General features: G+C 36.5%; 7 protein-coding genes across 41 annotated transcripts; 2 read left to right on the forward strand and 5 right to left on the reverse strand.

Moving 5' to 3' along the window:
- Positions 1-5,657: 5,657 nt before the first annotated feature.
- On the reverse strand, positions 5,658-26,192 carry LOC111245603 (palmitoyltransferase ZDHHC15B-like). 9 transcript variants are annotated; one of them, XM_086979089.1, is made up of 12 exons: positions 25,874-26,190; positions 22,690-22,881; positions 22,137-22,366; positions 19,149-19,445; positions 18,773-18,890; positions 18,452-18,583; positions 16,055-16,283; positions 15,551-15,737; positions 14,726-14,822; positions 13,408-13,623; positions 12,558-12,673; positions 5,658-8,622 (listed from the first exon to the last, which is right to left on the reverse strand). In XM_086979089.1, the coding sequence occupies exons 4-12, from the start codon at positions 19,267-19,269 to the stop codon at positions 8,561-8,563; spliced, it is 1,278 nt and encodes a 425-aa protein (XP_086835215.1). In that variant the 5' UTR covers positions 19,270-19,445; positions 22,137-22,366; positions 22,690-22,881; positions 25,874-26,190; the 3' UTR covers positions 5,658-8,560. The 9 variants fall into 9 exon arrangements, with proteins under 9 accessions (XP_086835215.1, XP_086835214.1, XP_022649911.1 ...); XM_086979088.1 differs by lacking the exon at positions 22,690-22,881; XM_022794176.2 differs by lacking the exons at positions 22,137-22,366; positions 22,690-22,881 and having other exon boundaries at positions 16,187-16,283; positions 25,874-26,192.
- Positions 26,193-26,280: 88 nt separating this feature from the next.
- On the forward strand, positions 26,281-36,802 carry LOC111245030 (SCY1-like protein 2). Of its 10 annotated transcripts, none has more exons than XM_022792757.2 (5): positions 26,281-26,420; positions 31,730-31,801; positions 32,591-32,671; positions 32,775-33,107; positions 34,179-36,802. In XM_022792757.2, exons 4-5 carry the CDS (start codon positions 32,893-32,895, stop codon positions 36,454-36,456), a joined length of 2,493 nt encoding a protein of 830 aa, XP_022648492.1. In that variant the 5' UTR covers positions 26,281-26,420; positions 31,730-31,801; positions 32,591-32,671; positions 32,775-32,892; the 3' UTR covers positions 36,457-36,802. The 10 variants fall into 10 exon arrangements, with proteins under 10 accessions (XP_022648492.1, XP_086835201.1, XP_086835200.1 ...); XM_086979074.1 differs by lacking the exon at positions 26,281-26,420 and adding an exon at positions 27,607-27,742 and having other exon boundaries at positions 32,569-32,671; XM_086979077.1 differs by lacking the exon at positions 26,281-26,420 and adding an exon at positions 27,607-27,742 and having other exon boundaries at positions 32,569-32,671; positions 32,876-33,107.
- Positions 36,803-41,503: 4,701 nt separating this feature from the next.
- On the reverse strand, positions 41,504-48,592 carry LOC111244435 (uncharacterized). Of its 4 annotated transcripts, none has more exons than XR_015320296.1 (3): positions 48,541-48,592; positions 44,722-44,826; positions 41,504-43,725 (listed from the first exon to the last, which is right to left on the reverse strand). XR_015320296.1 is itself a non-coding variant. In XM_022791580.2 (3 exons), the coding sequence occupies exons 2-3, from the start codon at positions 44,734-44,736 to the stop codon at positions 42,392-42,394; spliced, it is 1,338 nt and encodes a 445-aa protein (XP_022647315.1). In that variant the 5' UTR covers positions 44,737-44,826; positions 48,143-48,390; the 3' UTR covers positions 41,504-42,391. The 4 variants fall into 4 exon arrangements, 2 of the variants coding, with proteins under 2 accessions (XP_022647315.1, XP_086835213.1); XR_015320295.1 differs by lacking the exon at positions 48,541-48,592 and adding an exon at positions 48,143-48,390; XM_022791580.2 differs by lacking the exon at positions 48,541-48,592 and adding an exon at positions 48,143-48,390 and having other exon boundaries at positions 41,504-43,714.
- Positions 48,540-50,145, forward strand: LOC111244054 (translation machinery-associated protein 16). Of its 6 annotated transcripts, none has more exons than XM_022790621.2 (3): positions 48,540-48,682; positions 49,108-49,191; positions 49,639-50,145. In XM_022790621.2, the coding sequence occupies exons 1-3, from the start codon at positions 48,566-48,568 to the stop codon at positions 49,927-49,929; spliced, it is 492 nt and encodes a 163-aa protein (XP_022646356.1). In that variant the 5' UTR covers positions 48,540-48,565; the 3' UTR covers positions 49,930-50,145. The 6 variants fall into 6 exon arrangements, with proteins under 6 accessions (XP_022646356.1, XP_086835222.1, XP_022646355.1 ...); XM_086979096.1 differs by having other exon boundaries at positions 48,543-48,682; positions 49,111-49,191; XM_022790620.2 differs by having other exon boundaries at positions 48,551-48,682; positions 49,054-49,341.
- Positions 50,146-54,337: 4,192 nt separating this feature from the next.
- Positions 54,338-88,039, reverse strand: LOC111244053 (uncharacterized). Of its 4 annotated transcripts, XM_022790611.2 has the most exons (10): positions 87,748-88,039; positions 86,756-86,820; positions 80,520-80,732; positions 77,567-77,734; positions 77,283-77,321; positions 74,903-74,989; positions 68,522-68,740; positions 58,348-58,599; positions 58,050-58,148; positions 54,338-54,584 (listed from the first exon to the last, which is right to left on the reverse strand). In XM_022790611.2, the coding sequence occupies exons 1-10, from the start codon at positions 88,037-88,039 to the stop codon at positions 54,480-54,482; spliced, it is 1,539 nt and encodes a 512-aa protein (XP_022646346.1). In that variant the 3' UTR covers positions 54,338-54,479. The 4 variants fall into 4 exon arrangements, with proteins under 4 accessions (XP_022646346.1, XP_022646351.1, XP_022646352.1 ...); XM_022790616.2 differs by lacking the exon at positions 77,283-77,321; XM_022790617.2 differs by lacking the exon at positions 68,522-68,740.
- A 1,360-nt stretch (positions 88,040-89,399) lies between these two features.
- LOC111244055 (glucose dehydrogenase [FAD, quinone]-like) lies at positions 89,400-95,445 on the reverse strand (the record flags this gene model as incomplete). 7 transcript variants are annotated; one of them, XR_015320289.1, is given in 6 exon segments in its annotated part: positions 89,400-89,763; positions 90,852-90,960; positions 92,466-92,546; positions 93,864-94,028; positions 94,203-94,425; positions 95,268-95,445. XR_015320289.1 is itself a non-coding variant. In XM_086979079.1 (5 exon segments), coding segments are annotated over 5 exon segments (675 nt in total), but the record flags the coding sequence as incomplete, so codon positions are not given.
- Positions 95,446-98,020: 2,575 nt separating this feature from the next.
- LOC147758092 (uncharacterized) lies at positions 98,021-99,517 on the reverse strand. Its single transcript, XM_086979098.1, has 2 exons — positions 98,569-99,517; positions 98,021-98,410 (listed from the first exon to the last, which is right to left on the reverse strand). Exons 1-2 carry the CDS (start codon positions 98,818-98,820, stop codon positions 98,336-98,338), a joined length of 327 nt encoding a protein of 108 aa, XP_086835224.1. The 5' UTR covers positions 98,821-99,517; the 3' UTR covers positions 98,021-98,335.
- Positions 99,518-102,903: the final 3,386 nt, after the last annotated feature.

A 102,903-nucleotide genomic window follows, 5' to 3' on the forward strand; every position in this document is an offset into this window, starting at 1 on the left:
ATAATAAATATAGATAAATATGCATTCATAATGAATTTCAATTTTTAAGATGCATATTTTCACGTAATTTAGAAAGGTTGCATTAGAAAGGTTGATACATTGGTGGACGTGCTCTGTTTGCGTCGTTTAAACTAGTGAAGATAGATCGACGAATTATTGTACTCGTAAAGAATTCGTTAAATATATTTCGATGTAATTCAATTTAAATATAATTTGGTTTACTTTCGTACAAGTAGATAAAGCCATCACATCTACACCGATATGTCTCGAACGATCATTCTTGTACATTGACAACGATCCGGAAAAAATCATAACAAGAACTAATGTTAGTACTTAACGAACTTTGGGCTTGTGATTGGAAACAAGTAGTCTGCTCTGCGAACAAAAATAGACTGAGAAGTGGTTGAGTTCAAGGAATCATTGTAGAAAAATCGGCAGAGCTAACACAATATGATGTGAATGTTACTCCCTCAATGACCGCTAAGGCGTTAGCAAGGCTGGTATTCAAAAGCAGTTTTATATAAGTCATGTATTCGAAATCCAAATATGCACACAAAACATCGTTACGGGCACCTTTTCGCATAAAAGAACGAAAATATCCACAGTGCGCAATTACACTGCGAGTTACAAATGTTGTCTTTTCTAGGGCGAAAGAAAAGCACAAAAACTTAAAGACGAAAGAGTAATCGGGAGTCCACTAAAGGCGCAAGCGCTAATGACACGAAGAATACGAACTTGTGCACAAAAAGTTGGCGGGCTTAATCCAAAACTTTGTGTTAGAAGCTTAAAGAGAAAAATGTTACCAGTACAGCATCAATGGCGAAAGGGTTTACATGAAAGATAGTGGTACCAAAACCGGGCGTCACCTCATGGCTCCATAGCAATGATTTAATGTCTCAAGAAGCACAAGTTATGACATACTTCTGGTCAAGCGTCGGCCAACGGACACCTTTCATATATGAGCATAATATAACATGCAAATAAAAATTTGGTTGCAAAAAAAGGTGTAATATGAGGTAGTTGACGTAAACACACGAAGTTTTTTTAAATTAACATTACTGGTTGTCACAATCCTATATGACCTGAGCTACAAGCTGCATTAAAATAAATTTTGTTTAATCATGGGGCAGTTAGACTCTAGGTTCTTAAATTGAGTAATATTAAGATTTCAAATTAGAATAACGTGGAATGGTAAGAAACCCTGCCACTTAGATACGGTAAGAAACCCTCCCACTTACACTTCATGCCGGTTGGAGTTGAGACTACTTTGGATTTTGACTAAATTATAAGCTTCAATCTAATGATAGATCGTCGCTCTGCCGGAGTGTGAAATTATTTATTGGGATTATTTGTTATAATTATTTATCACTTACTGTCTTTAAGTGAAAAATACCAATATACTTTGTTTGAGATTTGAAAAGTTGATTGCGCATTGCGAGCCTTTGCCTTGATAATAAAACTGACTTTTTATTTAAACAACTTTCAACGGTGCGACTAATGCTAACATTAGTGTAATTAAGTTGGACGCATTTTGCTACTGCTTACTATTGCTGAAACAATTTATATATTCGAATGTATTCGAAACACAGCAATAGAAATAAATATAAGCAGACTTAAAATAGAAACTGTTTTAACGCTGCGTTCTGCAAATAAGCTTATTAAAAGCTTTTAAAATTTTGGGTATATCTAGAGGTATGTTCAGTGATTTTCAAAATATTTCAGTTTCTACCACCACCGTACAACGAAATTAGTCTATTTAGCGTAAATATTTTCGCGGTCGTAGTAGTAATCAGGTCCGCACACTTTCAGACTTTTAGCATAAAATAGTGCATAAATATTTTTACAGGTCACATACATCATTTCTGATACCATAAATTTTAGTGACCATGTGAACTGAACTCGTTGGATTAACTCCCTACGTTATATTTTCCAATGTTTGTTCAAGCAGATTTATATAATCTTTAAACATAGTGCTTTTAGCCGTTGATGGCATATAATTAGGTCATTAGTTTAAAGCCCAGGGTGCTGTTATTAAAGGTTACGCTCCTCTAGCCGATCCTCAGCCAAAAATGCCTCTAAAGTTTTGACTTTTAAGTCTGGTGGGCACTGCTACGAAAGTAATAAGGTGCTCGCGTTCGGCTTGGTCCCTCACATATGCTCTGTGTCACACAACACTGTCAACACATTAATAGCATTTTTTATTTTTTCTTAAAATGTCTTCTTTCGGCCTCTAACGGCCTGATATTTCAGATAGTACCGATTATTTTTCACGTCCTGGTGTTATTCACGACCAAACCCTCAGGAGGTTTCAAGATTACGTTCTGGCTTTTGCTCTTTTTCCCTTTTATTATACACGAAGCCTCGACGACTCCGTCAATACCGTTCATGTACGTATCTTCCGCATGATTATGAACACTAATTCCTCATCGTGGGGTTCTTATTTTTATGAGTGAAATTTCCATAAACAAAGTTCATTGAAGGTTCAGTTTTAGAAACCTTGCGTGGACATAACTGCCTTATACCTGACTTGCTACGGGTTTAGCCATTATCGAAACCGCTAATGTAAAGAAGGCCAATGAGTTATTTCTAGGTCTAATGGAAGTCTGTTGCTGGCACAGTATTAACAGAAAGCCAAAGGAACTTCCAAGATACATATCGTTACCCATACGATCCCGAAGATAGCTTCATTTCCCATGGCACCTGAAGACAGGAGTAAGATGGCATTTTGCACCCCAGATGGCTTGTATCAGTTCGAGCGTATACCTTTCGAGTTCTGCGGAAGTTACGATACTTAACGACCTTGATTTACTTAGATTATCTTGGTGTTTCCCAAAGAAACTGAAGAACATTAGTCTTACCTTCGACAGGCGCACATTAGGCAGGCGTTTCTGTTCTGAGTTCTAGGGGTCCATCCATTCCATCGAAGTGCTCGTCCACTACGCAAGAAGCCATATACCTTAATCATACGAGCTTTGCGCAGAGAATTTTCGCGATCAAAAGTAAAAGCCGTTATAGATCTCCGCAAACTTGGGAAGCTTCCTGGAGATAGCGTTAATCTACTGTCGGCTTGTGCAGGGCATTGTCAAGCAGCTGTAACCCTCACGCAATCGAACGTGCTCGTAAAGCGGTCAATACGCGCAGTTATGGAGTAGCTGTCTGTGCGGTTGCTAAAAGCACTAGAATACTCTATTTTCACGATGTTAACAGCAAGCACTTTTACGACGAACACCGCAGTAATCGAGGTCATGAGGACAACTCCGGTTAAGTTGTACTTTATAAGCTCAAAATTATATTTACCGATAAATCTCTAAAGTTACGGTCATTCCAATAGCCTGGTGTTTCAGTATCTGAATTTCGAAACACGACCCATGAGCGGTTTCTTTGACATAGAGATGCCTAAAAAACTTGTTACTTAGTCTTTTTGACCCAAGAAACCCAGTCTTTTATGCCACTCTTGCTACCATACCCACACTTCTCTAAACCGGCTGCCTAGATTAGAACCTGGAAGAGCATCGAGAAATTCGAGAAATTAATCGCACGGTACACCTATCAATTACACTACCTATCAATTACCAACCTAAAAGGTATCCGGAACGATTGGTCACGATGCAAAAAGATTTCGGCTGAAAACGTGATCGGTTGAAACGGACATAAAAATAAATTGTCATAATAAATGTATTTGCAGTTTCAACCGGCTGTAATCATACATTATAATACCCCTCATAGCGATTAGATGGCGCCGGGGGAGGGGGGTGTCTAATCGAAAGTGGTCAGACCTCATGATTTCTGCAATATATATGAGCTGCAATCTTCCTGGAAATGTATTCTTAACCTCATAGTCGACGATTATAAAGTGTGAGAATCAACTTCCAAAACGTGGGAACAAAAAGTAGTTCGGTTTAAACTCCGAACGACTTTGTGTGTGCATCTCTAGACTTCCACGTTTACGCGGTATTTTGAGTAAATGCGAGCCTCTTTTTAATATATGATTAGTATACTATAACATGGTTCTCTAAAATTAAAGATACTAATGAAGATATGGGTGGGTCGTTAGTAATCGAAAATAACAAGAATGACAAATATCCCAAAATTTCCTTGAAATAATGCAAATGACTATGATGGAAAATCATACCGTAAGAGAATCCGATACATATAAAGTCGCTTAGATTGAAGTTTCTCACGTTAATGCTTCTGTGTGCCTGACAGTACGTTCCGAATACGGGACCAAATACCGAACGAATACGGGAGACATATCTCAAACATGACTGTTCGTTTATCGGAATTTATCAGATAAGCATCCTAACTTTCTTCAATGTTGGCTGGCATTTGAAGCGATAATCAGAAAATTGTGCCCTCGTATCAATGTAATATCTGTACACTCATGGACTGCCACCGTAAATGATGCACTGAAATAAATTCCTTCCATTGCCTTAAGTTCCTCTGAGAAAAACGCTGATAGGTCTACATTTGATCGAAATTCAGATCCCTCGGCACAATCCTTGCAATGAGATATCTAACGTCCAAAGATCTTTAACAATGGTGCGATATAATTTCTAGTTTTTTGCAAGCTTTTTAACGGCAATTCCTTAGCCCAATTTGTTTTGCCTTCTTAGCGTTATCATACGTGCTGGCTGTTGCAGGTTATTCAAATTTAAAATAATCAAGACTCTTTCATCAGTTACGAGTACCGTTTGTATGTTTAGTATTCATTCATAGCCTGCACCACAAAAATTTTAAAGCGTCCGTTACATTAGTATTGATTGGATTTCATTTTTAATACGGATCATCGAACACATTTTTTTAGTACTCCATTTTCGTGTTTCACATAGGCTCTCACGAAAGATAGCAGTGACTATTTTATCTCAAGAAAGCCGCAACAACATCGTTTGTGATCTAATTAGTTTGGGAGCAACTAATTAATTTGCCCTTCGGACTGTGTTAAACCCTTATTCCTTACGCACCTCGGAGCCCATGCCTTAACTGAAAATCGCGTGGATCATGAGTATCAAGAGAAAATTGTGCCTTTTAATCCTAAAGCCTTTAGGACCGGCTTGTACATCAGGATAGTGTACATGGGTACTATCACCGCTGATGATCGATAATGGATTATAATATACCGGGATACGTCCACCGAGGTATGTTATGCAACCAGCATTGTGTCACACACAATGCTCGTGATATCATGCTGATTGCACGATTTAGAAAGCAAAATTAAAATGCGCAATTTTCTCTCCGTGCTCATGATCCACGCAATTCCCAGTTAAGTCATGGGCTCCGAGAATGTGCTGCAATTTTGGTTGCATAACTTTCACATTAAGGTTCCACGCTTATATTCTATACTACGCTTATACATGTATCGAACAAACATCGGACTTTTATTGTTCAAAAAAGCACTGTGACTGATAATAACTGGTTTAAAGGCTTACCGTAGCATGCTCTAAGATTTGGAATCTGAGTAGTAAAACGTCACTTTCTTCTTTTGGTCAAATATTTTAGGATCAATAGATTCTATGGAATAGAGGCATTGTTATATTACATCGATATCCTTAAAGACCTAAAAAGTTTGAAATCTTGAGGGAATATACCATTATAAAAAGGAAAATTTTTAACTGTAATCGAGGCAAAAGATACTAAAAGAACTTATAACCAAGGAAAAATTAGATTTACATGTGATAAGATTTATTTCATATTTTATATCTATTAATAAAATATCTTATGCCATACTAACATTCACATACAACACCTATGCAATAGATACATAGTGCGATTTTACTAATGGCCATGAATATTAGGTGAAGTATTAAACTCAAGTGAAGCATACACATTCATATGAGAAAATGTCCTATCTGCTGCTATACTCACTAACCTAATTAATAACATTTAAGATTAAGGATTTTGATAGCAATTGCATTCCTGGCGTCAATTATTATTACAGATAATAAATACGACTGCTAGAATACACCTATTCTCCATTCTCAGATCATATACCCCTAATGCTTCACATACAGAATTCATTACATTTTACCATAATAACATATACTCGGCATTTAGGTGAACTCATCATTTAGGTCTTATGAAACCTTCTAATTTCACATACTCTTATCATATTTAATATTTCATTTTTCCGTTTGAAATAATCATGATCATAATAATAATCATGTGTTCCAGAAAAATTATTATTCGTTTTATACTGGTCACAAAATGTAGGTTACACATCACTGCGCGGGTTCACTCCAACTCGACCAAACAAGCCGTTGAGTGATTTGATATCTTAGGGTGTAAGAAAAATTTTTTCTTCAGCTGTTGCTTTCATGGAAGAAAATGTATATATGTCAGTGTTTTTCCCATTTTATTTTATAAATATCTACAATCAACATTCCCCGATTAGATATACACTAGAAATTCTTTAAGGAAAAGTCAACTAAATCGTAGAGAGCACAATCCGTCTTTCCAACAGCGCGGAAATGTTTACAGCAGTAAAGGAAGCTGCGTGTACAAGTCTAAAAATGTCTATTTTCAAAAAAATCTGTTGTTTCGAATTTGAATATTGTTGTGTTGTTACTTTCATCGAAGATATGTATATAAATAGCGAATACCTGCGCTATTTTAGCTAGCTTAGCGGCCTAATTGCTCGTTTGTATGCATACGTGAGCCTGATATTAGCAACTTCAGCATGCTATGAGACTTTATAGCACCAACGTTGCCTTACAGTAAAGGCTTTGTAAAAATGTTAAGAAATAAAATTTAACACCTGCTTTATTTTTCGTGCTTTTTGCGTGCTTAGATATTTTCGTACGCAAAGTTGGAATTTCTCAGAGAGATTAAGACGGTAACATAAATACCTTTCCTTAAACGAACCCTTTTAATGGAGAAAATGCCAGAAAACACGTTTGATCGATATAATGGAAGCCTGCAAATGAATCATCCACACATAATCACTAAGGTTATCACCCATATTCAGCTGGTCTGCGTATCGTACTACTGCCCATTCTGATTCTTTACAAACATTGAGTTCCTTCACAGTTTGAGAATACTGCTATGAAATTTTTAAGGGCTACTAGTAGATACCGCTGTTATTATTATAAAGGCCGAATTATATCTAGTGCAGTAAGTAATCTTAGCTTAGCATTTACTATGTTCATAGTTGTCATATGACTTGTTGTGTTAATTCCTTGGGTAATTAACGTCGTAAATTCGACATAGATCAAAGCGGTTTAAGAAGTTTCGCAGCATAAAATACAATACGGTATGTATGCATGTACGTTATTTATCGAAAAACGCCCTCGGCTTTAATTTTTGCCGAATCGGTCCATTAAAGCCAGATGGATAAAACCAAGTCAATAGCACTTTATCACAAACAATTTTACGGAGATTGGTTAGCCATAAACTGACTTAAAAGAAACGATTTTTTAAAAATAAGTTTGTATACTTTTGCAAACTTGCAAATTGCGTCTTTTGCGCACTTGTAACAGACGCGCATTTGAATCTTAACATTATTAAGTAATGATGCATGATGGTAAGGTATATACAAGATGACCCATTCCCATATAATTCGATGATTTAATATGGGCACTTCAGGAAAGTTGTCGTGCACAGTAATCAACTTGAATTAGGTGTTCGCAAGAGTCAGTTCCTGATAATATACAATCCATTTCTGCAGCTGATTTTTCTCTACTTTTACTTCATTGCTAATTTTGCTCATCGCTATACTTATGCTCTTATAGAACTGAAAATATTTGCCTTTAAAGGAAGAAATTGACTTCAAGTCTTCATATGCAAGGTAGTAAGTACAAAATTTGCAAAATAAAAACTATTTTGGCCTATCTTATTCTTACGATTTGTTCTACAGAGAAAAAAATTTAAATGAAATGTATCTGTGGCCAACACCGTAACTAACTGCAACTCGTAGTTAGCAAAAACACCATACCTGTGTGTCCTCAGTGGTATAAATCAGTTACGATATTATTCATTAATGCACGCTCAATTGCGCTCATATGCACTGATAATGTTACTATATTCCTTCTGTACGGAAAATCATACTTTTTTTCGATTTTTTGCTACAAGTGTTTCATAAACTATATCTGACTTACCCTTCGTACTGCGGATTTAATCTAATGCTATTCTACATAACTTTAGTATACCGTCAGCTTCAGTCGGACGCAACAAATCGCGACAAATAAGAGCACCGAATTAAATGTCGACAGCCATTTTTGCCTTTGTTCCCTTCAGACCTGCGTATATTTCGCAGTTCTTATTCAGCAATGAAAAGTAGCCAGGCAGTAGCGGTCACGATGTGTGTAAGTTGAAAAGCCTGGTGTGATCGTATTCTGTCTTTCTCACTCTCTCTCAGTTTGAGCGGTTGCAGATTAAAAGCCTGAGCCTTTGTAATTAGTCGATTATTTCCTTGAAATCTTCATCGCCTAAGTGTAAAACTGCATGGGCTTTAATCACGAAACTTTTTTTCGGTTTCTTCGCGGTCCCTTTTATATGCAAATACGAACGCTCTCTATTAATTATCGGGCCCCAGAATTCATATTTTATTAGCATAGGTCCTATTATTTCAAGCAATGGATGCCGAAGGCGTTGTATGATTCACAACCTTCACCTCACGCAGGTCCAACTCTGAAATAAGAGAATTAATAGCTTTTATATTGGCTAAAATGCATATATTGTAAACAATAACTAGAAATTGTTTGACATTCTTAGTTAAATTAATACAGGAGTAATTCAATTAAAATATATACTCACGAGATTTCACCTTATAAACATATTATATAGCCACTGAATACAATACCATTGAAGTCTCTATGATGTTGCATTCGTACTACATAGAACACGTGCGCTTGTTAGTCATCAACGGTGCCGCATAAACAATTTTAGGCATCCAAATTAAGTATTTAGTAAGTGTACGTCTGATGCATTAACGTCTATTACTGGTGTTGATGATTAAAATATAATAAATGAATAATCTTACTATTGCATTTGTTTGTTATTATTTAAATACATGGTTGCATCACTGATAAGTATGTTCAAACATTTTAAATTATATGAAAACTGGTTACGAATCCAGATCGCCAATTTTTTTAGATTTTATTAATTCACTAATTAAATAAATTAATTAAATAAATATTTTTGATCTCAGCACCAAAGGGGGCGCTGAGATCGAAAATAAATAACCCATAAAAGGTAATTATAAATAATTTTTTTTACGAATTTTGATATGACTGTCCATTAGTTACCCATTATTATGCTACTTACCAGCTGTTACAAATCTACAAATCTATATAATATAATAACGTAATAATGAATAATTAAATAATTATGTCTCTCTTAATTGACTTGTTTTAGTAGTAGTAATCGAAACTTAGTACTATTTTACTGTTATTTATTCTTCATACAAATTGTGTTGCATTACAAGTGCATTAATTGCAATAATGCGTTACCGACATCATACGTAAAATGAATATGTTGCTTAACATTTTAGTGGACTATTAAACAGCGTTTTAAATGCACATCAATGTAATCGTGATATAACCACAATTGCTACTCCTGGGCGGAATGGAAGCATTTTTGAACGAAAAAATTTAAACTACAGATTCTCCATTTATCTCATACATTCTCAGAGGTCAAAAATGAAAAAACAAGATGTTAAAGAAATACACAATTTTAATAGGTCCCATGGAGTAACCACAAATACACAAAATTGTAATAACAAGTCATACTAATAGTTTAGGCGTTGCTTTGCAGATGCACTGGTTTTTGCAAACACAGTTGCTGGCTCGCTTAATTTAGATCGTGATGTATTATATTGATATAGCAGTGGATACTGGTTTATGAAACTCGTGCGTCGTATGTACCTTGTTGCGCTTGTGCAGCGAAAACTAGCCAGAAAACGAATAAAGCAAATAATTAGCAAAATATATGCTGACTGTGAAAGTGTTTTGAGTACGGTTCATTGGTAATCCATGCAGCAAACAATATTTAAACAGTGTCTGAACATATGCATCTTGTTCATAATTTCATTAACATAGAGATGTAGGATTCTATGTTGAACGAAGAGCATTTATGCTGCATTTTGTGTTACGGCAAACAGTCGAAACAGTTTAATGTTAATAGTAAATATACGGTGATTACTACCTTATTAGTCAACGAGATAGCTAGGGGCGATGAGAAGCGGAAGCGGATGGAAGCAAACGATCCTGATAAGGTAGCTGGAATATCCCCCCCACCCGGGATACCCCCCCCGGGATACCCCCCTCCCCGAGGTTCATAATATACCTCCCCGAAATAAGTTAGTTTTCCATCAAAAATGCAATGCTTATTTTAGCAACATAGATATTTAAAAATCCAGTATGTTAAATCGACTATGGGTATTCATCAAAAACATGTAACCTGTTTCATTTGTAGCACGTTAATGTGTCTCGTGACTGCTTAGTATATATAGCCCTAACGCGATTCAATTTCACATGCTTAGGTAATTTTATTTTTATGGAAAATCCTTTACCTATCCGTATTTTCACAGTAACGACATTTAATTTTACAAATACAGATTCACACGATGAATCAAATACAGTTTTAAACTACACATGCAGTTCGTTTTACACCTCTTAGAGACTTTAGAAAGGTGTAACTAAAGACAAGGCCAGCTGCCTTACTGTGGCTTTAACAGATGTTCTAATATAATGTATTTCGATCGAAATAATTTATATATTCTTTTTATTTTTTTTCATTCTTTTTTTCTTAAAAAAGATTTTGTAATGAACTACGACATGCCGGCGTAGCCGCCTTTGTACGGAGAATAAGATTCTGCAACGGGAATCATAAATGTTGTTTCAAACATATACATTTTTTTTTGCATGCATGTCTTTATATATCTGAATTTACACTTGGTGCGTTTCTTTTTTGGGCCGTTGTGCGTCTGAACCCAGAAATGCAACTATGTAGGCGACTACTTACTTTGTACGGAGAGGGCAGTCAGTCAACAAAGCTAAAAATTAATTTCATTCTAAAAAGGGCTGAGATTAAGGCCAATATATGCGATGTTATTGCTTATATATGATGCTTTCTAACAATGTACTGCCCAGTTAGGCAGATCAAAAGTTGTCATACGCCTATCATAGGCTCACGTTAAGTTTTATTGCGTAGTGTGAAACCAGGTCTTAAATGGCTCAGGTGCATTTTGTACGAAAAGTGAAGAGAAACAATGATGTTGTGCGCACCGCCCTCCAATGCCAATCTGCCCGCACTGAAACGTGGATAATCATTCTGGCTATACACGCTTCTAGTATAAACAATTATCCATGGTATATTCTATGATCTATGATCATAATTATCCGCAGTATGGTGCATATGTCGATAATATTGTTGCATCCAAACCATACGTCATGCCACTAAAATCAACATCCAAAGTAAACTACATGTTATACCCTGTTAACAATACAGAAGTTAACACACATACCTCTATACCCACTACTACTCAGTTGTTTCCGAGGCCGCACGGCCTAATTCTGTAAAGTTAACATCGATGCCATCCAACTTCATACAGGCTCGTAATGCGGCGGTCCAGACAGCCCACCTTACCCTGGTCAAAGTAGCCCACATTTCCGTTGTTTACCCAGAATCGCCATAATAACTCTATGTAATGACTTTTATAAAACCTAACTTGTTTTCAGTACGAAAGAGTAGTAGAAAAAACGAGCTAGGTATTTTTGGTTTTTTATTATTTAATAAAAAAATAAGATAAAATTCGAAATATACTTAGCCCTGCCTCTTAATTTGCGGCCAAAGAAAAAATCCAGTGACGTTAAATATGACTACATTACGGACCTGTGTGCATCTACAGATTTTGAAACTAGAATAGCATTATTATCCAAAATTAATATTCCATTTCTAAACGGAAACGGAGTGGCCTATACAGCGTCGCCTTTTTTTTGTATATTAGCGTTTTAGGTATTACGCTATACGTCAAGCAAAACTTTCTCACAATTACTTTTCCTAGCAAAGCCCAGCACTATTGGCCCAGCACTTATCGTAAGATTCAAAGATGCCTGCAAATTTATGTGTTCGCAAAAAAGCAGTTATCGCTGTAGCCGTTATGTTAGGCTGTCTAATTAATGAATTAATGGTGTCCCTAATAACACTAACATTGACCTAGTCAGTCTCCACACGAATAAGGTATTTACACACGGTTGTTTAACTCTATGTGATTGATCCATGCCATTGAGTTTATCTTTTTCGTAAATTTCGCAGATCTAATTAACTTTTCAGTAGTCCATAATTACTTTGTAGTATCGAGGTGCTAGTGTAGTGCAGAATATGTTAAATTCTTGATGAACGAAAAATATTCGCCTTGTGACAACTATTTATCCATAAATCCTACCATACTTTTACCGTACCATTTTATCTGAGTACTCAGAATTGGTAAGAGCAGTCAATGACGAGCACAAAAGTAAGTTATCTTGAGTTTCTCTACTTAGCACCTCTAGATAAATACGCGATATTGTCATGCGTGTACGGAAACACTGAAATTGCCTGTGGGTAGTTATATCGCACCGTACCTTGGTCATTATCTGTCTCGGTATCATCCGTATCGGTCCACTTTCTCCTTGCGCTCAGTAGTCCGTCCGTGTCTGCATCGTCGGTTCTTTGCGGAAATGACAAGCCATCGCCCAAGCTGTACCCCGACCCACGCAATAAGTAACCGCGGACACCAACCATAATACAAAAGTTACCGACTCACCGAAGGCCTTTACCCAGTTATAAATAAAAAGCTGGGACAGCTCGAATAATCGAAATTTAATTAGGTGTTTCTATCAAGGTGTGCAAAAATTCTGAGACTACCCAAATCACGCATTGCTGTCTGTATTAAACACTACTCTAAGAATCATATTGAAATGTAGCTGAACCAAGATGTAGCGCAGTCGCTATATCGGCACCCCTGAAGACCACACGAACGAGCCGGGACGTTGGGAAGTCAATCGTGGTTGGAGTCAAGTAGCCGTGCTAAGCTGTAGTAAAGTCCATAGCTTACTCAACATAGCTGCAGCAGGTTTCACTTAGGCTAACTAACTTGGTTTGGAAAACAACGTTGGTGATATATAGCAGAAGCAAGCAGCAAAGCACAAGCAAGATATTTGACAGGCAAGATGTGCCAAATAAAATGAGAAATACTAGCTTGGAATTCATGCGCTCTTGAAAACACCATTATAAGTAATGGCATAAAGAAGACATATTGCTACACAAAGAGCAAGCTTTGAAATAACTGGATAATATCTGTTTGGAATAACGCCGCCATACTAAGCTTCGCATTTCTTCTTCAATAAGGAAGGCTGCCCATTCTTGCAGTCCTTATCTCATTGTCGGTCCCCATTCCTCCACCGAAGAGATGAGGTTGCTGTTAGTGGTTACCTTGTTTGATGCGACGGGGGCCTGGTGGCAGGGGTCTCTCCCATTGAGCGGTAGTCGTGCAACGGTTGGCCGCCATGGGGACTCTGGGGACCCGAACCCATCTGCGGAATGTTACTTGCTGTAGTTTGGCTCTGACCAAAGCCGGCCTCCACGTCCCCGGCCCGTTGCTGCGTTCGCGTGGTCTCCCGTGTGGGGTACCGAATGCCGTTACCTAGGCTAAGGGTGCAGCACAATGTACAATAAATTATGCAGTAGCATAGCAGTAGCAGTACCCAGCGAAAAACAAACACAAGCAGACGAAAGAAGATAATATACGCGTGAGAGAAGATCATAGAATGTAAAAAGAAGAATGCTCCAATAATTATCATATGATACGAGCTAACATAGTACAGTAACTGATGTAAGTGGGCATAGAGAAAGTAAGAGAGGAAGTAAGTGTAGTGGTTTTTCCTATACGGGGAAATGATGTGTGCAGGTCAGATTTTTTCAGTGCAGGTAAAGTATTTTTGCGATCTTGTTTCAGCGGCCCGGCAAGCAACCCATTCGGTACCCCATATTATTTGATACTATCGATGTAGAAGGGAGCTTCAAGTTGTATGCGAAAAATCAAAACAATTATTTAGTACCTATTTTTTTGTTTGTCAAACAGAACAAGGAGCGAGGCACGACAATAAGGCATGTTACAAAGCGTATTGCATAGCAGTGGTGAAGCCATATCTGTTTTTAATACCTACAAGGACTAGTCTAATTAGCTTAGCAAATGTTTAGGCGAATCCATGAGGCAGATTTTGATGTTGACGGTCATTAATGAGTGTTTCAATAGCCATTTACATTTTTTAATAGATACGTTATCGCAACCCGCATATAAATGGCAGCTATTGTTTTAGCCAAGGCATAGAAAAGTGCTTATGCAACTCATAAAGCCGCAACATTAAGCGAAAAACAAAACATTCTAAAGCATTAGTAATCTCAGGTATATTTAGTTAGGCGCTGTTTGAAACATTTTTCAAAATACGTCTTCTTTAGTCTGAATATATAAGACGACTTTGGGTTTTTGTTCGATAAGTGTTCAGTGGTGTTAATTTTACAAATGTGAATGAGGAATTAATAAACGTAAGCAATGGAAGACAGATTTATTTTATTTCTAGTTGAACTAGGCTTTGATACGAGTCGCACATGCTAGAAGTTAAGTATTAGGTTCTCGTTAGTTAGGTATTAAGGATTAGATTCTCATTTAATTATATCCACAAACGGTTTTACATGAGTTTCACACTTCTCACTGAAAAAAAGATTTTAGATTAACATGTAGATAACTAACCTTGTAAATACTGGAATAAACCACAGCTTCTTGTCATCACCGAAAACCTGACGAAAATTTTGAATACGACCCAAGTAGAAACCGCGCTTATCCGGCACTAGAAATCGATGTATAATTGCAAACATTTTTTTTAGAAAAACGTAAAAATACCCATTAAATAGAGGCACTACACAATTTATATGACTAAAGCTGTCATTTACATTGACAAAACAAACCCTAATTTGGAAACATCAATGACATTGCAATAACTATGAAAACTAACGCAAAAAAAACCTAGTGGAAAGTCCAAGACGTTATAAATTGGAATTTGGAGTGGTTCGCAATGAAAATTTATTTGGCAACAAATATAAAAATAGAGCTTAAACATAAGTAATCAAATATCATCATTGAATAATGTGCATCAGGACCTTACAAGCTGAAGTGATTAAGGGGGCCCCTGATAGTGGGTATCCGAAACTAGTAACAACTACAAATTCGAGCTAAAAGTATCGTCAGTGAAGTTGTGACCATGCAGTATCATCAGTAAACACACTAGACCATCCCGATAGCAACTTCGTTTTTTGAAAGGAAATCCCTGGATAAGGAGGATCAAATGTATAACTTCCTAACTGTTATGTGATCGTAATTCTGCGTAAACTGCCTAGGCAGTCAAATAATCACCGCTCGAGAAAAAATGCTACGCACGTTGCATATTAGTTCAGGTTTATTTAGCTGTCATTTACTCAATGTTTTAGTTTTTGTCGCTGCCATTGCCTAGCACGTGCTTGGCATATAATATATAAATATATGTTATATAGAATAATATAAATTATATAGAATACAAACCGGTTCCAAAAACAGGCGGTCGAAAGCTTTCGAGTGTTGTTCTGTTTACCATAACCAGGTAGCAGTGATAACAGAAGAGAGACACAAGGCTGATCGCGAACATAATGGCAACGAAGAAAAGGAAAAGGATGTGCAAACGTCCCCACCCTTCGACTGTCATCGAACCCGTTGAATCGTCACGCATCGCCTATAGATATACAGGAAAAAGTGACATAAAATACGCATTTGACAAAAGACATATCATGCATAGCAAAGTTCATTGCAATTATAGGATATAATGAATGCGTACACTAATCGAATTCTGTAATGCAATAAATTCTTATTTATTACATCAGCAATTAACAGTTTTATTATTATTATTATTATTATGAGATAATCTGACATCGGGTATTTGAATATTCCTAGACCTTATGCAAACTAATAATCACACATATTAAAATTTACCACTCAGATTAAAATGCGTATAGAGCTATTACGCTAATTAGCTCTAGTCCTATACAGTACCTCGCGTCCGCCGGTCCAGAAGCGAATAAAATACTGGCATGTAGTGGCAGCCACAAAGAGGCAGTAAATGATAGCATAGCCAAGGAAAAGGACGAAGAATTTATAATTGGCGTAGGCAACGCAGTTGTTTACCCAAGGACAGTGATGATCCATTTTTGGTAGACAGCGCGCACAAACTGAACAGTGATGCGTCCGGTCAGGTTTTAGCAACGTACATTTCTCGCAATACCTAAAAATAATAATATTAATAGAGTGTAACGTTAGTTAGGTTTCTTAGAAATATACGATTTTTAATTGTATTCGATCACATGGTGTAGTTATGCGCCTATAGAGTTCACAACGGTGATGCACTAGTGAGACAGAAATAATCCATTATACTACTATCTATCTATCTATTTGTCCGTCCATGTCGACTTGTTCCAAGTTAAATCGACTCCGAAAGTAGTTGCATTAGGATTTTCTAGGTGTGGCGGAGATTCATCTTAAGATTAGGCGAGCATGAGTTGGAGTCGATTAGATGCATACTTATTCATCAAAGTTGATGTGGGAATTTTTATTCTTTCAGGTTCTACAAAATGAGTACAATATTGAATTTTAGAGAAAACCTTCGATTTTTTTCACAAATTGGTGAATCCGGCGGACTTCAAAACCGAGAAAAAAACTGAACTAGTTAGATTAGAATGATCAGTTTCTAATACGTGTTGAATACTAATTCTTTACGCACCTGTTTCAGCACTATGCCAGTTTTTGAACACAATACCATTTGCGTTCCCCTATGTAATTTCTCTATCTATGGCTTCGCAAAGTAAATTCATAATGGGATAGTTGCCTCTTTTAGGACACGGAAAGCCCGTAATCATTGTGCGATAATTGCTTAGATTGTACAAAAAGGAACAGGTTGAAGCCAAAGTTAAATATTTCTTTGTTGAATTTGGAAATAAATTAAGGCCTAGTGTTGTCATTAAGTAACCGGAATGAATGTGTTTGATAAAGGTGCTTAAAGGTCCACGAGTCTCTTGAGAAATTCAAGATAGCTGGCTGCGTTCATTGTTTCACTTTTAGCGAGGACTGTAGCGTAGCAGATACACCTGATGTTAATTGCAATTACTATTATCGCCTGACTTCCGAAAGTAGTTGACACTGCTACAACTTGGTTTCTCACCAGGGTGGCGTCATTCTCTCGTTTAATCCTTCTTCGGTTGGTAATAGAGATTAAATTATGCCTTTCTACAGTGAGTGCGTGCTCCTGGCGTGACTGCACGTAAGATATACGCATCTTCATCTGGCCTAGAACCAATTCACTTGGAACCCATAAATACTTCTTATTCCGTACTTTCATTATTTTTGCAATAATTTGGTGATACAGTAGATGTAAACCAACAAGTGCTTTGAACTCTGAAGTTCGACCTCGCTGATTTTCAGTACTCCAATCTTGCTTTTTGAAATATTTACACCAACGACGTACAAAGGTTTTGCTTAAGATCTCCATTTATAATGTCTTCACCAATATTCAATGTATTGCCGCAGGCTGCAACCTTCCGGGAGCAAAAATTTGATCACTGAGCGTCGATTTTCAAGACCTGGCATTTTTCCTTCCAAACTCATTTCTACTAGATCAACCGTTGACCAGTTTTCACTCACAAGTTTTTAGAGGATCAGTGTTTATTAGCCAAATTTCGTCTCCTTGCGGTGTGTAGTTAGAAAATTATTCAATTTTAGAAATAAAATATCACCCCAATCCTCAACTTATGAATATTAATATCATATTCTTTGATTGGATGCATATTTTTTTCGGGTGGTGCTTTCTTTAACAAAGAAACGTCGTGCCGATTTGGATAATAAAATACGAAATGGTTAGCGAAATATTAACCATTGTGGTTTTCCAGGGATACGATTATTTCAAATGGAGAAACAAAGTAAATGCAACAAATATCAAAATTATAGCAACGTCCTAGTAGAAGAATGGGAATAACTGTAGAAAGCTATAGGGTCTGAACCAGGTAAGGTCTTTGACTGGCAGCGCAGCACTGCCAGGGATTAACTTAAACATTAAGTAGATTTTTTTTGGGGTTTATATTGGCAATTTCATCATCGAGCTCAGTTATTTTTTTTTGAATAGCAGATGTACAGTATGGTTTCACAGCGAACCTGTATTAGGAGTGCATTAATATTCGTATGTTTCCTATAATTATTCTGAATTTTAAATGACAATATATGGCAGAATATCAAGGTCTTTTGAAACAAAAATTTCAGTACCTGTTTTACACCTAAAAGCGCCGATATAAATCAACATTTATTCTACATAGTGGAAAAGAAGTCAAATTGGAATCACTCAAATTGACTCCCAAATTGATTCCCTATTCAAAAAAATTCCTTGTTTTCTCAGTGCATTCTTACCTTACACTTCCATTGTAATTCCTACATAATATTGGCAAATGTCTGATTTGACTCTCAAGGACCATTTGCTGGCCCTGTTCTGTTGGTTCCTTCTCCAGGCGGTCTAATGTTTCTGATGACAGGTAAAAGTTTCTGAAAGTCCAACGGAATTATGTATATAGAATTGAAGCCCTCTAAAATGTGTATCTGTTTAAGATTTATATGATAAAGGTTGCAATGCTAATACGTTGTTTATGCCTTGAACATAATCGCGACTGCCGGTTAACGAAGTACTATAGTTTACACAATGCTTTCCAAAAAAGTATAAAATTTGTTTCTTACCGTGGTATTTCACCGGGATCGGTAAAAATAGTCTGCCAATAGGACCAAACAAACATGACGAAGGATACATGAAATATTATCAGGTACAACACTTTCTCCACATAACTTTCCACCCTGACTGAAAATAAAACATAAATCGTCATGGTTTAAGATAAAGTTGCAAGATGAATAAACGAGAAACACTCTTCGCTTTACCTTACCTATATTACCAATAATACAATTCAAAGATATACAGTTGTGAAGATCAAATGTGAATCCTTCCAAGATGCTTTTGCAATGCGTAAATTTGCAGAGCTTTGTCTTCGAAAGACGCTTGCAGGTGTTAGCGAGTCATCTGTCGACACTTGAGAGCCTTTCTCTAGCCCTGAATACTCACAGGCGCATAGTTGTATAACATAGGCGTAATATGACCAGGCAACGATGGTGATGATGAGAACTACCGGTAGCCACTTGAAAAGGCGCACACAAAACATGCATGGTCGGGAGAGACACGACATTCTTGCCGCTCCTCCACCGCCCCTTCCGCTTATCCAAGTGATCTGCCTGACTCGCCACTGCGGCAACTGCACCAAAAGCGACAAGCCAACACAACACGATTTGCGTGGGCCCTTGGGGGTCACCGAATAACAAGTGTTGTGCCGTGCACGCACACCCCAAGAGATGAGGGCCTTATCTGAAATATTAGCATTAAGAGTCTAGCTTGTAATTCAGTTAATAACTGGGAGCTAGATTGTAGAATGCATATATTATATTTAAATATATGAGCAATATATGCTGTCCAAACCTAAACTCCCATTGACACAAAGAATCTTATGGGCATTTTAAAGACATAAACGATAATGCACGGTAGAACTGCTATTCTCATTAAATTCGGCTGAGCAATAAATTTTCTCTGAAAAAAAAAATGCTTTAAAAATTCTATTTTTTTTTATTGTCACATAAGGTTTGAGACTAAGGCAGCGAAAAGATCTTGATGTCGTATTAATCTGTTCAAAAGCCTTGAGGATGTTCCTTTTATAAAAACAAATGGCGCGATGGATCATCACTGGGGAGGGCCGATTTTTATGAAAAGAACGCGAAAAAAATCAGTTTAGTGCTCTTATTTCCTTCTTCTCATCCGATGATTCGAGTATGAACGTATCGAATTTTTCTACACCAATGGGTGAAGCAAGCCAATGAAGATTTTCCGTTGGAAAAGTTATAGTGCGTGAATAAAAGTTGAATTCAATGCAATTTGGTTTCTGTATCTTAAGAATTACGAAGTTTAAGGAACGTGGTTAAAGCAACAAATAAAGATCACTTACTAAATAGTAAAAAAAAATTACCACCTAAAAATTTTAGAAATTGGATCAGAATATACTTCTAACCATTAATTAGGCTAGCATAAGAACTACATTCCATAACTTTCTAAATTTAGATCGCAGCAATAATCAAATGCGCAATTTCTGAATCGATTATTTAAGCTAAATTTGCCATCATCAGACCTTCACGACACGCCCAAATGAAAGTGATAGGTGGTTGCTTACTGCAATAAAAACAAGTAATCAATCAGTATGCTTGTAATCATTATTGATGTGAAGTACGTAATACAATAAAAAGGGCAGTTTCACCGGATCTATAATGACAATTAGTATGCTAGGCTTTAGTAGTCTTTTAAGGCAATCGGTATCTGCAAATAAGCCCAACACAATCTTAGCAAAAATTTTGTCCCAAGACATAAACCCTTGCGCGCCGCCAGTATCTATAAAGTCCGTATAAACTGCCGTATTCACAATAGCTTTCTCAAAAATTGCAACTTCTTAATTCAAAAAAGCATTTCATTTTAAAAGTGGCTGGACGATCCCACTAAAGCGATATTTATTGCGAATATTTATTACTCTAATAAAGACTACCTCAACAATGATGATCTTTTCGTCATGTTCTTATGTTCTGAAATGATCATTGCCTAGTTTTTCTGAGACGCAGAATTTCCCAAATACCCAAGTGCAAAACAATTCGAAGTTCATTATTACTCTGCGGACGACTTAGAAGAGCAATACTTCCCAATAAATAATGTGACAGTCGACCAGATTTACAAATATAAAATACACATGAGCTACAACTATAATACTGTTTCGTATTGCAATAGGAAATCGTAATCGTGTATTCATAATTATTATGATAGGACCCTTAATTATGCAGTCATCGGTCTCTGAATAATCTCAGCTTGCACAAATATGTGTTCTTTAATATTTTTTACGCTAGAAAACACTTTACTACAAAACTATTTGAATAAACGAACTCGTAGAATATTGGAACTTTGTATTGCAGCGACGCCATTATTCGTAAGCGCATGACAACTCATTTATAATTAGTTATCGGATTTTTTTAAAACACACTATATTTGTTTCTTACTCTGGGATGGCGTTCAAACTATATACACATGAGACATGCACAGTTTGCTGAAGTGGATAAATATTTTTCAGGAAATTAACGAAAGAGGGTGCCGATGATAAGACAAAACTGACGCAAATAAATACTATGAAGATTAAATTCAAATAAAACATAGTTTAGAAAATTCAGTCCATGACTGATATACGAAGCGTGAAGCATCTGTATGAGATACTAATTGCACATAGACACTGCCTAGTTTAGTACATTAAAGTAAGAAAAGATGAGAACAAACAGCGCTCAGGCTCGCTATATATATATATATATATATATATATATATATATATATATATATATATGTAGAAAACCAGGCCTAGAACTAATTAAGGAGCCTGAATGTATAAGCATCCTTCTGTTTTGTACTAAGATGGATAGATTGTTGTAGCCTGGTTTAGCGCCCACCCACTCTGACAAACTCCAATAAAAGGTGTAACATATAATGGCCATTGCTTTTCCACGCTGTAAGACATGCGTTCCCGGTTACCTAGTGAAAATACACTGCACCTTTTTTAAATACGATAACACCTGTTCAGAGCTACTTCGTTCATAATACGCTTGAAGCGAGATCCGCAGCTAACATTATGCAGAGATCATCAATAAATATATTGGGGATGAATCTACAAAAATAAACATAATAAGCTATGGCGAATTTATTTAATTTTTCCTTTCCAGTCAATACTACATGCAAACATTTGTCTGCATTAAGCACAGATGCCATGTTCATTAACCATACATGTTGAATTTAAAATGACACGAAAATATCCCATCGATAACATTGATGTCTCACATTAATAAGCTACACTTAAACAAAAATAAATATTTAAACGGTCATTTGGAAGTGTTAGCAGAGATATACCTAATTACGTGTTCATTTAATACTACTGTCCTTCGCTTCGATTACAACCACAATTCTGGGTCTAAACCAGTTACTTGCCTGTTTCAAAATTTTGCTATCCGTTTTTCTGCACGCTCCTAATATTGACATTGAGAGGGTCGCCGTTAGCATCAGGACATGATGGACGCTTGCTCGATCGAGCCCCGTACATGATAAAATGTGCACGTTCGCAGCCAACCAACCCCACTAATTTGTTGAAATACAAGTGGGTGCGCTATCTTGCTAAATGACATACGGTGTACCATTTAAGACATGTATCCACGGACCCCCTGCAGTTTTTAAAACAACCATATAACCTTCTCGGTTAACGAATATACCTCTCTAAAGAACTACGGCAATATGATGATTTGTCCACCAGACAAACCACTCATAACGTGGACATTAGGTGAAAGTTTTGTTTTGCGCTCTAGTGGAACGCCTTTCAACAGTCACTAAGGGATCAAGAACTGCCTGCTATTCAGAGCTAAAAGGGTTTAAGAGCAACCAATATCAAGAAGTCTCTTGGTTTCACTATATCTACACAGATTTTGCCCGACTTTGATGGTCTTAGATTGGTACCTAAAGTGTTTTTAACAATCCAAGCTGTTCCTACCATGTACAATTCGGTCTGACGGTGTATAACAGCAGAATCACCATAAACGCACTTGAAGCAACTTTTGCAGAACTCAGACGATCTTTTCTGTATGCCTTCTGCTGTTTAGCAATCTATTTCTACTTTATTAGCAGCCGCGTACTATCCAATCATCGACATCGGACAACCAAGGAAGTTTGTGCGGATATACGACTAGGAAAAATAGATGCAAAATTTGTTTAATTTGTAACATACTTTAGTATACAACTAATTTAAAATACCTGTAATATCTCTAAATAAAATAGTATTGCGATAGAAGCGGCCCAACGGTGATATTTTTGCTTTTACTGCAAAGGCTTTTGGCGTCTTGCCGTTCGTGTATTGCATGAGAGACTGAAACATGTATAACTTAAAAACAAGTTTAGATTCAATAAATGACCGTAAGAGACAACAATATTCGTCGCACATTTGTTAATATTAATAGTCGTAAGATCATAAACGGTATTCGCGACTTCAATTCTTTAATAATCAAATTACTTTTAGGATCGTTTTCCCCGAAATAACAGTTAACCATTCGGCTATATGGGACCTGACACTTCATCTGGAAGATAGTTCTAGTAGCTACTTGAACGTCTCTTTCTCGAAATTCTAGAAACTGCAAATTTGAGACTTGCAACTTTGCAAAAAGAAGACCACATAAATTTACACTGCGATAAACTGCTGCGTGTACGAATCTCTTATGATTTTGCATAGAACAGACGTTAGAATTGTGGGTACCCGTTTTCTGTCTCGAATGAAGAAGGGAGATTATGGAACACTTAATAATGTTATAAAAAACTTAGTCGCGCTCAAAAATGTGACGGAAAGTGAGAAACAGCAACATACTTGACTAAATAGTCTACGGATCTGCGCATGTATGCCGGAATTCCACTGGGCATATCTCTTTTGTTGCAAGCTTTTGTCATATTAAAGCTTCGGTATTATTGCTCGGTGTATCGTGCCGAGGTTTTCCCTGCTGAAGAGGATGCCGCCTTTTTTAAGATTAAAAATAACGATTCCATAATATGTATCCTGATTAAAGTATGATTTTGAGTGAATTGGTGTACACAACCGTAAGTTTTTTTTTCGAGAATGAAATTTTTATGTACAAAGCTGTGTGGTCATATATCAAACAATAGATACTATTTTTGATCGTTCTGAAATATCCAGAACCGATGTATCAAACTTAGGGAGACCCTTGAATTAAATTTTTTTAATCGTATAAAGAGCTTGTCAACTGTTGTTCCTTGAAACATGATTCACGCTTCTTAGGTTTTTTGTTATTTCTCTATAATTTAACCTAGAGTTATTTTTAAGACAGTCTAAAGTTTTCTAAAAGATTATCAAACATCCATGTCCATATTGCATGCTATCGACTAAGTTGAATTTAATATTCTCTACTGCATAATAGATTTTTGTGCCTTCCCAAAATCGAAAAATGCATAAACCTTAACAATTTAAAATCGTGGAGCGAGCACGTCGTATTAGCGGTATCCAACAAACGATCGTTAAATCGACATCACTTACAAAAAGGATATTCTAACAAAAATCATTCCTCAGAATTTCAAGAATTTTCAAAATTGTTAATTCATTATAAGTTTCTGTATCAAGGATATTCTAATATTATACTAATGTTACGGGAAGTATAGCGATATTAATGTAATTATTTCTGTATATTTTGTCCTCGACCTTTGAATCGCATACTGAAATTTCGCCAATTTTCCTAACTTAAAAAAGCGTTACCGTTTGTATCATTAATTGTTGCTACCCTCATGCCGCAGATTTCTCTTTCAATTTACTCTTTAACGGAAAATGGAGCACTGTATTTCCATCAAATCTGATACAGAAATGGGACAGCGAACCTACTAAAGTTGAGGAATGTTTTATTTTATATATTCCAACCTTTCGGCGCAAACGAATTTATATTATGTGCCCAATAAAGAGATTTAAAAATGAGGAAATGTTTGTGTTATGTTTTTTCAGTAGTTAAAATTTCAGTTAGAAATTTACGTTTCTAGCTAGCGTTTCCGAAACGATATATAAAAATGTACTTGTTTCCTATAAACAACACAAAACCGAATATACATCTTGCTGAACCGTCTATCCACACAGTCTAAGCTGTTCTACTCATCAGAAGAAAATCTTTGGTAAAATCATCAACATAAAACGTTGAAAGAACGATTGGATTTGCGCTGCTAAATATTTTAATTGGATTAGGTTTAATTTATAATTTATAAAATATATAAAACATTTTCGGCAATAAAGCACATCAAGAAAATTCAAGTTTTATTCGAGTGCTAATAGATTAACTAACATTAATAGACTTACGAAAGAAGCATTGTTTTAACAAAGATTACAGATCTGTTTTCCAATTAATTCAAGTTACACGGAACATTCATTTCTTGCCATCTACCCGACCTACATTATGAATCTGAGTACGAGAACCGACCCTTAAAGTTTTCATCATTGGTCACCTGGGGCCTTTTAGTTCTCACCGTAAACATAAGCAACACTATTTTTTAACAACATTGGGCGCTTCTCATCACTTCTTAAATATTGAATATCTCTTTTTTTGTGTACTTTATAATGGCTGCCCGAAACAATTTGCAAACGATATATTATGACGTTCCCACGAATGAATACTAAATTAACCTGTCGGATACACTGGAATGTAGTTTGTTTGGTCACTATTCAAATAGATGTCGTCAAACAAAATTGTTAAACTAGGCAAAAAACTGTTATCCACCTTCGAAAAAAGAGGGAAATATATTTTGCTAGAAAACAAACTTCTAGATTGGCATGCATTATCTGTAGTAACGCCATACGCTGAACCTAACTTCTTGGCTCCGCCATACGAATACATGCTTTTGTATTACTATACTACATATACAAAAGCTATTTGGCAAATCAGATATATTTAGAATAACAACCTGGTTATTATCTATTTTGTTTATACAGTGCCGTGTAAACCAGCTAACCGACGCATGTGGCTTATACCTACAAAAAATTAATCACAACTCCGAACAGTCAATTAAATAAGCCTACCAAACCTATTTCTTCAACAAAACAGAACCAAAAAAATTATTTCAAATATGTTCCATTTTATACTACACACAGCTTGATTACATACGGTACCACCTAGATGCATCCAGATGTCCATGCTTACCGAATAACCGGAAAAATCAATGGATCGTATGGAGCAACATGGACGAAATCTTAGCGCGGCGGGCCTACGGCTATGCGCGCGGCCCTCTTAACATTTTATACATGTCGGAAAACTTGTGAGGTATTAATCGCTATCATATTAGGCGACACACACGAATGTACCGCCTACATAATACAGAATAACATGGGTGGAGATGTCCGCGCACTGTCCCAGCTGCGGCCTCTACTACAACCGTGACAAGTTCCCAATCACATCAACCACTGTACCTCGATTACCACTACAAAGTTACACAAGCTGCTATAGAAACACAATTGGACCACCATGCGTCTGCTTAGTTGTCAAATTGTTCTGAACAGCCTGCTCGTCGTTGTAGATTACGACGCAGTGTTGGCCGATACCCACTTGAGAAAGGACATGCAAAGCGCGGTGATATTGAAATGAAACTGAAGGAGCAACCGCACTGTCGTTTCATCTAATTGCAGTACTAGAATTTTACTAAAGAAACCAGCTGGTAACTACTAGCTTCAATCGCCTAGGCACAGAGCAGGTAATACTTCCATTAGGTAAATGAAGTGTAGTCATAGAGGCTAGGAATACTAAATAGCAAACACGTAAAGCAGTGATGGGAAAGATGTGTGTGTAGTTGTGAGCGCTTCTACATGATTGTTTTATAGTTTTAGTTTGCATTAAGATTAGCAATCACGAACATTCCGGCCTTTTGTTCGCCGTAGTAACAATCTGACGTAATAAAAGAGATTTGTTTTGAATTGTCATTTGATGTATGAAAAGCTTACACGGCTGAGTCCTAAAGCTCATATTCCTGAGATAATTCTAATTAATAAGTAAAATAAATAACATAAACGACTGTTCAACTGAAGAATAACAGAGCTTACTTGCGGGGAATAAACACGGCCCACAAATCGTTTTGTATCTGATTTGTATGCTTATGAATCAGAGGAAAGTAGAGTTGAGAGTGGACTGGTACACCTAGATTTTATGCAAAGTTCTACGATTTTCACAATTTTATTTAGCTTAGATTTTGCCGATTTGTTTGACATTTTTTCCTGACTTCTTCTGCAACTTATTCTCCGCAAGGAAGACGTATCTTAAAATTTGCCGTTTTAACTTTATGTTAATAAGTTTTATGTACAGGTGTGAGCAACCTACCATAAAAAAGGTGCTACTTTTTGACCATGTGAGAGTTTGATATTACGAGGTTCACAACCTCTATCAAGGTTTTGCAATCGAATGGTCGAAATTTCGTCTGGTCGAAAAGAAGGAGCACCAGACTAGTTACTTGAAAAACACTTTATAAGATCTTACGTTTATTAGGCTGATAATACAATTCATAAAATAACCGAGCAGTTTGATCTAGATATGTCCCATCTGAACGATTTATTACGCAGGTCCTACTTAGCGAATTGGATCAGTACATTAATATACACTTGAAACAACCGCTTAGCCTAAAAATAAGTTTACGGGTTTCGTCAGATCTCAACAGTTCAATGAAATAGGCAAAATCGGAAAACTTCTAAATATGGCCGGCGAGCGCTCAAACGTTAAAACTGAGACGTTGTACTGAATATTCAGTGATCACCTGAAATATATCCGTTACTAGTCTTGTTTCCACAAATCGTATAGATTATCATGTGTGTGAACTTCAAAGACGAATAGTAAGTAGCTCTCGCTCCTGAGTAGCTGAAAAGCCGAGGTTCTGCTCTTTATGTAGAATGTCTGTACTTTCCACCATAGAGGGCGCCCCAATCGGCGTACCATAATAAAGATGGCGACTCCCATATGACTGCATGTGGGTGCCGTTTGCTTTACTGAAGAATTTTCTGTATTTTGAGGCAGTTGTTAAATATCTATGTAAGTAGCTAGCGAATGTTATATACACATTGCTGATCGCTAAATAGTTCTGACGTAGGTAGAGCCTGACGGCGTCTTCTCCTGAAAGTTGTATAAAGCCAAGCGAGAGGTACTCCTAGTTGTTTCTCTACTCTAACAGTCATGTAATAAACATTCAACATATTGATATATTTTACGTTAAAGATTTTCATAGCCCACTAAACTGTTCTGAGGGTGTTAGATAACTGATTCAAGTTATTCATTAAAGGTGATTAGTATCACATATGTCATTCTGCTCATGAACGACATATCTGTGGCAGATTATAAACTGATGGTATGGAGAAACCATCGAATGATGGTTTTACGCTTAACTGATAATTACGGAAAATGCTTTATGCAATGGGTCATTGTGGGTATAGTTCTAAAATATCTTACCATCAGGATAAGACCGAAATAGAATTACTTTATAATAAATCGTTTCCGTAATCTTCCTTGTCTTTTAGAGCATTACAAAATATACGTAGTACAGGAATATAGTAAGCATCCTAACTTGTTTAATTGTCTCACCAATTTTTCTATGTGTTCTTGTATTCTTGCCTCTTATTTTAATTATAACGAATCGACTTGGCAGGAGTTATTAAGAATTTGTTCTTTGTCATAAATGACCATTTTAAATAAGGTGTAGTTTATAATTTGTGAGATTGAGTGTGCATATATCGTCAATAAAAATCCCTTACTGGCATATTGCTGAAGCATATGTCACAAAGCCAATCACACAGGATGTTCAAACAGTAACCGAAATAAACGACCTTTGTATGCAAATATGAGGTATTAAAGTATGCATTTAAAAAAGAACTAAAAAAAAATGCAGTCGTTAAATTCACTCCTGTTAGTTTCCTGCTTCCTGTTAGTTTGCGCGATAAAGAAGTACAATAGTATCTATCTTTACTATTAAATTAGCTAACACCTGCATAGCCTCTATTTGCCACATCACATTTGAAGCCGTCGGATCGCAGGCCCTATTCAGCGCAACTTCAAAATTGAGAAAAGTTCTGTGATTGATGATCTTATGATACAATACGTTTGGAGGACCTTAAATATTTATTAGGCGGCTAAACTGGAGAGTCTTTGAGAAGAAATTGCAGTCCCGCAGATCAGGACGATAAGTATTTTGTCAAAATAGAATTCACGGAAGCAATCAAGAAGCGTCCTCCAGACCGGTTAGCTATGTTATTATATTGTTCCTATATATAAAGATTAATATTTATGTTTGCCATAGGTCGGACATTCGTTATCGCGCCATGATGATTCCGGCAACAAACATTGTCATAACTATGATAAATTGAAAATCCTGGCAGTGAATTAACTCGTTAAGTTTGTGGGTATTTAAAATTTCTAAGTCTAAAGGGTACCAAAATGAAATTACGACAAATTTGAACAAATAGTTTTTCCGACTGCACTCGTGCATTTAGTGCAGGAGCGGTCAGAGGATCAACTTCCAGCTGAAACAGGAATTAATACAATTCGATCTACATACGATACGATAGACATAGCCAGTATTTTATGATCCTAATTATATAGTTAGCAATATGTTTTCTAACGGTCTTTTTAATGGTTTTAAGGTTTAATAGTCCAAACTACCGCGTCGACCTAGTTTTTTTTATCGACTTGCTTATTTCTCAATACTGATTTTCTTTAATTGAGCAATTAATTGAAATCGATGCGCAAGACATTTTACAGATCTTAATTTATAAAATTAAGCACTGCTGTTATGAGTCATAGTGACGTTATAGCAAAAAAATAATTGTATTAGCCTAATTATTTCGAGGAATTGTATGCACTCTTTACAACTCTCTGCATCGCATTACAAGTTGAACTTATTTTATATCCCCACTGAAAGTTGCTATTTTTCTTGACCTACCTTTATCTGATCTCATTTGTATTATATTATATATCAAAACTTTTACGATCGCGTGCACCACAAACGGATGATTTAATTGGGTATTTTACTCATTAAAATGTTTTAGTCCATGCTATATGTAGGTCTTAGGTAAAACAATTGACATAAGCTTCTGAAAGTAATTTTGCAGACAAAGCCTATGTTTGTAAGACATCTTATAAGCTGTTGTAGTTAATTACATATTAAAAGATGATGTTGCTTTAATGTAATACGACTAGAATTATTATTTCCAATAATGTTTACATTGACGGTAGCACTTGCCGATATATCTGCATATATTTAGAGTTCGTGTAAAGCGATTATGAGAATCAGAAGGTTTTTTTCAGTATGAAGTTCTGAAAGAGTTCGCAAATTTTATATGTATCATCACATTTTCTAACTTATTTTCACTTTGACTGACAATTGTACCAACGTGTTTGTAAAACTCCGCACCATGTCTTAGATCAGTCCTAGAAGACGATAGCCTCTCTCTTGATATACAGAAATGAAGGGTGTCCTTTATCTGGGGCAACTTTTGGAAAAAAGTAAGTACACGGTTTCTTTGAGGCTGCCTTGAACTTATTTGCTGCTGTTTACGAAAATTGCACAAGCGATTTCCAATACGTTGAAAATTAAAAGTCATGAAAGTAATAATTTATTAGCAAAGCATGCTTCTAGTATATGATTTGTTTTTTTTATATCGGCTAAGACGAGCCCGATCAACGACTAACATATGCGGGTGCCTACGAGTCGGTTGTAGTGTTTTTCCAAGCAAGGGTTTTAGCCCTATTCGGGGAAACTACCGACATACCAGATTTTTTTTTGTTTTAGTGACAAAAACCCAGTGGCTCAACAACACGTGGGATTGAAGCTAAGTAAAAAGCTCTGGCGAAATTTCGGCGATGAGGCGAGGTCTAAAGCTGTTTTCACATATGAGAAAACCTATGACGACAATAAAAAGGATGGGTGGTAACCACTTAATTTCTGAGGTGATGGCTACAGGAATCCACTCATCACCTAGAGAATATTTTATGGAAGAAGGTGCGACGGGATAAGTAACCTGTTGTCTGGTCATGAACCCGAAGAATAGCAGGCATATCAGGTACACTTTAATAAGAAAGCAAGCCTTACAACTGACGGAAAACTTCTCACCAAAAGCATACAGACTTGCTTTGCCTAAAAGGAGATATCTCCAGGGCCGCAAATGATAAAATCGGTGCGTCAAAGCAAGTATAACTTCAATTACTCCAGCATACATCATGTTAGGGACTAATTCGAAATAATAAAACACCTCGATACACGCTAAGATTGCGTAAGCGGGATGCATATGTGAGCTGAGCTTATAAAAAGATATGCAGTGTCCAGATTTACGAGATATGAGTGTGCTGGAAGTCGTCTATGCATCTAAGAAGGGTTGCAGTAAGGCCAATGGACTCAACGTAACTGACTAAATAGCTCCGGAAGTGCGTGGTTTTATGGCGAATACAACGTTAAGGAAGAATATATGAGAAGAATCTTTTATAAAATTGAACAGCGACATGCGTTTTAAGCGCAAAAGAGCTAGCACAACAGAGTGGGTGAGATGTGCGCAGTGTTATGGTCCATACACATAAGGTCTCGGATTCAAGCTCCAGCTAAAACGGTGATTTTTCCATTATTTGAGTTATTAATATTGGTACTTTACGCTGTGAGTTTGGTTATACTGCTTACTTGGAATATCTTCGAAGTTGTGTCTACTGCACCAAGGCAATAAAACGAACAAACCGCTTGCGGTGGGGGACAATCTACATAAGTGAAACTCGACCCTATTTTACGTCTCAAGTCCAAGTTTTTGACGGTTAGATGGGTCAACTTTTTTGAAAAAACCGACCCAGTTTCGTGTACTTCCATAACTGTTTGGGTCTGGGCATGAGCAACATTACGGGTTTGCTTCTTTCTCTTTTTGAGCGTGGCATGTCCAGCTCGACAACCAGAGTGTTTAAAAAATCTTTTCCTAGTAGTACCATACGTATAACTTTGTAACACAATGTGAAACTGCTCATTGTCTCTTCATAATTATTGATTTGCAGGCTAAAATGCTTATCTTCAGTAATAAGGCTTTAAAGTAGTTTGTGCGTTGTTGGAAAAAGATCGACATCAAGGTAAGCGTCGTCTGTTAAGATACTTAAATATTAAAATTTTTTTATTATTGATTATTTAATAAATCAATAAATTAGAAGACTAAAAACGAGTAGATTGAGAATAGTTGTTAAAGGGTAAAAATTACTAGCTAATCCTAATTTTTTTTTAATATTCTCGCGGTTTCTTATTCTAGCTATATTTTTTTTATTCTCAAGATGTCTGACTTCTCAAAAATTGTGAATCGTTGAACTTTGAGTTAAAGAGTTAATGACCCAAATGAAATTGTGAAAACAAGCATAGTGATTTAAGCTAAGGTCAATTTAACACATTTCCGTGAGTTTGAACAAAATCGGGTGTATAAGTAATCGACTTTACATAAATGTCCCGGATATAAGATATTTATTTTAACTGACTTGACCAACTTTAATACAAAATGGTGAATTTGCGTATTGTCGCTGGTAGCAAAGCCGTCTTTCTCTTCTTTAGCCTAGAAGTAAGATAGGCAAGCATTTTGACCGCCCATATTTGACCTGAAATGCTTTACTGCTTTCCGATTCTAAAATCTTTCGGATGCTAGTAAAGGAAGTCATGTAGATAAGATGGGTGAGATTTATGATGTCGTATAGATCTCATCCAATTTATCAGAACACGGTTGTGCAGATTTTACATACAGGACAAAGGGGATTTTTGTCTAACCTTTTTCTTGCTATAGCCTTTCCAGGTGCTAGTCTAATAAACATAAAAATGTGACCTAGTCCAAAAGTGCAAATTTTCTTTATATGGGTAGCTTCTCTCGCCTACTTTTTTAGTTGATTGACGACTTCTACAACAAGGCACTCGGCCCGTACATAATTTAGACTGGCGAACCATGAAGAGCGCGTCTATGAAATGTAAGCATGAAACTCTAGCAGAATTTTTGTAAAATACTTTTTAGTCATCATCGCTATCGTCGTGCCCATTTTTTATAATTATTACATTTTTGCTGTTCATTAGGAAAAACCTTATGACGTCTAACCAGGGATGCCATGTTGCTATCTGATATAGCACCCAACTGACCATTCAACATAACCGTTTGCTTTCACTACAATTGAAAGGACAGATAACAGTCACAATGGACTATCTGAGTCGAATAAAGTCGACTGTCGTTGATACGGTCTCCAACCTTTCATCTGTGCTGACCGGCAACCCTCTAAGCGGGCAATACGAGATGGGTGCATACCTAGGAAGCTATGGACCCTGCCTACTTTGGAAAATGTTTCAGGCTACAAAGAGATCGACTCGAGAGGAGGCTTGTGTCTTTCTACTTGAAAAAAAATCCCTTGACAGGTAATGTAACCTTTTCTCCGCATTATCAACATCGCCAAGATCCTAGTTCTGTCATTATGCTATATCTAGATTAAGAGTGATATGATTCGGCAAAAAACATTCAATACAATAAACCCACATATCTGCTTCTGGGACGTCCTTCTATCGTAAACCGTCGAAAGTCGTACTAAAGTGATGTTATTCTGTAAAAACTACTTCGATGCAGAAGGTGGGGACACGTGGGCACAGAGAACTATACATTATCTCTCATACCATTTTAAAATCAGTTGGTTAAAAATAAGTAGTAGTAGATAGTAAAATTCCAAATGTATGGAATTTTTTCTTGTGGGTAAGTCTTATCTAATGCGAACGTCCTGTGATAAAAAAAAAAAAAAAAAACTAATATTTAAGTAAATTAATTTTCATGTCTAAATATACTGAAAACAGTCTTTAAGGCGTTTGATATTTGTGTGGTGCGGTCCCTAGCACAAGTACAACACGGTGCTAAACTTTTGGGTTTCAGCGGTCAGATGTCATTTACTGGGATAGGTCACTATTATTAATTACGACTCGAATGACGCTAGCAGGTTCTGGGACATTTAACAAATATGTTACAGCACGTCATGGTCCAATATTTCCTTTGCTGAGCTTTGCTTTTGCATCGGAAAAGGCTTCTTATTTTTTTATATATATTTGACCTGTTAGCGTAGTATATCTACATATGATTTTATTTTACCAAACACAATTTCTATTTTAATGTACAGAAGAGACTTTCAAGAGTGTTTTGTGATAAAAAAACATTAAAAAGTATTTAGTTTACTGCTGAATTCTGTGTGAGCTAAGCTCCACTTTGTAGAGCATTTGTAGGTGAACACCTTAATGTGTGAAGAAATCTCAAAAACAATGATGCTTCAAACAAATATATAACCGGCTGATTATCTTGCATTTACCGGCAAATTATGTTTTTATACTTCTGTGAATTTCCTCGATAATAAATTAGTTTAGTATCAGCCATGTATTATTGCACAAATAGAAATTTGTCGATTTGCTTAATAAGCTGAACGTTATTTAACGAGTGTGACCGACTTGCAGGTACCCCAAGGCAGAGCGCGAATTTGCGCTGACTATGCTGAAACGAGGCGTGGCAGGGCTTACACGACTGCGGCACCCCGCCATATTGACAGTGTCGCACCCTTTGGAAGAGTCTCGAGAATCCCTGGCTTTTGCAACAGAGGCCTGTTTTTGTTCATTAGCCAATATTGTAGCAACCGAACGGCCCGCTTCTCCAAATGTAGAAATTCCAGAGGCTGTCCGGGAGTACAAATTACATGAAGTCGAGATAAAGTACGGTCTTGCTCAGGTGTCAGAAGCCCTTGCTTTTCTTCACCAAGCGAAGCTAGTGCATGGAAACGTTTGTCCAGAATCAATAGTCATTAATAAAAAAGGCGCTTGGAAACTAGCGGGCTTCGAACAGTGCAAAACATTAACGGAGGAAACTGCGAGATATAGTTTTGACTCGACATCACCGACAGCAACTCTGCCTAATTATGAATACATTGCACCGGAATGTGCACTCCAAGAGATGTGTTGGCCGGCAAGTGACATGTACTCCTTGGGAGTCCTGGTCTATGCTGTGCATATGAATGGGATTACGCCATATTCAACACGAGGTAGCTTTGAAACACTCAAAACTTGTCTAGAACAGATGAAAAATTTTCCTAAGGCAAAACTGCAAACTCTACCCCAAGGCGCCAGAGAGTATGTTAAGTTATTATTAAGTTTTAACCCTCAGCTGCGGCCTGACGCCCATCAGTTTGGAAAGCTTCCATATCTTGAGGATGTGGGTGTTAAAACGCTTCGGGATCTCGATTCATTATATCAGCTTGACAAGGTAGCGAAGAGCCACATATACAAAGGTCTGCCACCCATTGTTGAGAAATTACCGAAGCGAATCAACCTGTATCGAGTGCTTCCGTGTATTGCTGGCGAGTATGTAAACGCTGAAATGGTTCCCTTTGTTTTGCCGACTGTACTAATCATTGCGGAAATGAGTTCACCGGAAGAGTTTGGAAGTTCGGTATTACCTGAGCTTCAGAAAGTGTTTCTTTACACACAGCCTGTACATATAATGTACCTTCTGCTCCAGAAAATGGATCTTCTAATCTCAAGGTGCCCCCCTGAAGCAGTAAGAGACCATCTGCTTTCGATGGTTTACCGTGCACTTGAATGTAATGCTCAGCAAATTCAAGAGCTTTGTCTCAACACTATTCCAAATTTTGCCCAACTTGTGGAGTACGGCTCAATGAAGAATCACCTCTTGCCAAGGATCAAGAAGCTGTGTATTTCGACTAGTCTGACGTCAACTCGCGTTGGTTGTCTTGTGTGCATGGGCAAGATTTTGGAACATCTCGACAAATGGGTAGTGTTAGACGATATCATCGCATGGCTACCGGAGGTTAAGTCTCGTGACTCCGCTGTCCTTATGGCTATTCTTGGTGTTTACAAAATATCTCTCACCCATCAGAAACTAGGAATCACAAAAGAAATACTTGCTTGTAAAGTAATTCCCTTTTTAGTTCCGTTGTCTATAGAGGGATCACTTAATCTCACACAATTTAACCAGGTAATTGCACTGGTTAAAGAAATGATATCGCAGGTTGAGGTTGAGCATCGCACCAAGCTAGAACAGACTGATACTTTAGTAGCCGAAAAAGCACCAGTTAAGACTGTGAAATCGCCAAGTGCCGACGAGTTGATGTCGGAGCTTACAGTAAGTGTAACAACAGTCAAACCTCCAGAAAATGGGCTGAAAAATTTATCACTGGAAGAGAAACAGCGTTTAGCACGTCAAGAAGAGTCAATGAGGCTTTTTGAAGGTCAAGCGCCGCTTGCTTCTCGAATCGATGGTAGGCCTGCTCGATTGGGGGCACAAAAACTCACTACGACGCCAAAAGACTTAACGACATCATTGTTAAATTCTAACTTGATGAACTTAGAAAACAAAACGAACAATTTGAAACATAATCTTCAAGACCAACAGCAACCATTCCAGACGCCTAACTATAACATTGATACATCCTCTCTTATGAGTCCTACTAGTCCATCAAACGTTTATCGCTGGGGCACACAGAATTCGCTAAGTAACTTGAATCAGAACCTCGCATCAGACTGGTCAGTAGCTCAGAGCGCAGTGACGAATGCGCCGTCTGGCGGAGGGTGGGAAGAGTCTTGGGGGGACTGGTCAACCTCCACTACTGGTGCATCCAAGGGAGTCAAAAATGCGAACGTTGATTTATCTGAATTTGACACACTTATGTCGTTCGACAACCGAGGACCCAAAAAGGACATATTAAAACGAAACAGAAACTAAACATCGTCAACTAGTTGAAATAATTTACATATGAGAAACATTCAAAATTTAGCTACTCTTTTTCCGGTTGTAAGATCAAGAATATTTCATAAGCGGCTTCGATTAATAAATTTATACCGTACGTTTATTTCGCTCAGAAGTTAAATTTTACGTGATCTATTGGTTTCGGAAAGGTTATATCCGAAACATCATAACAACTGAGACGTTACCGATAGATATGTTCACGTATCGCCATTTGATGTATGGATCATTAAAGCCGAACACCTGTGAAATTGTACTGTGTTTTGATCAGCTATGCTTAGCTCGACATGTTGATGTAAAATAAAAGTTATATTCTACAATCGAAGTTAATTTTTTTCTTATTATATGGGCGTATTTTGTGTTAGTGTACACGAGTATTTAATGCTCGTGAAAGGATCATTCAAATATTTAAACTAAATCCTAGAGATCATTTTGTGAGTATATCTAAATACCATAAACCATAGCTATGATGGTTGGAAAATTTATACTGCACACTATAAGCCAATTGTCTCGAAAACTTGCGGACTGACATCATTTTTACTTTTATCGGCTTTTTACTACCTACAGCACTGATTCCAAAGCAATTTATTGTCAAAACCACATCTATTCTATGGTGGCTTTTGAGCTTGTTTATACATATGATATATATATCATATGTGAGCGAATGTCGACGACAGATTTTTGTACGAACTACAAATTCCTAGTATTAATGCATGCATATAAAATATAATTTAGTTTTGAAGCGAAAGTATTAATTCGTGTGTCGTAGCGCATGAAATGTGGGAATCAATTTTGAAACAGTAAAGATACATGTGTAGTCATTCTTTTTTACCGGGAGATAAAACACGTATTTGCTATTATCTTAAAACATAAAGCTTTTTTTCATATTAACTGTATGTGCATTATCTACAAAATTTGAATAAAATTTTGTTACTAGGTTTTACTTCGGTATACGTATTGGCAATGAAATACGTTCCTTATTTCATTGCACGACGTACATGTCGTTGGCAGGGTTTAAACGAGTGGTTTTCAGTCTTATTTATCCAAGAATTGTTAAATTATAATGTAAGAGACGGGATTTAACCAAACAGAAGTAACCAAAATGTTGGAACCAAAGTGTTGTTTCTCACGTTTTATATCATGTCAGGTGGCGTTACTGGCTACTGGAACCAAAAATTTTCTTGAAAATTATGCCTTTCTTTCCTCATAAGTAGCGCTATTCCCTTGGACAGGATGAGTCTACACCACTGTAATTACTGCCCTAGGATTGAAAGAAATCGTGACAATTTAAAGCTATGTCGTAATCAGGTATAGGTACTTTGATATATGCGAATAGTAAATTGGTAAGACTTAAAATAATACAAGTAACATATTGCGCAGGATATGTTCATACAGATACACTCATTCCGTTAGTTAAAAATCATAATACAGTTTTAATAGCTTTTCTTTAAGTCTGGTAAGAACAGCGGGCATTTCCCGCAGCGCATACTACTAACATCGCGTCCTACGTACTGATATTTAGCTGCGATGAGTCAATTTCGACAAAAATCTGTGCGTATAATACGTACCATACGTGCAGCTTATGAACACGAAGAAGTCTAAGAAATGTGAAGCCGTTTTTTAATAAACAGCAGTTGGATATTGAAAGTTTTAACTCGATACCCTATGTAGCCCTATGGTTGTTGTGGATAATCAGAACAACATAACCATCTCAGTTATGGAGCATCAAACCCGTAAAATTTTATTATAGTTGAATATGGCGTTATTAAAGAAACGGACACGCACGTAATTCTGTATGGTTGCGGTACCAAACTAATGTCTTTATGTCCATTTCTTGGAGTTGAGTGTAGCAGATGAAACGCTATAAACAATTTTTATCTTTGCCCAGCGATCTTATAGAAGGCAAAAACTACAAACCGGACGAGGGCATTAGAAGAACTGAGCTAGGAACAAAAACGCAATTTAAGGTAAAAGCTCAGATTATACAGTCATCTATCTGTGTACGTTTACCATCCAAAGAAATCTATAAGCTCCGTTCAACGAGTACGAGGATCTTCTTTAGCGGTTTAATAAAAAATCACAGCATTTTAGTAGGCACACTTAATCGGGGAAGATAAGTATGGATCTGTTGATATATATATATATATTAGACTGTTGAAAAAGTATTGATTGTTTTTCCAGCTAAACAACTTTTTAATGTAAATCGCATCTGGCGTTTGTATGATTTGAAAAATGAGATTTCGCAATAAGAAATGTACTAAAATTGTCTTTATTCAAGCCTAGAATAAAGCGTCTTGAAGATGAGTGAAATTTCTGCAAAAATTCGCAGTAGTTTACAATTCTGTTACTATAGAAGTACAAATGCTACCCCGGTCCATAAAAGAAATGCTGTTATTTATGGTAGAAGCGCATTATTGGGAGAAACAACCGAAACATGGTTCTCTCCCTTTTACACTAGAAATTTAAATGTGAAAAATACTACTCGTAGTTGTTAACCAGTTACAAAAAAAGTCGATAGAAGCACTATGAAAGTTGAGTAAGACTGGCACGCGAGGAACTATAATACCGCCAAGATATCTACCGCCAAACAGTTAAATCATTTGAAAAAAGACTACAAAAAGAGGTTCGATGTTTAGGTGGCACACAAATTGACGCAAAAAAATTTACCCCATCATATTTACATCTGCAACTTTCTTTGTAATCTCGGGTCATGAAAAGTGGATTGCTTCACAATATCTGGCAAAGCCCGGACTGACACAAAAAAGGTAACGACAATGTTTGATGAGGTTGAAAAGGAGCCGTTCATTATGACTTGCTGCCGTCCAACAAGATGATTGAAACGGACTTCTACTGTCAGCGATCAACAAGAATACAACATACTACTAAAAAAAATCGACCGGAATTAGTAAACAGAAAATGTTTTTCTGCCATGATAATGCTGGAAACCATAGAAGTTCTACTAGAAAAGTTCTAGATCAAAATGGCGCGTATTTAGCTTAGTAATATCATTTATAAATATAAAAAGTATTGACTTTAATTTTAACTTTAAAACTATGAATACTTTTCTAAAGTCATATATGTACATTTATATATATATATATATACATATATCTGCGATGCTCGCGTACCGTTGCACGAGCAATATTGATGTTCTCTTTACAAAGCTATAGTTCTTGAACTTCTTATTTACCTTTGGCAGAATTTTCAAAATATCTGCCACGGCCACATTTAATGTAAAGACTATATGAGACCCTCCCGCAGCTTAAAAATCATGGCTAATGGGAATATCTAGAAGGTTTTTATATGAATAATCAGTCGATAATATTCTTTTTCCATTTACCTTAAAAATATTCAATTGCGTTTTAATTTCTATATTCATACCGGACAGTACTGTCCGATTTCGTGAAAACAAATTTTTACATGGGTTAACTAGCTGCTCACGTTACAGCATCTGTTTATGATTGCTATATTTTAGGTTAGTACTAGTAACTACATATGAATGTCGAACAGCTTACGATCCTTTGACCTTCGAATCCCTGAAGGGAAGTCTGTGTGTTTCTGGATAGATAACATCTAATTAAGGTTTCTGAAGTACTCGTAGAAAGCCGTTTAATATTTGCTAGATTAATTTAGATTTTTTTGCACAAATTGTTTTCCTGTTTCGATAAATTAGTTCTCCAGGCGGGTAATGAATTCAAGATATATTTCAATTAGCTGCAAATTGTTCCTTTGCGAACACCTAAAAGTTTTGTTCTTACGAGACGACAAGCTCTTACTTAAATCGTACACAAGAAGTATGATCTTAACGAAACCGGATTATCTATCTGACAATTTGAGTCTTTTCTCAATAAAGTGCAACTTCTTGTAAGTTACAATTTTGAACGCCGACTTTAATTATATTTTGCTAAATTTTATCGATATAGCCACGAATTAAGCCCTGTCGTTTTAACGGTTTAAAAGCTGCAATGTTGTGAACAGCCCTGGGTGATAGGCAAATCATTTCCACAAATGAACCTTTGTTGATCCGCATTACCATAGTTTGTCGCTCCTATAACGCCTTCAGACATTGTGTATAGTATAGCTGTTTATGATACCTAATGTTTATTTTGTATAACAGGTGTATATGCTATATAATGGAAAAACTCAAGGTTTGCAGCTATCAAATGTGGGAGATGGCAGCATACAAATTAAACAAAAGAAATTGTATTTGATTAATTGTTCCTCCTGCTAGAAAACTTGCGTGTGAACCTGCAGAAGTCGGCGTCCTTTGAAATACCGGGAGATGATAATTTTACAAAAACAGATGCTGCTGCAGAGTTTTTGTTCTGGCACAATCGATTATTGTTTATGCCTGGGCGTATTGCCATTGAAAGAGCCACCGACGTGGTGTCGCAGTAAACTAAAAACGGATCTGTATCGACCATTTCGATTAAGTGATCATCACAAAAAAATAATATACAAAATATTTTTGTTGTATGTTCGGATGAGCTTTCACGCAAATTGAAAAAAACCTTTAGCTTTATAGAAACTGAGCAAAAGAGCTTGACTTCATTGTCACCATTTTCGGTGCCTGAACCAGTAAGCGAACTTGAAGAACTCTATTGTAATAAAGGACGATTGAAATCGCCAAGCTGTATATGTGTTCGCTCGGAGTGAGTCAAATACCAAGTACAGATTGTTGATTTCATTTAGCCTAAATATAACAATGTTCTGCATTACATGTATTCTTGATAGTTTTGATCATATATAATGAGAGCACATTTTACTAAACTAACTCATGTATAATTCAATGTTTTTCTAAATAATCCAAAGTTTGGATTTTGAAAAAAAACTAAGAAGAAACATTTTTCTTTAATGTTAGCTACTTGCAGAACCTAATCAGCCTAATAAGGAAGTTACAGTTTATACAATGTCCTGGTTAATTGCTATAATGCAACAATATAGTAAACCTCGTTAATTAATGCATTACTTCAAATGCTCGCATTTAGCATTTGGGTTTTAGCCGTAATGAAATATGTACGATAAATTTAATCAAAAACGCTCTTTATTAGTAAATTTTTCTGCCTTAGGTAGTATTATATATATCTCCGAGCAAAAAACTTATTCATTTGATTTTTAAATTCTTGAGATTTACATGGTTCTAATAGCCACGAAAATTCTATTCTAGACTATTGCAGCTAAGATTTTTGACCTTACTGGTACATATGCTGTATTTGCGCTAAAAATCAGAAAATTATCTCTCGTATAGTTATAGAGGCTTCGAGCAGGAGTGTCAGAAAAATACCAGTTTGGTGCATTACGGTGTGAAAACGCTAATAGATCATTTACCATACAAGCGTACAGTTCTTTGGCTGCTAATTTTTTCACAGCACTTTATGAGCAGCAATGTGTGAAGACAGGATTTTACTTCCGTATACATTTTCGCCTAAACCTAAGATTTTGAGATCGACTAAAGAAACTGGTACACTCCATCTAATATCTCCGTATACTAATTTTATTATTACTTAAATAATAATTTTATTATTACTTAAGATCAAATCCAAAATTAACCCTACTTAGTTATTAAGTATTATTAAATAATTAATGAAAGTTATGTTCCAACTTGGAGATGAAGTATAATGTAAGTCTTCATAAGATATGTGTCCCTTGGGATACGTTGTATTTAATCTGGGAAATCGAAATTAGAAGTGTATAAACAAATTGCCCGAGTACTTAATTACACTGCATATTTGAACACAAATATAGGCTGATTTAGTATAAATAATATACTTTATCTCATAAATGATAATAGACTTTCGTAGGTTATACATTATTCATGGTACCTTCTAATAAATGGGTCCCTGCTAGTGTACCATTATTATAATTTACGCTACATGCTCCCATCCTTTCTTGAATCAAGCGCTTTCAAATGTAGCTATAACGTCGTGGTGGCGGCCATCGCAGATAGCACATATTTATCATGCATGACATATATCAGTCCACCACAAATAAGTCCACTTAAGTATAGCACACAAAACGCACGCGATAGGGGTATGAATCCAAGGAGCTTCAGTTGAAGGGTATTTTTTTTTAGAGATCGAAGGGCCACTGTTAGGCCCATTTGTTGAGGCGCGTCGCGAAACTTTGAAATTTGTTCGCTGACTAAAGTCGCCGTTGCTATACTACTAATCCTGAGATAATTGGAAGCCTCGCTCACGATGACTAGGCAGACTAGCATAACAGTCTCATAAACTATCCACATACATAATGCCGCCGATATCTTGTATTGGCTCAGAAAAAGTTGTAGCGTCAAACTGCTTCGGGTGACAGCATGAATGTAGGCCATTCCTAATGATACCGAATACAGCCTGTTGACGTCGCGCACTGCGGTCACCATTTGGGAGTACCGAACTCTCATGTCGAGCAATAGATGCAAGTTAACGCGTTTCATGAGTGAATTATTAATTTCGCGCACGACATGAGCAAAGCTCCAGCACAGTTCACTTGCTGAGATCACTTGTATCCATAGCGTGGTATTCATAAGCAGCATCCGAATAAGCACTTCCGTTTGTTGGAAGGTATCTTGGCCGTTACATTTATGAAAGACGTATACAATGGCACTTGAAATGTGACACAGCCAGTTGAGAAGGCTAAGTAAAAAGCAGCGTAGCTCCTCCGCTTCACCTTGTTTCTTCAGCTGACTTTTTGTGGCCAGATTGTTAAGGAAATTAACAATTTCAAGAAATGACACCCGTTGAAAATTATGAGATAGATTTGCCATCAGAGCGGCAAAAAATAATAGAACTACGTCAGTTAACTCAAGTTGCGACATGTGGCTTACAAGAAAGGACTCTGCACCTTGTACAACATAAGAGTATATCACGATTCCCATATACGTAGCTAACATAATCCACACGATTAATCGCCATATTCGCATGTGAGGTCGCGTATTACGGGATATGGTAGCATCGGTTCGTGCCACTCCAATGGACTGTAAAGACAGCAACACTGGCATAAAATGATTAAGGAGAGGAAAATGTGCCAGAATCTCTTGCGACACGAGTTGTTGCTGTCGCTCGGGATCGCCCGCACCATCTCGTTCTTCTTCCTCACGTCCTGTTGAATCCTCAACGCGAACTACCCACGGTGACAGTCCGTCCTGCTTATCAGGACCTCTGGATATCGTCGCAATCGCCACTTTATCGTTTTGTCTCCTTGCCGATTGTTTCGGTGATTGGTGAAATCGAACATCAATACCCTGTCAAGGCACTGATTGCATGTTGTGAGTCACATATTTGCATTTGCTAGCACCTATGCAGACGCTAACGTATTCAACTCATTCACAAATATTAAAAAGCTTACCATTGATTAAAAGTATCTTTTCAGTTTATTTATCGAATCTATCTACATCATTTAGCTAACGGATGAAATAAATGACGCAATTTTACCTTGCTATAAGTTTACGCCACAGTAGCGGAATAACGTCGAACAAGCTACCTTACTTAAGTTTATACCTGCCTTGAATATTCTGGCAATATATGTACCACAACGATACGACTATTTAGATAGGGAGTGGCGCGAGTGGTATTAGAGAACCCAGACTTGCTATTTTATCAGAATGGACTCTAAAAAGCAAAAAGGAGGTTCCTCTACGAAGATCTCTAATAGCTATAACTATTGTGGTAGATAGTACCGCTTAATCCTATATGAAACATCATTTTGATGGATGATAGCGACATGCATGGTATCGACCGTTGTCGCTTTGTCAAGCCGGACTTGCTAATTTCGTAAGTTTCGTAGATAACACATACTATGGTTACAAGCGACGCTTTCGACGCGCAAAATCAATCCTTTGTAGATTGCTGTATTCCTCGATTTTATACCCTTCTTTTATAATTAAACTAATTGAAGGGTACATCACTTACATTTTATCACTCAAAAGGACCCACCTATTATCATTTAAAAGAACTTGAAAAGAAAAAAATGTAAACATGTTTCTGACTCTCTATTTGTTTTGATAGTAGAGTTGGGTTTGACATTCAAACTACAAAATCTCAAGTACGGTCTTTTGCTAGTGCTTACTGATTTCTTCAATTTACATGAGTTCTTAATATTAGCTCACCACAAAGTTACATTTAACTTAAGTAAATAAAAGTGTTTAAAGAAATGGTTCACGGTAGTACTGGATGCATAATTCAAAATATTTATCTTAAGAATAACGGTACAACACACTTTACCAGTTTCATGTTAGTAATTAGTCCTTACCGTGGCACAAGCCATATTGTTTATTCGCAGGATATTGGTGTTGAGAGGTTTCAACTTTTACAACGTAGCAACGGTAGGTTTACAGTTAGGAGAGTACGTACAGCTCTGAAAAGTATGTAGTGCATATTAGTACTAATAGAGGTTTCCGCCACATCATATCAGGGTCCATTGTTCCAACTTATAAGTCACGTGTTTCTTCCTGCAGAACCGGTTTTCGGGGCCTCTTAGTATTATCCAAGAGCGGAAAAATGTTTATTGCTCAGATAGCTGTCAGATAGATTATTACTACACTAAAGTTTGGGAAATTGTTCTATTATTTTTGTGATATCATGTTTCTATTACAGTCTAGGTGTTTTTATACCTTTTCAGCTGAAAACTCCTATTTGAACGCCCTTTCCGTATTGCCTAGATAGGGTGTCGTGATAATGAATTTGTCTCAAACTACTTAGTGCACTTTTCTTAGTCAACTTAACACTTCTTGTCTATCAGTACTGTACTTGAAAAATCTGACGAAAACTTTCATGACACACCCACATTTTTGCTACAATATTTAGCAGTCGTTTTAAAGACAAGAATATCAGTTCCTAAATAGCCTTTCCAGGTAACCTTACATCTTTCGCGCTTCTCTGCATCTTTTAAACTTCTGGGCCATTTTGAGCACTTTTGAGACCTTTAGAGTGCTACCAGCTGAGAATTTAATTCCGTTAGAATTATCTGCATTTAACGTATTTGAACGATACTTAGTTTGTACCTATCAGTATCGCCATACATATAGTTATTGTTAAAACATTGTTTAAGGATAAAAGCAGGATTATTTTGAAAATTACTACGTAGCGATTTAGGAACCGCGGTGGATCGTAAAGAATGACACTCTAGCACATACAAAAAAATTGAAAACGGAGCGCAAAAAAATCATTGTGCACGTTATCGTTTGATAGTTCTTCTTGCCACCTTTAAATTGTTATATCTAAGACGCTAAAATAGAATCGTTTCAAGAAGAATTTCGAAAACGCTTTTGTCAATAAAGTTAGCTAAAGTACACAGGATTTTTGAACCGAGCGGATCGGTAAAGGCTCGAACACGGCTTTTAATATTTCTAGGTACCTATTCTATCTAGTAGCGGAAGCTAGCAAAACTAAAAGTCTTTTCTTTGCTGAATTTTCGAGAGCTGACTATGCACTGCAGTAGAACCCATCATCTTTTCGAAAGTGGATGGTACGATTGACGGCAACCTGACGTAGATATTTTTGAAAATTGCTAACACATCCTTTGGAGACACTTTAAACTATAGTCAATTTCTCTGTTTGTCATTATCATTACCAAACACCTCAGCTTCGTCCCTACTAAGCTTCTTCGTAAGGTGCCTGATCTGAAATTTTTGCCAGATGATGTTTGCTTACACCAAACGTTTCGCGGCGAAACCGACATGCGCCATGTTCAAGGCTGCTGGAAACTATTTTTTTCGATCTTCTGGCGAATTTTGCTCCAAATATTTTTATCATGACGCTCCCTCAGTCATAATAGCGAAACATCTTTGATGATTAATTAAAGGTCTCGCAGAAGTGTGAAAACCGTCGGCACGATGTTATCGGCGGTCCTTTCATCGCAGATTCTCATTAAACTGATGTGGACCATTCTATAACTGTCGAATGCTTCTTCAAAGGATGCACTTGCCTATCGTGAGCATAAAGACGGCGCCCTTGTTTTTCGAAGAGTATTCTGAAGCCAACTTATTCATTATGAGTCTGTATTGACGCCCTATTATTTTAATAATGCTCTAACGTTTAGAGAAGACTTTTACCCAAGCTTTTGCTAAGATCAGTTGGACAAGAAAATATATTTCGATATCTTAACTCGAGAGGAGTTACAAATTTTGCAATGATCTTGACTTGGCGCCTTGTACCCAATCGACTTCTTTGTATAGTATATCTCGTATTACGTAGTCTTTTTTGACTGTAAAGTTTGTTTTGATAACGCTTTTGTTTAGTAACCATAGATCCTGGGTACATTTTGTACACTAACGACACTTCGTGCAATTGAAAGTTCCAAAAGCTATATTAATTATAATGAAGCACACTCAGTAATAGCCAATACTTGAATTTTATTCGATAAATTACAGGTACTAGTTATTATCAATCTTATACTTATTAGCTGGAGGTATGATAAATTTTACTCATTGACATATGAATCACTAATAGAGCCTGCCGTTCAGTTATAATAGCAGGTACATTAGTATGCCAGCCCTCCCTCATTTCTATGTTCGGTCCTTTAATACACTAATGTAAGTCAGATCGCAGACGCTAGTATTCTGGTTGCCTTTCTAAATAAACGTTGTAAGATTCTTAACGTAAGATTAATCGACAATATAATGGAGACTGGTGTATCATTGTACAAAAAAAATAGTATGTCATGTGGTTGCCATATAAGTAAAACATATCTACTTACAGCACTAAAAGAATACCATATATTCTATTAATTTCACAATATATCTATGACGTTGTACTAAGGGCGCGAAACTTAAAATATATTAGTAACCAAGTACCGATCGTCAAACCATCATTACTAGTCAAGTAACGGCTGATTAGCTGCTACTTTCGTGAACGCGAACGGCTACGTCTGATTTATAGTCGAGCTGATAAACGAAATGATACCGATAAAAACAATTCTTAAGAAAATCGACAGTTAACAGGAAGTAAGATCTATATAGTAGAAAGGCCATCCACAGGTGCAGATGGCTAAAGCATAGAGTAAAAGAAACTGTCACCATTTCACTGAAATATTAAGCAAATCACACTAGCACATACTGGGGAAGACAGGCAGACAGCTTACGCTTAAGAGGTGCAAGTCCCACACTTTCTGGCAAATACTATTTAAAGAAAAATTGTCAAGTTTGGGCTAATTCATATGATATTTTACAGATAGTTCTATATAAATCGTGGCTGGCACCTTACCTAACCCACACTGTGCTTTTTTAATGTTTTCCCAATTCACTTAATCCTTCCGCTCGGAAAAGTACACTTATTATCGAAAAAAACGAATAATATACGCCAAGACAATTCATATTTCATCAAGATTTTAAATCTAGCAAATTAACTAAATTAACATTATGCTCCTTCGAGAAAATGATACTGCTCCTCGAAAAATTATTTATATAATCAAATAATAGCATTCATATGTTGACGACACGTTTATTTTATGAATTAAAAAAAATTCGTCGAAAATCATTATTAGGGAAAAAAATATTATTATATACCTCTCATCGGAAAAACATTGAAAAATCGAAAATCTATAGTTGTCCCAATTTCACCGAGACTGAAGAAACAAACAACCCTTAATTATATAACCCTTTCAAGAATTTTCAACAATTCTCGAGTAAATCGCCGAAGTTTTATTTTTTATGTTCGGTAACTATGTATGTTACCTTCGGTGGTGTCGTCAGGCGTTCCATCAAACCATTGGTTTCTAGCCCGAAACTTCTAACAGGAAAAAAAAACTAACTTAACGGAAGAACATGAACCACGCATGTCGTGGTGATTCAAAATTTAACCATCAACCATTTTACAAATTAGTATTACATTCCTGATTCGAAGGTAGACTACCCTCCTAAGTGTAGCAAACAAACATGTCACTCATTGTGCTGATTCAAGAACCTAACGAAAATACTGGTTTTTCCGTTCTAAAAAACAGTTCAGACCTTCATAGAAGCTTCTTTTAGGGCGGTTATTAACACTAGATAGCCTTTCTGACCGAAAGCTATGAGGTGGAAAACTAGGAAAAAGCTTTTGAACTCTTGATCTTGAAGAGAATAAAACAACTTACGTAATGCATAGTAAACTTCACTTAAATGCTTACACTGTTGTCTAGGAACAAAGACTCTCTACCGAGAGATGTATGTAAACAAAAACATGTGCTAACAGTGCGACTTTCGTGTGGCTTACATTGCTTTGTAATAATTTCAAAGGTAAGAAAGATACTTCGATAGCCTTAAACTAGTATTATTCAATAAAACCCTTTAATGTTCGACATGAAGTAGGTAATTTTAAATAACGATAATTGCAATGATGTAGCTACCTATAGCAGAAAATTCAGCACCGTTACCATCCTCGGTTCGTAGATATTACTAGGAAATTTTTCTATACCATCTATCTACGTTGTCACTTGGTGCAAACCAGTAACGAAGAATAAGTTTGAGAAGTTGAAGCAATAACAACCAGTTATACTGGTAATTTAGACCTATGACTATGGTGTATACACTGCATGTTGTTGCAAACGTTACCAAAATGTGACAATTAAATGAGCGGATGCGTGCTGATAATTGTTTTGTGTTTTAAGAGCGTTGGCCTTATTGTAGAAACTGTTATTCTCCTTTGTCGGGTGACCGTTTAGCAGAAATACAACATGTCGAAGTCTACTTCAAAGAAGAAGACCCAAAATCATAAAAAGAAGGACTTGCATCCAAACTCGCGAAAGGTGAAGCAACTAGCGCGGAAACAACTACACAAAATCAAAATTCAAAAACGCAAGACAGAGCACTCACAAAGGAATCGGACTAGAATGGAAAAGTTTGCTTTTTTTCACAAATGTTTGCCTGAAGATGTTAATAGACTTAATGGTAACGAGGTGTGTATTTGATACGATAGTTTTTACATAAACTGAAATGGCGTTATATGGCTAAAATGTTGTTGCATGGGTAGAATGAAAGTCGAAGGACTCATTCATACAACTCAGTTGCACATGAAAATTAAATATATTTAGGAAGTCTGTTTTCTACCGTTTCACAGGTTTCGCCAGTGATTAAGTTTAACAGCAATCAGTGGTAGAAAAAACATCCGCCGTAAATAACGGAAAGTAGTGGCATAGTTTGACTGTATGAATTAAGAATTTTATGGCAAATCTTCTCTTTGGGGTAATCTTCAGGTAAAGCACATTATCGACGGGTACTTTTGTCGGTTCGACGACGAAATCGCTGAAACCGATCGGTTACTCCAAATGCGTGGCAACACGACCCAACATGCCGGCCGCATGGACGCTATTAAAATGACTTTAGATAAAGAAAAACAGGAATTTCGTAGTGCTACATTTGAAGTTCCGGATCTTTTATCAACGGACGGTTTCCAAATATTTCGTGCCTGGGACCTAAAGGAAAGCTACCTACCGAAGATCAAAACTAGAATGGTGTCTCCGCATGTACTGGCTCAACTCAGTTGATGTTAAGTAATTCTACTTACCCGTTTTTAAGAATGCGCAAGTCGAATGTATATCGTTATGTTCAACTTCAGAACTATTTTTCAGAACTGCGCAGGACAGCTCATTTTTTATTCTGTTGAATTCTAGAGAAACTCAAGTTAATTCAATACTTAAAAATTAAAAGATACGTATACACGTACCTAATAAAAATTACCTTATTGGCTCCACCTTTATGTATATCGGGAATCTGTTCAGTTTTGTTACCGCAAGTCCTCGTCTTCATCTCTATTGATGGATGAGCGTTAGAAATTTTCCTTTTAGTAGACAAGACAAAGTAACCTACGTAATCAGATAATTCAGTCAACCATACGAATCTCTACACGTTCATTTGTGCTCTCACCTGTTTTATAGTTCTCGTTTACTACTACTAAACTACCTTTAGTTCATTGAAGATCCCGTATGCAAAACGTCGTCCTGTGATGTCTGAGACTATGGGAACTGTGATATTGTCAACAAGTTCTGCATAAGCTGTGTGTTCGAATTCGCGCAATTAGCCGACAAAGGCTCAACAGAATTTTTCCTATAGAAAACTCCTGTACAACAAGGCATTTGAGTTTGAGTCACGCAGCTATCGAAGTGCGATCCTTCTAAATTGAGCGAGCACTGCTCTAATAAAACCTGATTTATGAACGCGCCCACTTGAACTGCAGAGGTGAAGGATACGGCGGTAATGACGATCCGAAACATCAGGCTATTAAATGCCTGGCCAATTTTTATAATACAAACACTATCAATATACCAATAATACCAAAGGGATACATGTAGGATAGAGAAAGCTTCATGTAGACCGGTAACACGCAAACACATGCTCCTAAAGAGAATGTTTTATACCTGATGCATCTACAGAATGCTTGGATTGTACAGTATTCCCTGCAGTACATTTTATCCATTTCGGAATAATTAAAACGAAAAATGCTTATCTTTGTAATCATGAGAAGACTGAAATTATGCGCAACGATAATCGTCGTTGCGGGTCGATCCCAGCCAAGGCGTATCAATGGCTGTACTGACGTTTTCTTTGTGCTTATATTTTTAATACGATGTCACTATCAAATATGTGGCGTAGAATGAAATACATCGTACCGCAGTACAGTTCAATGGAATATCGATGTTTATAACCTCAGACTATTTGCTGTGACTCTATAAGAGTTCATGAGCGCAAACTGCAAAAGCATTTACTTTTCAATCAGGGCCTCTGTGAAAAACAGAGCGAGGTGTTGAACAAGATTCCCAAGACTCCTTCACATCTAATATGGTGTCCATTTTGTCACTTACCTATTGCGCAATAACTGCATCTACGGGTTTCGTTGCAAGGAGACACCGAATTGAAAAACAGAAATCTGTACCAAGATTTTATACCACTTCGGTTTGGGGTGCTATTTATACAGGGACGATAATAACAATCAGCAGTAGAATTTCTGGATCATTTTTTCGAATTTGCAATTATAGTTAGGGCCCTAGTGGGATTCCAGTAGGCCTAGCTAGCATAAAAAACATTACCGTTACCTTTTGAAAATCAAATTTTTTTTGAGTCTGTGGGAAATTAGGTTCATTCGGTCAGAATGGTAGTAGACATGCTGAACTGCAAGTGCATAACGATTAAACTTTAAGTAATATTTGATTTTTATCTAGTCTTGTTCGACCAACAATGAAACAACTGACACGTGCCAACTTGGTAGTAGCGTTATGGGATGGTCAAAGTCGTCCGCAGCCTGGCGGAAGTTACCCAAGGCTTGGATGCAGCGGGGTGGCTTAGGTTTGCAGCAGACCGAAAAAGTAAATTGACGAGAGCGTCGTATAGCTTGAGCACCAAATAATGCGGAGAATTAGGCTGTACCCGAAAAAAGCTGCGCGGCTATGGTAGGACCACAAGCCCGACACGGGGCAAAGGTTTAAGGAGACCTTCGAGAACGTTTTCTAAAGGAAAAGTTCAGGTTTCCCAGTGGTTCAACCTTGATAAGACCCGGAAAAAAGCATTTGTTTACTTTGTGTATATCGAGTGACCAGCGCTTGATGAAGTATAACTTAAGCTAGACCTTCGTACTTAGCCCCTAGCCCTTTATTGTTTTTAACTAACGTACAATATTCGGTGCAATCTGTCACTTTTGCTAGTTTTATGACATTAGCATGGGTGAGCTCATACGGAGCTGTTTTGTCTGGAACTATTTACCAGAAAGGCCTCACACTTCAAGCAGGTTTGGCTCCCGACCTAAAGACATGTGGGTACCGGGGACGAGGTGCCGGTATCTAAGAGTACAGTGGCTTTAAAATGATCATCAGTTAATGCGTTATTGCGGTGGGGATTCCAGCCCTGCCTTGTGTAGCGTCCGTTAGGATTCTTGTGCCAGCGATAACAGCATGATTTCTCACAAATCTCTGGTAATAAAAGCACTCATGGAAGATCGGACAGTGGAGCGGTTCACATTTATTTCAGGTGCCTGTAATTAATTAAGTAGGGCGAAAGAAGGACATATATATATATATATATATATGAAGCGCACCGTAGAAGCTTATATATGTAGGAAGGGGCTCCAAAGCAAGCAGTCCGAGAATCCAACTCCAGATGATCGAATGCCTAGTTAGAATGTAATTCACTTATTCGGTAAACGCAATGAGTTAACAAACCTAATTCTGAGGTCCACGAGTTTTTGCACAATAAGCCTTGTCCCAATTAAAATACTGGCCGGTAAGTTCCGGAAATTGAAATGTATTGTAGACATTTATGCATGCATACGCAGTTGCATCGTAAAAGAAAAGCATATGAACCTCTTTTAGCTAAAAGTAGATCTGCTGAACGGCATTCGTTTCAGATTCCCTAAGAAAAAAGTACGTTGAAATAGTAAAAACGGAAACGCTTAAAAGAGATAGAATTCTAGGTTCAATTTTAGGTCTAGTTGTAAATTTAAGTTCGAACCCGCGTATAGACACACTTCATTTCTATGGAATTCCAAACGGCAATACCGGATGTTAGACTCAAAAGGAGAAGAAATCTAATTATGCCAGCAAATACGGCCTCAGATCGCTGACAAACTATACTCTAGCACGTGCTTTAGTACACGTCATACTCTTCATAAGATGTTTGGTATACAAAAAGTATAAAAATGGCTCTGAATAGCCTGAATACAAGTATTAAGAAGGGTCTCGACATCAAATGCCGTTGGGCATCGTTCTCGTTTATCCGGAAGGAACGTACTTATTTCAGCAAATTCCCAAAAAACCCCGATAACACAAGCGGGGTTACTAAAGCAATCAAGGTTTTAAAAATAAACAGTTGCGGATATAATTAATGTAATTAGTTCTTTCGTAGTTATTCGTCAGGCAGGGTTTTGAAGTCACACAATTCGCAAAAGATATGCAAGAAGTGCTGCGTGTATAATAGTGCAACTCTACGGTAATGGAGACAGTGCATAAAAAATTACTTCGTAGCGAGTGTGCATCTCTGTGAAAAAACATATTGTAGAGTAAGGGGAATAACAATAGCATCCGCTTCAACCAAAACGGTTTTCAGCGATTAATATATATTTTGGAACGCTACGTTTGGAACTCTAGACCACTCACGTGTAACCGATCCGGTAGCGAAGCCATTTGCACTAGCTAACACAGGCTGACATGTTCCTCCCCATCATCATCCTTGGGCAGGAGGTTTTAGAAAGCAGCCTGACACCGACAGCCAAATAATTGTATGCTATCAGTTAAAAAGCGTATCGTAGATCATGAAACCCACCTATCTATAGTGAATAAATGACTTGTGGAACTCATTCAACATAGTGAGCTTTCAAATAAGTCTTCGAGAAACCCACTATAAATTATAAAAAGTAACAGGATGAAAAACGGGGTGTGAAAACTGGTAGTGGAGAACGCATTACGAAAAGCTAAGAGAAGGGTAGAGTTAACTGTAAGATCTGAAAGGCGGCATTCAAGTTCTACCGTCTCATTAAGTTCAATTCGGCTCACTGGGTTAAAAATCTGCACATCTTTTAAACTTGATAAAATGCTAAATTTATAGAGGGTTGAAAAATTCTAGCGGCAATGTTTGCACAGCGGGGCTGGTATCTAAGCAGAAGTGAAATTCTCAGCCTACTTGACGGCGGCTAGCGATCTGTACAGATACTTCTGGTCAAGGAATGGTTGAATAAAGGGTTGTGGCGAGCGCATGGACCTACAATTCTACAACTAAAGGATTCGTTAAGTTGTCTGATCAAGGTAGGACACCCACAGATGATAACCATAATTCAATCTAATACATTATCTCTACATTGCTTAAAATATAGTGAAACATCAGGCAAAAAAGAAGAGGACTTTTTGTGCATTTATTGCCAATATAACAAAATTGATGTAAACAAGCTTCAAAGCAATAACAAGACAATGGTTTTGTATTGCGTACAACATGCTAAATTGTATTTGAAATCGTTTTTGTTTTCTCTACTTATTCCAAGCGTGCAGAGAAGTAGATTGTAGTTCGGTAATGGATTTGGGGAAAGAAGGAAACTTCGTCAATAGTCTTCAAATAATCAGCTCTCAAGAGAAGGCAGTAGAGAAGGTACACTGTGATATCGTTGGTTTCTCATCTTCATAAAAACCTGTCCTTCATCGTTGTTAAATTTATTCCAGCAGATCTGTAAAAATAACGCAACAAATTAATCCTGAATTACTAAAATAGGGAAAATAATTCCGTAATGCTTGGTAATTATGTAAAACAGTTTCTGCTTCACAAAAGATAAATACAAAATTAAACAGACTGTTATTACTTAATGAGCTAATGTCTGACCTTAAGGCACTATGCAATTAAACCTTGTTAGTCTTGACAGAATCTGTAATGCTAATTACTCGAGCGTATTTAAAAAATAATGAATCTTAAGGGGATTTAACAGCAATTTATTTCTTTTTACATCCTTGCAGTGCGTTTTGCCCTGCTTGTGTTACTTATTTATTCCAGCAAACGTTTTTTTGTTGACTGGAGTATATTTAGTTAAGTGATTCAGCTGTCTGCCACGGCAGCCTGCACAGCTAAGGCCCGGGCCGCATGACGGTAGGCTGTTAGTGTCATAGCGGAACACGAGACCTTTCCGAGTTTTAAGCTTATAAAGTTGATGTCAATAAATAATGTGCTTTTTAGACAGGTAAGAAAGTTTTATTACAAATATTAGACGACCTTTAAAGTTTTAATGAACGAATATTGTGTATTATTTTATTTGATCTTGTTGATGATTTTGGTCATATAGGGTGAATTAAATGCATATTTATATATATATATGCAGTATATTTAGGTGCCTCCGGAATGAAAACCAAAAGCGAATTTTTCTTTCTGTGTTGGCCCAGTTTAGCGGTTTAATCTGTGCTATACATAAAAAACTATGTCCGCCAAATGTCCTCCCCGGAGGCCGCTTGCATAATTTGGTGCACTTAACATCATTTTCAATTACGGCTTTTTACTATTCACTACACGAAGATAGTATTTCGGATCGCGGATTGTTTTTGGCATTGCTTTAAATTTCTCTCCTTCACATAGCCCCACAAAAAAGATCACAGTATCGAGACCTTATGTCACCGATGCAAGATGAAATCAGCCGGCATGGGACTATGACTTCAAGCAGAATGCTTGTTTCGATCGTCGTGTGACAAGCTGCGTTATCTTGTTGAAACAAAGGCTCGTTTGCAATCAATATCCTAATTTTGGTCTATAAAAAAGCTTGCCACATGTTATGATAAACCATGCCATTAACTGGTGTCGAGGTTCTATGGATATTTTTGAAGAAAAGAGGCCTCGTGACATCTCAGACCCGCAGGCCAAAGTTTATAGTGACTTTTTGTGAATAGGGTGGTTGCTCGACACTCCTCCTTAAGTTTGCTAAGTCTAAATGCAACAATTTTGTTTTTCACATAGCCAAGCTAAAAATTAGCTCATTAAGGGAAATTACATTCTCGAACAATCACCATAACCGACGTTTATATATATAGTTTTTATGTTTAATAAGTGTTGCTTTATTACGAGGTTTTCCATTATGGCAGACCGCAGATGCTGCCGCATTTGACAATTTGCAGCTCGTGCTTGTTTAAAATGTATGGGAAATCAATTCTACACCTTTAATTTGTTCTACATAGTTACTTCAATTTTCGTACTTTTGGTAAAATTTTATAGAGCTCTTTTTTTTACAAGTATTTTTACAAAAATTAACTGGAGTTTATCGTTTTAGGTATCTGTAGATTTTACATACCTGGCGAAATCATGTGTACACTGTGCTTCAATTTGCATACGATACGCTATATGCTTTGTATGTTAAAACTCAAAAAATTCAATCATGTTGCAGCAATACTATAAAGTCATACTATACAAAGTATCTATAGCCTTGTTACACAATATGCGTAAAATACATTTGGAATGTAGATACAGGTACGTAGCCCTTTTTGTTCTGTATTCGACAAGATGCATTAATGTATATAAAATTTGCTCATACTTTTTATCGTTGCCCTTAAGATTCCCCGGTAATATTCTGGTTTGGTGTCATTTAATTTAAAACATATATAATAATGCCGGATAAACTAACAATAAGGTCGTGCATTCGTTTGAGCTTTTTTGATAAATAGCGGCGTCTTTGAAGCATAATGACCTGAGACATGCTTGAAAAGGTCTACCTTTATCTAATCATGTGCACTAAGTTGATACGAAGTAAGTCATATACTAGAAGCGATGCAGACCACGCTAATACTGCGACTGATTGCACGGTCAGAGTTGTCTTTGAGGTCGTGGCTTCCGCAGCAAAGAAAACGTATGTATTAATCAAATTTTTAACTATGAGGATGCTGAAATCTTGACGGTAATCCAATAGAACCCATGTACCTACAAGGAGCTTTCCTCAAACTGCAGAAAATACAAGAACATTCAAATTGACCGTTCAAAAGCGTCTAGCATACAATGATGACGTCAGTCGGGCAGATATCTCAATTTTTCATATATTTACCCACTTGTGAATCGTGTTTGTACAGCTGATCATCCGAAATTAAACAAGGACAACATTTTTCTTGCAAAGATGGTGACAGGCGATGAAAAGTGGCAAATTTACAATAACGTCAAGCAAGGCAGACTACAAAACGTGATGCTATTCTTTAAATAAGAGCTAAAGCTAGACCACGTCCAAAGAAGGTAATGCTGTGCATGTGCTGGAACTGCAGGGTACTGCTTTTCTATGAGCTCCTCCCAAACAAAACGTTGACTCAGTACAGTGAATACTTTCACCATTTAAGGCGAAGCATCCAAAAAATGCGCTTGACTATGGCGAACAAAAGACGAGTCATGTCTTACCATGACAACGTCGAGTGTCACATATCTTTACTGACTCGCTAAAAATTGTACGAGTTTAATAAGGTGTTCTACCTCGCGTATTTTATAGTGCCGGCTTCGTTTCTCCCAGTTATTACCTTTTCTAATCTTTGCAGAACTTTTTTCATGGGAAATATTTTGTATATTTAGAAGTTGTAAAAAAAACCATTTTGACCAAATATAAGGGTATTAATATATAGAAAATAGCGTCACAACCCAATGCAGATTGCACCGGCGGTAATCGGGATAACAAGGAAACCTGTAGCAAGCACAATTTGCGAAAAAAAGGCAAGAAGCCCAACCTTCTTAAAGAAACGGGAATAAACGTCAGCTTGAAATGAAGTTCTCTTGGTCACCGTGCTTTATAAGCACGAAAAAAGTTTTAATGAGCGTTCACCGCTTGCGATGTGGTATGAACTAACTGGCAGCTCAATAAATCAAATCAAAGTGCAGAGACTCTCTGAAAAGTTTGTGCAGTTCGAAAGTGTAAGAGATTAGAACGATAAGAATGTTCATATATACGCGATGAGCTTAATGAAAACCATAATGGGCAAGCTCTATTGGTTTGTACGAGAAAAGATCTAATTTCATCTCCTATTAAAAATGCTGTACATGCTGAAATAGAGTTCCATATAAGGAAGCTGTTTAATATAGGAATATGTGATAATATAAAAATATGGTTTAATATAATGGTGAATGAAACAAAACGTAACAATTAAGTTCCTAACAAAATAACATGCCGAAGCAACGATAAGTTATTTACCAAGTGTTTTAGCTGCCACTGTCGATGCGCTTTATCAAGTTCCTTAAGCGCAGCTCTGGAATTACTGGTACGCAGTTTAGCGAGGATGCATTGGTTTAGCTGAAGCATTTCAAACATATAAACTGTAAATAGAATTCTATACATTTAACCCAAAAATCAGATTGGAAAAACAATAGGTTAGAATGTATAATCTTGGATAATTGGCTACTTGTAACCAGAAAATGTTCTTTGGGAGCTCCCAATTAGTTATCAAAGTGTACGTTTCACGACATAATACAACAAGTTAATCTATAGGTACCTCTTCCATTACTTGAAAGCGACTAGTTGCTACCAAAGTGGGCGATTTTTCCGTGTGTGATGTGACGGGAGTATCCAATGGAATCGGAGTATCTGCAAAGGGCGCAGTACTTGCATCAAAATCTCCTCTAACACGGCCCTTGTTTGTTAGTTGAGAGTTGTGTCTTGGCAGAGGAAGGTCTTCTATTTCAGTCTGTCGTTTTGCTTTCAGTATACTTCGTCGTTCACATGTCAGCTCCCATCCGTTTCCAGTCTGAAAAACGGAAGAAACATATTCTATTAGAACCATTTAATTACAGCTATTCTTAAATAGAAAGACAACTGTTTAAGAATCACTAATATTTAGTAAGTCATATTCTATTGTTGATCGTATAATCGGAATATCAATTTAAAAAAAAAAGCTAATCGTGTTAGATTATCACGTAATTTCGTGGCAAATATTTAATCAATTTGAATACAATATACAATAATGTATCTAAGAGCAAACCAAAGTCAAAGCGTGGTATGCCTTTCAAACGAAGGCTAAAGCTGAAGACCATCCCAGGAGTGTAGGGCTATGCATTTTATGGGATTCCAGGAAAATGCTCTTCCAGATGAGCCTCTTCCAAACCAGTAGAACGTTTCCTCAACTAAAAACAGCACGCCCGTTTAACGCAGTGCATCCAAACAATATGACACACTATGGTCAATAGGCGAAGCGTGATGTTCATCATAATAACGCATGGCTTCACATATCTTTAGTGACTTCTCGAAACTTAGAGTGTTTTGTTTCAAAAAGCCATTTATTCAAAAAGCAATTCCGACGCATTTCCATATTTCCCGATCCCCAAAGAACTCCTTAATGGATAAAATTTTGTTTCACTCTAAGCTCCAAAAACCACTTCGAGCAGTTTATCAAAAATAAAGACACATATATATATATATATACTGGGATATATAAATATCAACTTCTAAGAAAAACTGAGGAAATGTTTAAAAGAGGGTTATCGTTAATAACGTTGTAATCTATAAACAGCTCTATCGATCATTTTCAAAACCATAAACATACAAGTGTTTTTTAATTAAAAGTAGTCTGCAGGAAATAATAAATCCACTATGTCTCATAATCCTAAATATAAAAAATAACCTTAAATATCTGTCTGTCTGCTGCGAATCACCTTTGTCTCCCAGCCCTGAATATTATTTTATCAATTATTTTTTAAAAGATTTCTTCGGCTATTCTCCGTGTGAGAAAGCACTTGAAATCAACCCTTTTGTGAAGTATCCAGAACCTGCTCCAAAAGAGGTCTAGCCGATATTAATTTTGCTAGGCTTAAATGGGATTTCTTAACAGATGTATAATAGCAGATGCATTATACAAGCAACTCTTTTGTAGTCATTAGTTAATTTTTCTTTTGTAGTCATGATGCCTCGTATTTCATATTTCTCTGTAGCAGAAGTTTCTCCAACGCTGAGATTCGGGCTAGCAGTGGCCGCACGCTTCTTTTTCATTGTTATCGTGGCAATGCATTCAATGAGATGTGCATTAGTGATGAAGACCACATTTTTTTTTTACCAATTTTACGGATTGCTTGTATTCATTAGCCGCTTCCACTTCTCGATTGAGATATGTTAAAAGTTTAAAACAAATATCTACCCTACTGGCACACAAAAGACACAAATGTTAGATTCGGTTTTTCCTTATTTTCGGTCCGAAATATTCACTTTCGGTATGGGGAAGTGTATTCCAATTTACTCGCTGAAATCGATCAGGACAGTTATGGTGTTGCAGTTACCTTTACCCATGTATATTACTCGTGTATTATAATTGTCTAAATATCCTGTTGCCACGCTGCAATTACCTCATCAGCCTGTTCTGATATTTTATTCGTGTTACACCCGACCGCCAACATGAGCTATTACTCTATTCCAGGTTCATATTTTTACTAAAATTCTGTTGAAATTTTCCTGAAACTCTGTTATATTAATTCTGCTAGCTGATTGCAATTTTTAAATACTTTTCTTTGATCTAGTGAATTTCTTACTTTAAATTAGCGACTCGTTAGTTTCGTGCAGTTATTTATTATTATTATTACCCTGTTTCAGCGATGACTCGGCTTCCCTATGAAAATGTATTTATTTTATTTAATCCGTTAATGGATTGCATATATCACACTGCTTGAAGGAATAGCTTAGCTCGGCTTTGAAATTGCCAGTATAAAGCTACATATAGTTTACTCAACTTGTGTATGCAAAATTAACCTATAGTCTAAGACTTTATGTAACCTAGGCTTCGTGTTTTTTTTACAGTTATTCTCAGGCAGTAATAATCATTTCAATACCCTATTGCATTTGTCCTGTTTCCCATTTCAACTAATCATGAATTCGTCGGAATAATTTAGAAAAACAATAAATAAAAATTGAAAAAAACCTATGCATCCAACCGAAACTTATGAATCGCATACGCTGAGATAATTGAGATTTTATCAACCACTTTGCAAATTAAATTAGAACAACGCTTTCTACAGCGAAAAGAAACCGGAAAGACTGGTTCATGTTTCATAAATTATGAGGAATTGAATGAGACGGCTAAATTGCAAAAATGTGAAAAATCAAATTCTTACTTTGGATTCAATGTTACGCCATTTTATAAAGATTACTAACGTAAACCTTCGAGAAATGTATAACAATTATCGACCGAATTGCCCAAATTAACAGTACGCTTTATCGTAGGGAAAACTTATCTGGGAATAAATTATTCATCCATTTTACGCGCGACTTCCCTAAAAATGAAATTCTAGTAACCAAGAAAAACCAGGCCGATCCAACCATTGTGCAGGATCGAGTTAGGTGGCACTATTGAACACAGAGACTGACGCGAAGTTTTGATAGTATACTAGACGAATTGCAGGCTTTGCCCCGCATCCGTTTTGCTGTTGATTAATTTAGTTAATCTGATTTGACCACGACTAACGAAAGCTATAGGTCAAGTATACATTAACAGTTATCCCGTTGGAATTACCCTGTTGCACTTAACCTGTTATTACTTAACTACATTTTTCTGCATCTGTTCTCAAATATCCGTAAGGGAGCTCAACTAATAGTTGATTTTTAATTTGACGGATAGGCGGAAACAGGTGGTCATGGGGTTTCAGTAGTATACAACAGGAATCCACGGGCTTTACTTTGCGTATAAATACATTTTACTTTACCTGTTTAGAGGCAAAAAGCCTATCATACTTACGATTACGATATTAAGATTTTCATTTTATTTTCATATCTCTCCACTTATTATTCGAAAATTTGTTTGATATACCAGTTTTGTGAGCTATGAAAAGGACCATTCGGTTCACTTGATATTTTGTACTGCTTTTTCTATTAAATCGTATCATGAACAATCATCCTTGTATCGCTGCAAAGTTTACAAAAGTATAAGTTTACCGTTAGGATAATCAGCTAATCTTTTTAGTTACCAGTTATGCTGTTGCAAGTTATGTGGTTAAAGCCCAAATATTTTAAGAACACCAAGAAGTTCTGCGTCAGCGGTGTCACGTCGACATTTCCTGTTATTCGTGTGATTAAATCGAACCCGTTAAAGTTCGTAGAGAATCGTTGAATGCAACTATCGGTTTTATCTCGAAATCATTGATTACCAGAAATAAATATGCATTAATTAGCAAAAGTGTATAGGATTTTTTAGTAGATATTAACGGATAGATGAAAACTATACATTGTGCCGTAGAATCTTGTTCCAATACAGTGCTTTCGGGCAATATAGTGTCATAACTAGAATTCCCTAAATATTTATATTCATTAATGTCCAATGAAAACTGCGGTTATTCGACGTTAACCTCGTCAAGTCCTATGTTAGTAGTCGAACTGTATATTCCGAATTGCTCCTGTAGGTCTAATTTTTTGATACAGGCATATTTAATATCAGCTTCGTTACTTTATTTGTCCACAGGTAGCAAGCGAAAGTCACTTTTATATATAGGTGAAAGAACTTTGAGATGCTCATCTTTCTTGCATATATTACAAGACGCCTAATCACCGGTTTCGAATGTCTTTTATCCAATCATGAAAAAAACGCTTCAGGCAATGAGTGCTGTCATACGAAGTGCATCTACAATTTTTGAATCTCACGTACTGTATCTTCTTTGGCGTGAACACCAAGCTGGAATCGGGACTACGTAATTCGGCCTTCGGGCGTAAAAATTTAGCCGATGCTAGATGATGCTACTGCAATAGTTATTTTTCTACGCTCCTTTAGCTTATTAAGGATTAAATGGGTCAAAAAGTTTTCCTAAAGCAGCGGTGAATATCGCCTTTGTTTAGATAATCACAGACATCATTGTACAGTCTTCTTTGTCATGAATGGCTCACGGATATTTACGATTTTATTTAATGTTATATTAAAGTTCCGGTAGGATTTCGGTATTTTCTTTTTCGTGGTATTGATATTGTGCGATTGGATTAAAATTTTATAGCTTGTTGGTAAAAATCTTTAGTTTACTTTGATATTATTGAGAGCTATATTACGATCAATGTCAATGATAGGAAGTTATGTTGTTTTAAGCGCCAGTTTTTATAGCAATAGTCTTGCACCATCGCATTCTTGAAGTGGTTTTATATTTTCAAGGAGTTGGAGGCTTTTCCTTCGTTAACATAATTTTTAGAATAGATTGACATCCTTCATAGTTTTAATGATCTTCGAGAAGTAGTTATTTATGTATGCAAGCTTCCTTGAATGTAGTAAGGAAAACTTTATGCATTTTTAGCGAAACAAAGGACGTAAATCCACTAATAGTACGGAATAAAGGGTTGCAACTGGTAAATTTTTACCCAACATATAGCCTCGCTTGTGGATACGCTTGGAATATGTTGTTTTAATAGTAACTAGGAAAGTCTAGAACTTCTTGACCCTCTTCCCCTTTTCCAGTTGCTATTCACCCAGATAGCCCGGAATTTGGGTACATCGATGTAGAGCAAAGTTTTTGCGACGAAAAACCCATGAATACCGTTAACTTTATTAGTTTTTCGTTATTCCCATTTAGTCACGTAAATATGCCTTTCTGAAAAAATATTTGTTCCTGCGATAGGCACAAATAGAGTCGTTTGATAAGCGAGTATTTCTCATTAAAGCAGAAGCTTAGCATTCGTGTAACCGCTTGACTTTTTTCTACCTGTCAACCTTTGTGGTATTGTTTTGACGTTATTCACCTTCAAAAAATAGCTCGGTGGCTTTCCTTTTTTTTCTATATACACTTTTTAGTATGCATCTTCCAAGTGCAACGCAACTGGTTTGACCAATGAGCATATTTCAACGTTGAAGTGGCAATGGCAGACCTTAGAAGGTTTGGCATTATAAGGAACAACGCATTGTGACGTAACACCTTAGTTTGCATGGTGTTCGCTCTTTGTAACTCTTATAAACCTTCTTACTTTGAGAGAACATTTACTGAGTTTTGGATTCGCGTCCTTGTAGTATAATGTAGGCCTAATTTACGCCTTTCTTCGAGAATTCACCGTTTTTCGTGTAAAATGAATCATATATAGTAATTCTAATTTATGAAGTTCCGGATCTGAGTTTGCAACAGGGATTTCAGCTTGCATAAATGTACCATAGTTTGTTATCCTCATGTAGTCGCGTCCATAAAGTATACATGTGGCAGTCCCTTTCTTATTATTCCTTATTTACCAGGTAGGCGTTAACAATTTTTTCGCATGTTATTCCCTGAGGAGATTTTTTTTTTCTAGTTAAAACACTTTTTAGATTAAATCTGGTTCTTTTTTCCGGTTATTAGCTTTTAGTGAAGTGACTTCAGTGAGTCCTTTAAATATAGTCTGTCTTAGGAAGTTTTGATTAAGTTAAATGTGTATAAATAAATGATCCGATTTAATCCTCGAGTCCATATCGACCAAATAATGTTGAAAAGGATGACCTGCCGTTGGCTAAGCATTGCACGTTTTTCGTTTCTTTATCGTTTATCGTAATCAATAGCGTGTGCCCGTTAATCTTTAATATACTAGTTTGGCTGTTGTTAGGTGCCGAATTTAAGAAGTGTTTCTTTGAAGCATGCGCTCTTAATCTTAAACGACAGCACACAATTCTGGACAATTTAAAGTTTATAGGCGGCGTTGAATGCTGCCTTGTGAACTCATGAAATAAATTTTAAAAAGTTTAGAGTTTTCATCGTTTCGTAGCCATAGTTATTTGACGCTATAACAAACAAAACTCTGCATAATTAATGAACAGTAATGAGTTTTTTTTACGAGGCCAACGTTTCCCAGTGACGCTAAAAGAAGTTACCTGAAATAGATGACATTTTTTCAAGAAACCCTTGCTGCCGGTGTATTGCTTGTCAGTTAATTTTCCTTAGCTTTCCGTATTATCTTTGAAGATGATTACAATCATCGAAAACTTTCTTCATTCACTCGATATTTGCCTTGTTGTGTTGTTTTTTTTATGTTGCCTACGGCTTTTAGCGCCTTTTGGGATAACTAGAAAGCGCAAATGATTATTTGCGCCTTCTGCTGCCTCATTCTGCCTGAAAATTTGCTGTTTCTCTCGTTCTGCTCTATGCCGACCATTAGCTTCTTCTGCTGTGTCGACGGTTCTCCCCGCTCTCTTATGTCCCCATCCTTTTTGCTGCTATTTTTGCTTATGATTGTTGTGGTATGTAACGGCCTGTTAGCAGGCGATGGTAGAACTGATTAGGGTGAGGAAGGTTCTGTCTCATCAGGAGCAATTCGTAGCCTCAAAATTTGTTAGAGGGTTGACAAGCAAGAGACCTCATTGTCTCACTAACCTGATAGCGGAACAGTAAGATCTATCACTATTAAATTCTATTATCAAACAGCATGTTTACTCATTGCTGCGGACAATTACTGCTATCGATGTGCAAGCGGAAATTCTTTATCCCAGTACCCTGGATTCAATAAACTAGTACTGGCAGACAAGCAGATACTCATCTAACTCGAGACCTTTGACCTTAGATGATAGTTAGGACCCTCTAAGAAGGTCTTAACCATCATTTAAGACTTGCCCAATTAAAACACAAAACCCCAAGTTTCACGTATTGACTCCAACATTTTAAAAACTACGTGCAACACTGCCGCATATAATCAATTACTAGAATGTATCTAAAGCTCATTTATCTTTTTGTAGACATACCTTTCCTAAGCCCGAAATAGAGGCAATATCTGATCAGGTTTCCAGAGATTGGGAAGATCCTGAGTGTTTGGTTTTGAATACACTTTCTTCTGTTGTTTCGAATCAGTTGGCAATGTCCCTTGAAATTTCCTATTAAAATCCTGGGTCTGAACGAATCAATTATTATGAAAAATTTCGATGATGTTGGTATCGCGCTAAGTAGTGCAAAATGATAGTCTCTTAAAATCGAAGAGCAGTCTTGGAAATTTTTAAACCGGCTTCGGTTTCTGATAAAACTTCCATACTTTAACTACTTACATTGGTCGAGGAACTTCTAAAACCTAAATTCTACTCAGCTCGCAGTCTTCTTCCGGACTGTACACAACAATCTGTTCCGATGTCCTATGGAGTCAAGGTTTGATATCAAAAATGTAGAATTTCTTCTGCAAGCTGAGAAGCAACGAAATTTGTGATGATATCGCTTCTTCATGTTGCCCATTTTCTGGTAGCAGATAACACTGAGAAATTCGTAATTCGATATGTCACGTTTGGCGAAGTTCCATCGAACGCTCCTAGTTGACCAACCTCTTAAATTAGTATTTAAAAAGCTTGTACGTCTCAATCAAAACTCTGCTATAGATCACCTGTCATCAGTTATTTTTAAAAATATATATGATGCTCTCGCGAATATTTTTCGATTTTTACTAAATCACATGGTGAAGTCTCTTTAACGTATAGAACAGATGATGAAGAGCACCCAAGCACGTCTTATGGTACAGAGGTTCATATCTTGTATTTCCATAAAAGACAGAAAGGAACCTTTTCCATAGCTGACTCTCCTAACATTCCAATCAAAACCAACAAGCGAACATGTAGTGTTGTACTACACGTAGGACAAACTAAGATAGTATTATCAGCAGCGAAATACGTCTCATCTAAGTCCATTGATAATGAAAGACCATCTACGTATCGTTATGTAAGGATTTTGCAAAATAGTTGAAGATTTTAAACTTAAATCGCGTGTAACTGACTGCGCGAACACATCGTAGACGCTACGCAATCTTATACTACTATTTTCCTACAAGATTCTGTTTTCCACCTTTAGTCCTAAAACGCCATCCCAAGGTGGTTCCATGTTTTCGGATGTGGTTAACATAAAGGTATTATGTGCATTTATCTTAAGAGCATGCACTATTGTAAGGTGCTCTGGACTTTTTTATAAATCGTGTAGGTTGGAGGTCCTGCAAATCGCTTAAAGGTGTCGTATATAGCACACACATTATCGTATTAGTGTGTCTATAAAAATAACCATACTTACGACGTAAACGATTGTTTTGCACAACGCGTGGCAAAGCTAGTATATGCAGAACGCTCCTGTGCCGTGCTGCTTAATACCTCATTATAACGTCTTTATTAAATAAGACTGTGCTATGTCGTAAAAAGTAAAACCGGCAGTGTGCAGGCTGAGCGATCTTCGTCAGTTAATCGTTATATAAAAAAATTATAGACACTCATGGCTAAAATTATTAGGCCTAAAACGTCGTATAATCCTTGTGTACCTGGTTGGCGTCCTCATCTATTTAAAAGAACTGATACATCTGCAGGGAGTGTCATCTACAATGCTACGATAAAAATTTAATAAATTTACTTTACGCAACAGCGGAGGATCTGCCGTAAATACATAATTAGCGTCACCGGTCGAAGTTTCTAGTAAAATCCAGCATTCCCACTTGAATTGGTACAAAAAAAGTTTTTTAGGTTGTGTTTTTTTATTATAGCTGGGTTCTAAGACCTGGCCAGAATATCTTAAATCAGACTCACGAATAAATTGGTTTTCGCTTATCTCCAAAAGGTCTTGAAAACAGCACTACAGATACCAGGAGACAGACTTAGGAACAGAAATCCTCAAACTTACAGGGAACAAGGACGAATTGTTTTTTCTTATAGTTTCGCTTTCTCAATTAATGACAGATTGAGTCCTAAAAATTTTATGTAGTTATTTTTCAGAATTACGATTAATCATAGGTGTAAGCAGCTGCATTAGATTGAGCAAGGTTTTTCGTCGAGAAAATGTCAATCCGCTACCTTCACTTTTGAGAATTAATACAGTATCTCGTCATATTTAACATTATCGGAATATTGTGGGCATGGTTTAGATATGTAAGTCACATTTCTAAACTAAGCGATTAAAGTAACAATTTTAATACGAAATCAGCGCCACCAATAAAACGTTCCAGTAAAACGGAACGTCCCCATTTTGAGCTACAACAAGAAACGTTTATTAGGTTGTGCTTTTTATTGATGTCGGATTATGCGAGATCTCGGGAGAATCCTTCAAGTTAACATCGCGAATGCATCAGTTATTTGTCGTTTTTAGCAGCACCTGGCAACGGCCCTACGTTTTGCATAAGGTCGTAAGAAATCCATTTAGGTTTTTAATCTAGGTATTACAAAAAACCGATAATATAAACTTTATGCTCTCGTTATTGGCTTAATCTTTAGCACCGATGCCTAAATGATACTGAATATTATTAATATATTATTAAACGTCGACACTGTTATATCAGGTCGCTACGCTAGAGCCGTTTTAGCGGAACTCCGGACACCGGTCCTCAGTGGCGCAACATCTTCCAGGGCTTTTGTATAAGCGTTCGAGCAACAGGGCGGTCCGATAGTTTCTGTCAATATAGACGATCAAAAATATAGTAGAAGGCATTTTTACGGAAGCAGTTTTTACGGCCAGTTAGCGGCCAGTTAGCGTGAAGTTCAACGCTACCTAAGACGGACGCGAAGATGGTCTTGCAGTCACCTTTAAATTCTAATTATTTTTGTAATCCGATACGAGTTACATGATATCATTAATCAAGTGATAGATTATTGAACAAGGGGCACCTAGTATGATGGTGACTGAGATGTTTGTTGAGTTAAATTTACGCTTTTTAAAGCTCAAAATTAAGTCCAGTAACGTCGGCATATAATGGCTTATCGCAATGTCAATGTTTCAATCTGGTGGCATTCGAGGAGAATCCAACAACAGACAAACCTTGATCCATCGAGGGCGTCCGCTGAGTGCTTTGCACGTTATTTGCCGTTCCATGTGTACTGGTTGGGTTTGATTCCAAAACAGATCAAGAAGAATGGCGCGGCTTCTTTCGGAAGATGCAGGTGACGACAATAGTTGGTTGAGGCAGCTATACTGAATAGATATGTCCTCATGAGCGACCCGACCTTTTGTTGAATTTGTGAAAATGCAAACATCCATCTGCGTACAAATGCATTCAGTGCTCTTTAGTGAAGTTATGGAAGATAAAACTGTGGCTAAATATTTTCCTATGCCACAAAGTTATGACAAGGCGTATTACAAGAAAAAATATTGTACTTCCTTATCTTAAAAGCAAATGGTATGTTGCCTCGCATGATTGTTAGTACCAATGAATAGCAATATAAACATGTTAAAGTTGTAAATTAAATTGTTAACTTAAATAGCTACCAACATGTATGGGGATCTTAGTTCTTTTTTTCAAATCTTATTTTGACTTATCTATTTAATTCTTTCTCTCCTAATATCTACGGAAAATTTGAGTACCTGTAGGAGCTTACATCCCCGTGATAGCTTAGTGGATAACGTATTGGCTTAATTTAATTAATTAACGTATTGGTTAATATTAGGGACACATTGTGGCCTAGGTTCAAACCAAATAGACGGAAGAATGTATAACGGCGCTACTAAACATAAAACTCTAAACATAGAGAGGAGCTTTATAAAAGACATTGTTTGAATTTTCTCATGAATTACCGAGAGACTGCAACATAATGCTCAAGTGTAGCACAGATATGACAGTTCAGATTACGTTTAAAGTGGCATATTGTATAAAAAGTTAGTTTCGAACATAAGTGCGCGAACATAAATGTGCAAAGTATAAACAATCGCACCTGTCCGGATGTAAAGGCTGTTTTGTATTTCAGCTTTGGTTAAATAAACACTAGGTACAGGTAAGTGATATGAATTATTGAGGTGTCCCAGCCAAAAGTACAAGAGCTCCGGTTACGTTTCTTAAATGTTATGTTTCTGGAGTTGGTGAGCTACCGATGATGTGTTAAAAGGCATTCGTTCCAGCCCCATGATGAAACATTGCGGAAATGAACCGTGAAGCCAGATAAGGTGTATTCAAAATTCGCTAATGTGAGGCTATATCTCAGGTAACACTTCAGTAACTGCTTCAGCAGCTCTAAAAACCATGCAATAATTTGAAGAATATTAAAAAATTACGTGCTTCATTAGGCTGGTCGAGAAGCCGCTGTTCTGGCAGCTTACATAAAAATTCTAGCTAAACCGATTTATGATGCCTTGTATTGTCATATATCGTAATTGTAGATATTCAACACATTTATTATTGATACAATATTTAATGAATTGTTGAAAAATCTAGCAAGAGTAAAAAAAATTAGATTTGAAAGGAAATCCCTACATTACTTTACTGAGCAGAAAACACCACTTATTTTTATTTCTGTGACAATACGTTATCAAGTTATGTGACAACAAGAGAAGCTAAGCATCAACCAACTGACAAGATTGTCGAGCCACTTATCGTCGATGAAAAAACCTCCGAGCTTTACGCGGAATATATTATTTCAGTACTAAAATTAGTTGCTGTTCTGAACACTCAGACGGACTATCGGCATGCACGCACACTTCTAACGAGTATTTACGATGAATGAAAATGAATTCAAGATTCTAACAACTAGAAACAATGAAAGTCTACTTGTTTTTACATGCATAGGGTTAAAAAGGGATGAGGAAAAATACAACATGGAATGTTAGGTCCCAATGTGTAAACCGCGGTGGAGTATAAACAATCTTACCAGTAGTTCGCCAGTAGGAATAATATTAGATAAAAGATGATCAAGAAGTTTTGCAATGTAGAACCTAAACTAAAGGTCAATTGGCCGATATGAAGTCTCTAACAAACAGTTGCAATTGCTATCATACGAGAGAATAGCAAGGTTGTCGGAAAAGATACCTGAATCTAGCTCCTGACGAGTAGGAAGTTTGTAAAAGCGAACCGCTTCTGAAACCTGCATGCAGTAACTTTGATATTGTATCGTGCCAAAAAATCGTAAAAACCTTGCATATCAGTAAAGCATTCAAAAACATTCATTAAACATTTATTTGTGGCGAAAAATACTGTCACAAAAGAGACTGGTTTCGTTGTTCAAAACAGGCAAGAGTTTGAAGAAAAGTTTATGCACACTAGATGCAGTTGAAGTATAAGCTATACCTTAATATATGTAAAGATTACCTAAACAAATCATAAAAAACAACGAAAATGAAATGCCACTTTTATTACGGCCGTCACGAAGTAAAGCAATCAGCAGCTAAAATCTACTAGCTTTCTTCTTTGGTCCCCGCTATAGCTCTAATAACGTGTTCATCTACCAACTGGAGATACACAGAGATGCTCCATGTTCACATCTGCCGATTGCGGCCGTAATTTAAAAGGTAGCGAATTCTGTAACCTGCATCAGCCTTCTGCCGATGTCAGTCCAACTCGCGCTAAAAACGAGAGAGATCGTAACCATATTCAAATAGTACCGTCTCTTACCCTCTGAACAATACTCGCATGGTAGCAGTGGCTGCCGTACTCACTACTACAAAGAAAACGTCTTGCACTTATCTTTACTTATAAAAAGTAGTACAGGCATCGCGAGTCAATATATCCCTAGAGCAATATACCGAATAGCCAATAACCGATGGTATATAGCATTTCACATCGGATCAATAACAACGCTTTAAGCCTGCTGTTCGCGAAATTTAGCGAGGGGTTAACGTAAGCCTAGTTGTGCCGTGGACTCTTCTTTGGCAAGTTTTGTAGCAATAATTTACCGTTCAATACCGGTGTGATTGAATATATAGGAAGCCAAGAGTCGAGCGTGAGTTGAAGCAAGCAATCTGAATGCAGGCGCAATTAAACCCTCCAGTAAACCATAGGGTAATAAGAAATATGATAAATATATAATTCAGAATTATTGTATTTATCTCCTACCTTAACAATCTTTGAAGCAGTGTTAAACAAGTTTACTAACGCCTTTCGTAGAAGGGCTTAATTTTGTTTTCCTCTGGTATAATCACTGAGGGATAGCATATATTACGACATGTCTAGAGTTGGCCTTATAGTAATCTTAAAAAGTAAAACTAATTTCAAATCGACCAATCCTTTCTTACAATAACTGATGATAAATTACGCTAGAGCTCACTTCAGGTCCAGAAAGACCGTATAACTCAGAGAGAACCAGCAGAAATAAGACCTATAACAATACAATAGAAACCGATGACCTAATTGAAAGCAAAAAGATGTTAAATAAAGATAAATTAAAAATCGAAAATACTTTAAAAAAAATCCGAGCAATTGTAGAAAATCAATACTTGGAGCAGACTTCGATGAAAAATCCTAAGAATTGAGGATTCAGACAAGATAAAAAAGATTTTCGAAGTTGTGGTGAGGCTGAAGGCATTCCCAAAGTTGTGTTAGACTGCGCCTCCGATGCAGCAATTAAGAATTGCGGCAACATCTAGGGAACAGATAGCATTTACGTCAAAAACCAGTGTCACCACTTAACCACAAACAATCGTCATCTAAGATGACTCGTAGAAAAATCCGCTATTTGTGGACGTTGAATGTTACAAAAAGTGGTTCCAGTTTAAGTTCTGAGTTGCGGCGGTATTTACCGTTTTCTTACCAATCAGATCCTTAAAACTAAAAAGTGTAAACAACCTAAAGAATGTGTGCATTCTGGAATTTGACTTTACGACGTGGAGTTCAAACATCATGCTTGAAAATAGTCATAGCAGGTTTCTAATGATGCTATGAACGATATGACCAATGTAGCGAATCGCTCCGAATATGTTTAAACAAAGTAAATTACGGGAGACTGATGTTCGAAACCCATTAACACTTTTCAAAGCTCAGCATTAATTACTATAATATCTAAACGCGTATCTACCCCCAGAACAGTTCCTACAATTGCGGTCGAATAGCTCTCTTCATGCTTAACGAAAAGACAGTTGCATGCAGTTGATTGCCGAGGTGATGCACTGGATTAATCCCTTAAAGGCTCGGGTTAACAAAAACCCTTAATTTTTTGGGATTCAAAACTTTTTAAAAAGGCTCGGTATTTCTATGGATTTCATGATTTATTCAACATTTTCTGTCTATAAAATGCAGCGAAACCCGTTATAGCATGATCTCAATAGTAAAAAAATTAAACACTAAAAGTAATAAAGAGAATTTTTACAGAAATGAACGTTTCGAACACAAATTTTATGAAGATCTCGATACGTATTGCTACTGTTTTTGATTTAATAGGGAAAGATTGTAAAATTGTAACTGAAGCGGAAGTTTTTAGATTAATATAGATAAGGGGGAGGGAAACAAATTACTAGACTGAAATTTAACCTAGACCAAGAACATGGAAAACCGGTGAAGAAAACAAGAATTAGTGTAAAAATATAGAAACCGGTAACAACTGGAATGAATCTAGTGCCACCAACAGATAAGATGCAAGTATGCAAACTAGTTACGCTTTCAAAAATATTTACTCTGCATCTAACTCCAACGTTTATTCTTGAATTAGTCGAAGATTATAAAAGCATGATCAGCTACAGGTTGCCCAAATTATTTGCAATGTGGAGTCAACGGACCAACTGTAAATGAATAAAGGAAAAACACACTAAGTAGTACTGATGACTGTAGTAGAATGCCGTAATAACCATAAACTGTATAACTATAACTAAGAAGTGCTAATAACGATAAGGAAATTACTGCACAGGGTAGGGTTTGGAGAACAGATCGGCTAGATCAACCCGATTGCATAGTAAATAGTGCAGTGTTAATTAAGGCGACAGGATGCCCCTGGTCTTTCGTGCCATTGGATATATGTCACCTAAAAAACTGTCTTTATTCAAATCGATTCACCATTTAGCTAGCAAATGAATAAAAACTTATTTTGTCGTTTGCTTTCAAAAGTACGCAAGAAGGATACTATTCGCTATTGAATGACAATCCTGAGAGCTACAATGAGCTATCGCTTGGTTAAACATCTATCACTTAACTGCATATGGTGTGCTGAAACTTGTTGAGAATACCGCACGGCCAAGTGCATTCAAATCAGCTTCGACCACACTATTAGGATGATTCAGTGTTGTTTTTGTGTTTCGCAATTTCCTTATTTACATACGTGCTTGACAAAGATATTCAATAAGATTTAATAGCACTAGGGACTGAATCTTTGGGAAAATTCCAAAGGTCGTACAGGATCTGCAAAACTGGTTCACAAGAAATTCAGAGGCAACCAGGCGTACCAAAATTAAGATGAGTTTGCTTTAAGTGGGCAGTATAAATACATACTAAATAGAAACAGAACAAATAGCTAAACAAATGAAAATGTTTGAGCTTCCGATAGATTAAGCAATTTGGGGTGCTATTAGAGAAGAGAAAGTTCGTACAGATAACCTTAAACAATAATAGTTAATAGGCTGTAGACATAGTTCCATTGGTATTATATAATTTGGTGACTTGGATGTACGTACGTAGACATGGCGATATCTTTAAATACAATAATAAAAACAATAATATAAGTGAGCGATACGCAGATTAAATTATAGGAATATATGCGAATATTGAGATATTAGGAATATAGCAAAATACAAGTTATAATTGTATCTATAATTTAAATACAGGAATATGTGGTAGTAGAATTATGTGACTAGTATTAGAAAAATATAGCTTTATGTAATAGGTTGCTCCGATTACTAGGGTATTATCGACATAGGTTCGTCGTTTCTTTTATGACTTCCGATTCCGGGAGAAAGGTGGGTGGGCTAAAAGAGTATCCAAAATGCGATATCAGCAGTTTATGCCCTCATAATCTGAAAGAACTACGTACTAGAAACAGTAGAATAGCAATAGACAGTGGAGTCCGGGATTCAAATGCAGTATGGAAAGCATGAATACTATAAATGTTACGATAGGCCCATGGTGGTATGATTATGAGACTGTATTTGATCGTAGCTTCGTATTTACTGTTTCTATCAACGAAATTGTTCCTAATTTTTCTTATATATGAACTTGCATAGCCACTATAACAGTTTATTAATTCTTTGCCTTCAAGTTTGCTGAAATGTTCTTTTTAATAAAGAGCGATAATACCCAATTTTTTGTGTAAACGTTGATACCCACTGAGGAATATATGGTAGAGCTATTCCTTCATAAGTACTCTTCTTGGTAATAGTTTGATAAGTTAGATAGTTTGGTAATAGTTGCAATATTCTTTTTATACGTTTATGAACGATTTAACGTAAGGGTATCTTTTTTCAATATTAGTAAATTTGTTTTCACTTATCATTATAATATAAAATGTCACTAACCTGATATTCGTTATCAAGGTGGTTTGCTGAGTTAACCATAGAGTGATTCTTACAAGACTCTTCAAGGCTTTGATACTCTTCCGCTTCCTGCAGTAAAAAAAAAATATATATATATATACATTTAACTGATTAAAAAATAATTAAGGATTAAGGTTTACAACCCGAAAGTCCTTGGTATGCTATTCAGTTTAAACTCGGCATTAATTAAGATACCCAAGTACTCAAAAATACTCATATGTCGCATGATCAGTTATGGTATAATGAATTCGCGTAAAGGTGAGACTCAAAGCCCAAACCGGTTGTTTAAAATATACATTTTAAATATGGGGATCTCTACTGCAAAAAGAGAACCATTAAGGGTAAGATGTACTTGATACGCGTTCCGATACTTTCCGCAAAACTATGCTGTACGCGATTACGCAGATATAAATTAGGCACACTAGGGTCAAACTAAATTCGAGTGCCGTCGGTAGAATCGCATTCTTGGAGTAGCTGTTTGCACTAGCTAATGATTTCTTCTAACTAAAAATAGGAATAGCTTAAATAAGCAATTCGCGCAATCTCGAAGTATCGAACAATTTAATGGATCCCATACACAAGTTTAAAGAAGCCCTTAATGATATAATTCGCTTTATCAGGGTCATACCGTGTTGCATTTCAGTTTTCGCTGCATGGTTGCTTGTTTTCCAGTTAGCCTAGTATAGTGTTTTTCTTGAGCCGGATGTTGGCACAACTAAAAAATTATATGGCGTGTCTTAAGTCTACGTGTTACACACCCAAAGTTACCGGCGCTTGCCCTTTTCAGTATTACTCCATTTTTAGCACTTAGATCAGCCTTAATAATACCCTCTAAAATACTTATGAAGTCCTGTAAATGTTTAGATTAGCGTCTAAATGTAATATGTGTTCAGCATAATCAATTAAAGTAGCACGCTGATCCCTCAACATCATAGGACAAGATCGACCCGATTCTACAGTACATCATAGGGCCACACCGATTTCAACACAAGCGAAGTCGAATACCGGAATACGGCCGCCAAAGGACGTGGTTATAACGTTTAATGAAACTACCGGGCCGTCTCCGGCCTTCAACTTTCGTCCAGATCAGCCATTTACTACGGTGATCTTCTTGTCCTTACTTAACGAACAAAGTTTCCGTTTAAATGACGGAAACACTCAACACCCTTGTGTTGTGCAGGGCCAAGACCTGGCAGCCTATCTTTCTTTTATAGAAAACGTTTCAGCCAAATTGTTATGTTACTGACTAAAGATAACGCGATTTAGTTTAATGGTTCAATATCATCGCTTGCTACATTCGCCTTGCCTTACTCAACGTTCAACATTTAAAAGCATTCCACTTTGCCAAAACAGTGTACCTCATTGCTATCTGTCTTCATCCTGGGTATGAGAACGCGCTCAGGGAGGGTGACGAATTCAAATGGCATCTGCTTGTAGTAAAAGCTAACCTAAAAACGTCAGCATTAAACTCCAAAGTAGACGCTCAACACTGTTTTTTAGTTGAGCTTTCACTATAACTTTTCCCAATTCCAGCAGAACTCAATATCGAGATATACGCACCAACGTTGTCGTAAGCTCAGATAGGCTCGGTCGTCCCAATTCGACTTCGACATAACAAATCATGATCTCTTTATGAATATGAGATTGTCAGGCATGGACATATAACCTCAAAAACGTTGGTTTCTTATTGGTGGCCATGTCGACCAATGAAAACTTTTCTGGAATGCGGACTAAGGCACTCTCTTAAAGAAAAAGCATAATAAATACCTAAAGGCCCAGCCGTTTTGCAGAGGAAGCAACTATTGGAGACCAGACAAATGTCTACGGCCTCGAGCCACAAATATCTGCCTTGTCAACTTGATTGCTCTCATTGAGCATTTCCGCACTATGTTAACAGGGTCCGTTCTTCATCAACATACTGTATACTCTTCTGTGTCGAAGGAAGAAATAAGTAGATTACGAACTTCGTTCGTAATCTACTTGTTCGCTCTTTCGAGAGGTACTGTCTGCTGTAATATATATAGTGTTAGAATAATGAATCCGAACTAAATTATAGACTAGTATAACATTTATACGATCAGCGGCTAAGCGAAACAGAGGTTATTATTTAATATAAACCAGATTTATTATTTAATATAAAAATCCAAGCGCCGCCATGTCATTGCCTCAATTCTTAAGTTACGGAACCTAAGTAAAAATATTTAGTTAAAGACGTCCTAAGCTGCGAGTTGTATTCTCTCTGTACAGAGCTTAACTGAAAGCTCCATTGTTATAGTTACAAAGCGGTTAAGTGTTGAAGTATTGAAATTTCTTAGAGCACGGAGTTCTTAAAATCCCAACCCACGTCGTACAGAAAGCTTACCTTTCCAACTAGGCTAAAGAATCGTAGGCAGTGATTCATCTGAAAGATAATATTAAGTTAAAGCAAGCCCGACATAGCACATTCGCTTAAAGACGATAATGCCATATATCGTAATTTTTGAAACATTTATTTTAATATGACATATTTTACATTACTTGTTATCAACTAATTTCCCTTTAAGAAATCTCTTAATTGGAAACATGTAAAATCGATACAGTGATCATCTTGTAATAGTTATAATAAACCTTCGTCACAACGTATCTTCACCTGGAATCTATATATACCTCAGTGATCAGGGCATCCGCTTTGCGCACAGCATTGATATACATCTCGTGCCCAAAGTTGAATTCATCGCCGAGTTCCTCGTTACGAATGGAAGGTTTCATTGAAGTGGACTTATGCTTTTGCATACACTCCAGTTTTATATCCTCCAGATTTAATGTAATGTTTAACTGTAATCATCAATATTAAGCAAAATAAAAAGACGAATAGTGTATCAAATTAAGAAGTATTATAAAGAGCACATCAACCTATATAGTTCTTACCTATGCTATATAGTACATGCTAGTAATTTTTGGATACTAAAATGTAACAGTATTTTATTAAGTATAAAATAAGTTAATTAAATATTTATCAAGTATAAAAATTGCTTTTGAAGACTATTATCTTATGCCCTGTCGACAAAACATTCTGGAATTTTCGGTTCGTACAGCCCAGGAAACATCGGCCGTGGTGTGATTACAATTGCCGCCTTACCCGCGCCCAAAAGGCCTGTAGGCTACTGGTAACACTACAACCGACAGCGGAGCCACTGGCCGCAGTGTTTAAAGTGGTCTGCCGAAAGACAGATACCATGTGGAAAAGCAGAAAACAATTCTTATAAAAAAAAGTCGGGCGTTAGTCATAGAAATGGCTTGGCCCCCGCAAGCCTATGCCGTGCCCCACCTCATCACCGTTTCGCTGGAATGTTTTAGCTCGTGACATCGTACGCCTCGCATTCTCACCGCCTACCGAAAAAAGCAATGAATCGAAAACGACGGAATGCGAAAAGCGGGGCTAGGAGTCTTCCATCCTGGAAGTGACTCAGGCGCTCGAAAGCCTACGCTTAGGAACAGCTGCGTAGGCTTTTGGCAGTAACTTCAAAGCTGCATTTAAAAAAATATAGTCTTGAACATTTTTGCTGATGTCGGGGTTCCTGTGGATGAGCATAACTTAACTGCAGTAATGCTTCGAAGGAAGAGAGCTCCCATTTTCTTACACTATAGATATAACCCAGAATGATAATTTCAGCGCTTTCCTTTTTTCAATCCGTCTTAAGAATTTTTCAGACAAGAAACACGGGCTTAAAATTATAATGAAGGCTCCCCTTTATGCAGACGATCCAGTTTTCCACGAGAGCAATGCTTCCACGTGCAGCAGGCCCTATCCAGGTTACAGTCAGCCGTGTTGAAATTAGAACCGACTATCAGCTTAACAAAAACGGAGACAATTAAAGTGTTGGAGTTGCGGCTCGTCTTTCCTTATATCGCTCGGGCCGATCGCAAATTTACGTTGATCGATTCGCCTGTTTAGGATTGTTGATATCTATATAACGACCAAAGTTTCTCCCGGCATTTTGCACAAAAAAGCCTTGATAGCCTTTTCTTCAATGTATAGCCTCAACCGATTATCCCCCCCAAACGCTTTGTGACTTTTCGACCTCAAGGTTGCGCCCATTTCCGCTTACGGGGTTAGTTCTATCTGGGATGATCTGACAACAGGAAATTCCGCATATTTAAAGCGAACAAAGGCATTGTTTAAAGCAGCACCGGACAACCCATAACAAGTTTTCTACCTCCTGGTGGTAATGCTACTGTTCGCCTAAAATTTCCATCTTCGTCGTCAGTTCCAACATTCCAGAGTAAAGTGGAATCGAAAATTGACGAAGACCGATCCTAAATTCTATGAGATGGAAGCCATGATATACGAGAGCTGGGAAGAACTTGACCGTCTTAAGAAGCCTATAATGACGCGCTATGTAGTACACGCTTTTCACCATTAGTTTTCACCATACAGGAATTTCATGACCCTAATGCATATTGTGTTTGCAATAGATGTAGGCAACCTTGTGATCTGTATCATGCTTCTCGCGGGTGGAAGTTGAATCGTTGGGCAGCCTGACGTACCAACCAAACAATAACGGTATCATGATGTATACCCAATTATTGGTAGGTCCTAAATAAACAACTTTTGTGCATCCTAGATCAACCATTCTTGGAACTATCTCATGACATTAGCTTCAACCAGACCCGTCAAACCGTCGTATGCATAATATAGTGAAGCCTAGCATTGTTAGTATGTGAAATTGTTATAAATATATATGTACATATTTAAGTGTGTAAAGCATTATTTGATAAAAATGCATAAATGAGTTTGATTGATGTTACGCGTTAGCTTTTATTAAAGCTTCTTGCGGTCTTTGTGTCTAGCCCAAATATTGAATTTAACGAAAGAAAAAGTAAGCCCTTTTAACCCATATTTATGCAATAATATCTTTGTAACCACTAGCCGACAATTCTTGTATATCTATCCTAATCCTGCCGGTTTAACGTTATTGTTTTTATAGGTAATACTCGATGACATCATGGTAACGAGTTAATAAGTGAAGCCCAAAATGAATTGCAAAAGATTTGCTATTAAAATGCGTAAATTGCAACTGTTTAGATTCGTATGTATCCTGCAACATTTAACTAGGAATTTTAATATAATAATAATATAATGTGATAATGCTGCCATCAAGCAGACATATGCGACCACAACGCTAGTCTAATAATCACATAATCTAAACCAAAAGTTCTTAGATATCCTTCCAGTTCCTAATTTTTCTTACATTCAATTTTTACGCATACTAGTTAGTGGACTTTAACGTAAGCCAACGCAAATAAGTTTGATAGCTGAAAATGACTAGATTTCGCCAGAAGCCAGCCAAATATCTTTATTAAATGGTTAAAGCGGTTCCAAACCCAAAACTTAAATACCTTATTCGGACTAACTTTATTCGGACAACCTTTATCCAATTTAGGGGTTCTTATTTTTTGAATCTATATTAATTTTTTTATTCGAAAGTTTATTATTATTTTTGGTGAAAGTGGTGCACACAAACATTCGTTTAAAAAACTAAACATTAATGGACCCAAAAGAATGCATAAGCTTATTGGGAAATCAAATAATTTGATTATACTAGTTCAAATACGGTACCTGAGTATTTATGTGCATTTCATGCATACAGAGCTCAACTCTGCGCGCAAACTGTATACGTGGATCCTTGCTTCGTATGGCTTCTGTGAGTGCGTGGCAAAGAATTTCGTTCAAATGAGTTTCGCTTAATTCTTGGCGGGGCCTCGTGAAGCCTCGAGCACTAAGTGCTCGGCGGACACATTGCGCACGTCGTAATTCGAAGCTGGAATCTCGCTTTGTGATATTAAGGCACAGAAATATAAAATATTTAATGCTAAATTAAGTAGTATGAAAATTCGCTATTTACTACAGTTTTGTTCTACTAAACAAATGCTATTTATCATGATTATAGACTGAACTAAAGGTTAACAAGATTAGATGGACCATTTTTAGAATTTTTGAGCTTGTATGTGAGATGAATAAAATTTTTATCTATAATCTAGTATAGGGAAAAAGATTCAACAAACAAAGAGGTAGTAACAGGTATCGAACAGTCAGAAAGGTATTGGACTACTACTATGAGTTAGCATTAGTTAAACACTGTATGAGTGATTCAGCAACATACACTAGTCCCATAATATTTTAAATAAAAGCCGCCTAACCTACCAGAATCAACTGACTCAAGATTGTTTATTACATCGATGTTTTGAAAAATGTGAGCAGTGTAGATTTAGATTGTTATTTATAATGGGGCTAGGCTAGGGGGTGGGCTAAGCTTTAACTGACGCTCGCTGTTTTACTGCATTCTATCGTTTTATGACACAGGTAGGTAAAACTTCATTAAAAATGGGTTTCAAATATGTGTATGTCTGTTTTCTTACTTTTATTTCTACCCGGCCATTGAACAACCCGTTTGAATCATTAAAAGGATAAATGGTAAGTAAATACTTTAAGAACTCAGTTTCTGTAGCATATCGTAACTAAGTCGCATTGCCTTTACCGAGCAGGTCGCTTATGTCTTTTGTGTTTTTTTATTGCAACTTCCTCAGACTTTGAGTTGCTGAGAAGTATGTGTATTCTCGCAAGAGTGAAATTATCTTTATGGAACCCGTATTGAAACTGGGCTGATAGGCCAATGATGATCATATTTGCATCATAAGCACAAGCATCAAGTTTCAAAAAATGCTAGATCTAACAACTTGGAGTCTTAATTTTCTTACACATGGTTAGCTATTAGATGTATTTGAATTCAATTACAGTATTACATACCCAAAGGGTTCCCAACATAAGGTCGATATTAAAATTATAGTACCCATGTCAATTTGCTTTTGTCAGATAATTTAGGATTCCCTAATTATCCTTGCATCTTGCAAATACCAACTTATTGATACAAAAGAAAGCATGTCTTCTGAAAAGATGATCATTTGCTCAGTATTCTATCCACGCGGAAAGAGAATATATTGTTATCTTTTCCGTGTTTATTATAGTAAGGGCTGATATTGTTTTGCTACTCGAAGATTATCATTATGTAGAACATACGTTGAATATCTACTTATTTAGAAACCTTGCCATTGAACCGCATAGCTGTAACGCTGAAAAGATTTGCAATAAGCTTCCCAATCACACATTTTACGAACTTCATAAGTGAAACTATAAGTAATAGTTTCTTCTCACGTAACAAATAACATTGCATCTTACTCGAATTTTAACAAGAAATAATTTCAGTATGTAACTCGCTAGCAATTTATACCTTTTTATCGCTCTCTTAGTCAATTCATTTATTCCGTCTAGCCAAGAATTTAAAAAACCAAAATAATAAAAAACTTGCGTAGCCCCTTGTTGCTGCTTTCCTACTGTTATGAGTATCACTTACCAATAATTGGAAAAACTTTGATTTATTCGCGCGAGACCTTAAAAATATATATGAAACCTCGTTTTTGAGCTTTTGCAGAGCAATTTTAACGAACCTTGCCATATCTGGTCTGGCATTGTTTTAAAGAATGATGACTTCGCCTTACTGACCAGCTGTTTTCTATTGGATAGTCTCGTTCATACAAGGTAACTGGGTCATATGCAGATTATTGTTTTCCGTTTTTATTTTTATAGAACATGTTTAGTGTAGGAACATTGTTGTAGTTTCGAAACGATGTTCTTTTTAAGATAGAAATCTGGTTTAATTCCGTGCTTGTGCATAACTGTTAAAAATACCTTCCTTTGCTTTGTTTTATATTGGGATAGAGATACCATTTCTCGTCGCCCTCAACAATTCTGTGCAGAAATTCATTGCGGCTGCGTATAGTTGGTGCTGGGCAAGATATTAAGGGACAATATAAAACCATATGTACTTGTACTTCTCACTTAGAGTATTAAACATTTAGGTTCTTGATTTTGAAATCACTTCTTAACTTTGGCAAAAGGCGAAGTACAATGCATGTTCAAAATGTACCTTTTTTTAAAAAATGATCCATTATTGGTACCTGAACTCAAAGTAAAACTCAACTAACTGCACAGTTCACTAAATTTACAACCGGGTTATAGGGGAGACAGCGTACTTCCCAAGAGCATATATAAATGAACAAATATTTAAAAACAAGTTCCAAAGTTGCCGTCAGCTAGAGGTGTCGCATAGCTATTGAAGCTATTTAACTGAGTTATTCGAAAAGTGATAGCGCCGTTTATTTCTTACTTCCTTTTATTTCCTTTTGTTCGTTTGTGATCGAATATTATATAACACTGGAAAACGGTTTTAATTTTTCCAACGTAGTAATTTTGACCGAGCTACAAAATTTCTCCTTAAGTGTTTCAACCAAAAACAGGTATGTCGGATGAAAATAATGTAATACGGACTTTTTGCCAACGTCTCGAAACTTTGAAAGCCACCTAAAAAATTTTGCTCTGTGTGCTATGAAGACCCTGAACTGAGACATATGGATTCATCTGACCTACCTACTTCTCTCCTTCAAAAAATAACAAGGCAGTTTTGTTTCGATTTTCAAGAGCTTAGTGAACTGCTTTTTCAGGTCGAAAATGTCATCTCCTTTTGTCCAGCCGAGAGCATCATTTACAAATAGCAAGTACTTTTGAGTAGTACTCTGAGCTAGAGTTTTGATGATAGACTGCGCACCTATACAGTTGTTTTTGCAGACTTTTCACCGTTGTGCAAGAAAGGTAAGAAAAATCGAAACTGCTTTTTTTTGCAGTCGACGTACCATATATAAAGGCCAAGCGCAAACCAATATTTCTCGACCTGAACAAAATGATAATAACGATGTTACACAAAAACTGTCATATAGGTTTTGTTAAAACACTAAATAAACGAATGTCAAGATCAATGGACAATTCCGGCAACGATAAAAAACAGTTCATACTGAAATAAAATATTTGCAACTCACAGTTTTCAAAATAATCATAAAAACCTAAGAGCGTGACTTAAGTTTTAGCAAGTAATCAATCCATTTTGACAATATAAGCATCTAAAAGGCAAATCATATATGAGGTTATGCTTGTTAGTATAGAGAACTGCTCTTTATGATCAACTAAATACCTATAGCCAATTTGGAAATGTGATTAAAAATACTTTTGTTTGTATTCACACTTTTTAAGTTTTTTAGTGCTAATCTAAAACGTTCCGACGACAACTAGGCTGACTTCATCATTTTTTTCTAAAGATTTTAAGATATATCAACAACATGTTAACAGTAGAATAAGGTTACATGCAGCTGAACACTCCTTTCCAGGTATAAAGGTTTGTTTTGTCTTGAGACAGTTTTTGTTCATTGTATCTAAAATTGTGTCTGTTGCAAAACCACACCATGGGTTGGCTGGATTTTAAGATGGTCTATGACAGGAGGTATGTCAAGTCATAAAGCTTTGTATTTCTAATATTAGCCCGCTGCAGCTAAACCCATGTTGTGTTAATACCCGTTACTAACTAACCTATGCGCAGCTTTATTATTTTATTTTTAACGCATAATTTAGTTACACGTTCAGTGAGCAGAGTGCCTAAATAAAGCAAAAAATCGAAAATCGTCTGAACTAAATTTAATTTTATTTTTTTGCTCAGTTTCCATCACAAAAAAAAAGTGTACACTTGTTTCTCATTAGATCAGTTTCCAAGGGAAGAAAAATACATTGTAACAGCGTTTTTTAGTGAGAACTCTAGGTGGTGCTTAATGTGACTTAGCTCGAAGCCCACTTGGTATATTCAAATACAGTACGGAGTTTTCCGGGTTCTTTAAAAGAGACTGTATTGCAATCATGCTGCTGTATTGTTGTCTTAGGTACCTCGAGAATAATCCTAGAAGTGTCACCGCGTTTGATATTTGAAACCGAAATGATGTTTCAAACATCAATTTGAAACAATGCTGAAAAACTTCAGTGGATTTCAGTGGCAATATTGCTGACGAAACGTGAGTCCGCCACTACACTCCTGTGTATCACATACAAACAAAAAATTGACTGAATTAAAGAGTCATACAAGCTATACATAGTCACGATGACTGGTTTTTAGGACGCAAGCGGAACATTTCAATCGCAATCGAGAATATTTAGCAACTATTTCTTTTGACTACATTTATAGAGATAGTTTGTATAAAAATAACATAATTTAGGTGAGAAAATAATTCAACCTCACAAATTGTTTGTTTGCAATGGTTAAAATTACGTAGAAGTCGCGGTTGCTCCACTATGCAGATCTACCTTTCGGCGGCTAATACCTACCATTCGAAGCAGTAATTTGCAAGAAGAGGAAAGAGATAAGTGTAAGCGTAAGGTAAAATACAATGTTGGGTACAATTGATGGGCAAGTAGATCTTATTTATTTATTTATTTACTTATTTATCACGCGATGCTATCGACCAAGAAATTACATGTATATGATTGCCCAGAAGCTTCCAGAGTATTGGAATAAATGTACAAAAAAATAAAGAAAAGTTTTCCTAACACATGAAAGATCATTATTCTGGACCAGCTAGCTTAATCAACTCACAAGTCCAGCGGATTCGCTATTGCAGAATATAATACACAATTTTTGAAGTAAAGTCCTTCTACTATAGAAAATACTTCAATTTAACAAGGAATAAAAAAAATCATCATCTAAGTGTTTTTTTTTTATTATTATTACTTGATTACCTTTTGGAAATATGGCAACAAACTGGCGTTTGAACTAATTACTCTTACCGACTTATCGGAGAATACACAACGTGCCCTTGGCAAACCGAGGCGGTGTGTCTAGGTCGTTTCCATTAGTTTCCGCTCAATATTAAACGCGACCTCAAGAATTCGTAAGTTTTTAAGGATAGTTCGCTACCGGCTGCCATCAGACATAGTCAATAAGCTCAGAAATTTCCGAAAAGCAAGTCACGGAAGATGTTGGCGTTACAAAGCTTGGACTGTTTGGGCAAACTACATGTGTGATTTAATGAGAATCTGAGCCCAGTTCCTTTCTGTGTAGTTGTTAATGGTTTGTTTAACAAAATTAAGAGGTATCACATTTAAGTCGATGTTCAATATGTGCAGACAACTTCGTGTAACTCAGTAGCAGTAGCCAGCATCTTTAGTAAGCTTTGGTTACCGGCTCGGTACGTCGGACTCATTACGACTAAGTAATAGGGCACTCAGGTATTTCAACCCCTTTATTTGCCTACGGGTGACATTCACTCTTATTCGTAGACTCTTATTAGTATTCTTTTGGAAATCATATAGGACCAAGGTCATAAAGAGAGCTAATAATTCATACTATTATCTTAAAATCCGTTCATGTTTCTTTACAAACAGTGCTCGTTTTTATGTGCTTTATGCACTTAGGAAATGTTACTTATGTGGGAGCTCTTAACGGTAAAGTAGTTTTGTGATCTTGATCAGGTAGACTTTGATAGGAACGCGAGTCGTTGGATTCCATGCCTTATGGAACAAACTATCTTATCAACTGCTACTATCCGGACGATAATTGTCCCCGTACAGAAGATCACGTACTAGGAATCATACGACCCTCTGCCTATTATAATTTTTCTAACAATTTACCACCCGCATAATAGCCTCTTCTAAATTTCTTCATGTGATTAATGTGTTTATAATATTACAATTACACTTAATTGTAATGTGTTATTATCACTATAATATATTATATTTTGTTGGAATAGATGTTCACAAGCTTAACAAAATTTTAAAGATTTATGAGGTCGCGAACAAGTACCTTACTATAGGCTGATCCCAGAAATTAATCATTTTTTGGAAAAATTCTGTTCGCATTGTGCGTCAAAACCGATATGTGAGTTCAAATTGGTTATGAAGATCTAGTTTTAATTTTTTAAACATACCATCTTAGCTTGAATCTCTGACATACCCCAGCAGCTAAGCGCGGGAATCACGCGTCCTTCAAACCCTATTAAGGATCAAAAAATAAGGTAACATTAACATGGTTAAAGTCATTCATTTATTGGTAAACGAGCTTAAGTCCAAATTATTTTTTATGTCACATCTGCAGGTCAGGGCAATCTGCCATTCACCAGATGTCTTTCGACTGCATATAATTACGTAATTTAAAAAATGTTTCACTTCTCACTGGTTTAAAGGTATTTGTTTCTTTTTTCGATATTAATCTTTACTGAATTTCAACGGATTGCTAAAAGTTAATTTCAGAGACCTGTTTTGGCTGCTAAAATTCGATCACACGATGGCAGTGTTTCTAGTCAAAAGAACCGCTCCAAATTTTAAAATTATTATTACAATTTGTGCGTGTATATCATATATGTCAAGAGGAAGAGGCATGCTGTTTTTTCTTCGTGGGGATAAACTTTTTATTCTTCGATTCTTCTTCCTTACCATGATCTTTCACGTTGCATTGCCTGTATAGCATTTTGTTTATTAACCGAATCAAAATATTTTTTGAAATTCCTCAGGCTGAATCTTTGTAACACATGCACTTTTTAGAGTCGCCTATTTTTATAAATAGCTCCATCGTACGGAAGTATCGTGCAATTATTATTGATTTTTAAGATTTACATAGTTGAAAGATTTGAATTGAACAGTTTATCATATTTTAGGAATATTCACTTGAAAAATAAACCGCCTGAGAAGGGAATATCCCTGCCGTGCGCAATTGTCAATATTCTAATAATATTACCACAATAAAATGATACGGAATATACAAGTAATACCATTAAGTAAACGAACTCAGAACACAAATTGCGAATCTAATATACACTTATAACATTGTGCCTGTTCTATTTTTGCGTATTATGTTTTATCATATCAGCATTGGCATCAAAATCCGTTCGTTTTATATCTAGAAAAAATAGGATTGACTTACTTTGAAACCATCGCCACCCATAAACGGGAACACTTCTGTAGGGGTTGACACAAGGTTGTTGTTTAATATGATCTTCAAGTCCAGGCTCTAATTTCAGGCTTAAGAGCATCATTTGAGCTGGTGTAGATGCTATCATAGAAGAAGCACCCGGGTTTGCTACAGCGCCTCGAACACCGCCACCTTGACCACGGTTGCGAAACTCTTCCACAGAGAGATGGGATAGCTCAGCTTTAATTGGGCAAAAGAATACCAGTACAGCCGCAAGTTGCACACGTTGCTGCATGGCACTCATGGATGCAGCTTGCTTTAATCGTTTTTATTGCGCCGTACTAGGTACAGTAACCTTTATTGCCTTTAAGATGACAAGGACCTAGGTTATTGCTGGCTAACTACTTCGCTCATGCAACACCAATATTTAGAGAACGTTGTGATTGTAATATAGATCCTAGTAACACTGGAACTTCGAAGCTTGCACCGAGCAAACATGGGAGCCGTGACACTCAATTAGACGATTGCTATCAATCTGACAGTTCTTCCGTTACAACCAAATGTGATGCCATTGTTATCCAGGTCGCCTCATATGGGATTTCCCAATCGAACTTAATGTCGAAACTAAATTGAAATATTGGTTTGTTATTGCAAAAAAATTTGAAATCGGCTAGAAATGAAACAGTGGCTACTGCACGGACTGTCAAGGGGAGCATGCACGCCAATCACTTCCGGCGCAATGGAAAGCTGGAAACGTCGTTTAGCATAGCAACACTCAACCATGCGGCAAATATTAGTATTTCATGTTACTAAAAATCATTATATATATATATATATATATATGCACACACTGTAATTTTATTGGACCGTTGTTCTTCGATGATACAGTGACTTGTGGTAATTGCTTGAATTTACGAATGATATCTTAAAGGCAAAGTCTACGCCAGACATTGACGACACTAGAAAATTTGGAAATTCATTGAAGCTTATAAATATATAGCCCACCGTTGTAGCGGTCTATTGTCACGAACGATAATAATTTGCGGTAGGTAGAGATGTTAGACATTTAATGTAATTTATATACAAATTATATGTGGATGAAAAACTCACTCTACATGATTTTTTTGAAGCTCGTTAGCCATAATAACTAGTGAAGATTCCAAGGTAATAAAATAAATCGGAGAACTTTAATTCATCTAGCAAAAATAATTTAGCGGATATAATAGTGTACATATCCCATTTTTACAAACTTTACAAAGGCTTTAAAAGTAATATGCATGAATTGAACTTATATTTAAGCATGTACCGTTTTCTGCGTGACAATACTTTTTCTTGCAATCTAAATTGCGTCGTTCTCACAGCCGCCTTTGTGTTGTTGCTATGGGGATTGCTCTCTTAATATAAAACGCTAAAGAAATGCATCTATTACCTTTTTCTCTAGCACTCTATTAAATGACTCTTTATAAGACTCTACTTAGTTGTATCTATTCAAATTATTTTATTTTATTTACGAAGATTCTGTGTCTTGCTTAGCTCATATAGTCCCATATAAAGAGCTGCATAGTCAAAATTTAAAGATTAGTAACGCGCTTCTCTAGAGAAAATTGTTTTTCATATGCTGTTTTAGCCATACCGGTTTCTAGTGAAATAAAAAATCTCCAAAATCCAACGTCGATTAGATTTTATTAAACAATAACGTAAGTTTACTTGTGTCTAGTGTTATTTTTTACATTTTCTATATGTCATATATATATATTAGTACAGACCAACTGTATGACCTTCCTTTTTTGATCGTGCGCAGTGCAATGTCTAATTAACAACGCCCCACTATCGGCTTTGTATGACGAACTTAGATACGTCGAGTTTCAGCTAAATATATATATATATATGTATATATAGAAAAATCACCTCACCATTATATTAACTAGGAAAATAAGTTAATGCGGCATATGTTTGTTGCTGCCGTTTTTCCCAATTTGTCGTTTATTCAAGCTGCCGTTGGGCAGCTTTCTTTGTCACCTGTAATAACTTTGCACGGATTTTCAAATTTTACCTTAAAGCAACATTTACATGGTTAACAATTCATGAGTTGTAAATATCAGATCATATATGAACTCATTCAAAACTTAAAAAACTATAAAGAAAAGACAACTAAAAACAAATTTTTAGAAAATATAGAAATTACTAAATGTTTTGAGCTTAACATCCGGCACCGCCGATAGATATTCCTTCAGGCGGTTGAATACATAGAAATGTAAATAAAAATATAAGACGATTAGCAGAAGATATGATTAAAAATGCTGCAAAACTCTGGAGATATATAGTATTTTTTTCAGTATTTTCAATCATATTGCCCTTATGTTTTCAGGCAATTTTATTTTGTTCGTTCTTTATGAGTTTTTTAATATTTTCTTTTTTGTTCACTTTTAAATTATTTAAAGTCCCAATTATTATAACCAAATGAAAAATGGTGCACCCACTTTAGGATTCAAACACAGGTTAAATTTTAGACATCAGTCTCTACAGCATAGAAAAAGCTTTCCACCACAGATATAACACGTGACCACCACAGAATGATAAATTCGAAAAGGCAAATAACACGACTTGCAAAAACGTTTCCTGTCCAATACTTTTCAAATTGTCATTTTAATTTCTGTCACATATCACGTTTTAAATCAGATCTCAACTCGACAACTACATTTTGAGCTTGTACTGATTGTAAACTCGCTTTACATCAAGTTTTTATTCCCTCTTTAAATAACTATTCATTACCCGTAAAAAGTTTTCTTCAGTACGATAAAACTGTTGACTATCTAGCGTTAGTGAATGTAAACCAATATTTTTTAAACGTTTTTACAGTGATAGAACGATAATAATGGTCAACCATGTATGACCATTGATTATTTCATATTAATTGCACCTGTAAAAGGCCTGAAGAGATTAACTTATGATAGGTACTTCGCAAATGTTTGATGAAGTTCTGATTGCAAATACTTAACAATGCTTGATCGCTTCGTGTTCGATTACCTGTTGTTTTGGAAACTGAACGCATGGCTGTTGTTAACATGATCGATACTATAAAACGGAAAGCATAAATTAATCGACAAGTAACTTACATGAACCCGCGGATGTTCTGTCCTGTAACGATACTTGGACCACCCCTGTAAGGCTACGCAGCTAATGATTTCTGCAGATGGTTAAATACAACAACATATTCGGATTATCCTAAAATAATCGAAATAGAAAAGAAAAAGATTTGACTAGTTGAAAGCTAAGTTTAAATTTTCATTGTTAATTCACTATAACATTAATATTACTATAATTTTGGAGCATAGTTTTAATAAAAATATGTTACATACTTAATCAGTCTACTGCCATAGAATAACAATGAACTAGAATTGCTTAATCAGTGTAAAATCTTGTTAAGACTGTCCGTATATATCCGTACGAAATTTCACATTTTTTCTAAATTCGTCATATATATACACAGATGCATTTCGCACTCCCAAGTATGTTTTCAAGTATGCCGTTTTCACGATTGATAACGATGGTAACATTGCTAAATAACAAGTATCAATTTTAAAACCTGTTTAATTGAAAACGATTAATTTTTTGCATGGTCTACTTCATACAATTATCTAATCCAATGATCTAATCGTTCGGTTTAACGCCGAGAAAGATTATAATAATTTGCTTGTTCATTGCAAGTCAATGCTACAGTGGTAATAATAGTGGTTGAGGCTCAAATGAACTAAAATAGCAAAATTACTTTTACGAGTTAAGATTAACTACTATAAACAGAATTCGGATCCAATTTAATTATTCTATTTTAAACCTTGGCAAGCATTCCTTTCACAATGCTTAACCCCAATTATTAAGTGTCCATCAAGCTAAAAGGGGTCTTAGATGTGTTCTAACACATCTAAATACACATTAAATCCACAGCATTAATATTTTTAGAGATTTAGTATACTACAAGTCAAAAGTTGATACAGTATTCTTAGAACTGTTTGTTGCCTCTACTCAAAATTATCTATTTAATTTAATTATGTTGTCTCCAGCGATAAAATCAACGTGTACACATAATAATGGTGGCACACATAATGGTGCAACTACAGCGTGAAAAGGATAATATATAATGATAATCTAAGGTCAGCAGTTATTGTTTTAGGCAAAATTCAGTCTATGAAAACTAGAGCGAAATTATCGTAGATCAGCGGATTCATAGAATCACAGTTTAAGATTATTAGAAATCGTGTAGTGCTGAGTCCTATGTATGAGAGGTATGATAAACATGAATAACATCTATTTTAATCCAGGAGTCACATGTTATCGATTCCTTCTAAATTTCTTCTAAATTGTACCTTCGAGCGCTACCAATTATTAAGGAACATGCGAGGCGCCTTCATTGTAGTGCCTTCGTTTTTTCATTTCTAGCATGTATTTACATTTGTCTAGAGCTATGCGACTACCAGATTCACCACATAAATTATATACGATTTTGTTAATATTACTAAAAAAGATCAGTAGATAAATCTATGATGCCACCTGAGTAGATACTTTGTTATATCAAATGAGTGCAGATTTGTAATTGAAACATTCAAAGTAGACGTATGAAAATAACGATGATATTTTTTCGATTCAACATGGCACTCGAACGAATACAAACATATTCCATATACTATTAGCTAGTGCTTATATTGTTGTTTACGGCGATATATTAGGCTTACCACTGCTTAAAATATTTAAGTTGGCGTGTCTGAACTCCGATAATTACTCCATCATATTTACACGCACACCTTAGCCAGCAACTGGAAAGTTCCTCAAAGGTTTATATTTGCGATATGTATTGCTATGAATGTTTCCATAATATATAACTGTTTCCAGTTAACTAACGTTTGCAGATTTAATTAATCAACTAACCTTTCTACTGCATTGAAGCAAGCATAATTTCACAGATCTAACGCAAGAGAATCTAGGAGTTGGAGCCAGTGCCTAATTTGCGACACTTGATAAACTTGACACTTGCGACACTTGATTTTCATTAATGGGCTATTCTGTTCAGAAGTTTCGTTAAATGTGATAGATATGAAGAAAAATTAATTTCTTTCTTATTTCATACTGTTGAAAATACTGAAATAATATTTCTTTTTCGTTTGACCACTTATTTGCAGAAAACTCATCAACTGCAATTATCATCAGTATACTAGGCTCAAATCTAGTACTGGCAGGTAACTCGGCGCATAGGTTTGATTCTAACCGAAGAGAACTCCATCTAACCTCTTTTATTTTCGACTATAAGCTGCAAAACGATCCGTTTTTCGGCCCTTTTCAATATTAAATCCTTCCTAACTAGATCGTTGGGATCAAAGTTGTAAGTTAAGTATACTTAGCATAGATGTGGCAATGCTTAATTGTACGTACAGACGTAAAATTCGGAGAATTAGGTCTTGCCGACACATGCATCAATTTTCCCAAATTTTAAGAACAGATTGACCTTGAGAAACCAAAAAATTATCTTTAAAATAAGCGTTGTAGATATTGCCACTTTTTTGCTTTTTGTTGTAAAAAAAATTATTAATTTTTGTTGAAGAGGTGCAGTTTACAAAGAGAACTTCTTCAACAATAGTTAAGTAAACAAGTGTTTAAATAGAAACTATGAATCTACTGTTACTGCTTGCTGGCAAAATATCTTTTGCAAGTGATGCTTATTTACAACATTATGAAAAGTTGAAAATCGACAACTATTTAAACCACTTATTCTTGTAGAAGCTAAGGCGAACGATGGTGACGTAATGGAAAATACCAACGCCTATGTAATTATTATATTTTACCGCAGTAATGTGAGCTCGTTCCATTTCATAATGCCGATTCAATATACTGTAAGAAAATCTGTTCCTTGCAGGCATCATCAGTGGATTTGGGACTTCTTTGCAGTTGTGATTAAAAAAATGCCTTTTTTGCTTGGAATTTGTAGTTTGAGTCTTTATAAATAGCTCTATAATATACCGCTACCTATTAAATTACATGGCTAGTTGCACTACGTTAGATACTTCCAAAGCAGCAACGATCGTCAGTAAAAGAACAACTCAGAAGAAGCTGTTGGGTATTTTAAAATTAAACATCACCTGCCCCATTGTCTACTCTTATGTAAAGGCCCGGTACCCCACGTCCGCTTGACGAGATCGGCAGCTTTTTCACCAATCATAATGGCTGGTGCATTCGTGTTTCCCGATACAATATCAGGCATTATAGAGGCGTCGGCCACTCGGAGACCCGTCACTCCTTGCACCCTTTAAATCCAAGAAAAATAGAAGCCCGTAGTGCCTATTACTAGCTTCACTGCTCACAACCTAATGTATTCTTTTACTTTATTTTTATATTGGTCTGATATTTTTGTATTTTTTATGATAGACCCTGAACGGCCATTTAACACTGCTCTTCTTTAAAGTAAAAGATAGACTTACCTGAGCTCGGGATCAACGACAGCATTAGAGTCCCAAGCAGGACCCATTTTGCAGGTTCCCACAGGATGATAAATTGTACTAGTTATTGTGCGAGCCATGCATGCAAGATATTCGTCCGACCAAGAGCTATAGTGCTCGCAGCCGGGAATCGGTTCTGCCCACAATTTTGTATCAAATGCCTTGAACGCTGGCGTTTGAGATAGCGAAATGCAGAATTTCATACCTGACCAAATATCAAGAATGTACGTTAGAAAAATATCACATTAAGCGAAGCTCTAGTTCATCTAGAGGTTGAATTTTACTAGAAGCAAATCGTAAAAGTATACACAAAAGTGTAAAGTAAATTTTGTGCATTTTTCACGCGAATCATACAGAAGCAGGTAGATCATGCCCACTAGTTTTACATGAAGTACATTTAAATGCATACAGATTACTTGGGAAATAGAATCACACACATACTTTAAATAAAGCACTTACCAGTGATTTCCTATATTGTAATCTCTGTGGCTTTGCCAACCGCTTCGAATTAAAAGAAAAGATATATCTCTAAAAGAAATCGCAGACTTCTGAGAGAATCTTCACAAGAAAAAGGGAGATTATTATTATTATTAAACGTTATTAGCATTAACAGCCAAGACAAGTAATGTAAAAAAGCTGATTCCGTATTAGAGACAGGGAAAAAAGAGCACAAAAAGTACATGCAAAGTAATAATCACTCTTTATATTATAGCAAATATACTAAATAAGGAGTCATTCGTACCTCAACAAATAGAAAATAATGGAATGTATAAGCCCTCTCTGCAGATCACGAAATCATGAAAAATAAACCAAAGATATAAGATGCCAAATTCAGGTAGTTATATAGAAGGTGGGCAGAACAATAGAGGAAAAAGGATAAACGGGGAAATCCAAAACCAACAAACAAAAAGCAGTATACGAAAAGTGGTATATTGATTTTTCCCATTTGTCATTTTCGAAAATTATTAGTAACATTACTCATCAAGTAAGTCATTAGTACCTCAAAACGATGTTATATTTAAATTATGATTAAGGTAAATATAATACCTTCAACGAGAGTTCGAATATCATGTGGATGCGTGAGATACTTCGGATCGATCGTAGGCGGATCATAGGGAGATATTGTGCGAAGCTTCAAAAAGCCGCGTGACTTTGGACGCAACAAGACAGGAAAGATAGACACACCATCCTTGTAGAGATGTGGAATATAATAACGTTCCCATAGCTGTAAAAATTGAACATATTTGCAAAATTTAAATCATGAATAACATAGTGATTGTTGATTTTCTGACAAATTCTAGTAATTATATGAAAAAACGGCTCGTAGTATGAGTTCCATACCAAAATTATTGAACACTGAATACGAAAACTCAAAAGCGATGCTACTTCATACGGAATTCCTATAGTCTGAATTCCTCAAAACAATCTTCTGCAATCAGTTTTTTTTATTTAATACTTTGAAAACTTGGGCTAAAGAGCAATCATTCCTTCAGTTATTATAATATTATATTCTGTTAATGGGTGATTTTCTATGGTCGCAATTTTCTGAGCCATGGTGTGGTTAGACCCACGTCTACACTTCATTGCAGTAAACATTTAATCTACATACATTTGTAAGGCAATGACTGGGCTAAAAACCGCCAAAAAAATTGCAACGCATCCTATAAAAACTGCATTCAAAAACATGCGGAACGATTCACAAAGGAACTATTGTACATAGGAGATACACTGTCCCGGCAACAACGTGCTGTATGTTTCTATAGATTTATACAAATTCTAAAGGATACTCAATGCAGAACAGTTAAGTACTGCGTAGTAGGTGCATTCAGAATTGCTACTACTAGTACGTGGTAGATAATTATTGTACGCATAGAAATTAACAAAACAGATCGTCTGGGTTCAAATTTGGTGCAGACACGCTTGAACTCCAGAAAAAACAATTTGATTTTTAGCAGTGCTAAATAACGATATCGAGGCTGTCGCAGACGTACTAGATACGATTTAAATAATTCGAAAAACCATTTGAACTACTTGCTTTACGTTTTACACCGTTAATACGCTAAATTAAAGATATAATCTTTAGTCACGTCAACCATACTCTTAGCGAACCTATATATATATATATATATATATATATATATATATATATATATATATATATAGGTTATAATATATATTATTACCGTTTTGATTATTACAATTCTAATAACGACTAGCTTTTAGCCGGAAATTCTAATAAATGTTTCACTTGATACGGCAGAGCATTCTTGTTAAATTGAAGCTTTTAGTTTCTCAGTGCCGTCAATTTTGTAACGTAGAATTTTTGAGGCATCTACAAAAAAAGTTGATTGGGATCGGGTCTAGTAAACAGGTAGTGGATGTGAAGCCTCCTTGTCAAATTCGCATTGAGATATGCTCTTACGTCACTATGAAAGTGCATAGGCGATGTTATTGGAAGTAAGGTTTGTCATCTTTACTATTTTCCCACATACGTATTAAACCAGGTATACGTATTAAACTAAGGTTCAAATAAGTGGCACCGATCAGAATGCACCGTAACGTCTGGTAAGTTTCTATAGTGTTTTTGCGCTGGGTTTACAAATAAGTGCATTCATGTCGATTAGTCATGCCATTCAATTTACTTATAACAATCTTCTGGGAAAACCGTGAATATTGTCCATATTTTTGGCTTGGTTCACTACAACTTTTTAGTATTTTTGTTGACTCGTGGAACTCGCTGGTGCTGTTAGTCTTTCGGCACATTGCCTATAATCATCCTAAACAGTTAAATAATTGCTAGACGTATCTTTTATCCGATTAAGATTCTAAGTCGCATAAGTGGAGTTGCCTGAACCTGCTTACGACAGTGATTTACACTTCTGCTGTATTTTCGTATTTCCAGTATAAATCTAAAATAAATTTTCTGCGTTCAAAAATTAATCTCTGTCGATTCCTTCCCAATTAATTTAATCCCGAAGAGAAAAAAAATTATTATCCGCTAAATAGTCATTTTTTCGGGACACCCTGTGTATATACATATATATATTTAGGTTAGAGCATTCAAATTCAAAAAAATTTGTCGAGCTATCTGTCGTAGTGTGCATGCGCTTATTCGTTACCCTTGATATAAGAAGAAGCCGGTTTTAACAACAACACAAGCTCGTCATGGCGGGAAACATTGCGTCGTCTTCGCAGGTTCAGCGAAGCTTAACTATTTTCTAATCCCTTCTTGCGTTTGGGGAAGCGTCAACGCGTTATCGCCGGCATTTATATGGTTTAAGAAAAATCAGAGCGAGATTCTCATGAGCTAAACCAGATTCTCAATAAAAGATAGATTTTTCCTCGAAAATTTATCAAAATAACTCAAAAAGCCGTTTTTGATATACCTGGATCTTGGACATTGAAATAAACAGCCGTTCCAGGAAGGAGAACATCAATTGTTTTTTGCGTTTATCTTACCTGCTATCAGCCTGTTTCTTTTTTTTAAAGCGTGTGTTTCAGCGACACTAATCAATCTTCTTCAACGAATATCGCTTGCAGCATGATTACAATAAACACATTTCTTGCGGATTTGAGAAATATTTTGACAATGACTACTTAATAGTCTAGATCTTGAGTTAAAGATGTATTTATATTAAGTATAAGCGATTATATTAAGTACATACAACCGCAAGAAATGATACATTTAGAGCATGCGAAAAAATTCGTCAAGTATCTGTTTGCTTAGATATAGTTCTAGGAACAACAGAAAGAAAACGTAGAAGAAACTTTCACGTTTTTTCAGTCACGAGTTTTGGAGATCAGCGAATGACTATTCTGCGAAGGAGTTTTATATAGCCTCAACCGACCGTAACCGGAAATACATTTATTGTAATTATATAATTTGTACTATCATTTCACTCCCCCACGCTACCGTGCAGGATGCATCCGCAACTTGCTTTGCAGCACTCTACTTTGTCTTGAGCCAACCAAAAGCAATTTCCGTGACGTATAAGGATACTGGCGTGAAAGAATCAAAAAGACGGACTCTCCGCGGCAGAGGAACCGACGGCAGGAGTGGTCGTTTTTTGGGGGACTCGTCTCGATTGGCTGAATCGGGCATGGACCTCCTCTGTTCACAACTTGGGTGCAGGACGACCGGATCCCTGGGCTAACCGCGACTTTTCAACTCTAACAGCACAGCCTCGAACCTGCGGAGAAATTTAAATAGCGTTACGCTTAGGGCCTTGATGATTATAGTGCTTACAGTAAAGGTGACCGTCGGAAGCCTTCACGGTTTTTGCCGAGTTGTTCCAGCGGAAACACAAAGAGGTGCTTTGTGACGGTGCGCATCACACGCTTCACTAACCTGTTTACGTGCGCGGGAGTTGAGGCAGTCCTCAATAAGCGAATATTGATACGTGACAAACTGCCATCCGCGCCGGCCGCAGAAACTAGCTGGTGCCTCCGTAGCTATTTCGTCCGTAAACTCATACTGGTTCTGAATAATATAGAGGATCTCTATCGAAATCTGGGTCGTCGCGCAGCGCGCCGAGAAAAGGCCAAAAATATGGATACAATAGTCTGTGCTCACTAGCACGCACAAAAACGTCCGAGGCATGCGTAAAGGAGCCTTATAAAGTGCAGGCCTATCTTTGCGAAAAAGAACATTAACGGTTTTACAGGCGTCTGGGGAAGACGGCGCTTGTGGTTGAGGATGCCACAGTCATATAACAGCTCCAAGGCTCATTGGGCCAGCCTTAGATTTATCTTACTTGGCAGGTAGTTACAGCGATACCGTCAATGTTCACTATAAAACGGAAATTTGTACAAGCATAAATGCTTCTTCACTGCCCAGACAACAGCCAAACACTTTAGATGGCATTCGGTCACCTTTTGACACTAAGTATTTTCTTTTTGCTTCCTTTTGTTGTTTCACCTTTTGGACCAAGAGACGTTTACTCGAATAGCCTTTTACACGCTATACGTCTCCATCGAACTGGACAAGCATCGTTCCCAGAGCGACGCCGCTCGTTCGGTCTTCCCGGAAATGTTGCCCAAAAATGGGTTTACTAGTCACGATACCTTTTAAAAACAAAAGCTCTCTTATAAGGCGCAAGCAATGCAAAAGAGACGTTTGCAGCAAATTATGCAGCGGGTTCGTTCTCTTAGCGAAATTTGAAATTTTAATTAGCGGATCGACAGCTCCAGGGAGCTCAGTTGAGGAACAATAGTGGTTGGCGTTAAGACGTCTATTAACGCAATATTTTCTTAATCAATGGAGATTCCCAGAGGAAAATCCCATATCTAAGGACCTTCACCACAACAAATAGAAATGGCAGCACGGAGATCAGTGCATCCAGGAGACGTTACCCATGGTTTTTGAAGCCTTAAGAGAATGCGATCACAGCACTATATTCTCGTAAGACGGGTTAGGGGGGTCTGGAACTTACCCAGTATCCGGTTAATCAGCCGCATGAGCGTTGCCAGTGCATCGACCAACTTGAGAGAACAAGAGCATTTGCTTGAATTATCATAGACTGCTTGATATTAAAAAAAAGTTTTTTTTCATTACCAGGTGCCAAGGAAATCTATCAACAGTCATTCGTCAAGGCCAAGGCGGAGGATACTTAGGCTCCTTACACGACAAGAGCATCGCTAATTTTTCATACATTTATCAATGGGTGCCATAAACAATTCCTTCTACGTAAAACACCATGATTCTCTTCTTTAAACAACATTTTTAACCCGTTAAAAACATAACTTACATATCAATTCAGCTCATTTTATTAAAATATCAGCTAACTTTTAGTTGACATTTTTAGAAACCTGCTTAAAAAAAATTTTTAATTCACCCGGAACACGTTTTTACCGCATTATTATAGGAGCGGAAACGGATGTCACACATTTTTTTATACTGAAATATCCCTTCATATATACCAATTGATGTAAAGGATGGATATCAACAAAGAAGTACTTATGTAGAAAAATAATTTATATACTTAAGTATTTTCCGTAGAAACGTACTTAACTTCGAAAACAATTGCTTAGTAACAATGTTTGTTATAAACATTGTTTTGAGTGTGAACTCGAAGCACATTATCACTTCACCGTCATGTATGCGAGACAAACCCATAACGGGTTTTCGACCCTTTTTATTTATACATTTTAACGATGTTTCCTTTGAAAACTCCTAGAAAGTAATATTACCAAAATGTTAGCTATATGAACCGCTTAAGTCTTACGATTGATTTACATAAAAATTTCGCTCAGAACTTGTTTCGAGGAAATTTTCATTTTATTACCATAAAGAGAAATAAATGTTACGTTTAATTTTTTACACTTCATGCCGAAATACCCGTTCTGTGCATAGAAATATGCATTAGCTTTATTCAGCTCGTCGAGGTCTATCGATTGGTAACAAAAATATCTCGTTTCCTAGCTATACAGAACATCACAAGTTCACCCGTCTATTTGACAACAGATTTGGGTATAGAAACACGAATTTTACTTTAACTTGGCCCGAAAGCTTTCGATGCTTTCAATTGATTCTAGGAATTGTCACAAAAAGCAAACGAACCTCACTTTCAATTGTTTGCTATTTTTATGTTTAAATATTCTTTTTAAATATAAGAACATGTGCAGCGTTTTCTTCAGCTCCCTCCAAACCACTTTTATGCCGACAGATATGTAGCATTTTATTCACTTTAACGTAATCGATCGGCTGGTATCAAAAAATACTTTTCACACCGTATATCCATATACCCATAGAAAGAAATTTACAGATATGCAAAGTGATTCCCAACAAAAATCCTAAAAAGAAGAGGTTTCAGAAAACGTACCTCGATCAAATAGATACAAAAGGTATGACATGCGCTTCACAGCCATGTAAGAGGTAATTCGCCTGAAGACCTACATGTAATTCGATTCTCCTAATTCAGTCAATCAATTCGGCAATATTTACCCTGTTGCAAGTAGCTTACTTTGCTTGCAGCGTTTTTTTCATTGCATTGTTTTATCAGTCCTGCTGCCATGCTGCAATTGGTTGATTAGCCCATTTTGGTAATTGTTTAGTATCGTTGTAGTATTGTTTAGTAAGCCCAATATCCTGTTGCATTTACATTGTTTCCTCATTTAAATTAATTCTCACATCCGGAAAAATAAATTGGACAGTAACTATGAGTAATCCGTTAAAGCATGGCATTTATCCCACGCTTCTATTTAAAAAATGGTCATGCAAAGCCACTAAAATGTCACTCACGGATTCTAAACGGTAGGCGCACAAGGTGTCAAAATAGAGATGTTAGCCCAAATTAATAACGTACACTATGGGAAAACATGTTTTCCAGGCAAAAAACACTCGGTTGACTTGTTTTGTGACATCTATACAATGCGATGGTTGATGTGAATTAACATTCTGCCTCACGAGAAAAACCTTACTCCACGGACAACAGTAATTTTTGAATAGGGTCCATGATCAACGCAAGTCTTCCTACAAGGCGACCCAAAAAAGCTCTGGGTGCACTCCATAAGAGCGCTGTTGCATCTTTAATTGTTTTGGCTTGAAAAAATGTCCCTATGGCTATTAGTAGTATAAATACTATACTGAACAAGCTTTGCGCCCGTTTTACTTTTATATACATTTTACTCACCTGTATTGTTATATTTATTAGAAAGAACGTCGAATAACGAGCAAGTATTAAGCTAATCCTAATGAATATAAATCTAATAGCAGCCTACAAAGCAGCTTTCCACGTAACGTACGTTGAGCACACTGGTTCAACCTGTGTCTTCTAAACAGCGTTTTATATCGGATAGTCTATTGATGCTCCAGCAGGCTTTTTGTACATTGCTCGACAGACCATGTTGCATGAATTCGATCATTTTGTTGCAGGAGTGATTGGTTATATTATTGGATTAGTGCTTTATTCCTATTGCAATGTTTTAGTAAATTCGTTTATTTGAAAATGTTCGGTTAGTCCTTGCTGCTTAAAGAAAAAATTGAGCTCGTTTTTGAAATCATCAGTAAAAAAGTGTTCCAATTTTACTCAGCTTCTTTAACAATTATTCCCGCTCTTCTATCGGACTTAATCTGAACAGCAATTTCTATTCGTTTTGTAGTAAAGATCAATAATGATTCAAGAATCTCATCGATCTTTTGAAGATCGACGAGTCTTTAGCTGTTGTGAAACACCAACAATATAGATTGTCCTTTTGCCATAGTCCCTATACATGTTCGACGACAATATGTCTATGGCATTCAGTGTTGTTTTAGATCTTCAGCCGCGCAAGGTGACAGGCGGCACACGCATAACTGCACTGTCTAGCTTGAACAAATTTGAAATATAGTTACAATTGTAGCACATTTTTCTCTGCAAAGTTTCCTGTCAAAGGTTCGGCTGGGAAAAAATGGGCACAATTACCTGTGTAGCATTATAGCCCTATAAGGCTAGCCTTAGAGCTGTTGCGTCTTGCTTGCAATAGCAGGCAACATAAATTGACCCTATTGTCTTACACTAGGTAATATCGGGTAAAGTTGATACGCATAGCGTTAGGGAATTCCTTGTGCAGAGCGACAATCAAATGTCGGATTGACTTTATATTGTAAACTATATCAACAATACAAAAAACAGCTCGCGTACGCTAAAGGGCCGATATTGGTTGGACAAACCTGTCACTTTATAATGCTTATAATTATCATATA

The sequence above is a fragment of the Varroa destructor genome, unplaced genomic scaffold, assembly GCF_002443255.2.
Source record: "Varroa destructor unplaced genomic scaffold, Vdes_3.0 BEIS01000002.1, whole genome shotgun sequence".
Taxonomy (NCBI): domain Eukaryota; kingdom Metazoa; phylum Arthropoda; class Arachnida; order Mesostigmata; family Varroidae; genus Varroa; species Varroa destructor.

Bases quoted from the DNA above. Each gene is read 5' to 3' on its own strand.
- LOC111245603 (XM_022794175.2), bottom strand. From the start codon at position 19,269: ATGTCGTGTCTCTCCCGACCATGCATGTTTTGTGTGCGCCTTTTCAAG. The intron at 18,584-18,772 runs GTAAGAAACAAA...TTGGACTTTCAG, and splicing joins GATCCCGGTGAAATACCACG to AAACTTTTACCTGTCATCAG. The intron at 15,738-16,054 runs GTACTGTATAGG...GTATATCTATAG, and splicing joins TCTGGACCGGCGGACGCGAG to GCGATGCGTGACGATTCAAC.
- LOC111245030 (XM_022792757.2), top strand. From the start codon at position 32,893: ATGGACTATCTGAGTCGAATAAAGTCGACTGTCGTTGATACGGTCTCC. The intron at 33,108-34,178 runs GTAATGTAACCT...ACCGACTTGCAG, and splicing joins GAAAAAAAATCCCTTGACAG to GTACCCCAAGGCAGAGCGCG.
- LOC111244054 (XM_022790618.2), top strand. From the start codon at position 48,566: ATGCTTACACTGTTGTCTAGGAACAAAGACTCTCTACCGAGAGATGTA. The intron at 48,683-49,107 runs GTAAGAAAGATA...GTGACCGTTTAG, and splicing joins GCTTTGTAATAATTTCAAAG to CAGAAATACAACATGTCGAA. The intron at 49,342-49,638 runs GTGTGTATTTGA...GGTAATCTTCAG, and splicing joins ATAGACTTAATGGTAACGAG to GTAAAGCACATTATCGACGG.
- LOC111244053 (XM_022790611.2), bottom strand. From the start codon at position 88,039: ATGAGTGCCATGCAGCAACGTGTGCAACTTGCGGCTGTACTGGTATTC. The intron at 77,735-80,519 runs GTACCGTATTTG...TGATGATTACAG, and splicing joins AAATGCACATAAATACTCAG to TTAAACATTACATTAAATCT. The intron at 58,600-68,521 runs GTTTGTCTGTTG...TCCGTTTTTCAG, and splicing joins GACGCCCTCGATGGATCAAG to ACTGGAAACGGATGGGAGCT.
- LOC147758092 (XM_086979098.1), bottom strand. From the start codon at position 98,820: ATGCCTCGGACGTTTTTGTGCGTGCTAGTGAGCACAGACTATTGTATC. The intron at 98,411-98,568 runs GTTAGTGAAGCG...ATTTCTCCGCAG, and splicing joins ACTCCCGCGCACGTAAACAG to GTTCGAGGCTGTGCTGTTAG.